The sequence below is a fragment of the Acomys minous genome, assembly GCF_964271855.1.
Source record: "Acomys minous genome assembly, chromosome: 9".
In the NCBI taxonomy this organism is placed as follows: domain Eukaryota; kingdom Metazoa; phylum Chordata; class Mammalia; order Rodentia; family Muridae; genus Acomys; species Acomys minous.
This window is the reverse complement of record NC_140490.1, coordinates 51062008-51206186: the sequence shown is the minus strand read 5'-3', so window position 1 is coordinate 51206186 and position 144179 is coordinate 51062008. Positions and strand designations below refer to the sequence as shown.

The 144179-nt window shown below is 47.9% G+C and overlaps 2 protein-coding genes and 1 long non-coding RNA gene across 4 annotated transcripts in view; 1 reads left to right on the top strand and 2 right to left on the bottom strand.

The window, feature by feature from the left end:
• Positions 1-8315, bottom strand: part of TBC1D7 (TBC1 domain family member 7) — a 13530-nt gene extending 5215 nt beyond the window's left edge. Inside the window, exons 1-4 of one of the 2 annotated variants that reach the window (XM_084794590.1) lie at positions 8116-8315; positions 6745-6882; positions 5675-5755; positions 2804-2991 (exon numbers count right to left, since the gene is read on the bottom strand). In XM_084794590.1, the coding sequence (XP_084650716.1) occupies positions 2804-2991; positions 5675-5755; positions 6745-6856 (381 nt within the window). In that variant the 5' untranslated portion in view covers positions 6857-6882; positions 8116-8315. Of the gene's footprint in view, positions 1-2803; positions 2992-5674; positions 5756-6744; positions 6895-8115 lie in introns of both variants that reach the window. The other variant, XM_084794589.1, reaches the window with a different exon arrangement.
• Positions 8316-37532: 29217 nt separating this feature from the next.
• On the bottom strand, positions 37533-142408 carry GFOD1 (Gfo/Idh/MocA-like oxidoreductase domain containing 1). The gene is made up of 2 exons (XM_084796981.1): positions 139690-142408; positions 37533-44058 (listed from the first exon to the last, which is right to left on the bottom strand). The coding sequence occupies exons 1-2, from the start codon at positions 139940-139942 to the stop codon at positions 43139-43141; spliced, it is 1173 nt and encodes a 390-aa protein (XP_084653107.1). The 5' UTR covers positions 139943-142408; the 3' UTR covers positions 37533-43138.
• Positions 131026-135088, top strand: LOC311606024. The gene is made up of 2 exons (XR_014782165.1): positions 131026-133798; positions 133843-135088. It is a non-coding gene; the product is annotated as an uncharacterized lncRNA (long non-coding RNA).
• Positions 142409-144179: the final 1771 nt, after the last annotated feature.

Genomic DNA, 144179 nt, shown 5'->3' with positions numbered 1-144179 from the left:
TTTCTCTCAACAGTTTACCACAATATTGCAGCACACAGAAGGAGAAAGGAGGAAAGGAAGTCTCCTCTCCAGGCCTAGGCCTGGCCTAGTGACTCTGCAGGTTGCATGTCACTGCCTGCTCCCGATCCGTCTGCCGAGGCAAGGGAAGACTAATGTCCTTCACCCAGCTGTGCTCCAGCTAAGAACTCACAAGCTCGTTCTAGCAGATAATAGCAAAAGAGGGGGCTGGGTGCGCCGGCACCGTGTTCAGACAGCAAGCGCCCCTGACACTGCAGGGAAGGTGTCTGGGCTCAGAGCACGGCCCGGTGGGCAGGGATGAGATGGGAGTCATGCCAGTAACTTAGATTTAGATTCCTTATACTACCAGAATAGCTAACCTTACCCAGCACGTAATTCAAGAACTCACAGCCCTTCTAGTGCCTCAGGCCTGCAGGTTCAGCTGCTGGGGAAGCTAAGGGAGGAGGACGGCGACTGGGCAGCTTAGTAAAGGTGAGACAGGGACAGCAGGTGGGCTAGAGATGTGGCACCCAGGAGGCCACGGATTCAGTCCCAGAACCACAGAGCCCATGTGGCACTATCAGTGTCACAGTGCTGCCTCTGAGTGACAGGAAAATGAGCCTGTCCTAAGAGCCACTTAACATTTGGACTTTTGGCCCGCTTCATAAATGTAACCGTAAGAGTGAACGGATGGCCTTTATTAGCACTAATTTGTCACAGGCACTCTATCATTAGCTTCCTACATCTATAAAGATACGTAATAAGTCAGATGTAAAGTAGGTCCCCTGTGTTTTGAGGCAGGGTCTCACTACGTAGCTGGTCGCAAGCTCCAGACCCTCCCTTCTCAGCCTCTAAGGACTGGGGTTAGAGGTGGTGACACCACACCTCGTTCAAAGCTCCATCTTCACTAAAAACAAGTTCTGTAGATAATCAAAGATTGCAAGTAAATCCTTGCCTAAAAAATTCACTCTGCTTTAGCCAAACAGAGAAAAGCCTTCGTTAAACTACCTAGACACCTGCAGGAAAGCAGCTAGAGGTGGCTGGCACCATCGGCACAGACAGGAAAATAAGCCAGAAGCGAATGCCTTAGGACAGTGGGAACTTTTTAATATCAGCAACTGTCAGAGGGAAGGCTCAAGTGAACTTGTAATATGGGGTAGAAATTGAACTTATCATTGCGAACCCAGGATTGTATTATTATATAGAAAGATGTACACTAATGTACAGAGGATGGTGTGTAACTCAGCAGAAGAGTACCTGTCTGCCGTGTGATGCTCTGGGTTTCAGCACAGCAGCACAGTGTCTATGTTTTCCTATATAAATGCATACATACACATACACACACACACAAACACTATGTATACATATACATATGTGGGTGTGTAGTGTGTATGTGTATATAAAAGAATGAGAAACAAATTGGCTGGATGAATATGTATAGATGTATATACATACTCATAGGAAATATATATATATATATTTCCTACTTCTGTCTACTAAGAGAGCCTCAAAGCAAACAGCCCAGGAGAACAGAAACAAAGGCTCAGGCCAGAGCTGCAGCAGAGGAAACAAAAGCTGATCCTGGGGCATCTTTTTGGGCCAAAGTCTCAGGAAACACTTGAAGCAATGAATGTATCAGACAGACACAGGTGTCAGATGAAAAGGGCTCTACTAGCCAAAGCTAGAGCATTCAACATTAAAAAAAAAATGGCAGTGAAAGATTGTAGGCCATTAACAGACATCCACACTGACATCAATTAAAAAAAATGGAAAGGGAAACTCTTACAGATGGAGCCAACTAACAGAGCAGGAAGAATTCAGAAATTTGAGAATCACCATTTGGCGATCAGAGCAGTAAAAACATTTTAGGCAACAACAACAACAGGATGGGTATTTATATGCCCCAAAATTCCATGTGGGTGGTACCTTTAATCCCAGCACTCAGGAAGCAGAGGCAGATGGAGCTGTGTGGGTTCAAGACCAAACCAGCCTGGTCTAAGTCACAAGTTCCTGGCCAGCCAGGTTGACAGAGTGAGCCTTTGCCTCAAATTTTCTAATTAATTAATTACATAGTAAAGGTAATATATAAATTGTATATAAATAATTGTATATAACCAATAAATATGTGCTGTTTAATGTATTTATATGTATAACATATTTACATATTATTTCACATAATTATTATTTATATTTATACTGTAAATAATATATGACATATAAATCATATGTACATAAATTTACATATAAATAGTATATAAATTATATAACATAATTTAATGTTTCCATATATATATTTGTGATAAGCCATGTGGGTGCTGGGATTTGAACCTGGGTCCTCTAGAAGAGTAGTCAGTGCCCTTAACCACTGAGCCATCTGTCCAGCCCCACTGAAAGTTTCTAAGACAAAACATTACATAATGGAAGCTAGCAAAAATAAAGTCTTAGAGGCATGGCTCAGTGATAAGAGCTCTTGCTTAGCATTCATGAGGACCTAGGTTCAAGCCACACCTCTGCAAACACATTAACAGACAAAATCAAAAGTAATTTTTCTTTGGTTTGATTTTTTTGGTTTTTCGATGTAGGTTTTCTCTATGTAACAGCTCTGGCTGTCCTTGAACTTGCTCTGTAATCCTGGCTGGCCTCGAACTCATGGAGATCCACCTGCCTCTGCCTCCCAAGTGCTGGGATTAAAGGTGAGCACCACCACCTCCCGGCAAATGGCTCAGCCGTTAAAGGCTAAGCTCACAACCACAGGTAATTTTAGAAAAGGGGTTGAGTTAAATGTCAAGGGAGAATGACCACTCACCAGCGGAAAAGAGGGACTTCGAGGCAGCTTCCCAGACTCAAGCTGGTACATGCGAAGATACACCTCAGCCTGAGGGGTGGCATCACTGATGAAGCGAACTACTGTGAGGGCATGAAGAACATCGGAGTACTGATCTTTGCGATAGGCCATCACCTGAGCATGAGAGTCGTGATGGGGAGGCAAGATCCCTACACAGAAAGACAGGACAGGAAAGGGGCAAATGCTGAGACACCCACCCAAATCCCTCCTTTAGCCGAAAGAATCCTGTGAGAAGCGGCCCCCACAGCTGAGACTCACACAAATAACGATCATGTAAATTCCCTTTCAAAAAGTCACACTCTAACAATCTTGTGTGTTCAGAGCTTTGCGAGCTGGTACATCATTGATATTAGAGAGAAACGAGACGGCACCACAAAAGCCTTTAAGCAAGCATGTGACATAATTTCAAGACAATAACCACATCAACCGTAATGATGGCTTGACTCCACTCATGGACCGCAGCCGAGAGCATCTTTAGCTCCTCAGGCCCTCTCCATTTCTAGCACTTGGCCTCCACATCTCAGAACAGCTTATTGAACCCCTTTCTCAGGGAAAACTCATGCACAGGATACCCCATCACTGGGGCAAAGCAGGTCCGTGGTCTTCGTCAATAAGGATATCCTCCATTTCTTTGATACTTTATAGTCATGACTTAAGTATGTTGCCTGCTCATTAGGCTTTAGAATGAGTGTGTGTGTGTGTGTGTGTGTGTGTGTGTGTGTGTGTAGGTGTGTGTGTAGGTGTGTAGGACGACTTTGAGGGATCAGTTCTCACCTAACTTTGTGTGTGTGTGTGTGTGTGTGTGTGTGTGTAGGTGTGTAGGATGACTTTGAGGGGTCAGTTCTCCCTGACTCTGTGTATGTGTGTGTATGTGTGTGTGTGTGTGTGTGTGTGTAGGTGTGTAGGATGACTTTAAGGGGTCAGTTCTCACCTGACTCTGTGTGTGTGTGTGTGTGTGTGTGTATACTTTGAGGGGTCAGTTCTCACCTGACTTTGTGTGTGTGTGTGTGTAGGTGTGTAGGATGACTTTAAGGGGTCAGTTCTCACCTAACTTTGTGTGTGTGTGTGTGTGTGTGTGTGTGTAGGTGTGTAGGATGACTTTAAGGAGTCAGTTCTCACCTGACTCTGTGTGTGTGTGTGTGTGTGTGTACACTTTGAGGGGTCAGTTCTCACCTGACTCTGTGTGTGTGTGTGTGTGTGTGTGTGTGTGTGTGTGTGTGTGTGTATACTTTGAGGGGTCAGTTCTCACCTAACTCTGTGTGTGTGTGTGTGTGTGTGTACACTTTGAGGGGTCAGTTCTCACCTGACTGTGTGTGTTTGTGTGTGTCTGTGTGTCTGTGTGTGTATATACTTTGAGGGGTCAGTTCTCACCCGACTCTGTGTGTGTGTGTGTGTGTGTGTGTGTGTGTGTGTGTGTGTGTGTATGTGTGTGCACACTTTGAGGAGTCAGTTCTCACCCAACTCTGTGTGTGTGTGTGTGTGTGTGTGTGTGTGTGTGTGTGTGTGTGTGTAGGACGATTTTGAGGGATCAGCTCTCACCTTCCACCTTTAGGTGGGTTCTGGGGAATGAACTCAGGCTGCCAAGCTCGCACAGCAAGCACTTTTACTCACTGTCATCCCACTGGCCTCCCTTCTTTATTTTTAATAAGTAAATGGCATCGTGACAACAATGGGAAGACCGCTGGCCATGTCTTCAGTGGCGCTGGGCTCCAGTCTCAGGTCAGCTAATCCCAGGACTTCCCAGTGTTTCAGTCTATCACAACAATGTGGGCATTTGTGTCCTCATCTAGCAGAGGCAGGAAATGGGACAGAGAAGCCCAACACCGAATGTTCCCTGGAGAATCAGAGCCCCAAGCACTGTCCTAAGAAAATGGACTGTCGAGTGGTACCAATGCATTGTTAAGGCTCATCTTGATGTAAGCAATTTTTTTCACTTTATTTCTTCCAGCCCCATTAACCTAATGAGGATGTACAAATCAGAGACTCTGGAGTCAGGACTCCTGGGTTTGAGGTCTAACCACAGTTCACTGACTTGAAGATCTTCAGAAATTCCCCCTGTCTCCTATGCCTCAGCTTCTCCCCATCTGAAAATCAGAGATAATAATACCTAAGTCCACAAGCTGCTGGGATGACGAGACAAACTCATAAAGTGCTCAGATGAGTGTCTGACACATGCATGTCATGCAAGTTCACTTGACTGTGACTCCCTTTGGCACAAAACCCCACAGACCAATTATTCTAAAGAATGTTCTGGGAAGCAGCAGCTAGACAAACTCAACAGTCTTCAGCCATAATACATGCCCAAGGGCCCTTCCCTGATGTAAACCTGATGTTACCCCACTGACAGTAAAGACAGTTCTCCCTTCTCCAAGCCCAGTGTTCTTGCCAGATGGCATGGCCACCTAAAGTGTATGCTTGAGCGGAACTGATTTTGATGGCCACAAAATTTCCATGTAAGATTTAAGAAAGAGAAAAAAAATATTTAAGAAAGAAAAATGCTATGGGGAAAACTACAATAGTTGCCATTGCTTTTGCAGGTAGTGACCACAGAGACCCACCAGACACCTGAGCGCACAAAGGCTTCAGTTCAGGAACAAATACGATCTTCTCTACTGCCACCAATAAGCAGACACTCCAAGAATAATCAATAATATATTTCTGCCGAAGTCACCAACCTAAAGGCTTTTTACAGTGAGCAGTAATTGGCCCTCCTGGGAAAGACCCAACAGTCAGCAAAGAAGCTAAGCAAATCCTCCTTTTGAGACTGTAAGATGACAAAGGATCCCACTCAATACATGTGAAATTAAATCCCTCACCGCCTGGGTCTCATACCTAGAAGCACCTTCCAGACCAAAGCGCGATACATGGATGGGAGAGGGAACCTCTGGCTAAACGTGCAAAGCTTCTCGATGTCTGAAGAGAGAGAAAGAACAATTAGAAACATCTCGTGGCCTCACAGCACCTGATAGTGCAGGCCCATTTCTTAAAACTGCAAGTCTAGCTCAGACACGCCTTGAGGAGAAAGGCATCACATGATGAGCAAACTTAGGAACGGTCTCATTCCTAAGCGGGTCTTCTACAATCAAGTTATCCACAAGAGCACTTTTGCAGCACCGAAATGCACTTTGCATATATTGCTACATCCCCTCTATGTTAACATTACTTACTAAATATAGGCCTGGGTGGGGATACATGCTGCTCGGTGGTAGAGCACATCTTAGCACGTGCTAGGCCCCAAGTTCCATCCCAGCTCTGCCAACAATAAGAAGCGCCTGTTTGTTTTTATGCTATGGTTCTGTTTTACTGTGAGTCACAATAGCCTTTATTGTTGTTGGCTTAAGATGTGTAGTAAAGGATTATCTTCCACAAAAGAAAATCACACCCAGGGTTCTTGTAGGGTTTACCTAGAAACCATGGTGATACATCTAGAAATTGAGAGGAAATATATAGGCTTAATTTCTTAAAAATAGTATTGACTTCTTTTTAAGGGTAAGGATGTCTTATGTATCCCCTGGCTGCCTGGAACTCTCCATGTAGACCAGGCTGCCCTTGGACTCAAAGAGCCACCTGCCTCTGCCTCCTGAGTGCCAGAAAGTTTTGCATCACCATACTCAGCAGTGTCAGTTTATAAGACGTTTTGCAAAACCTTCTGCCCCAGTGAATTTGAAAAACCTTCAACTCTTCTCAAATTACACCACTCTGATGTGTCCATTTCACTTTAAAAAAAATATGTGTGTATACACACACACACACACACACACACACACACACACACACACACATATATATATATATACATATATATGTATATATATCAATCAAATGATAAGCGCTGCTTTGAGTCCTTTAAGGTAATGTTCCCGGTAACTGTAAACCAATAAGGTTGTGTAAGTGAGACGAACCCAAACGGTCATCTTTCAGGAGGATTTCCAGTGATTTCTTTTCTTCAACTCCTCGAAACCCGACTTTCTCATAGTAGACTGAACGAAAGTTCCTCTGAGAGTCGTCAGTCATGTTTCATTCTTAGAGGGTTTTTTTTTCTTTTAGTGTGCCTAAAACCAAAGAAAAAAGAATTTGAAAGACATTAAGTGATTTTTCTCTGCCTTTTGAATAAATAAATCACCTATCCCTAAGCAAGGAGCATTAAATCTTTAAATCCACACAACCCTAATCCCACCTTCTTATGTACCTTGGTCAAAGACAAGATATAAGTACGCTGTTCTCCAAGCTACTGAAACAGATGGCACAGAATGAAGGTGCTAGGGTTCTTTCCTTATGAGAGCTCCTAGCATGATGTAGCCACTGTAAATGTTCAAATAAAAAAGATGAAATGGAAAACCAGGCAAGTTATGTCATGTCAACAGGGGGTTAGGTAAGCAATGGTATCTACAATGATTCTGCCTCCAGTTTTACAACTAGTCTCACTAAGTGGCTCAGGCTGGCCTCGAACTCTTCCTGGGTGCTGGGATAAAAGGTGTGGACCACCACTCCTCGTCCAAGATACACATTATTATTTTTCTAATAAGAGGAAACCCAAAATGTTAACAACAGTTATCTTGAGTTATTAGGATTCTAGGTGTCTTTAATGTCCTTTGTTTTGCTTAGCTGTGCTTTCTAAAATGGGCAATAGGTCCTGCCCTTATTTTTCTTCTACTGTAAACACAATTCTTCCAAATATAATTATCAAAACATGAAACCTCCAACAGATAAACTACATTAACGTATAACCAGAAGACGGTTAGGAATGTAGACAGATGACCAGATGACAAGTGTGACACCACATTAAACCCGCATGAGCGCTCAGAGCATATCAGAGGCCCCACCATTCGTTCAGAACAACTCTCATGATTCTACTGGTGAACCCGGAAAAGATCAAAATAGGTTAGTGAAGAAAGCACTAAAAATGCAAATATTCTTCCAAAGAATAAAGTTCTCAGCTACTAAAAGCCCCCCACCAAGGTAGGCGGATTACTTGGGGATGTGGGTGGGGGTGGGGGGGTCATCTGAACAGATTCTGTCACAGGGAAAATTAGAATTCACTTTTGAAAAAACGATTTAGAATTTAGTGTTGCTTTTAAATTTAAATGCTTTCTTAATAGCTGTTTTTAAAAATCCAAAGCATTAAAATGCAAAGTCTGGAATTTTTGGGTTTTCTTTTCTGTAATAGCAAAGACATCGCCCCGAAGGACTTGCTGTCAATTCCTGACAAAGTGCCTTCCACCTGCAGGAAAGGTGCCGGCACCCGGTGAAGCCCCAGGCCCCGATCTCCCGACTATGTACGCTTCACCTCTAGCAGTGCAAACGCGCCCGGGTTCAGACTAAGAGATCCGGGGAGGCATCGGAGAGCAGACCGGGCACGCGGAGCCACCGGCAGGCAGGCGGAACGAGAAGTGTCGGGCCGAGTGAGCGAGGGGAGCAATGCCACCGGACACCGCGCCGGACTTCCCCGCCGCTGCAGCACGCCCTGCGTCGCCACTAAGCCGTCACCGGACGTGACGTTGCACAGAATACTCGTGCGCAGAAGGCATGGGCAGGAAGCTCCTCCCACACTCCGGCGCTTAAGCTGTAAAGCCCGGAAGAGCTGAGCGGTCTTTGCGCGCTGGTGCTTCAGTGTCTGCCCCTCATCAACAGCCGTTTACTCTTGATCCTGAGACCCTGATGATCGTCTGCCCTTCTTTGAGGCCGTGCATGTTTAGAGTGCTCTTCTCCGGCCGCCTTGGCCCTGACCAGTTGGGACCGGTATACCCCCAGCCAGTGTTTTTTCCACTTCGCTGGGTGAAGATTATCCTTGGTTTATTGATTACACCTCACTGCTTCTCTCAAACGTTCAAAGTGTCCACGAGAAAACAAAAAAACAGTAAGGCCCCAGCTATTAAGAATTCAGTGACGGACAGGAGAGATGGCGGTTAAGAGCACTTACTACTGTTGCAGAGAACTCTGGTTCAAGTCCCAGCACTCACGCGGTAGCTCACAACCATTGGAACCCTAGTTCCAGGAAATCCAAAGTCCTCTTCTGATTCCTACCAGTACTGGGTGCACGCATGGTGCACAAGCACGCAGACAATTTTATACACATAAATATTTTTAAACTTAGCGGTCTTCCAATGGTTAAGGAAAGATAAGCAAAGCTGTTTGTTCAGAGTTTACTCAGAGTTTACAGTGCGAGAGCGGTAGTTGCTAACACTTACCTTTTGGCAGCAACTCAGTCAAACCTAGTAGACGGCCAGGTGCGCAGCCAATAGAGGCTGCTTGCCTAGGGAAGCTGAGCTGCTGGACAAAACTGGGACATCCTGTGTGATTTGTCATGGAATGCATATTCTTTGGCGTTGGCACTGAGTTGGAAGCAGGTACTAAATTAGGGAACTATTGGGAAGATGTAACTGTTTAGGATAGACTGCTGCTTGGCGTCTTGGATGGTTAGTCACAGTCTGGCTTCCCACAATGTTTCAGAAAAGGAGCTACTTTTCTATGCAAGTTGTTGAGTCACAGTCTACGTTATGCATGGCCAGGCCATTGTCGTTGTGTCATCAGCTCAGTTAAAATATAAAAATGAGAGGTGGAGAAATGGCAAAATGGTTAGGAGCACTGGCTGCTCTTCCCGAGGACCTGGGTTCAGTTCCCAGCATCCTCATGGCAGCTCACAACTCTCTGTAACTCTAGCTCCAGATGATGGATGTGCACTCATGTGGTGCACAATGCACATGCAGGCAAAACGCCCATACAAATGTCTAAAATGTATGTGTGTGTGTGTGTGTGTGTGTGCGTGCGTGCGTGTGTATGTATGTAATGAAGTTAAAAATACCATAGTACAAACTTGACCTCATTGTTAGATTTAACAGATAGAGTGCTCGTTAAACATTAAAATGAACCCTTTCAGTTTCTGCGTTTATTTCATAGGTCCATGGGCTCAAGAGTACAGCAATGCCTGGGAAGGTTTAAGCCACTGTGGTTTAAAAGCAACCTTCCACAGAAACCGTGGTTCGGGGATGTGCTTGCCCTTAAGAGCCCAAAACGTAACAGACTCTTATGACACCGGCTCAAATTGGAAAGTTAGACATCACAGATAGATGAATAAGGCACACCGTGTGTAAGATGGGTGCAGAATTCCAAAATGGAGAGTGTGTGACGATTGGATTCACACATCTGTGCCGCTTCCAGCCTTGCCTGCCGCCACCATCTTCGCTTCCTCAATACTGGGGTACTCGGCCTTGCTTAAGGAGCCCGTTAGGGGTGGCTTACTCCAGCTGTATTTACCTCAGCTGATCCGAGGGCAAGTCATAACGTATGCAGTCTCCTTTTTGCCTCTGACGAAGAGCTATGACCGTATCGGAAGGATTCGTCAGCGAGGTGGCACAAAACGGATATATACAGTGGCAGCAAAGCGAGGGCGTCTAACAGCCTATCACTGTCGGTTTGTTGATGAGCTGCTGACCTGGGTATTTGGAAGCCTCTAGAAGAGATGAACTTCTTTGAAACTGTCTTCTATTTTCACAAGATGACCTCTTAAAAAATGCCTTGTATCACCTCTCCACCTTCTCCTCAAACACCCAAACCCTCACATAGCGGCACCTGACCCTTTTCCTGGCCGGCCCTTTTGTTACTAGTGGTCCTGCCTTGGGGCCTTCTCATGTTATTTCCTCCGTCCCAGCCAATTTCAAAGGCCCACTGTCCGCCTCATCCCTCAGTCTTCTCTGGCTATTCCCCAGCCTGAGGCCCGCTCCCTAAACCTGCTCTCCTAATCCGAGTGTCCATCCTCCTGTTCCCTGGCCTCAGTTTTCCTCCTTGGTTCTCATTGTCTTCTAACACTATGCTTAATTTATTAGGCTGTGTCCTCCCACCAGAATAAGAGTCCCACAAGGTTATTGCTTTGCTATGGAAGGTATCCTGTGGACAGTAACTGGCGCACCATGTGCTGACTGTGGATGCTTAGCAACTGAAGGGGATGGCACACAATGAATGGATGCTCACTATTAAAGTCACCTGTTTGGGCCATGAGCTGTTAAAGGCCATTGCTAGTCGTCTTACTCCTGTTACAACACAGTCCTTCAGAGATGGCTTACGTGAGCTGTCTTTACTTCATCTAAACCTATGTGTATGGTTTATACGTCATTAGGGAAGCTGTACAACAGTGGACGTCATAATACGTGAAAGAGACAAATAGCCTTCAATATCATGACAGGTAAAGCAGACAGGCAATGCATTTTGTGGAATTTAATTGGAACAAAAATAACTTTTTGAGTAGCAAGTAAAATTAATACAGTAAAATATTACCAAAGCATGAAGATTGCTATTGTAGTTTAAATCAACGTTGCTCTCTGAATATCGGTGCGTTAAAGACTTGGTTCCCTTCTTGCTGCTATTGGAAGATGCTGGAAACTTTTAAAGGCTGGATCTAACAGGAGGTTTTCTGTTAGTGAGGGTGTCTCCTCCATGGTGCCTGGGACCCAAAAGTAACATATCCTGTGTGCCTTGCCCAACTCATCATGACTCGTCATGATGGTTAACCTTGTCGAATCGACAGGGTCCAGATCATCTTGGAGACTAACTCCTGGCTCTTTCTGCAAGACTTTCTACATGGGCTGGGGAGCTGGGTCAGAGGTTAAGAGCACTGGCTGCTCCTCCAGAGGCCCTGAGTTCAATTCCCAGAAACCACATGGTGGCTCACAATTATCTATAATGAGATCTGGTGCCCTCTTCTGGCATGTAGGCATACATGCAGGCAGAAGACTGTGTGTGTGTGTGTGTGTGTGTGTGTGTGTGTGTGTGTGTGTGTGTGTGTGTGTGTGTGTGTGTAATCTTAAAAAAAAAAAAAAAAACCTACCCTAACTAACTCTATGGGCCAGTGTTCCAGATTGAAGCAGTGATTTAAATGTGAAGTACCCCTCCCCAGTTCATCTATTTGAATATTTGGTCCGCAGCTAAAGCTGCTGTTTGGGAAGGCTCTGAAACCCTTAAAGAGGTGGAACATTGCTGGAGGAAGTGCGTTCCTGGGGGCAGGTGTTGGGTTCCTGTTTACACTCCTCCCCTGACTATGGATCCAGTGTGCTCAGCCATGTTTCTCCTAGCGTGATGCCAAATAAGGTCTTCCTCCCTTGGGATCTCGTCAGGCATTTCTATCACAGTAGCAAGGCAGGGACCTAGCACGGCTTCAGCGAGGCGCTGTCTCCTTAAGTGATGGGAAAGGTACTCGAGAGAAAGCTGTAATTGGGATGGATAGTAAAGGATTTCTTATTTTGGCGCGGGTGGGGGTGGGTGGGGGGATGGGGAGGAGCTCGAGGCAGAGTTTCTCTGTGTAGCCTTCGCTGTCCTGGACTCGCTTTGTAAACCAGGCTGGCCTCGAACTCACATCAATCAGCCTGCCTCTGCCTCCCGAGTGCTGGGATTAAAGACGTGCGTGCAGGCGTGAAGCATTCTTAAAACCGAGTGAGTGCAGCTCGGTGCTGAAATCACACACTGTGCTGGATATTTTTTGTTGTTGGTTTTTTTTTTGTTTGTTTGTTTTCGAGACAGGGTTTCTCTGTGTATCCTTGACCGTCCTGGACTGGCTTTGTACACCAGGTTGGCTTCGAACTTACAGCAATCCTCCTGCCTCTGCCTCCCAAGTGCTGGGATTAAAGGTGTGCGCCACCACAGCCCGGCTCGTGATGGATAATTTTAACGTCAACTTGACACAACCTAGAGCTATCTAAAAGGAGAGAACCTCAACTCAGGAGAACCCTCCATAAAATGCAGCTGTAAGGCATTTTCTTAATTAGTGATGGGGGGCGGGGGAGTCCAGCCCACTGTGGGTGGTGCTACGCCTGGGCCTGCACTGGTGGTCCTGTGTTTCATAAGAAAGCAGGCTGAGTCGTAGGGAGCAAGCCAGTAAGCAGCACCCCTCTACAGTCTCTGCATCAGCTCCTGCCTCTAGGATCCTGCCCTGTTTGAGTTTCTGCCCTGATTTCCTTCCGTGATCAACAGTGCTGTTGAAGTGACGGTAAATAAACCCTTCCCTCTCCAACTTGCTTTTTAGTCATGATGTTCCATCGCAGGAATAGAAACCCTAACTAGGCCTGGCGTGGCAGCACACTCCTTTAATCCCAGCACTCGGGAGGCAGAGGCAGACAGATCGATGTCAGTTTAAGGCCAGCGTGGTCTACAAAGTGAGTCCAGGCCAGCCAAGACTACACAGAGAAATCCTGTCTCAAAAACCAAAATTTTAGAATGCTTAATCAAATCTTGAAGCAAAGCGCACACCAGGAATCCCCTCCACAAAGGTGGCAGTTTACCAGCTCGGCAGTCCCAGGAATTTAGCTCCCTGTAATTCTCAGTGGAAGCAGCAGAGGGCAGCAGTGAGTTCAGATAGCATGCACGCTGCCCTGTAAAGGGAAAAACTTCCTTGCCGAGGCAGGCTAGGGATTTTGTCCCCACCAACCAGCATTGGATGTTTCCAGGTGCTGAGAAAAAGACCGGCCTTACGGCCTTACGTGCCCAGTAGGCCACGGGGCCATCTTCAGGTCCCTGAACAAAGCAAAAAGGACACATACTGTTCCCGTTAAAGGTGAAATGTCCCCGACAGGCTCCTGTGTTTGGATGATTACTCCTCTGTCGGTGGAATGGTTTAGGGGAGGTTTCAGACCTTCAAGGTGGAGCCTTTTGTGCAGAGAGGACATTTGCTACTTTTTTGAGATCTGAGGTAGGGCAAAGACAGGTGTTTGATCTTTTAAGCTGAAATACTGTAAGATTTAGTCTGCATTGCTCTACTGGAGCACATCCTGAGGAATGCCTCAGTAGGCATTTTGAAGTTGGGAAAATATAGAGCATACTAAACAGAAGAAGATAATTAAGATGTCACTGGGCCATATGATCTTTTTTTTTCTAAGTATCTTACTATGTAGATAAGGCTGGCCTCAAACTTGTGGTCATCCTGTCTCCGCCTTCCAAGTGCATGTACCACCACACATATAATCTCACGGGACCATTGTCATGTGTGCTGTCCATCATCGACCTGACAATCACATAGTGCAAGACTGCTTTTATTGCTGACGAGCCAGCTCCGTGGTATTTAAAACGTGGTCCATGCACTAGTGCTGGTCCCTGAACTTGGTTTCCCGACAGTCTGTGAGGCAAGCATGGCCTTTCAGTGCAAGCACAGAGGTCCTTTATAGCAACTGGACGGTTATTTTATGTCTATTGAATCTGATAACCAAAATTGGAAGTTTATGTTTTATATGTCTCTTATTTATTTCAGTTTTCTAGTAATTGGTGGCTCACAATTGGGCACAGGATCAGACAAAAAAAAAAAACACTGTTATATAGACTGTATAGCACAGAAGTAATTCATGGGAGATGCACATGCGCGCACGTGCGCGCAGGAGAAAATTAAACGCCATCACGATTGGTTGGTTGATTTTTTTCAGTGCTGGAATCCAAGGCCTGGCGCCTGCAAGCCAAGTGCTCTGCCATGGGTTTCACCTACAGCCCAGCACATTCTCACAAACATGGAAGAGCTGCTTAATCGACTCAAAATAAAATGCAGTCAGAGGAGATCAGCAGCAGTCCAGAGGCAAGCAACAGAGTCCCCACAGGCAGCCTTGCCCACACAGGGAGTTCCAGGTAAGACCGTTTTTCTGGTTTGTTTGTTTGCTTGTTTTGTTTTGTTTTTAAAGAAGTTGTCATTTAGGGATTATGGACTGGAGGTCTAGAAATATCACATTTATAAAGACGCAGGAGCAGCGGTTTTGCAGGGGAGACATAGGTAGGACAGAGGATTACACCATTGTTGGTTTACTTGCAGGGAAGTCAGCTGGAAAGTGAACAGCTGTTGTGAGTCTCAAGCGAGCAGTAAGGTATCCAGCCAGGTAACGCCTTTGGCCCAGAGGTGCCTCGTGTTCCATCTCCCTCCTCCTCTGCTCCACATCTGTATGCAAGGCCACTTCCCTAACACAAGATTCTCTCCACTAATAAAAAACAAGGGGTCCCGGAAAGATCAGTGCACTCAGCCATTTTGATCAAATGCAGATCCCTCTCAGAGAACATGATTTGATGGAAAGGGTAGAATCGGCTGGAGGGGACTGCAAATATCCATTCCTTCTTCCGCAAATGTCAAGTACCAGATGAGGATGCACACCCTTACCCCAGGGAGCTCAGAGCATGCAGATGGAAACCGCAGCTGCTGTGGTTTGAATGTCCTCAGAAAAATCATGTTAACATCTTACCACTTCTGTGAGGGTGGGAATTAACTGGGTAAGATTTTTACAGGTGGGACCTTTGGGAGAAAATTAAAGGTAAAGGAAGCAGCAAAGGTGGGGCGCTCATCTAAAAGGTGGGGTGCTGATCTAATAGGACTGTGGCTTTATAAAAGGGGAGAGCGGAGCAGGGACACTCAGTCCTTTTCACCACACAAGGCCCCAAAGCACCTCAGAGCTCTGCGGAGCCCCCAGCAACAAGGAAGTACATCCCCCCGAAGCCACCATCCGTGTTTGAACTTTCTGGGCTTCAGAACCATGACCAAACCAACCTTTCCTTGTGGGTTTCTCCATTTGTAGTATTCCGATAGCCCCACCGGAAATAGGCTAAGACCAAGTGTAAGGACAGGTGCTTCTCTCAGGTCAGGAGACTCCTGGCAGCGGGCAGGGTCCTAGAAAATGCAGAAGCCAATTTACTGCTAATTTACTGAGTTTAAGAGGAGCCTATTTTGAGAGCAATGGGAGGCCACTGAAAGTTGGTGTCATGAGGTAGCATGCTGGTATAGCCATGGGGATGCTGCACCCGGGGCCTGGGGCGGTGACCAGGAATCCCAGGATGCTGCCATGCCATTCAGATTCAGTTCCCCTGTGAGCCCGTTAAGCCCAATTAACGGTAATTTACTTTCCAAAGGTCACATTTTGACTTCTACTCCTCTGTGATTTGGCTCAAACTCAACTTCAAATTTAAGTTCACGTTAGGTTTAGCTGTCTCCAAGCGATTCACTGCCATTTTCATGGTATAAAGCTGCCTCTGGCAACACCTTCTCAAGGTGCCGGTTAGGCAAAGCATGTCTCATTCGGCTCCCCTGTAAAATGGGGTGTGGGGAGCTGTATGCCACGTGGGTTTATCGTGGGGAGAAGAAACGCGTGAAGCTAGTGGGGCAGTGGTGGCGCACATCTTTAATCCCAGCACTTGGGAAGCAGAGGCAGGTGGATCTCTGTGAGTTCGAGGCCAGCCTGGTCTACAGAGCAAGTTCCAGGGCAGCTAGAGCTGTTACATGGAGAAACCCTGTTTCGAAAAGCCAAAGCCAAACCAAAAAAAAAACCAAAACAAAACCAAAAAACGAAGAAGAAACACATGAAGCTCTTATGGGCATTGTCATTGCTAAACTATGACACCAGCATCAGTAGTTTGTGGACAAGGCCGCATGGGCAAGGGCCCTCTTTGTCATCTATGCGAGGTTAGAACTAAGACCTGGCATGTGTGCACCTACATAGTACTCCGAAAGAAGTGGGAGCCACGGCACAGGGTTGCTCCTCATATGAGAGAGAGAGATGGGCTGGGGGTGGGGCGTGGCGGGGCGGAGACTTGGTTACTCTTCTGCTGCTGCTGCTGCTGCTGCTGTGAAGAGACAGCATGACCAAATCAACCCTTGTAAAAGATAGCATTTAACTGGGAGCTTGCTTGCAGTTTTAGAGGATTAGTCCATTATCCTCAGGGCAGGGAGCAGATGAGGCATTGTGCTGGAGCAGCAGCTGAGAGCTTTACATCCTGATCTGCAGGCAACAGGGGAGAGGGAGAGAGAGGGGGGAGGGAAGGAGAGGGAGGAAGAGAGAGGGAGAGGTATGGGCTTTTGAAACCTCAAGGCCCCTCCCCCCAGTGACACACCTCCTCCAACAAGGCCACACCTCCTAATCCTTCCTAAACAGTTCAGCAACTGGGATAAACAAGCAAAGCTATGAGCCTATGAGAGCCGTTCTCATCCTCCACCACAGAGACGTAGAGAATGTGTGTGCGTGGTGTGTGTGGTATGCTGAGGGCTTGACCCTGGGTCTCTCACAGGCCAAACAAGTGCTCTCAAACTGCTGACTGAGCCACGTCTCCATCTTTTAAGCACAAGCTTTTGACAAGAAGAAAAGGGTTCTTTCTGATGGCTGTGTGGGAAACGGTCACAAGACAGCACCTGCCACTGAGGGCAAACCAGGTCGTCAACGAGTGTTTATTTAGCTCCCACACTCTCCTGGGGACTCTTCCTCATCGCTTCAAGTATCTGGCACAAAACAACTTAAGGGAGGGTGTGTTTCTTTCGGCTCATGGTGAAGTCGTGGCAGTGAGAGTGTGCCGCCTCTGGATCTCATTGTGTGCACAGTCAGGAAACGTAAAGAGATGAGTACTGGGGTTCAGCTGGATCCTTCCTCCTTTTACATTGTATTCATTCTTGGTGTCCAGCCCATGGAATGGCGCCATCTATATTCAGGGTGGATCTTCAGTCCCGCTGACAATAAAGATTAGCCATCTCAGAGTATGTCCAAATACATAACTATATAAAAAAATAAAATAAGATATCCTTGCCTTATGAGGTAATACGTTGTAGCATACAGGTAATAAACAAGACACACAACAAATGAGTACATTTGTTTTTCAGAAAGAAAAGGCAGGCAAGGAGAATCTTGATTGAGCCCACCTTGTCCGCCTACAGTCATAGAGCAGGCTACTATAAAGCTAGCGTGGTATCCTAGTTTCTTAGCCAAATGCATTGGAGACACAGACACAGCAAGAGGGGACTATACTCCCATAAACGTTTCCTGGCAGGCCCCTGCAGTATAGTGTGCGCAGTGCACAGTGCCTGCAGAGGATGACAGCACGCCCTTGTAGGTAGCTTTCTCAAGTCCCCTTGTGTAATTTTGTACGAGTTGTCAAGTGAAGCATCAACAAATAGTTTTCCCCAGTGCCCAAAGGGAGCATTCTCCCTGAGTCAAGGCAGTGGCTCAGCAAACACCATCCTATGGGCGACAGTTGCCCTCTCGACCGAGCCTGGAACCCAGCCCTGGGGTGAGAAGAGAGGCACCTGCTTCCATGTCTCTCATGCTTGCTCCATCTCCACCCTAGCGGGGAGGCGGCTTCCTCAGTCCGCCATTTCTGTATGCATTGGTGCTTATCCACCAGCCCTCTACCACTCCATCCGCATAAGAACTACATTCAGCTGTCCCTGTGAGGTACGTCTCCTGGTCAGATCTTGACTCGTGAGAGGTTCGGCACAGAGATCCAGGAAGCATGCTAGACCATCGAGAGCTGCCCAGCAGATTAACGCCTGCTTAGAGCCACATGGTAACAACCATGGGAGCGGACCCAGAGACCCCAGAGTTAAAAGGTCAAAGAGAGATGCACAGATGCAAAGAAAGTTTGCACAGAAGTCAAGGAGTAATAGCAAGGTAGGGTGGAAAGAAAGGGTTTCCTGGAAGTCGAGATTGAGAAGTTTACGGGGTAGGAGTAGTCACTGGTGTCAAATACTGCTTGATGGCGTCTGCAGAGTTCATTCTGGGTGATGCTTAAAACTCTGGCTTGCCATTCAAGCCGTCTCAATGTGGCTGGAGTGAGAGCAGCTGATGCAGCCAGCCTGGAGCCGGAATGGGGATTCTGTTTGTTTGTTTGTTTGTTTGTTTGTTTGTAGATACAGGGTTTCTTTGACTGTCCTGGACTCACCTCTGCCTTCCGAGTGCTGGGATTAAAGGCGTGCCCCACCACCCAGCTTGGAATGGGGAGTCTTAATTCGGATGAGGTGGAAGGCAAACAGAAGGGACAGATTGAGTAGCAGGCCCTAGATACAGCTGGAGGCCTTCTGAGGCCCCAGCCAATGTGTCAGTTGCTGTTTGTTGGGTGGGGGTGGGGCTGAGGATGAGTATTATCCATCACACTCCCTGTGCTGCTGGCCTCCGTGGCTCCTGGTGCCACATGGGCAGCCTCCAATTACACGTGACTCATCCCTAAAGACTTTTGGTACCACAGGGCCCACTGGAGTGTGGAGGTAGAAAAGAAGGTGTTTCCGGTTGAAGCATGTGAGCAAAGTGGTTACAGAGCACACAGCTCGTTTGTGGAGGGTGTGCTGTGTCTCAGTGGCCTGTGGCAGGACAAGGTGGCCAGCCCGTGGCTCAGGAAGTAAAAGCCAAAATTGAGCATGGATTGTTTTGTTTTGTTTTGTTTTGTGTTTTCTTCCAAAAACAGGGTTTCTCTCTATAGCCTTGGCTGTCCTGGAACTCACTCTGTATACCAGGCCAGCCTTGAACTCAGAGACCCAGCGGCCTCTGCCTCCCAGAGGACTAGGATTACATGTGTGTGCCACTAGCACACACCCAGCTCCTGAGCATGGATTTTATGTATTTCTGTCACTGAAAGTAAAAGGCTCTTTGTATACATGTGTAGACCACTCGTCGAGTGTAGATGGGAACACATCAGGGGAGTGGGTGAGCGGCGCAGCACAGAGAAGTCAGAGGACAACGTCAAGGAGTCGGTCGCCTCTTCCACCACACAGGTTCTGAGGATCAAACTCAGGTCATCAAGCTTGGTAGCGCACACCTGGACCCACTGAACCAGCTTCTAGAGAACAGTTCTGAAACAGCTGTAGGTGGTCTATGATCAGCCTCCTGGCAAGCGGCAACCGCAGCACAACCTTTCTAAACCTCTCTAAAGCACAGCAGGAGCTTCAGAGCTGTTTCTACCTCTGCAGAGCTTGGCCTGGATGCTGTCTCTAACCCGACAGGTACGTGAGGCTGCAGATGCAGCGTGGGAATGGGATATTGACAATGAACTGAAAGCGTGGGGCATGGGGTGGCCCACAGTCTCTGAGTATCACAACTAGGGCTCACCATAACTGCCTTCCACGTCTCCAAGATGATGTCTGCAGAGGCCCAGAGTAGCCAGGTGCCTCACAGATGGGTAAATTAGAGAAGAGCTGGTGGTGTAGCTCAGCCCATAGAGTATCTGCCTTGTGTGCACAAAGCCGTAAGTTCGAGTCCCAGCACCGCACAAACTGAGTGTGGTAGCAAGGGCCTATAATCTCAGCAACTCGGGAGGTAGAGGCAGGAGGATTTGGAATGTTAAGGTCACCTTTAGCTACATAGTGAATTTGAGGCTAGCCTGTGGTAAATGAGACTATCGAAGGAAGAGGTGTGGGGGGAGGGAAAAGAAAAAATTCCACTACAGGGGAAGGTGGAATAGGAGTGTGTGGTGTGTGTGTAGATAACGCTGTTATCCGCTCAGACCGTCTCGAAGTGGCTGTTAGCATGAGCCTGGAACATAGGAAGGAGAATGTTAAGTCTAAGTGAAATTCATAAGGTCAGAGCCATGTGTCAGCGAACCTCAGAGTACTTCCCTGAAATGTCGCGATGCTGTGGTTATGTAGAGGCCAACGCCCCAGGTTGCCAATAAAGTCATTTCACCAGCAGGGCCCTACTGACCCCACAGAGAGAAGCCTCTCCTCAGGCTTAGGTGACTCCTTGACAGACTGGTAGAATTTCTGGGTGTTGCAGTTCACTAAAGCCCTCTTGGCAAATGTGCCATCTGGGGTCCCCTCTCTCGCCGTAACCTGGGCAATACCTGCAGCGCAGTTCCTGTGAGCTGGGTAACCTGGGGCCTGAGACAACCTGCCTGGGGGTGGATTCCAGCCATGAGTTCTGAACCAGCCGTTCCTTCCCTCCACCCTGACCCGCTCCTGAGTCTGTGGGTCAGTAGCAACGCTCCACTGAACTGAACAGAGCAGCGCGCAGTGCGTAGTCGCAGGGGATTTAAACTTATCTGAACACATCGCTTGTGAAAGGTCTCTTTGTAAGCCCTTTATCTGGGTCAAGGATGCTGAATCACTGGTAAAGAAAGTACAAGGAGGCTCTTCACAGACAGGGGAACAAGGTTTCCTCGCAGACTCGGCGGCTGCCCAGGCTTGAAGGGCTCCACAGGCCCTGGCCTCGTTTCTGCAGCTTTCAACGTGGAGGATGAAAGGCGGCCCAGAGCTGGAAAAAGGGCCTGCCCTGGAGTTCCCAGCCGGCAGTGCTAATGAGCTGTCTGCAGACCTCTGCCAGGCTTGGACGGAGCCTTTCATGTACTACACCTGTGTTAACAGCCGCTGTGCAAAGGAGGATTTGTTGCCCTAAAGAATTACAAATGGCCTTTTTGCTTTGAGGTTCTCCAGGGTAAGAGGGTTCACAATGGTGGCAGAAGAAACAAACAAAAAAAGACTATGCATTCCTAAAATGTTAGGCTGGCTTTCCGGGCCATGGCCAGGAGGGGGCGCTGTGGTTCAACTTCCGAGCTGCTTTCACATTTGTCTTTCTTTTAGTGCCGTAAAATATGCATAACAAAAGTTAGCATTTTAATTATGTTTAGGCGTATAGTTCAGTATCTCTTACTAATTCGTTCTGCTGTGCAGCCATGGCTCAAATATCTTCAGAACTTCATGGGGTTTTGTGTGTCCGTGTGTCCGTGTGTGTGTGTGTGTGTGTATCTTGGCTGTCCTGGACTTGCTCTGTAGACCAGGCTGGCCTTGAACTCACAGCGATCCACCTGCCTCTGCCTCCTGAGTGCTAGGATTAAAGGTGTACACCACCACTGCCAGGGTCAGAACTTTGGTTTTTTGTTGTTGTTGTTGTTTTGTTTTTCAAGACAGGGTTTCCTCTGTGTTATCTTGGCCATCCTGGACTCTCTTTGTAGACTAGGCTGGCCTCGAACTCACAGCGATCCGCCTGCCTCTGCCTCCTCTGCTGGGATTAAAAGTGTGTGCCCAGAACTTTGTTTTTTATTTTTTATTAATTTATTCATATTACATCTCAGTTGTTAACCTATCCCTTGTATCCTCCCATTCCTCCCTTCCTCCCACTTCCCCCCTACTCCCCTCCCGTATGTCTGTGTCTGAGGGGGACCTCCTCCCCCTGTATATGTTCATAGGGTATCAAGTCTCTCCTTGGTGACCTATTATCCTTCCTCTGAGTGCCACCAGGCGTCTCCATCCAAGGGACATGGTCAAATATGGGGCACCAGAGTTTGTGTGAAAGTCTGATTTCCTTCTCCACTCAACAGTGGAGAATGTCCTGTACATCGGCTAGTCCGGGTAGGGGTTCGAGGTTTACTGCCTATATTTTCCTTGGCTGTTGCCATAGTTTGCGGAGGACCCCAGGGCCCAGACTCGCCTGTAGTTTTCCAGGACCCGCTGGATCCTTCTATTTCCTCATTCTCCCAGGCTTCTCACACCTAAAGTCTCAATAGGATGTCCTCCCCTCTTACCACTTTCCTGGTAGGTACAGTTTTTCATGGGGACGTACACCTTGGACTAGTGTCTCGATATAAGTGAGTATATACCATTTAGCTCTTTTTGCTTCTGTGTGAACTCACTCATTATGACAATTTCTACAGAACTTTGTTTTTTAGTGAGGCTATTTTGTTGTTAACTTTTGCACTTGAAGTGCACTTTGGTAATTACCTTGGCTTGAGATTCTTTGCCATAGATTGGCCTTAAGCACTACACTGCCGCAAACAGCCACATCAAGGCAGGTCATTTTGCAGAGGACAAAGTTCTCCTAGTTTCTTGGTGTCATCGCCACCTTGATCAGGTTGATTTAGTACTCTGCCCAACCGGCTTTCACCAAACTGACACACAAGCTCATCCCACAAAGGTGGGCTCAGCAGCTTCGAGAGTTCCACATGCTAGGCCATTGTGCCTAAGGCATCCTCCCACTTGTCCCGTAAAACAGTTAGCACAAGCTACACATCCCCAGCAGCAGTGCCTTTCTTGCCTAGGGCAGCAGGATATAGGAAAAGCTTAATTCTCAACAAGCACCCAAGCCTGCAGGTTTGCTCCACTTAGGATCGGCATGTAGAGCAGTATTGTATTATTTTACTCTTTCTATTTTATGTGTATGAGTGCTTTGCCTGCACCTATGCCTGCATACCACATAGAAGCCCTGTCCTCAGGGGCCAGAAGAGGGCAATGGATCAGTTAGGAGCCGGGGGTGCTTTGGATAAGAATGGCCCACATAGGCTCATATATTTGAATGCTTAGTCACCAGGAAATGGCACTGTTTGAAAGGATTAGGAGGTGTGACCTTGTTGGAGGAATTACATCACTGGGAGTGGGCTTTGAGGAGCCAAAAGCCCAAGCCAGGCCTGGGGGGTGTGTGTGCAGGGGGTGAGGGTTGGGGGGTGAGGGGGGGTTCTATCTTCCTGCTGCCTTCAAATCTGGATGTAGAACTCTCAGCTGTCATGTTTGCACCCCACCACGCCCCCACCATGAGGATAATGGACTAGACCTCTGAAACTGTAAGCCAGCCCCAATCAAATGCTTTCTTTTTATGAGAGTTGCTGTGGTCATATATATATATATATATATATATATATATATATATATATATATATATATATATATATAAATTATCTGTATTACCTGTAGGCCTGGCTAGCAATCAGTCAAGACACAGACACTTGTTATATTTTAAGATAGCCTTAGTTAACCTGGGGCAGGGCAGATAACAATCCTCTAAATTACCTCCCATAGTGGGGCAGGCATGGGATCTCTGTCTCAATCCCATGCCATCTGCTTCTAATAACTTCTGTCAAGCTACCTCCCATCAATATTCCCAGATACTTGTTAATGTTCTTCATCTGGGCTGGATTCTCCATCCACGCCGGCCATGCGCTTCTCCTCCAGCTAACCCATGGCGGCCTTCCTCTCTTCCCTTCAGGTCTCCCTCCTCTTGGCAGTCCTTCTTTCTTCTTCCCAGAATTCCTCCCTCTCCCAGCCCCACCTGTCTCCTGCCCTGCCCAGGTGAGATGGCTTTTTATTAAACAAAAGGTGGGTCCCAGACAGCAAGCAGTAATTAGCATCGAAATACATCAGACCATCCCCCAACAATAATGTGGGTGCTGGGAACTGAACTGCAAGCCCTCTGGAAGAGCAGTCTGTGCTCTTAACTACTGAGTCATCTCTCCAGAGCCAGTATTTTTATTTTTAATAAAATTTTTAATAAATTGTGTGAGTGTGTAAAGGTGAGGTGATGACTGTATCATATTTGTCATTCTTTTGTGTTTGAAACCTTAAAAACCATCTGTTTTGAAATGCTTGGTTAAACACTCTCCCCTCCCCCACATACACACACATTAAGTTGAAATAAGTCAAGCCCTAAAATGAGAAGAGGGGCAGAGAGCAGATGGTTCACTTCATATAATGCCTTCCAGTTTCAGCCATGTTGTCTCGTATGATAGACTCTCGCTCTCTTTAAGGCTAAATAATACTCTGTTAGGTATGAAAGCAACCTATTCTCTGTCTACCTTGATGGATTTCTGGGTTCATTGCGTCTTGTCTATTGCAAATGGTGCAGCCGTGGATATACGAGGAGATGATTCTTCGACATACTCATTGAAATAGTTTGGATTTACAGTGTCTCCCCACGGACTGTTCACCCCTTTGTAAACTTGTCACCTCGGGCATTTGTCATGATTTTAGAAGGCTGGAGCACTGACTTCATCTCCTTAGATATCTACCCAACGATCAAACAGCAGTTCTATTCTGCTTTCCTGCAGAACCCACTGTGTTCTCTATGGCAACTGTGCTAATTTACATGCCCACACAGCCTGGAAGACTTTGCCTCATTACTTCATTGCCATCTGTAGTCATTCTAAGTGGGGAGAGGTGACTCAGGGTGAATTTTGCATTGTCTTGATAATAAGCAGTACTCAGTATTTTGTCAGGTATCCGCCTGTTGGCTTTTTCTATATCTTCTGTTAACAAATGTCTATTCAAGTCATTTGTTCATTTTAAAAATCAGATTGGTAGGGGTTTTTTGTTGTTGTTTTGTTTTTGTTGTTTTGCTCAGATTAAAGTCATGCACTACTTCTGCCCAGCTTGAGTCAAGTTTTGAATGAGAGATACCAGTCTAGTTTCTTCTGTGTGCGGATATCTATTTAACTGAGAAATCGTTCTTCCTCTGGCGCATGTTCTTTCCGACTTGCTCAGAACTGTAAACATGTGGGGCTGTGTCTACGTTCTCTGGTCCCTCTGCTCGGGTGTGTGTGTGTGTGTGTGTGTGTGTGTGTGTGTGTGTGTGTGTGTGTGTGTGTGTGTGTAACCCTGAGTCTCTGGTTGACACGACTGGCAGTTTGTTTTGAGGACTGCCATGTTTTCTGCGTAGACTCTAGATTTACAATTATATGTGTTGGTATTTGTGTGTGTGTGTCACTGTAGTGCCTCCCCATTTGTTCCTTTTGCTGAGAATTGCTTCGGTTGGTCTGAATCTTCTGTCATTCCATACAAATTCTAAGACCGTTTTTTCTCTTTCTGTAGAAGTTTGGTAGAAGTCACCTAGAGTCCACAGACGTAAGGACATCTTACTTTTTTTTTTTAGGTTAGCATATGGTGCATTGGTTTCATTATAGCATCTTCATACATCAGTGTCTTTGTTTCCTGTGTCATTTGTTCCCTACTCTCATGTCCTCCTCCCCACTCCAGCTGGTTTCCTGTCTTCCGCCAATTAGTTTTTCCTTCTTTCTTTCTTTTTTTCTTTTTCTTTTTTTCCGAGACAGGGTTTCTCTGTGTAACCCTAGCAGTCCTGGACTCGATTGGTAGACCAACCTGGCCTCGAACTCACAGCGATCCGCCTGCCTCTGCCTCTCTAGCGCTGGGATTAAAGGTCTGTGCCACCATGCCCGGCTCAGCTCTGCTTTCTTATTACATGTATTTCACTATCCTCTGCATTCCCCACCTCTTTCACGTTCTCTTCCTGGAAAGATGGCCTAAGCAGTAGAGAGCACTGGCTGCTCTTTGAGAGGACCCCAGGTTGGATTTCCAGCACCTACATGGTAGCTCACTAGCTTTAAAATTCCAGTCTCAGGAGATTCAACGCCTTCATCTGTCCCCTGCGGGCACTGCATGCATATGGTGCATGGACAGGCATATAGGCAAAACACCCATACACATAAACAAGAAGTCTCAAGTTCCAAAAGAAATATTATTAAAGATCTTTTCCTCCCATTTTATGATCCTTGCTAGATTTGTGACCTACACACACACACACACACACACACACACACACACACACAAATACCAACACATATAATTGTAAATCTAGAGTCTACCAAGAAAAGAAAACATGGCATCTGTCTTTGTGAGCTTCTTTTAAAATACTGATTTCCCATTTCCACCCATTTTCCTGCAGATGCTATGATTACAGTTTTCTTTATGGCTATATAAAATTCCGCTGTGCATGAGTACCATGACATTTATCCAAACATCTAATGGCTGACACCTAGGTTGGTCCTACTTCCTGACTATTGGGAGCAGCACGGAAGTTAACATGGATGAGCAAGTATCCCTGTGCTGTGCTGACTTGGCGTCCTCTGGGGATACAGCCAACAGTGGTACAGGCAGGTCCTGTGGTGGTTCTCTTTCCACAATGACTGCACATGGTTCCATCCCACCAGCAGTGAGTACGAGTCCCTCTCCCCTGTGTCCTCATCAGCATTTGTTGTCATTTGTTGTCATTCTGACCGGGCTGAGATGGAATCTCAGCGTGGTGGTCAGATTTTTCATTTCCCTGATAGTTGAGGGTGTTTACACCTTGAAAAGTATCTATTGACCACGCTAGTTCTTTTCTGGTGAGCTTCGGTCTTGGTTCATTAGTCCATTTATTGGCCAGGTGACTTGGTGTTTTCAGTGTTTGACTTTTGCAGGTTTTTTTTAAAAAAATATATCCTAGGTATTAATTGCTTGTCTGGTGTGTATTTGGCAAAGATCTTCTTCCATTCTGTAGGCTTTCTCTTCTGGAAGTTTCCTCTAATCTGTAAAAAGCCTTTTAACTTCAGAAATGCCATTTGTTAATTCTTGGTACTGTTTCCTTTCCTTCCTTTCTTCCCATTTTTGTTTTTGTTTTTTGCTTCATTGGTCATGGCTATTTGAGTGGGAGGAAGCGGGAGGAGTAGTTGGCACGGATACCAGCCCGTCCTTGCTTCACAGGCTTTGTAGGTGATGGAGAACTCGCCCAGGTTGTGGCCGATCTTCTCTGGCTTGATCTCCACCTGGTTGAAAGTCTTGCCATTGTACACACCCACCATGCTGCCCACCATCTCCAGGAGGATGATCGTGTCCCTCGCTGGGTCTTCACCACCTCCAGCTTCTCTATGAATGGAGCCTCCTTCTTGGCTTTTCTCAAGCACTTGAAAGTGAGTGCTGCTCCCGCTGCTGGCCCCCCACGGTTCAGTCTGAACAACTGCATCAGCTGCTCCTAGGACATGCCCAGTTATTTTACTCCCCTAGCAGTAATCTTACAGAGGTCTTACATTAAGGCCTTTGATCAATTGTGAATGGATTTGTAAGCATCATGTTGTCTTAGTTAGGGTTTCATTGCTGTGAAGAGGCCCCATGACCATGGCAGCTCTTAGAAAACATTTAATTGGGGCTGGCTTACAGTTCAGAGGTTTAGTCCGTTACCATCATGGCGGGAAGCATGGCGGCCTGCTGGCAGACATGGTGCTGGAGAAGGAGCTGAGAGTTCTACATCTGGATCTGTAAGCAGCAACAGGAGACTGTGTGCCACACTGAGCATAGTTTGAGCATATACAAGACCTCAAAGCCGGTTTCCATAGCAACACACTTCCTCTAACAAGGCCACACCTACTCTAGTATGGCCACACCTCCTAAGAGTGCCACTCCCTATGGCCAAGCATTTGAACACATGAGTCTATGGGCGCATACCTGTTCAAACCATATGTATGATTTCATATTTTGACATTTGACTATCCATTTTCCTAGTGCCATTTGTTAAAGAGGCCCTTTTTGGTTTTGAAAAATGTTTACATTTATTAACTTATTTTATGGGTGTATGTGTGTGGGTGTGTCCGCCACAGCATGCATGTAGGGGTCAGAAGACAACGTGCAGGAAGGGAGAAGCTGGTTTTCCCCTTCAACCACTTGGGTTCCATGGATAAAATTCAGGGGGTCCATCTTGGTGGTCCTCCAATGTATGCTTTTTTTTTTTTTTTTTTTTGGTTTTTCGAGACAGGGTCTCTTTGTGTTAGCCTTGGCTGTCCTGGACTCACTTTGTAGACCAAGCTGGCCTCGAACTCACAGAGATCCGCCCGCCTCTGCCTCCCAAGTGCTGGGATTAAAGGCGTGCGCCACCACACCCAGCCTCCAATGTATGCTTTTGACAGCTTTGCCCATACTTTGATGGCTGCAATGGTGTGAATTTATTTCTGGGTACTCGATTGTGTTCCATTGGTCTGAATGTCTGTGTTGTTTCTGTGTCTCTGTGATGTAATTTGAGAATCAGATACTGTGATGCCTCCAGAGCTATGCCCCCCCCCCCTTTTTGTTTTTCTGAGACAAGGTTTCTCCGTGTAGCTTTGCCTGTCCTGGACTTGCTTTGTAGGCCAGGCTGGCCTCAAACTCACAGCGATCCGCCTGCCTCTGCCTCCTGAGTGCTTGGGAGTAAAGGCGTGCGCCAACACTATTCTTTCTACTCAGAGTTATGTTAGCTAGCCAAGGTGGCTTGTACTTCCATATGAACTTTAGGATTATTGTTTTTTCTAGTTCTGTGAAGAATATCATTAAAATTTTCATGGCAACTACTTTTAGAAATAAAATAATTTTTACAATATTATTTCTGCCAAATCCATGGGCATGTAAAATTTTCTGAATCTTTTAGTCTCTTCTCCAATATTTTTTATTCAGTGTCTTTTTTTTTTTTTTTTTTTTTAATCTTCAGTGTCTTTTAAATTCTCAATACAAAAGTCTTTTGCATCCAGGGCTGGGAGGTGGCTCAGCAATTTGGAGAACTTCCAGAGGACCAGGGTTCAATCCCCAGCACCCGCGTGTTTGGCTAACAGTCAACTGCAGTTCTAGTTCCAAGGGACCCAACGCCCTCTTCCAGTCTCAGCAGGCACCAGGCACAGCATTGCAGACACACATGCAGGCAAAACACCGGGACACAGAACATTTTTAAAGTTTTTTGTCTTTGCTCAGGCTTATTCCTAGGGGTTTGGATGGTTTTGTATGTTTGGTTTTAGGGTGTTTGTTTGTTTGTTTGTTTGTTTAAGCTATTGTGAATGGATTTCCCCCCAAATTTCTTTCTTAGCAAGTGATGTGGAAAAACTGCTTTCCTTGCATGTCGATTTTATGTCTCACCACCCAGCTGAAAGTGTTTATCATATTTCACTAGTTTGATAATGGAATCTTTGGAGTTTTTGAAATATAAGAACCATGTGGCCTGCAAATAGAGATAATCTGAGTTCTTTTCCCATTTGTATCCATTTTATTTCTTGTAATATCACTCTAATGCTTTGGGTGCTGTATTTAATTGGAGAGACCTTGGGGCTGGAGAGATGGCTCAGAGGTTAAGAGCACTGACTGCTCTTCCAGAGGTCCTGAGTTCAATTCCCAGCAACCACATGGTGGCTCACGGCCATCTATAACATGATCTGATGCCCTCTTCTGGCCTGCAGGTGTACATGCAGGCAGAGCACTGTATAAAAATAATAAATCTTAAAAAAAGATTGGTGAGACTGAGTCCCTTGTTTTATCCAGCTTTTAGAGGACCTGCTCTACTTTTACCATTAGTGTTGGCTATAGCTTTGTCATATATGACCTTTTTATGCCAAGATATGTTTCTTTGGTGCCTAGTTTCTTGAAGCCACTTTTAATTTTTATTTTTATGTATATGTGTATATGTCTGTGCATCATATGCATGCAGTGCTCATGAAGTCCACAACGAGGGCGTTAGATCCCTGGGACTGGGACACTGTGTTGGTGCTGGGGAACCTTGTGTCCCCTAGAAGAGCAGCCCGTGCTCTTAACTCCTGTGCCATCTCTCTGGCCCTCTGGAGGCCTTTTATTATGAAGAGCTGTTGAACTTTGAGATGATCAGGTGATTTCCATCCTTAAACCTATTTACGTGCTGGGTTTCATTCGCCAATTTGTGTGTGTTGAATCAAACTTGCATCTCTGGACAACACCACCTTGTTTACAGGGCATGGTCTGCATGTATCACTGCATCTGGCTTGCAGGAATTTTATTGAGAATTTCTGCATCTTCATTCATTGGAGAAATTGGCAGTTTTCTTTCTCCCTTGTGTCCTTATCCGTTTTACTAAGGATGGGTTTGATGGTATCCTTTCTCTGGTTTTATGAAACAGTTGGGTGAACATTGGTTGGATTAGCTTTTTTGTTTGTTTTGTTTTTTGAGACAGTGTTTCTCTGTGTAACAGCCCTGACTGTCCTGGACTCACTTTGTAGAGCAGGCTGGCCTTGAACTCACAGGGATCCTCTGCCTCTGCCTCCCGAGTGCTGGGATTAAAGGCATGCGCCACCACGCCCAATCATTGTCAGTTTTGATTGAATGCTTTTTCTGCATCTATTGAGATAACACTATGTCAACACAGTGTATCCTTGCATCTCAGTGTTCAATCTTTTCAATGCATGGTTGCTAGTATTTTGCAAAGTATTTATTAATGTAGTTGATATGAGTGTATATATGTGTGAGCATGTGCATGCTACTATTGTCCTGTGAAGGTCAGAGGAACAGCACACAACTCACTGAGGAGGGTTACCTGTAGAAAATAGAATGTAGTGCTGGAGAGATGGCTCAGAGGTTCAGATCACTGGCTGCTCCTCCAAGGACCATAGTTTGGCTCCCAGCATCCATGTACTGGCTTACAACTACCTGTAACTCTAGCTCCAAGGTATCTGATGTCCTCTTCTGGCCTCTATAGGCATATCTGCCCACAGGCACTTAACTACCTACAAACATATATATCTATTTAATTAAAAATAACATAAAAATAATCGTTTTAAAAAAGAAAATAGGAACATAGTTCTGGGATAGAAAAGACTTTAACTTTAGTGTGTGTATGCGTGCGTGCACACTGTTTAAGTTATTTACTAGATCCTTGTGATATCTGCATTTGAAAATTTTAACTCTTGCATAATTTAAAATTTTTTATTTATAATTTACATATTTACTTTGCTTCCCAATCGTGCCTCCTTTCTTCTCCTGGTTCCTCCCTCCCGCCATCTTCCTCCTATCTGCCCTCTCCTTGCCCTCATAAGAGGGGAGCCCCCCTCCAACCAACCCACCCCAGCACATCAAGTCGCGTCAGGACTGAGCTCCTCATCCACTGAGGCCAGGCAAGGCAGCCTAATTAGGACAAAGTGATTGAAAGCAGGCAACAGAATCCATGTCCTAAACAGTGTACACTCAACTTATTAGGGAACCCACATATGAAGATCAAGCTGCCCATATGTTACATGTATGTAGGGGGCCTATGTCCAGTCCGTCCACGCTCTTTGGATGGTGCTTGTTTCTGTAGGCCCCCATGGGTCTAGGTCAGTTGATCCTGTTGGTCTTCTTGCAGGGTTCTTGTCCCCTCCGGGTCCTTCTATCCTTCCCTCCCACTCTTCCACAGGACTCCCTGAGCTTTGCCTAGTGATTGGCTGTGAGTCTCAGCATCTGATTTGATCAGCTGCTGGGTGGGGCCTCTCAGAGAAAGGTGAGTTAGGCTCCTGTCTGTAAATATAGAGGAGTGTCTGATGGTGTCAGGGCTTGGCGCTCTCTCATGGGGCAGGTCTCAGGTTGGGCCAGGCATTGGTTGGCTGTTCCCTCAGTCTCTAATTTATTTTTATCTCTGCACATCTTGCGGGCAGGGTAAATTTTGGTCCCAAGGTTTTGTCGGTGGATTGGTGTTCCCCTCCCGCCACTGTAGGTCCTGCCTGGCTAGAAGGGGGCCTCCTCAGTCTTGTGGTGTCCCCACCCCCACCCCACTCTGCTGCTAGGAGACTCAGCTGGAGTCACCCCATATCCTCCCTGTAGCTTACCCTGTCAAACACGTCCAGCTTGTCTCAGTGATGCGCCCAGCTTTAGTTTCTCTTTTCTCTCCAGGCCCTGAGACCTCCCTTCCCCACCCTCTCCACTCTCCCCACCCTCCCCACCCTCCCCACCCTCCCCACCCTCCCCACCCTCTCCACCCTCCCCACCCTCCCCACCCTCCCCACCCTCCCCACCCTCTCCACCCTCCCCACCCTCCCCACCCTCCCCACCCTCCCCACCCTCTCCACCCTCCCCACCCTCCCCACCCTCTCCACTCTCCCCACCCTCTCCACCCTCCCCACCCTCTCCACTCTCCCCACCCTCCCCACCCTCCCCACCCTCCCCACTCTCCCCACTCTCCCCACCCTCCCCACCCTCCCCACCCTCTCCACTCTCCCCACCCTCCCCACCCTCCCCACTCTCCCCACCCTCTCCACTCTCCCCACCCTCCCCACATTGGATCCCCTCCTCATTTCTTTCCCCACATCCTCTCGTATCCAGTTCCTTCTCTTTTGTATTTTTTTACTCCCTATACTCTCTGTATAGTATTTCCACTAATTATAAGTTCAATTTTTTCCTTTTGAGTTTTCTTGAGATATATTACTGAGTTGTTTATTTGAAATCTAACTGTTGTGTAAGCATGCAATGCCACAAACTTACTTCTTAGTATTATTTTTGCTGCATCCTATAAGGTATGTTGCCTTTTAGATTTTATTTATAGAAATTAAATTTTTTTCCTTTTGATTTCTTCATTGATCTCTTAATCACTCAAGAGAACACACCTAATTCCCTTGTACATGTTCTAAAGTTTCCCCTGTTCCAGTTTCTAGTGTTATGCACTATTACTAGTAGAGCAGGTACATGGCATGGTGTTCATTTTAAATTTTCATGAGTACATGATTATTTGTACATTATTATACAAATTGTATGTTATAAACAAATACATTTAATTGTGATATTTTGCATATTAATGTAACATACTTTGGTCATAGTTTTTTTAATTATTGAGACTTAGTTTGCGGCCTAACATACAACCTGTGCTGGACAGTGTTCCATGTGTGATGAGAATATGCATTGCGGAACTGTTGGATGTCATGGCTGTACCATGCTTAATCTCAGCCAAAAGGCTGAGAAGTGGCAGAACATGCAGTTCTGTAAATGGCTCCCTGGTCTGTTTAGTCTGTGGGATATAATTTAACCCCCACGTTCTTGTTGGTTTATGTAGTCGTTTCGGAGTTTTCACCAGTCCATTGAGGAAAGTGGGTGTGAAAGTCCCCATAGTTGTTGTATTAGTGTTCACCTCACCCTATAGATCTAATCGTGTCTCCAAGAGGACAGGGGATAGGGAAAGAGGCAAGGCGAGGAACCAAAGCCCGCTGGGAAGGAGACCATCCATGGTGGGCGTTCCCTGTGTAAGATGAAGTGAGGGTGTACAGCATGTGTCAGGTGAAGAAACAGAGTAGCCCAGTCTGTGTGGATGGATTAGATGCACGCATGGCAGCGTGGCTGGCTGGGTGACCGGAAGGCTGCGTGGCTGCCTGGCTGCACGGCTTCAGGGGTGGATGAATGAATATAAGCAAGTAAGAAAGGCTGCTTGCAAGTAAGGGAGAACCTGGATGTCACAGGAAACCCAACAAGCCAGGAGATTCAGATCCGACCCAAGGACGGGGCTAGGGAGTCCCAGGGATAAAAAGCCAGAGACTAACCTGGTGAGCTCCCCGTTGCAATGCTGGGGAGTGCTCTAGTGTGGGGAGAGAAGGGAGAACAGAGTGGCAGGCTTGTGGGCGGGTCCCCTGAAAGCCGAGCCGGTCCAAGAGGCCCCTTGAATGGCCCGATGGCAAATGGCAGACACTGAGTGGTAAGGGGCCAAAAGACCCAGGAGAGGGCGAAATGGAAGCCTTTGTATCTTTGCCAGGTTTGGGGGGAACTTGCCAATAGGAAAAGCAACAAGAAAGGAGAGGCCCCAAGAGTCTTTTAAGTCTACCACTTAAAACACAGTGGTAGACATAGAACATTTTTCAGCAAATGCCAACAGCTTGATTGCTTTGGACAGCCAGATTTCACAAACTTCCTGCAGAGGCTCCTCCGTCATTCTTTCTCATCGCCATCTTCCTCCTCCTCCTCCTCCTCGTACAAGCTGTTCTCAAAGCACAGATTAAGAGCAAGGAGCTCTCCCTCCACATATCTCACGTGCCATTCGCTTATCTTCCCAGCCGTCCGTCCAGACCGTGAACGCCTGGCTCTCTGGCTTTTCATCTGCTTTCTCCCTTTCATCTATTTTTACCGTTGACATGCTGCTATCGTTCTGCGGCTGCCCTCTCTTCCTCTTGCTGCCCTGTTACTGCCAAATCCTCCCTCCTTCGCTCCTGCCTCCTCTCGGATCTGCTTAGTGTTGTCTTTCCAGATTCCTCGGCTTAGCATACAGAAAGGCCACCGCATCTGTTGGCAGACTTGCCCCAGAAGAAACACAAGAACAGAGGGGTCTCCAGACTTACTGTCCTCTCCAGGGTGACACTGCTTAGTCCTTGCTGGTGGTGTATCTGCAGTGATTAACCCATCCCAAGAGCGTCTCTAGCCTTACCCTAACCTAGACGTGATTGAGACCCCTTCAGTCGAAGAAGTAGTAGCTTGGAAGTGGTTTTGACTGAGTCTTCATTCTGCACACAAGCTCTGCCTATCAGCTGACCCACGCAGGGTTCCTCTTAGGGCACCGATGGCCAATAAGGCATAGAGACAGATTGTGGTTTTTATGTCCGAGTCCCATTGATGACCAAGAAGTGAGTTACTCTATACCAGCTTGTTAACTATGAATCCACACCTCATGGGATGGATCACGCAAACAAATGTCCTGGTCACCAACACATTAAGAATATAAGGTTTCATGACTGTGTCATCACTAAAATTCAATTCAAAACCAAATCCAAGCTGTTTTTGACAGCACGTGCCCATGTAGTAGCTTGTAAGTTTACTGCCTTGGTTCTGAGCTTACATCACGTGCACTTCACACAGCATGTGCTGTCGTCCTGCATATTACCAAGGAATACTGCCCAAGACACCTCAGCTTGGAGTCACGGCTGCCCAGGTGTTGGGAACTGTAGTATTTTTACTGTGCAAACATTCCTGCTCTATACAAGCACAGTGATTTAATTACAGAAAAAGAGACTTTTAATGTCTCCTGCCATCATTCATTAGTGTGTAAATATCAAATTAGTACATCTTTGGGAAGTATTTTAATAGAATTCTTGATTGTAAAAACTGCTGTTTGAGTTACTGACTGGAATTTTGAGTTACTGACGGAAAACCGTCATGAAATTGGGGCTGGGCATTGCAGAATGTCTTGTTATTCCTTAAGCAATAAGTCTGAGAGCTATTGTACGTGGTACTTTAAAGCATTTGTTATGCATGTGTGCACACGCACATACACACGGATGTAGGTGCTACTCAAAGGACAAGCCTTGAATGTCAATTCTCTCCTTCTACCATCCACATGATCCCTCAGGGACCAAACTCAGGTCGTCAGGCTTAGCAGCAAGCACCCTTACCCACAAAGCCATCTTGCCCACCCCTGTGTTCAGTATAAGTAACCCAGAGATGATTTAAAGTACATGGGAGGATAGTGTGGGGTCTGTGGAACACCCTGCCATTTTACAGAGAGGACCTGAGCACCCATGGGCTTGGGCATATGTAAGGATGCTGGACCGCTCCCACCCCGCATCCCCCACCCCCCTACCTGCCAATACTAAGGGACAACTGTAATTGTCCGGGAAATCCACAGATGGCTGAAGGAAAAGAGTGTGGTTTGATCTGTATTTAATTGGGAGATAAAGGTGTTTCTGTAATTAGTACATTTGAGAGGAAGTCTAAGCACCAGGTTAGATTCCATAGAGTTTTCCTGCAGACCTGTGGTTGAGCCTCAGTCTTGCCACAAAGGCTAGTCATCGCTCAACTCACCCCTCAGGAATTTACCCCTCAGATGCAGACCCGGAGATAAGAGTCAAAGGAAGCCTGGGCTTGAACAAGGAGGCAAAGGCCTTTGAAGGGTTTAACTGGTACCAGCTTGCTCGGAGCAGTTTGTGTCTGTCTGTGACGTGGTGTCAACTGTGTAGAACGGTATGTCCTTTCATCTCACCTAGATCTCTTGGGCAGCCTTCCAACAGGGGCTGGAAACAAGGTCTAGGGAGACCCAGGCAAAGGGACCTTTGTTGCTCAGGCAAGAACAAGGCAGACATGGCTCAGTAAATGGGGAACCATAATGCTTACTTACACTAAGGCATTCTCCCCTTCGTAACACAGGCTTATTTCTGCATACTCTGTGTACGTGTAATTCACCATAAAAATATGGCTGTCATTTCATTTTTCAAATGGAGCTGAGACTTGTCATAATAGGTACTAAAATACATGAGATTTAAAAAAAAAAAAGTAGGTTAATCCCAGCATTCTCAAAGGCAGAGGCAGGTACATTCAAGGCAAACTTGGTTACATAGTGAGTTTCAGGACAGCTAGAGCTATGGAGCGAGAGAGAGAGAGAGAGAGAGAGAGAGAGAGAGAGAGAGATCCTTCCTCAAAAACGAAGGGGGGGTGGCTAGAAGGTGGGTATGTTTGTAGAGCTGGGATGGGGTTGACAGACATGGGAGGACACACACAGTTCCCGTGACCCATGAGGAGCCTAAATGGTGTGCTGGAAAGCTGGCCATTGCATTGGGCACGAGTTGGAAGCTTGGAAGCCATCCTAATCTATGATGCCACAGAGGCAGACAGGTTGAGCATTCATTTTCCACATCTGGCCCCGTGCATTTCTGAAACTAGAGTGTGAGTCACTTGTTGGTTTGGCGGAGAGTGTTGTTGATTGACATTTGGGGATTTTGGAATATGTGAATAATGGTTGAGCCTCTCTAATCTGAAAATCCAAAGTGCAGCTACTACAAAGTCCATGTTGGCACTTAAAAGGTCTCAGATTTCAGGAGATGGGAGTGGTGGTGCACGCCTTTAATCCCAGCACTTGGGAAGTGGAGGCAGGCTGATCGCTGTGAGTTCAAAGCCAGCCTGGTCTACAAAGTGAGTCCAGGACAGCTAGAGCTGTTACACAGAGAAGAAACCCTGTCTTGGGAAAGAAAAGGTCTCAGATTTCAGAAAATTTGGGGTTTCCGGTTTTTCAAATACTCAACCCATACGACCCTGACTCAACCAGCCCATTTGGGCAGATGGCTCTTTCACTTTTCTGCATTGCCTTGATTAGAACTGAGGGGGCTCACTTCCTGACATGCTTTCTTACGAGCATCTTTGTGTTTTAGCAGTGTTTGAGAGCAGCCATTTTGGACTGAGCTCCACTTAACTGGAAATTTGCATGGCATAAAGTCTCTCCTGATAGCCTTGGCCCTCCCTCTGCTGTGTCTTAACAGAATACACAAAGAAAGCTTGTCAGGAAGCGTCTTTTTGTTGGCTTGGGGGTTTTTGAGATAGGATCTCATAAAACCTAGGCTGGTCTCAGACTTGCTATGTGGCCAAGGATGGACGTAAAGTCCTGATCCCCTGTCTCTATTTCTGGAGTGCTGGGATTATAGGCATGTGCCAGCAAACTAGCTTTATGATACTAAAATAGAGTGTAAGATTTGCTCCTCTGATGTAAAAACTGTGCCTTTATCTTTTTATGTGGTCCAGCCTCTGCCACACACTCACAGATGCTCAAAAGCCTTAAGTAGGTTCTCTCCCGCTATTTCAACATTTTCAGAATAGTTTGAAGCAGATCTCTCAACTCCATGGTCCATGATTTCCACCTTTGTAGCTTTGTGGAGGCTGACAGAGCCTCACCCCCCAAACCCCCTCCCTGCTTCAGAGCCCACAAACTGGGAAGCCCCCCAAATCAAGAGCACCTGAGGTGAGAAAAAACAAGACCAGGCCAGAATCGCCTCTTCTTTAAAGACTTTATTTGCCATTTTCATCCTTTCTCCCACCAATGCTCAAGCCATCGAAGCCATTTGCGAACAGCTGGAAGCAATGTTGCAGCAGCCCAGGCAGCTGGTTGAGCATGCGCACCACGGCCCAGAACATCACCCAGGCACCAGTGGGATAGCATCCACTCAGGAGCCTGGAACTACAGATCCCACCCACAGAGGGAGGACAGGCCACCTCCAACTCCACAGTGATTTGCCTTGAAAACACTAAGCCCTGTTGCAGTCATTGTCCTTTTATCTTTTAAAGTTTTTCTTTTGTTGTTTAATAATAGAAAACAAAAAGTAAAACCTTCTATAATTTATAAGCTATTTTTTCTATCTACATTATATATAAAATATAGACTCTGTTTTACTTTATAACACACATCTTTTCCCTTTGATAAATAACTTTAAAATATCTAGTATACATGCCTTGCCTTTTTATATATAAGTTTGGTTTCATACATATACATACATATATACTCATGTTTGTCAAACAATAAATATACACTAGACAGTGACAACCAAACCAATGCAATTTTGGTTTTAAAAAAGGAAATGAAAACAAATGACATACTATAAAAGCACCAGGCAGCAAACAAAGCCATAATTGCTAGAAAGTTCTCCCTCCCCCCTAGACAAAGGACAGGGCAGAATAAAGGGAGCAGGTCAGGTCATAGGCTTTTGCTTCTTTGCCTGGGATGTCCCTCGGCACTATAAATATGCTGTTGCATTTCTTAGAAGCTATGGGGCTCATTGAGCAGCCTAGCCCTTGTGGTGGCTGCAGGGGACAGCAGAGAGCTAGACAAGGCACAGGAGACAACCGTGACATGGTGACCCCATGGCCACAACGACTTCCCTGCTCTGCTGGCCCAGGCAAGCGTTCATCGCTGCACTAAGCATCAAGCATTTCAACTAGAATGTTTGTTTTATCACTCCGTTCTCTGCTGGCGCAAACAAAAGGCTGCAGCAGGTCTAGAGTATTCAGTAGTGCAACACGTCAGTAGCCTGGAAGAGAGCCAGAGGCTTCGGCGACCCTCTCAAGGGCTCCAGCAGATAAGGACCCTGATGCAGGGGAGAGAAGGTCAGTTGGGTCTGCAGGCCTCTCTTTATGAATGCAGCCGCTCAGATTGGCAAGCTCCAAGGAGCCCACTGACCTCTCAGAGGAAGCACAGGAGGGCATACCACCACTGCAGAGAGGTTCTAGAAGACCTAGCTAAACTTAGGGCATGATCCACCTGCCAGGTGCTGACTAGGGTGGGCCAGCAGGACAAACAAGTGCTGGAGATGACTCCGGAGCTATATGGCAGACTCCAGAAATTTCTCTTCTTCCCCCCAACCCTTGCCCAAACAGGATGGTCTTACAGGTGCTATTTTCCCCAGTAAGTTCCCGAATGCCATCACCATGTCCTGTAAGCTCCAGGGGTTTGGTGGGCAAAGGAAATCACCAGAGGATGGAGCAAGAGTCAGAATGAAGGTCCTTCTCCAGCAGTGGGACAACAGGCAATAGTAGAGTGGGCCTCAAGTCCTCCTCAGGGTGGACATCTGTCCCCTAGCCTCCATAAAGACAGAGGCACATTAGAGACAGCCCTTCTGTTATAGCCACAAGGTTTTCTGAATACTTTTAAGACATAATTGAGGCTGGCGGGGTGGCTGAGTGACAAAGAGCTTGCCTCGCATGCACAAAGCCCTGGGTTCTATCCCTCATACGGCATGTTTGTAAACTCCGGGTTTACCTGTCACAGCTCAGTGAATACTGTCGGGGGGGGGGGGGCAGGTCTGAGCTTTCATTCTGATGTCTCTTATCAAGTCGCCAGCTGGATCACCTGGATGAGCCTGCCCTGCCCTGTGTGGTAGCCAGGAGGGTACAGTAAGTCAGAAAGAAACTGCCAGTCAGGAAAACAGGCTCCCCAACCCAGGATCTACCACTAAAGAAGTGGGTGACTGTGGCCATGACAGTCCTTTCTGGGAGGTGAACAAAAGAGTTTGACAGATGACACCCTCAAGTTCTTTCCTAGGCAATTGGGTCGGCTTTCTCCCCAGGGCATCATCAACAAAGCAGATTTCCTCCAGTGCCCGCTGGAAAAGGAGGCCAGATCAGAGACCTGGTTCATAACCACAGGTCAAGCTCAATAGCTACAGTCACTGGACAAGAGGAAGTGAGAAGAGTTTGATGGTACAAATGCATAGTTGAAACCTAAGGCCCAGACAAACCCTAAAGCCCCCACCCCCACCCCCCACTTCCTGGGGAAGGATGTCTTCCTATGTTACAAACAGGCCCCAGCAACAAAATCCAAGGCCATCTATCACGGCCAACAATGCTTAGAAAGTCCCCAGGGCTGAGGACTGCTGGGCCACTGACAATTACAACCCAACATAGGAAACGCCATCTTAAAAAGCAGCTGAGTGACATTTCCATCTGGGGAAGAGAACAAAACAAAACAAACAAACAAACAAACAAAATCCCCAACTATTTCTTATAACTGCCAACCTGCTGGCAGGACATCAAATTTTGCATCCTGCTCAACAGGACAGTGTTGTGTGGGCCACTCTTCTTACAGCTGCGCCTTGAGGCGGGAGCACGCCTCCTACAGGGCTTCCTGAGGAATGCTTTTCCTGGCAAGAACTACAGAAATAAACACTGTGGTTTGCCCACTCCTTGTGTGGCAATGTTACACCTTCACCCATACACAGGAGGGCTGAGGCAGTGCCCAGCGCTATCTTTATAGATAATAAGATGATGCATCTACCATACTCTGCATTCGGTGGGTGAGCCAGGGGCACACAAGACCTGACACAAGAGATGTGCTGCCAGGAAAACTAAGATGCTTTGAAGGAATCCCATGATGCAACTTTACCACTGCGAGGAGAGGTCTTAGAGGAACTCAGAGTGGCCACAGGAGTCCTAGTCGCCAAACTTTGCAGATAAACCTGGGGCATTCCCAAACACTGTGTGTGTGTTTGTGCGTGCTTGCTTGCTTGCTTTTGTAGAGGCCATCAGCAGTATATATAAAATGATGGGGGAAAAGGCAAGGAGAAACCGAATGGAAAGGCCCCTAACAGCCTCCGTTCCATCAGGCCTTTAACCCATGTAAAAGAAATTAGAAAGAGGCTGGGGTATTGCCGGGCCTTAGATCCAAGTCGGTTGCAGAATGCTGTCCAGAGCTTGGGATTTCAGCTGCACATTGCTTTTGCTTCAGCCAATCAAGAGTCTCCACATGGAAAGGCAAAGGCTGGATGAACAGTAAAGAAGCGCCCAAGCCCATCTGCTTGTCATTTTCACATTCGGAGCACTGCCTACCCCTCGCTCCCTCCTGTCTCTACCTCTACCACGTGCACCCCAGTAGGTGAGATTCCAGTACACTTCCTCCTTCCTCCTGCTGCTCTCAAAGAGTGCATCCTACTTCTATATCCCCAGGCCTCAAATGCGAGGTGTGTGCTTGTTTTAACCCCTGCATGTTTATCACAGAGATCTCTAGGGGGAAACTCTCAAACATCATGGGAGAAGTTCTTAGGTAGCTGACTTGGAAAAATGAACTTCGTAGAGTCGTTGGTCACACCCCCTGATTTAATCCTTAATCATAGCTTTTCAGGGTAGCTGGGGGGGGGGTGGAAATTATTTCCCTAGAGAGCAATTTACAACAGCAGGACCCCCCCCCCCCCGCCAGCCCCAAAGCCTATGATGTGGCCATGTGCACAGATCAAACTTTTGATCTGATAACTGTGAACCTGAAACACTGGCCATGAAGGGTGGCAGCCAATCAGAGCCATGGAAGGTTTCAGCTGAGGCCCCAGGACGGAGGAGGGGTCCTAGCAAGGAAACACCTGCCCCTTCATGCTAGAAAATGACCATCATTCCTCTGGCACGACTGTCTCTGTGTCTCACCAGGGTCTCGGGCAGGAACACTGACTGGACTCTAGGCAGACTACATACAGGGACTAGTCTATATATCCAGCCTCAAAACTGCCAGGTGCCTGCTGAAAGCTAGCACAGCGAGCCAAGAAAGTCAATCCCATTTTCAAAATGTATATGATTGACCTTTCTTTCAAGACCAGACTCAAATTGTAAAAAGGCTGTTTAGTGATACTGAGGACAGCAAACATTTACAAAGGGATGTGTCTATGTGACAATAGGCTTTGTCTCAGCCTACTTCTAAGCTAGTATTTGACCATCTCTAGTTTCAAATGAAGGGTTAAAAAACAAACAAACAAAAACAAGGCTACTAGGAGAGAAAGTAAAAGATGGTTTTTTTGTTTTTCCAACTTGAACCTTCTCCACCTATGTACACCCCTTTCTGGGCTCTAAATCCCCATTTTGAAAACACTGGAAATTATGTTCCCTTCTGGCTTGTTGTTTTTATACCTAGTTTAAGAGTTTCCAAGGCCAGACGTGGTAATGCACTCTTTTAATCCCAGCACTCGGAGGCAGAGGCAGGTGGATCGCAGCAAGTTTGAGGCCAGCCTGGTCTACAAAGCAAGTCCAGGACAGCCAAAGCTACACAGAGAAACCCCATCTCAAAAACCAAAGACAGAGCTGTCAGAGTCCTAAAAGCCAAGGCCAAAGTTAAGGAGAAAAACCTTGACTTGTCTTAAGGGAAAAGGAATCTATGGGGTGAAACCAAAGGCTTCCTATTTAAACCTACAAAGATGGGAGTCTTAAAAGATTTTCTTCAGGTCAGCAATTGGGCCTTACAGCAACCCTGGGGCTGGGCTCGTGCCCCCTTCTTTTGGAAAGCTCCAAAAGGCAGCTACAGTCAAGCCCATGTCACATTGTGGAGTTCTTAGCACTGCCTAGAAAGCCTGGTGGCAGGACCACTCACACTGGCCCCGCCCCCGCCCCGCCCCCTGCTGAAAGAGGGCCCTGAAGTAGCTCCTTACAGCCTGTCTGTCCTCTTGGGCAGCTCAGTGGTACAGCTTACTGCTTCATTTGCTCTCCATCACGGATGCCCACGGTACTACGCTAACAGCAATGAGCCAGTTAGATCTAATGCGTCCTAGGAGACAGAGAAATCAAGGAAGCTGTGCACTTTGTGCACTTTGCTACCAAGTACTTCAGATCCTTAAAGCGAAACACACAATGCCTTCCTGGAATTACAACCTTCTCACCAGCCCCACCACCTCCTCCACCTCCCTGCGACAAACAAAACAAACTATATAGACATTTGGTGAAGTACCCTTTCTTTCCAGTAGGGGGCGCTGATGGAGAGCCTAGTTCCCACTGAGCTTGTCATCTGATACAGAGCCTTGGCTTGCAGAGAAGGCCAAAGTTTGTGGGGTGGATGAGGTAGGGCGCAGGGGGCAGACCCTCCTTGCTTCTCACAGTAAAAGACTGCAAAGGTGCTAATTAAACTTCCTTTTTCTTATCAGAGACCCAGTTAGGATGGCAGGCCCTCCTGAATATGAGACCGGCCCACCACCACCTTTGAGCAGGGGGCCCTCTACCTGGGATGGGGACCACCTTCATACGTGCTGTGCATTCATGCTGCCCTCCTCCTGTAATCCCCACCCATGACTACCCACTCCACTGTGCATTTCCCTCTAACCGGCCCCACGCAGCAGGATTGAGTCCACCAGGTCCCAGTGCTAACAGTAAAGGGACATCCTGCTTCTGCGCATGGCCTCACTGATCAGGTAGGCGGGGCTCAGCTCTGGCTCCTCAGTCATGATGGCAATGTTCTGCCACTCTCCAGTCTGGCTCGACCTCTTGATGGTGTCTACCACGCAGAGGGCATACAGGCAGTCGTCGAAGGTGGCAGCCATGGTAAGAGGCCGTCCGTCCCACGTGCGCCGGTCATCCTGATCCTGGAAAGCCTGGCGCACTGCCTGCATCATCTTCATGGTGCCCCGCAGGTAGGGCGAGGGGATGTCGCTGAATGCCTTCTCGGGCAGCAGGGAGTTGCTCACGGATGTAGTGTCCTGCAGCAGCAGCTCCTGCTCTGGGGCGCTGTTGCGCTGCCCATAGAGGTCGGTGCCCACTGCCAGGAGCCGCCCCGCGGAGCCCACCACGGTCACGTCCTGCTTAAACTCTCCGGGCACGTTGAAGTTCAGGGTAACGGTGCAGCACACTCCACCCTCCAGCACCATCTGGAAGGTGCAGAAGTCATCGCTGGTGATCTGGCGGATGCCCTTAATGTGGTCCGTCTGCTTGACAAAGGTCTTGAGCAGCCCGTGGACCTTGACAGCCTTCTGGCCCGTGAGGAAGGTGAGCAGGTCGATGATGTAGGTGCCCACAGAGTGCAGGCCGCCACCACCCATCAGGTCATCGCAGCTCCAATTGTATTTCTTGCCCAGCAGACTGCCGCTGTGCACCTGCACCTCGCACACCAGCAGCTCGCCCACGTAGCCCTCCTCAATCAGCTGTTTCATGCGAACGAAGGCTGGCAGGAAGCGCAGCACATTGCCCATGATGCTCATGAGCTTGGGGTAGTAGTGGGCAGCCGACATCATGCGGAAGGCGTCCAGGGGCGTGGCAGTGCGGTCACAGATGACGTTCTTGCCTATGCCTGGGGAGAGGGAGAACAGTAGATCAGTGTCCTGTGTGGAAGGAACGCTAGGGGGCGCTGTAGCCACCGAGGGAAGCACCAACCCAGAGGAGTCCTCTGGATTCTCCCACTGGACAAAGTAGCCAAATAGGGTTGGCACAAACTGAAGAGAGACACAACAGATACCTGTGACCTTCCACACACACACACCCCTAGTTGCACCCTTCAGTGACAGCCTTAAGCACACAGAGTGCCTGAATCCGCTTCCCAGTTCCACCTGGCACTGGGTTTAGTTTGGCTGTCCCTTCTCAGGACCATGCATGCACAGTAAGAAGCCATTTTTAACTCTCCTGGAACCCAGGTGAGGACAGAGGCTCTGCCAGAGGAATGAAGCAATGATTGCTCGCATCACCAGATGCCATGTAACTGTATCACACAGCGCTCTGACAACAGGCTCATGTTGCCAAAGACAGATGTAAACAGATTATCCATCCTTACAAGGATGGGTGACGAATGCTGCCAGCATCTGCATTACACCTGTGGACTATAGAATCTGGCTATGATCTGTGCTGTACCCTACCTCGAATGCCCCCCAAATCAAACCATCTAACAGTCATCTCTTTAGTTGTATTCTCCTGGACATGATAATAACCCTTTTGGAAATTTTTTTCTATTACGAAAACTATGAAAGACCAAAACAATCCACTTCACCATGTACACTCCAACTGAGCAGCGGAAGGGCAAGCCTTGGCAGCTCTGTCGATGAAAAGATTCTGATGAGCACTCTGGGTGAATGTGCACGGGACACTACTCCACCCAGAAATCCGTGGATAGATCCTTGAGGGTACAGCGTCTCTTCCTTTGGGCTGTTGGTGCATGTTGTGGGTCCCACATCCAGCAAGTTCCATAAAGAAAGGAACGAGCTGTTGCGAGTCTTATGCCCAGAGCCGGGAGTGTCCTGCACACATCCCTACCTGGCCCCAGCCCTCTGCCTGCAGCCTGCGAGTGCTGCTTTGCAGATGGGCGTTGGTAACACCCTTGCATACTCTATCCTTGAACACCGTAAGCAACTCCTGCCCCAAAGGTGCTTTGTGCCTATTATTTATAACTCAAAACCCTGGAACTGTATAGATGGCCAAGAATGGTAAGGGAACTGAAGTGCAGCCTTGAAGTGGGACAGCAAGCACTCTGGAGGCAGAAGCAGGTGGATCCCTGTGAACTTGAGGCCAGCCTGGACTACAGGGTGAGTTTCAGGACACCTGAGGCTACATAAAGAACCCCTGTCTTGAAAAAGAAAAAAACAATAGTGAGTCATCACGGGAGATGGCGGCCCCAAAGACCATTCAATGGCAAGATGACTATGATGCAGTGGTATATGAACAGGCTGTATTCATCAACATGTTATGACTTCATCTCTCCTTAAAGAGACAGAAACACATACTGGAGGGGAAACATCGTTTGCAGTGGTTAACCCCTGACTCCGGTCATTAGGATTGGGATTGACCTTTCTCCCTCCTGAATGAGGGCCTGACAGTCTTAGTGGGTCCTCTCTCACTGAGCTAAGGTACCCCAAAGATTTGTGTATGTTCTTCACCGAGCTAAGGTACCCCAAAGATTTGTGTATGTTCTTCATAGCATACTATGATCAGGAAAAAAAAAAGCACTAGGTTGTTTTGTAAACTTGAAGGAGACAGGGAGACCTTTAGAAGCCTCTACTCAGAGCGAACGGAAAAGACCCTTGTGTCTTGAATCTCTTCTGGTCCTTGGGCCCCAAGAGCTGGTGAAAGCTCTGTTGACTTTGAACTCGGTACAGTTTGACAGGCTCAGGCTGCACGCATGCTCCTGTTTTGCAGTCTCTCTGCATGTGATGTTGGAGAGTGAAATGCTTGTTGCAGGCGAGGCAAGACCTCTGCCAGCAACCCACTGCCCTAACCCCCCTTCCTTTTTTTATTTTTATTTTATTTTATTTATTATTATTATTATTTTTTTTTTAGTCAAGGTTTAGCTAAGTTACCCAGGCAGAATTTTAATGCCCAAGCTGGGAACTATGATCTTCCTGCCTCAACTTCCCAAGTAGCTGGGATCAGAGACCTGCCACCACTAGAGAAAAAGGTGCTTTGGACCCACCTTGTTTGGTCACCTTGTGCTATCTCTCTAAGGAACGGATGAGAGAGGCCCATGGCTACCACCCCATATCCTCCTGGCAGTGTGAGACATGCGGTGTGGTATGCAGCACCCCTCATGGCAAACGTATCTTCCCTCAAAGGCAGAGGACCCCGAGCTTTGGGACTTCAACAACCTCCCAGGGCACTCACACTGCAGCAGATGTGGCAGAAGCCCTGGGAACAACACATGGGTTCCATCTCTGGACACACAGGAAGGGCAAAGCAGGTGAAAAGCAAAAGATGTGGCTGAGAAAAGGTCTTCCAGTGTTCACAGCAATAGGAGCAGGCATGCCGAGCATCCACTGCAGCTGTGGCAGATAGCAGCCACACTGCGACTTCACCGCAGCCATGGGAACCTTCACCCCACAGCTGGCCCACTGAGAGACCTGTCCTCATGTCCAGAAGTGAATGCCTTGGGATACTGCCACATCTGTCCACGTGGTCTTGTGTGATCAAGAGTGGGTGGCAGAGAATACACTGGACTTTCTGGGGCCTCTGGGGAAAGCTTTTTAACTGTCCTCTGCATGGACACGGACGTTAAGCCAGACATAAGACCTCTGTATCTAAACTAACTTCATTTTTCAGACCAGAACCCCCATCAACAAAGTGAGAGCTGTTTGGTTATTAAGGAGAAAGGCGGGAGCTGAGGCTGGGAGACCCAGGAGGTGGCACAGGAGCCCAATGGAAGGTGAACATACTCTCAGCTGGCCCACGGGGGTGGGGGTTGGGCTGCTGTTCTTCATCACAAGCAGCTAGAAGCCCTACTGAGGTCCCTCATGGCAAGTGGAAATGAGGTTTCTTCCAGCCCGCTGAGTATGTTTTCTGTCCATGGGCTAAATGCCCATGGCCTTCGCAAGGAGGAGGAAGTTTCCAACTGTGAGATACCAGTCCCAGCTGTAAGCAGCTGTTTGCCTCATCTCCTGCCAAGCTCAGGGGTCTCCCAGGTTGTGACTAAGTCCCGACTCACATCTTGACCTCCAAGAGACCAGTACTTCTGTGCGCTGACCCCTCCATGCAAATATTGCCTCCGCATCCCGGGAACCTAGGTGAGGCGCCTCCCAAGGACAGACACGCTGGGGGAAAGACACCACCAACTCTCTGCTCTCCCGTGGAGCCCAGAGCCCAGAGCCATTCCTGGCAGAATCAGCCTGGATCTTCAGAGCACCCCTCCCTGCTGGCATATATTTCCAAATACACACTCCCTTATCTAATCAGGGTGCAATCTTCAAGACCCATGCCAGGTTCCCACGCTGCCTCCCCATCATCCCACTCGTGCCTCTTATCCTCAGGAAGCCCCGGGCAGCTGTCCCAGCAGATTGGCAAAACCCCCAAAAGACATTCCATCAAATAGAGCTTCCTCCCCTTATCGGAGGATAAAGAGAAGCCCTTTCTGCAGGTAACTCCTTACCCCAACTTATACCCTGACCCTTGACCTTTCTGCAGGTAACTCCTTTGTAGTCTGACCCTCCAATACTCTCAGGCACTGAGACCAACAAGTGTGAAAAATGAATAGGAGCTCCCAATCCAGTTAGTAGAGGAAAACAACCAGGCAATGAACATTGACAGGTGCAGATCTGAGAGAGGCGCGAACAATGCAATACAGCATGAAAGAGGGGCACCCCAATTACTTGGGCAAATGAGATAGCTCTGCTTAAGAGGTGACATTTTAGCTGGGTTCTGAAGCCTGTGTAGGAGTTTGCCTAGTCAACATTCAGATGGTGTCCCATATAGAAAATGATTTAAAACTGAGGTACGTAACACAGGATCCAGAAGCCACCAAGACTGGACTGTTAACAGAATACTGTGACTATTGTGCAGTGCAATTTTCTGAAGGTTAGGCTCATCCCTGCCCCTGCTCCACCCCCACCTACCCCTCTCTCTCCTCCCAACTCATCCCTGCCCCTGCTCCACACCCACCTATACCCCTCCACTTTGACCCCGTTTCACTCCTCAAGGCCTTTCTCTCGCGCGCACTTTCACACACACACACACACAGCATCAGTATGGACAACTTGTCCAATCCCACCTGCCTGGCCCTTCCCCCGTACATAATCCACTGAAGGGAGAAACCCCACTCTTTAATTGCCTGAGCATACTGACAGACACTATGTCCCAATTCAGAAAACCCATCTGATCATGAGGGGAAATAATACCGCTTCAAATAGTGAGTACACGGGACTGCAGCAATTGCTCAACGGTTAAGAGTAAGTCCACTTCTTGTAAAGGACCCGAGTTCTGTCCCTAGCACCCATGGGGGTGGGGGAGGGGGCAGCTCACAATTGCCTGTAACTCACTCCTGGGAATCCTTATGCCTCTCTGAGCACCCTAGCTTAAGGCTGGTACAGTGATTCCTTGCATATGTGTGCACCCTGCTGCATGTTCCCCACTATTGTTGGCTACGGGGGCCTACGCACACAGCCAGTGTCTGCAGCATGCAGCCCCAAAGGAGGCTGGGAAGAGAGCGTGTAACCATAGGGAGCATCAGAAATCAGGGCAGAGGAGGCTGGGGAGCCTCATGCACAGCTGGGTGGCATTTCAAGGCTCAGAGCAACTTGATTAAGTTCCCACCCTAATTCTGAACTTGAGATGGAAATGGGTCAGGGTGACCCATATTCAGCTCCTTGGTTACAGCCCCGGGTGCCGTCGCTGGGCTCAGAAAGAGGGTCACCACTAATGAAAGGAACTGAGCATGCGTGGCTGGGCAGTGATGGGACCTGAAATGGAACTTGAAACGTAGCCGTGCAGACTTTTCTACACCAGCCTCCCCCTGAGTCCAGCACGACCCCCACAGTCCCCACAGAGGCAGGATAGATGATGAAGCAAGGGGCCGTCTACTCCAAAGTCCGCCAGGAGACTCTTCCCCGGCACAATTCACACAGGTCACCTACACGCGAAGAATATTTCTTATGTAGAAGTATTGCTAAATAAGCAAGTTAATATAGCAACGATCCTGCCTCGAGGCCCGAGTGCCTGTAACCCGAGGAAGGGCTTCATGCCTTGCAAGCAGGACTGTTAGCATGTTACCAGCGGAGGTGTCCTAGCTGCCCGCAGCCCTATGATGCAGGCTCATATAAACTCCTTTGCAAACCCTCGAAGATCCTAACCAGAAATGGCCTAGACTCTACAAATAGCTGTTGTGAAGACAGCGAAGTGTGGCTCCTCCCAAAAACCTGCACCTGGACATACCGCCAGTATCCCATAATGCCTTCCTATTAGCTCTGCTGCTTATATTTGCTAAACATGTCTTTTAAAAGAAGCGCCAGCTGTGCTTCTTTTGGGCACGTCCTGAAATTCTTTCCTTCAGCAAAGCCAAGGACCCGGCTTTACCTAAGCTGAAGTCTCTTAAATAGGGCCTCCTCGGGTCCTGCTGGCTGTATGTAGCATATTGCTGTCTCCACGCCCACCATGGCTCCAGTGTGCTGCCTCGGTTCTCTTTTGCACAGGAGCACTGTGAAGAATAGAAATTTCCCATGCTGTTTCGTGAGCATTGCTATCACAGAGGGATGACACGACCAATGCCATACCTCTCCAGAGGGCTACAGTAACACGGAAGATACGTTGTTGGGAAGTCACCAGCCAGCTCCTCCCAGCCCGGACAGTCCCGGAAGTGTTTTAGGTGGAAAATAACCTTCTCTTCCCCCATAGCTCATGGTGTTTGCTTGGAACTTTGGGGAAGTGTGTCATGGAAGGCCTTGAGGCTCACACTGCACCTCCACCTCCTGCCTCACGTCTGCTTCCTGTTTCTTGTCCCACCTGCATGCCTCCTGCCATTATGTCTTCCCTTCCTTCAAGGACTGAGTCCCCTAAAACTGCAAGCCAAGACAACCCTCTTCTCCCAGAAGGTGCTTCTGTCAGGGACTTGTGCTAGCAGATAAAGAGCTTCACAAGCCTGCCTCCAGGTTACCTAGCAACATCTGACCATCATCACCCGCCGCCACCACCAGGGGGCCCAAGATAAAAAGGACAAACCCACCAACCATCACTCTCTTACTCTCTCTGAGGCGCCCCTTCCTCTCTTCCCTCTCTCATCTCCCTTTCCACAATAAATCTCATACCATGCGTTTCGTGCGGTGTGTATTTCATATTTAACAACTTGGGCACAGCAAGGAGAGAAAGCTGCTGCTTTTGACCTAGGGGAGGTTAAACGCGTGTGGAGATGGCATGCCCATCAGCAGGAGCCAATGTGCTGAGGCGCCCCGGGTAGGTGGATCTGGGGAGAAAGGAAGGGTGGGAAGATGGAGGAGGAAAAACAGCCAGGACTGTGCCTTGGTGGTCATGATTCTGGGGAGCAACCACTCTTGAGTCCTGTCCACGTTTCCCTACTCGGGACAGAGTCCCGGAGACCCACCAACTGGATCCTGCGAGTAGAAAGAAGTGCTATAGCAGCCATAATGTCCCCATAGATGTAATCGCTTTGGGTGGTGGTGGTGGAGGGTGGGGCAAAAGGCAGAATGCTGAACCATTAGCCCATCAGAGTCACTAAAAAAGAAAATGCAAATGGCAGTGTCCCATGAGATTACTAGACCTGCCAACAATTCCATTCCTCAGCCCCCTTGCAAGATGGTAGCTTAGAACCGCCATTAGCCCAGCTGTAGAGGAAACACAGAAATGTACATTGTTTTATCCTCCATAAATGGAGTGTGAGTTCTCATCAGAACTCCTGGTGTCTTCCAAGGCACACAGTCTTTAACCTAACTTTACTGCATGCTGCTTGAAGCCAGTCTTTTCAAGAGAAACACCTCTCTGTGGGTAAGAAAGACCACAGGCTTCAAAAACTAGGCAACATCTCAAGCATGGGAGCCGGGGTGGGGTGGGGGTGTATCTCTGTGGGAGAGCAGTTGTTTAGCATGAACAAGGCCTCTGTTCCATCCCCAGGACTGAAAGCAGTAGCAGTAAAGAGAAAGAAGGGAAGAAGAGAAAATAAGCCAGGGACATCGGCTCACACCTGTAACCCAGCTCTCAGAAGGTAGAATCGTCACAAATCCACAGCCAGCCTGCGCTCTAGATGAGACCCTGTCTCACAAAATACACAAGGAGGAAGAGAAGGAAGAAGAGGAGACAACCCTCTAAGAGGGGCTCTGTTTTAGACGAGGGATCTGAGCAGATATCCCAAAGGTTTTTAAGGTTTTTCAGTGTTGTTTTAAAAACAAGTCATACAGCCTGAGTTTCTGGCCTCTCTGGAAAAGTGGAAAGCTCAGGGCCGGGCGTGGTGGCACACACCTTTAATCCCAGCACTCAGGAGGCAGAGGCAGGTAGATCACTGTGGGTTTGAGGCCAGCCTGGTCTAAAAGGGAGTCCAGGAGAGCCAAGACTACACAGAAAAACCCTGTCTCGGAAAACTGAAAAAAAAAAAAAAGTGGAAAGATCAGGGCTGGAGAGATGGCTCAGCAGTTAAGAGCATTGATCTCTTTTTCCAGAGGACCTGGGTTCAATTCCAAGCTCGTACATGGCAGCTCGCAATAGTCTGTAACTCTAAGAGCTGACACCCTCAGACAGACAGACAGACAGACAGACATGCAGACTAAACACCAATGCACATAAAATAAAAATAAATTATTGAAAAGTGGAAAGATCTGAAAACATTGATCTTCTTCCCCGGAGTGGCGGACGGCACTTGCCTTATCAGCCCCTCAGAATCGGTAAAGTACTCAAGGGTTTTAAAAAGAACCTATTATTAACCTATTATTAGTCTCCTTGTTACCAAGGTGACTGTGTCCCCACTCCGGCTCTTTCCAAACAGCACAAGCAGGTGTTTGGGTGAGGCAGGAAAGAGCAGCAGGAAGGAACAGAGGACTCAAACTGTTCAGTGCCCACAAAGCGCCACACCAGTGCCATGTGGCCCATTTATGACAGAATGGGGAAGTTGAGGCTTGACTAATTACACTAAGACCAGCAATACATACCAGGTTTATGCTGTGCGGCAAGGCTGTGATGCCAGGCCCCATGTTTCCCATTTAAAAAAAAAAAGTTTTTATTTACATCCATCATTTATTTGGGGGGGGGGGGTGTACCCGGCTGTGGCACGTGTGTGGAGGTCAGAAGATAGCTAGGGGAGTTGGTTCTCTCCTCCTCCTATGTGAGTCAACTCAGGTTATCAGGGCTGGTAGCAGGCACCTTCTTCCCCTACTATTTCTCCTGAGCCATTTCATCAGCCCCGGTGCTTCCCATTTCCCAGCTAGACAATGGCTGCACGGGGAAGGATTTGTGCAGACCCCCCTGAGCCTCTGTGCTCCCAGAAGCACTTGGGAAGAAGCCGCCAGCCCTGGGAGCTTACCCTGAGATGTGGTTGAGTGGCTGGCAAGGCAGCAGAGCCTGGTGTTTGCAGAGCACAGCGAGAAAGAGGTTGCCCGCAAGACAAGAGGACTGTTGCTCTTTCTTTTTGAGGTCAACTGTCTGATTACTCCATATCCCAGACAATAAACTGACCAGATCAACTGAAAGATTGCTATCAGGGAGGGAGCGGCTGAGGAAACCAGCCACTGGTGGTGACAGGGTTCCACAAGCCAACACAAACACCCCCCAAAGGCTCTAACCTCTGCAAGCCCGCACTAGCTTGGCCTTCTTGGACAAAGGTTCTGTGTGACTTTGGACTTGCCTGAGGCTTTACCTCAAGACTCTCATGAGAAAAACATTGTGTGGTCAGGCTCATGACACCCAGGGCACCAAGACCCAGAGTATTGCAGGCCCTTGCAGAAGCCAGGGCACCTCAGTGTGGCAAAAAAACAAAAAACAAAAAACCATCTTCAATCCCCAGTCAGGGGAGACAGAGGACATACCCTGTTAGGACCCTGCCAGCCTTACAACCTCCAACCCCAAAGAACAGTGCAGTTAGGAAACAGCCACAGTCCCTTCCCGTAGCCCCAGGCAAACCAGATGTGCTCTCTGCCCCCTCATACATAACAACCGGGGATAATTATCAACAAGCCATTTCTTAGAGCACCTTCACCTACATTGTCACCATATTATCCAATCAGTGACTAAGCCTAGTGAGTGGTCATCCTAACTGGAAACTGACAGGCAACCAAAAGGTGTGTGCACACGCACGTTCGGAGAGTCTGTGTGGCTCTTTTATCTAGGTGGTGTGCTGGGATTTACCCCACCTAGGAGTTCTTGTAGGAGGTACTGTTTCTATATGTTAGGTCTCACAGGCAGTCCAAATATCCAGAAATGAGCTCACCCTGGACTACAGGAGGATTTCTGTCAGTTAGATAAAAGCCAGCACTCCTCGGGAACTTGTGAAACAGGTTTTGTGGTCCCTAAGAGAAGTCAGGTCCCTTACCTCTGACAGAAGAAGGGACATATGGCTCTCCAACTGACACATACCTGTGGCATTCACCAGAGCCCATGCTGGCCTCCAGGGCCCCTCAGTATCACAAGCTCCTGTTATACATGTCAAAGGCCACAATAATATCTAGGCCCTTCCTCTCCCCTCCCCCTCAATCCCCCTTCCCCCCCCCCCCACCATGGTCCATTCTTGCTTTTTGTTTGTTTGTTTGTTTTTGTTTGGTTTGGTTTTTTCAAGACAGCATTTTTCTGTGTAGCCTTGGCTGTCCTGGACTCCCTTTGTAGACCAGGCTGGCCTCGAACTCACAGTGATCCGCCTGCCTCTGCCTCCCGAGTGCTGGGATTAAAGGCGTGCGCCACCACCGCCCAGCTCTCTTGCTGTCTTCCAGTCTCCACTATTCTCCTTAGCCCTGGCACGTGCAGTCTACTTCCGTTTCTCTCTGGACTCTTGCAGGTGCCACTGGATATTTTCACAATAAAAACCTTCTCCCTAATAATGGATCGAGCATGTTGACCGTTTCATTACTGTACCCCTCACATACACCGTGCCCTGTAAAGCCAAAGCCAGTGATTTGCTTTCCCAGCAGCCTTTGCAGTAAAAGCATGGGCCACACACATGGGTTTTGCCCAATCAAGGATCTCACCTGAGCCTGACACATGAGGAGAGAGGGAAGAGAGCCGTGCTGACAGGGGCCAGACACAGCACTCCTCCTTTGCAGGCTGTGGTGGCAGGGATGACAGAAAAGCTTTGGATGCTCTGTGCTACCTCTACCGGATGCCACAAAGTCTATCCATACTGGTTGGGGTCCCTGGTGCGTTGGGGATGGCGATTTTAGCCATGGTAGCCACTTACTTCCCCCGCATCCTGTAGATGACGATGACTCTCCCCAAAGTCCCAGTCAGCTAAGCTCAGCCCTCTGACCTCTGTGGGGGCAACTGAAATGCTCCTTGGATACCAACTTCCCTAGCCTGCTAGAACCCCTTCTGAGAGAGAACAGGACAGAGGAAGTGCTGCACACCTATTAAGAACCCAACACACAGCAGACTAACTGGGTGGATAAGAATGCCCCCGCCCCCCCACACCCCCCCCACCCCGCACAACATGGATTTAGTCTGTAAACGCCCGTAAGCCCAGCCACTGGATACAGAGGAATCTTGGTTCCCGTATGTCCAAAGTTAAAGTCATTACACCACACCCACTTCCCAGGGCTGTTTGTAAGTACAGAGAATAACCAACACGAGGCACAAAATTGCTCCTAGCAGCCTGCTGAGGTCAATAACAGATGCAAATAAAAACTGCAAGCTCTAACTGCAAGAGTTCAAAACAAGCCATTGGCTGAGTGCTAAGTGTGTAACTATGCAGTGGGATAGGAGGAGCAGGTCTGTAAATCCAAAGTCGTCCTCGGCCTGCCATGGTGCAAAAGCAACAACAGGTGGCCTGCAAGCCCCCCTAAGAGGGTGAAGCGAGCCTCCTACAAGAATCACACGTGGTAGTAACAGTGCCAAGTTTACTTTATGCCATGTATAGCCCAGGCAGAGCCTTTGAAAGTGTCCCTGCTTGTTAGGAGTGGCCACCGGAAGGCTAGGCTGGACAAATGTAGGGCAAAGGTTGCCCATTAGCTGCTGCTAGTAAATAAAGATGGCCTGGCTAGCTATGAGAGACTGTCAATTAAAAATCCTCTGGCAAAATTACAAACAGGAGGCGGGAGGCAGTCTCAGAACTCAGGCTGACTTTGAACTCCCTGTGCAGGGATGACCTTCTGATCCTCCTGCCTCCACCTCCCAAGTGCTGGGATCATAAGCACACACACCCACAAACTGATTTTATACTGCGCTGGGAATGAGGGTCAAACTCAGGACTTCCTGAATGTTAGACGGGCCACTCTACAGACTGAGCCACGTCCCCAGCCTGGGGTGGATGTTTTGGTAGGTGTATGCCACCCTGGTCCATAGGCAATAATTACAGCCTATCAACAGAGCTCAGGAGACCTAAAACTTGAAGATGAGGAGTGAATGGGAGAGAGGCTGTTTGCAAAGCCCTTGACTCCTGATGCAAAATCTGAGCTTCCCTCAGCAGCCCTGAAGCCACCTGTTGATTTCCTCTCTCTTCTAGCCTTTCTCGTAAAGGAAAACTGCTTAATTTTCCACCTGAGGTGAGGGTTTGGGCAAGCCCGACATTCAAAGCTAAGAGGGGGAAGGAAATTAGTAGCACTGCCCCCTCCCCGGCAGCCCTCCGCAGTGGCTGGAGAGGGGCCTGGTTGGCTGTTTTCTTTGCAATAATCTGCAAGCAAGGCAGACTGTTTTTAATGTGGTGTGTGAAGTCCTGAAAAACTGATGCACCTGGGATTACGTGGCCACAGCAACTGTCTTTCAGAGCTAGAACAGCCCATAGCCCACATGATGGTGTCAGGTGGGGAGGTCCCTCTCTGCAGATGAGGAAGTGGCGTGGGTGTGTGTGTGTGGTATGTGGAGTGTGTGTGTGTGTATCTGTGTGTGTGTGTGTGTGTGTGTGTGTGTGTGTGTGTGTGTGTGTGTGTGTGTGTACTTGCATGCATACCGTAGTACATGCATGCAAGTCAGAGGATGCCTTGTAGGGTCAGTTCTATCTTTCTGCCACATGGGTTTTGACTATAGAACTCAGATCCTCAGGCATGGTGGCAGCCATCTTGACGTCTGTCATCTTTTGTTCATTTGTTAATTTTGGTTTGCTTATCTGTTTATTTCATTATTTTATTGAGACAGGGTCTTTTTACGTAGCCCTGCCTGTCTTGGAACTCACTATGTAGAGTAGGCTGGCCTGGAACTCACAGAGATCCCCCTGCCTCTGCCTCTGGAATGATGGGGAATAAAGGGATGCCCCCACCATGCCTGGCCTAGAATGATATTTTAATACCTTTTCATCCCTAGGCTACAGGGAGGCCTTAAAAAGAGGCCGGGATGGTGGCGCATACCTTTAATCCCAGCACTCGGGAAGCAGAGGCAGGCGGATCGCTGTGAGTTCAAGACCAGCCTGGTCTACAAAGCGAGTCCAGGACAGCCAAGACTACACAGAGAGACCCTGTCTCAAAAAACAAAACAAAAATAAAAACAAAAAATAAAAAACAAAGAAAGACTGGTCCCCAGGGATCCGACAGGGCTGAAGTAGACTCCTGCACACCTAATCTTGCCTCCATGGAAGATGCTTACCGATTCAGCGGCTCTGTAGGGACACAGGCATGGGAGAAGGCTGCCTGGGGATGCTGGAAAATGAATCTCTCCTCGGACTTGCCAAGGGCTTGGGCAAAGCCTGTGGGAACATGCCTATTGTCTTAGACCAACGGATGTCCCCAGAGATGTGCCAGATACAGACGGTAAGGATGAGGACATGCTGGCTTGTTCCCCAATTGGTGAAGTGGTGATGGTATCCCCCACTCACTTTCCTGTCACTAACACCTCTGGCCCCACATCTCTTGATTATTGTAATGGAGGAACTGACCTGGACTCCCTAGGTTGGTGTGAGGTGACTGGTTCTTTGATCTCTGAGTAACTAATGACCAAATCACTAAACAATGTAATTAGAAGAACCCATCCCCACCTAAGTGTCATGAGCCTGTATTTTAACATTTGGGGGGAAACGTGATATTTGACAATGTACTGGGCTCCAGGAGAATGACTGACACAGAGAAGGACACTGTTCCAATGCTGGCTACACAATGCCTGCCTTTCTCTGTGAAGCCAGGCTTCTTTTAGAAACACACACACACACACACACACACACACACACACACACACACACACACACCAAAAAACAAAATAGGGGGAAATGAGGACAGTGATGTCCTGAGTGGTTCCAAGCCTGAGAACGTAAGCAGGCGCACATCCTGTTTAAAGTCATCTTGATGATTTAAGAATAAAATATAAGACATTTTCACTCTTTTAACGCGTATGTGTTATCTTTTAAGCATGTGCCAAGTTGTTAGGAAAGAAACACTTTGTTATTAGGACTTAATTACTTCTTAAGTGAAATTGGTGAATCTTTTGGTCCAGAAGCACCTTTTAAATAAAATTATTGGCATATTAAAAGGCACAGTTAATAGAGAATGGGGCCTGTGTTCTAGAATATTCTGTGTACACACCACCACCCCAAGCCACAACAATAAATTCTTTAGAAGGGAGATTATTTTATACTGGTCAGTACCTCAGTTTACCCCTACCATAATGCCTGAGTTTTGCAGGGCCTCTTTAATACTTACTGGTAATTTATAATACAAGTCAAAACTTGGCTCTGAGGGGGCCTGGGAGAAGAGCAAAGCTCCAGTGAGGTGTGAGAAAGAAGAAAAACAATGGCTGTCTAACTCAGAGGACCCCTGAGGTACCAGTCTGATGGGGTTACTGCCCCCCTGGCCTCTAAAATAAATACTTTCCTGAGCTCTCTGGTGCAAAGTAAAATAATCAGCCATCTCTTGGGTGGGTTTAAATGATTTGTTGTAAATCATCTTAAACTCCTCTAAAATTAGTAAGCTTCTTGGCCCATGTCATCGAAGTCTGAATCTATCATTTCATAACTCTAGGTTATTTCTCCCAGTCTCAAAAGGCAGACTCCAGCTCCAGGAAGGAGGAGCCCCCTAGGATGCAGAGGTCAGTCAGATTTGCTTAGAGGCAGCAGAGTTCAAGTTCCCTCCCCTGGGGTATCTCAGGGCTGGAATTCTCTGATCGGAGTTGTGGTATTGGTCTGTCTGCCTTCTGCATCTGCTGACCAACCAAAAGGCCACTGCTACAGATAACGCAGTTGCTTAGCAACTGCTGCAACCCAATGCCAGGGGTGAGCAGAGAAAGTGAGTGTTGGATGCAAGGCTGATGATGGTCTAGTGTCAGGCATGTGTTATCTCAAGATAGCACAAGCAAGAGAAATTCCACATAGGCAATTGCTCCCACTGGCAACTGTCCCCCCTCCCCCCACCCTCCCATACTGTCCTTCACAACTGCAGAGTGGTGGTGACAGGAAACGCTCTCAAAGACCATCCTATCTTTATGACGCAGTGGTCTGTATCCCCTGCAGCTGGAGTTAGGAATTTAGGAATGTAAGGTCCACAGAGGACTCATATCCTGTACTTGAGCCTAGAGATAGAAGTGCTGTTCTGCTTTTACAGTGTTTTGTGAACATTGGTCAGATCTTCCCAACTAGCTCTCTGTGCTTGTTGTATGTGAGCTAAAACCCACAAGTACAAACAGAGTGTTGTAGGTGAGGTTTGGATGTGTAGGAAAAACAAAGTACCTGAAACAAAGGCAACCCAACACCCCTGCCACCCCACCCCCACTTCTAGGGCTTAAATCCTGAAGAACAATGCATTATGGGTATACACTTGTAATCCCAGCCCTTGGGAGTCAGATCAGGAGGTGAAGGTCATCCTCAGCTACGAAAGGAGTTCAGGGCCACCCTGGGTTATGGGGACACTCTGTCTCAAGCCTCTTCCACCAAAATAAAATACACAAAATGCCATAGAGCACACTGGCTGAAAAATCGAAGCACTTCCAGAGAAGAGTAAAAGCAAACGATCCATAGGGACACCACCTCGCTGGCTCCTTTCTGTGTCCATAACAAAGAGCTGAGGTGAATGAATGGCTTGGGGATGTTTGTCTTGGCTCTGGCTCAGAGTTTCAGCTCGGCATCAGTTGGTCCCTTCTCTCAGCTGGCGGGACACATGATGGCAGGGACATGAAGGAATGAGGAAGAGTTCGAAGTTTACTGTCTATATTCTCCTTGGCTGGTGCCTTAGTTTGAGGAGGACCCCAGGACCCAGATCTGCCTGTCACAAAGTTCTTCTTGTAGGTTTCCAGGACCCTGTGGGTTCTACTATTTCCCCATTCTTCCATGCTACTCACGCCTAAAGTCTCAATAGGATGTCCTCTCCTCTGACCCACTTTCTTGGTAAGTAAAGTTTTTCATGGGACGTATCCCTTGGACTAGTGTTTTGATATAAGTGAGTATATACCGTTTGTCTCTTTTTGCTTCTGGGTGAACTCATTCATTATGATAACCCCTACCAAGACCTAGCCAACGAACATGATATTCTCCACCGTTGAGTGGAGAGTGAGATCTGACTCTCACATGAACTCTGGTGCCCCTTTTCTGACCACGTCCCCTGGATGGGGAGGCCTGGCGGCACTCAGAGGAAGGATAGCAAGTTACCAAAAAGAGACTCGATACTCTAAGAGCATATATAGGGGGAGGAGGTCTCCCTCAATCACAGACATAGGGGAGGGGAGAAGGGGGGAAGTGGGAGGGAGGGAAGAATGGGAGGAAACAGGGGAAGGGCTAATAATCAAGATGTAATATGAACAAGTTAATTAAAAAAATGGTAAAATAAATAAATAAATAAAAATTTAAAAAAAAGAAAAAAGAAAAAAAAAAAGAATGAGGAAGAGGAAGGGGCTGTGGTCTACCACACTATCTCCCTCGAGAGCACACGTCCCAATGACTGGGCCCCATCCCGTGAGCCAAACAGTATACACTGTCCAGCCCCGGGTATTGTGTTGTAGCAACCAACAAAATGGACTAAGATAGGGCCCATGTTTTCAGAAGAGATTGCCAGAGTGGATTAAACAGGAAAAGGACATATCCATCAGGGTGACAGCATGGCCTTCGGCACTGTCCTCAATCAGAAAGCACTGAGCCTTGCCTTAGAGACACAAAGGGGCAAAACTAAAGGCAGAAATGCCCACACTTTAACTCGCAGACCCTGACTACTTGGGGTCTGACCTTAATCACGTGTGATGTCTTACACAACTCTTTAGAGCTTAGCTCCAAAAGACCCACGGCCCTTACCCCAATCAGCCAGTCTTAGTAGACAACACAGCTGCAAAATGAACTACTTGACAAGATAGTGAGATGTGTTTATCTATCCAGATATGGGCCCCACAGAATTGGCTCATGAGATAAGACCAAGTAGTTTGCTTAACTGTGACGAAAGAGGTCTTTTTCCTTCTCAGAGCCAGTCAAGCCCACCTATTAGAGCGCTGTCTCTCCAAGCAGTATATTTTCTTTAATACATTTTCTCCAACTAATCTTTTCTATACTTGGTTCTGGTCTGCTAAGCCCCCCCTCTTCCCCATCCTCAGCGACATTTGTCTCCTACAGGGTATCTCAATTTTCCTTTTTTGTAATATAACAAGAGATTGTGGCTCAGCATGATGTTCAGATATTAGAGAAGCCATGCTTGCCCCTGGGAAGGCAGATGAGGGAGTAAGCTGCTTCTTCGGCTTCTGGCTTCCTCCTAGATAATAAGTGTGGATAATAACAAACCCATCAGCAAAGATAACATAACCTAAGACAGATGGCAAAAGTCAGCCTCCTTCCCCTAGAGCTAAGGAGTCCAGAATACCGGCTTGGAGACCTCATGATGGCCTTGACCTTCTTTCTCACCAAAGAAACTTCCTCCACGTAAATGTCCTGTCCAAAGTAAAAACCAAGGGCAGGAGGAAATAATCACAGGTGCTCTTTATTGAACATGGTCAGCCAGCCACTGGACCAAATGGTTCATCTCTGATTATCCCTGCAGCTAGATAGGCTACTGCCTCCATTTTATATAGAGGAGGAAGTTGAAGGCCAGAGATCATATATTTAGCCTGTGCCACATGATAGAACAGCCAGGTCAGAATTTGAACGTGGGCCTGAGCAATGAGGTGGGGGTGGGTAATAGCATAGCATCATCAAACACAGCACTCCCCTCCCCCAGGGCTGGGGACCTGTTCCCAGGAGCTGGTGCCAAAGGTTGTAAGTCCTACTGAGGGTGAGATAGATACCTCACAGACAGGAGGGCTGGCACACTGAGAAACTTCACAAGCTACCTCAGAATCCAAGGCCTTCCCATCATCCCTTCTCCCCGACCCCCTACTTCTGGGACAGGAACTGGCTTTCTTCAAAGCTCCCTTGTCCCTGCCTAGAGACAGGATCCACCAGGAGGTTAGTGACCATAGAAGCCTGGACCCATCAGCAGACAGATAGAGCAGACTCAGTCCACACAACTGGACAGACTTCTGTCCTACACTATTATCCTTTTTTCTGACTGTCTAGAGAATCATCTGCAAGTCACTTTCTCTTCTGCAGGCCCAACACACTCTCTCAAGTCACCACATCGTCCCCAAGTGCACTGGGTTCCCCTAAAAACCATTTACTGTTACTCTAAACGTTGCTGACATTTCTACTCTGTCCCTTCCCTTCAGAAAAGGGGCACATAGTTTTCCAAGTGATGTTGGGCTAAAAATAATCACCATTCTACGCTGTCCTGTGTACTTACTACATCTGTGTGTCTCCTGGTTTCTCCGACAGTTTATTCTAACAGCCCTTCACACTGAGGGGGATGACTCCTTCGTGCCCCTATGGTATTGGCGTAGCTCAGGCTTCAGATTGTCAATGTCCTAGTCCCCAGAACCTGTGGGTGTGCCCTTTGTGTGAGGGACAAAAGGGACCATGAGAAAGTGAGGAGCCCAGATTACCCAAGTGGCCCATTGTGATCAGATGCTCTCCCTAAGAAGGAGGTGAGAGGTTAGCACAAGTAACCACAGGTTGGAAATCAAGAGACTGAGATCAGTCGCACAGAGGTCATACACCAAGATGTACAGGCAGCTGCTACAAGCTCCCAGAGAGAGCCTGGTTCTATTATTGGTTGAATTCAAACTTCTTACCTCTGGAATTGCTAGAGAATAAAGATAAATATATAGTTATAAGCTACTACACATGTGGTGGCAGCCAGGGGAGAGGCATAAGTAGATATGAGGATGTGTTATATCGGGGGAGGGGTACTTACCGCCCAAGAATGCACTGAGAAGCACTGATCACATCACCCCTCAAAGACCACGCCTGCAGAGCCACTGAGAGGCCATATATCGGAGAATACCTCAGGGAAGGGACAAGGACACCTGAGACAGTCACTTTGGGGGCTTAGACCAATGGCATAAAAAGGGGGAGAGGGAGCAGATCCACTGAGCATCCCCCTCAAGGGGAAAAGGGGCACAGGCTTCAGGACCTCTCTGTCTGAGGAGAGTAGCCTGCTGTGAGAAACTGCCCTGAACATTCCAGATGACTTTTTGGTTCCTCTTTCACTTCCAACCCTTGGCCATATCCTGAAAGGCTGGGAGCCATATCAAATCATAAGGCAGAGAGACAGCTGTGGGGAAGGCCTGAGGCCCTGGTACCAACTGGTGTGCAAACATCTGCCTAATCTGGTTCCTGGCTAGAAACCAAGCCAGGGTGGGAATAAGAACCACATCTGGCAAACTGTCCAGGAATGGTGAAATGGCAACGGTGACTTGGCAGAAAGGATCCATGTCCACCTGGCACCCCTCCAGAGAGCCCTTTAACTGGATGCATTCGGGGACAGAGGAGAGCCAGTGCTTTTTTTTTTTTTGCTAGTGTTTTATTTTTTTAATGCAAAGATTTATACCAAGTGCATTTGGAACAAAATCCAAACTTTGCATTTATGATGATGATGATGATGATGATGATAATGATGATGTTTTTGAGACAGGCTCCTATTATGTTGCTCAGGTCACCCTGGAACCTGCTATGCAGCCCAGGCTAGCCTGCAAATATAATCTCCCTGTCTCAGCCTCCTAAACGTTAGGATTACAGGCTGTGATACCTCGACAGTGTTGCATTAATTTTATTTTCAGTAGCGTGGTGGTGGCAGGGGTGGTGCGGTGAGACAGGCCCTAATGTGCAGCTTAGACCAACCTCAGTCTCAGAGCCATCCAGCTTCCTGCCTCAGCCTCCTGAATACTGCAATTTACTTTCACCTTTTTTGGGGGGGGGGGAGGATATATGTATGTGTGTGTGTGTGTGTGTGCAGATGTGTGTGCAGAGGTTAGAAGTTGTTGTGGGAGTCTCCCTCTATCACTCTCTATCGTGTCCTCTTTATTACACTTATTTACCTACAGTCGGGGGAGGTGGTGAGTCCACACGGTCGCACATGTGTAGAGGTCAGAGAACAACCTGTGGGAGCTGGTTATCTCATTCCATCACGTGGAGGGTGGGGATCAAACTGTCTCCTGTCAGAGTCAGCTGCGGACACCCTTACCAACTGAGACGTCTCACCGGCCCTTATTTTCACGTTTTACGGTTTGCATATTTGTATGTGTGGGCACACGTGCATACATGGAGGTCACAAGGGGATGGCTGGATCCCTCAGAACTGGAGCGCACAGGCCTTGGTGGCCTCCCCAGCTTCCTAACTCCGGTCCCCGTGATCGAGCAGTAAGGGCCCTTAACCACTGAATCACCTCTTAGCCCCACCACCTTAATTTTGAGACAGGGTCCCTCAATTGAACCTGGAGCTCACCAATTAGATTAGATCAGGGTGGGACAGTGGGCCCCAAGGGATCCTGTCTCTGCCTGCCTGACCCCAGAAGTGGAGGCTTACATACGGCACCTGGTTCTTTGTTTGTTCATTTGAGTTTTGTTTTTTGAGACAGAGTTTCACTGTGTAGCCTTGACTGTCCTGTACTCACTTTGTAGACCAGGCTGGCCTCGAACTCACAGCGATCCGCCTGCCTCTGCCTCCCGAGTGCTGGGATTAAAGGCGTGTGCCACCATGCCCAGCTCCATACCTGGTTCTTTTTTTTTTTTTTTTTTTTAAGATTTATTTATTTATTATGTATACAGTGCTCTGCCTGCATGTAACACCTAAATGCCAGAAGAGGACACCAGATCTGATTACAGATGGTTGTGGGCCACCATGTGGTTGCTGAGAATTGAACTCATGACTTTTGGAAGAGCAGCCACTACTCCTAACCTCTGAGCCATCTCTCCAGCCCAGTACCTGGTTCTTTATGTGGGTGCTGGGACTGAACTCCGGTCTGTAAGCTTGTACACTAAGCCCTTCGGTGACTACATTATCTCCTCAGCCCCTGCACTAAATTTTAAAAAAAGAGAGAAATGTAGGATCTAAGTCACACCCTCAGCTGCTCTCTGCCCTCCAAAGAACACATCCCCTTTCTGTCCTTTACATCAGGGCAGCATAAAGTAAAAGTCAGCTGGATTTATGAAACAAAACACAGACACTGGCATGCTCGCCAGGCTTGGCTGCAGGTTCTTCAGGAGAGGAGCTGGTTGCTGCCCTGTGCGATGTGTTGTTCTCTGTGTACTCTGTTCAGTTTCCTCATCCAGAGAGGAGAAGTGGGACTCTGGCCCCAGAGCTTGTCGGAGCAGCAAATGGGATCAAGTGCAGGCCTGCCTCACACAGGCTGTGGTTTCTATAAGGTCTGTGGCAAGTCTACCTTAGCCAGATCTAGGCATGACTTTTCCCCAACACTTCACTGGCCAGGGACATTTTACATTTTAGAAAGTTCATATTTACTCTGTGTGTGTGTGTGTGTGTGTATGTACATATGTGTGCGTGCGTGTATGTCATGTATGGAGATCGGCAGATACCTGAAGGGGGTTGTTTCTCTCTTTCCATCACATGTGTACCAAGAATCAAACTCAAATCATCACACTTGGTGGCCAGTGCCTTAAACCTGAGCCATCATCTCTCCAGCTCTCAGCATGCTCGCTCGGTTCCCCCCCCCCCCAACCAAACACACTTTAAGCAATAAAATACTTTTAAGTTAGGGCTGGAGAGATGGCTCAGAGGTTAAGAGCACTAGATCTTCTCCCAAAGGTCATGAGTTCAATTCCCAGCATCCACATGGTGGCTCACAACCATCTATAATGAGCTCTGGTGCCCTCTTCTGGCCTGCTGGCTCACGTGCATGCAGAATACTGTATAAATAATAAGTAAATTAAATCTTTTAAAAAATAATTTTAAGTTAAGGCATGAACAGGTTTTTAAATTCAGCTAATAATGGTGTCTTTCTTCTTTCTGTGTGTATGCACGTGTGCAATGCACACCCACCAGTGTCTGTTCACGTCAGCATCAGTGTACAACTTGCTCACAGGCCAGAGGCTACGAGCCTCAGCTGACGCTCCCTCCCTCCTTCCTTTCTTTCCTCTCTCCCCAGTATCTTCGCCTGGTAACGACATCAGATTATTGCTTAGCAGCCTGCAAGAGACTATAAATGTAACTTTTATAAGCACTAGGAGACAACAACAAAACCCAATGTGACTTGCCTTATACTCACATCCACTTCACTGCACCCCCTGGAGCAGAGCCCTGACAACCCTGAGGTGCAACCATGTCTCCTGCATTAGCTAAGATCTGAGTCAGTTCTGTCACAACACTCACTCACTTCCCCATCAAGCCTGGGTTAGCCACGTAGGAGTCAGAAACATGCCTGGCCCTGGGAGTCGGGAACATGCCTGGCCCTGGGAGTCGGGAACATGCCTGTCCCTGGGAGTCGGGAACATGCCTGGCCCTGGGAGTCAGGAACATGCCTGGCCCTGGGAGTCAGGAACATGCCTATCCCTGGGAGTCGGGAACATGCCTCGCTCTGGGAGTTAGGAACATGCCTGGCCCTGAGAGTCGGGAACATGCCTGGCCCTGGGAGTCAGGAACATGCTTGTTCCTGGGAGTCGGGAACATGGCCTGGCCCTGGGAGTCAGGAACATGCCTGGCCCTAGAAGTCAGGAACATGCCTGGCTCTGGAAGTCTACATGTGGCCTCCTTCTCAAGTTTATCTCTTTGACATATACAATTTCATTTGTATGGTTTTGAGACAAAGTGTCACACTGTAGCCCAGGCTGGCTTGGAACTCAGAGCCATCTTCCTGCCTCTGACTCAGCCCCCCAAATACTGAAATTCCAAATACCAGTCACTGTGTCCAGCTACTGATGTTCAAATCCTGACCGGAGTTATTATTTGAACGTATGTTTATAAAATAATCCCTTAACCTGTATGCTTACCTACCTTTATATTTCCCCTGCATGTAAACTTGCCTCAAAGAAATTATTTTAATGTTCCTTTGTTTTCAAACATGTATTTTGTATGTTTAGCACAGAATGTTCCCTGTCACTGCACAAATTCGGCACCCAAGGAGCTCAAGTCAGTTGTCGGGGTTTGACTAATGGGTTTCCCCAGATGCATAAAGGAAGTCATTTAGAATCTCAGTGCTGGAGGCAGAGTAGGGATCTATAGAGCAATGAGCCAGGCATGGTGACTTGCACACACACACACACACACACACACACACACACACACACACACTCACACACATACATATGTACATATGTGTGCACATAAGCATGCACGGACATGCACACGCGCGCGCACACACACACACACACACACACACACAGATGCTCACACAGGCAACAGCTTCTCTCTCCTATTGTTCATTGCCATCATCAAGAGCAACACCCAGATAGGACCAGAGTGACATCCAGAGACCCAGGGCTGTTTATTGACTAAGCCACCATGCCTGTAGCCAGATGCACTCTTTATTCCCAGCACAGAGTAGGAGAGTTAGTTCCAGGAACCTTGCACATTTGGAAGAGGTGTGTTAGCCAGGTGTAGTGGTTACACACCTATAAATCCCAGCATTCAAGAGCCTGAGGCAGAAGAATTACTGTGAGGACTAAAGGCCAGCCTGGGCTATGTAGCAAGCACCACATCAGGCAAGATACAATGTGAGACTCTGTCTTTTTTAACATGTTGAAAAATAAAGTAGGGGCTGGGGAAATGGCTCAGAGGGTAAAGCGCTTGCCATCCAAGCCTGAGGACTAGAGTTCAAATCCCCAGAGTCCACATAGAAAGCCTGATAAGCACTGTAGCCACCTGATATCTCAGCCCTGGGGACCAAGGCCGGAGGTCTCAGGGCAAGCAGGCCAGCTAGAGCAGCCAGAATTGGTGGATTCTGAACTCCAGGTTTGGTGGGAGACTCTGACTCAATAAAGTAATGTGAGGGGCCATGGGCAGAGAACCTGACTTCAGGTGTCCACATACATGAAAAGCACATGCATGCAAACATACACATGCAAAGATAAGATAGACAGGTAGGCTGTAAAACTACTTTGGAAGTTAGACACCGTTTCCACCAGGAATACCAAGTATCTACCAACAATTTTACTCCCGGAAACTCACTAATGGCAATGCGCACATACAACAACCCAAACGTGTTCATAGCAGTTGTGTTTACAGTCGCACCAAACTAGAAACAACTCTGTGTCTGCCAACAGCTGGATAAGCAAGCAGCTGCAGCCCATGAAACAGAATTGACTTCAGAAATAATCTGCACTACCAGGGCAGGTAGGCTCAACCCTTCAAGGGAAAAGAAGCTAATGCAATGGACACAGAGGAGATGCCTCTGTTCACACAAAAGCGAAAAACAAACAAACAAACAAACAAAAGCAAGTTATCACAACAGAAAGTGGGGCACCACTGTCTGCCCAGGCTGGCCTTGGGGCGGGGAGGGAGCAAATGCACAGCAGGACGCCTAGAATGGTAGAAAGAGTATTTATCAGTTGGTAAACTGCCACTGCCCTCAAACAGGTAGATGTTCCCCACAAACAGGAGCCCTCCCCACCCCCAATAGGCCATCCGTTGCAAACCTTTCTGCAGCTCTGGTGAGGTAGGATTTGGCCATACCAGATGAGGAATCGTGGGGGGAGAGGGGGGCTTTGCCCACAGAACAGCATAGTTTAGGGTTAACCCACAGCAGACGGTGATTAAAAGAGTATACCTTTTTTTTTTTTTTGTCAAAATGACACGTTGTCAATGAGGAAAAGGAACGAGAGAAGTAGGAAGCAAACGTTTCAGGTTTCTCTATTTCTGAGCTCTGCCTTGGCCCTGACTGCAGACTAGTGTCTCTGCTTCAGATCAAAGCTTTCAATGAAGGAAAGGTTATCAAGGAAGGGCAGTATCTAGGGTTAGAGGAAGCAGAAAGCATGAACACAGAGGCCCTGAGTGTACAACTCACCCATAGAATGGGGCAGGTGGGGAGCCTGGGTCTAATCACACACTTATGAGTACCCTATTAAAGAACATGAGATGCTTGAGGTCTCTCTCCATCACTCTGTATAGCAATTCCTCGTTGGCTCTCAGGTGCTGGGGGCAGAGATGGGGAGACGATAGAATTCTGCCCAATGCCTTCAGTAAGGATTGTTTCCGCAGCAGGTGCTGAGGTGAGAGGCGGGTGTCAATCACACAGCACCATCCACTTGAGTAGTCAAGAAATAGGAGAGTAAATGATACCGTATGTTGTTTCTTCCCGTGAAATGAAAAGGAAAGAGAGCTGAGATTGTGGGACTAGAGTGGTCAGGCTATGTGAGCACGCAGGTCCACTATGCCCGAGAAATAGGAATTTAGACACCCAGCGCATGACAAAGAAGAAAAGAGTGCCAGAAGCCGGAGGCGAGTTGAACAGTGTTGCTCTGGAGTATAAGGCATGGCCTGGGCTAGATCGGGACCAGGGAAAAACAGCCACACACACCACATCTTCAGTGCTACTCAGAGAAATGAGAACTGAACTGTGTAGTGGGTGCAGAAAAAGAAGGGATGGCAACAAAACCAAAACTGAAAACCAAAGACATTGTTGAAGGAAATTAATAATGATAAATGGAATGCGTAACAAATAACTATAATGACATCGTGTGCCAACGGATCAAAAGACGATGGTGTTAAGGCGGTAGCATTCCCCAAGCTGAATTACAGATTCCCCACAGCTCCTCCCCCCCCCAATTTACATGATGCAAAAAAAATTGATTAAAGAGGCTCTAAAATTCACATAAAAATACAAAAGACAATGAAACAGCAAAAACAATCTTGAAACAGCAAAAATAATCTCGACAGAGAATAAAGTAAGAAAACCTGTGTTTCGTCACTTCATAACTTACTACAAAAATGCAGGCACAGAGCTGGTGTAGCACAGGTGCAAAGATGGATAATAGATCCGAGAAAGAGAATTAAGCCTATAAATGTTGGCATGGCTATAACTACTGGCAGGAACAGATGATGGTGTGCCCGCTGTGGAAAACATTCTGGCACTCTCTCCACAAGTTAATCACAATGTGACTCTGTGACGCATTAATCGCATTCCTGGGTATATATAAAAAATAACTAAGGTTGTACGGTAACACATACTTGCACATGTATTCATAGCCACACTATTTATCGTAGCCAACTTTTGAAACAACCCCAGTGTCTATCATTCAAGGAATGTATAAACAAAATAGAGTTTATCTACACGGTGGAATGCAGTCAGCCATAGAAAGGAATGAAGTTGTGACGTCTGCTACACCGTGGGCGACTTGTGGAAATGTTATGACATGAGCAAAGCCCCACACACTCACAAACCCACATGTGGTATGATTTCATGTATGTGAATTCCCCAGAGTTGGCAAACCTGTAGAAACAGAAAAAAAAAATTATAGAGTTCTCCTAGGATTTCAGTAGAGGGAAGCGAAGAAAAATAACTGATAATGAATATAAGGCTTTCTTTCAGGAGGATGAGAAAGTATTCTTAACTTAATTATTGTGACGGTTGTAAACTGAAAACTGGGGCAGGCAGAGAGAAAGTGGAAAGCTGCAGATAAGACATATATAGCAAAATGCTTGAATATTTCACATGTTAAAAGATCTACTTTTATTTGAGTGTGTATGGCTGTGTACCATGTGTGTGCAGTGCCCACAAAGGCCAGAAGAGGAGTGTATGCTCTAGAAACTGGAGTTATGAATAGCTGTGGGCTGCCACGTGAGTGTTCAAAACTGAACCCTGGTCCCCGGAAGAACAGCCAGTGCTTTTATCTACTGATCCATCTCTCTGGCCCCGTGCTTTCACCAAATAAATAAATAAATAAATAAGTTGCAGGATGCTAAACAAAATAGCTGGAAATCAAAATCTAGTTCTAAGTGAAAGTTGGGATAAATTCCCTCAGAATCATAAATCCTGGCCACCATGTAATGCACTGGAGAGGGCTTTGTGAGAGGCTGTATATGCCAGTTGAGGGCTCCCAGGGGAGAAATCTCTTTCCAGTGCAGCATCTTCTTTGCATGGTAGAGGAGGATGAAGACACAGGGCTGTGAAGCCCAGGGTGATGAACACCATCCTTCTAAACTCAGCCTCCCAAATGCTGGGGTTAAAGGTGTGCACCAGCACAGCAAATATGTGTATGTCCATGCTCCTGGAATGGAGGGAAATCATAGCCAGGCAGCCCGCGAGAAAGAGTGACTTGCCTGGAGCCTCCTGCCTTTCACGAGGCCGTCTGTAAGGATCCAGTGAGACACTGTATGAGAAAGCCTTTTAAATCCTTGTGATTAGGGGTTGTGGCATCTAAACTATGTAGGCCTCAATTTGGGCTCTGCTTTCTTGCTATGTCCAAATAAGAGGTTTAATTTCCTGAGGTCCAAAGGTAGCCAGATGGATTTCCTTTAATAATACACTATCTTTAAGGCAGTATACCCTGAGGTTTGTTTTTTTTTAAATGAACATGTAACCATATAAACATTTGAGATACATGGGTATCATTCAAACCATCCCTTGGAAATCTGGTGGATATTTTACACTTACTGCATGTGTCAAGGTGGGCCACTCAAGTACTCAGTAGCCACAAGTGGCTCCCAAAGTGCACAGCACAGATGAGGACACAGGCATGCGCTGTGTGTCCCGGAAGGAGGAGATAGGGTGATTCAGGAAAGAGAACAGCACAACAGAAGTTGTTGACATGTCTCCTCGGTGGTGACCAGGGCTGCAGTATCTCGCTGTTCTAGGAGGTGGGGATGAAGGCTGGTGTCCCAGGCTTCTGTCCCTGTTGCAGTTCCTCCTTCTGTCATCCCTGTTTTCCACATAACCAGAGTGCCAAGGACAGGAATGGACACAAAGGGACGTAGATGGTAGGACTTCCAGCTCACTGATCCTGGTCTAGCTTCCCGCCAAGCTCCAGTCATCAGAGGCCTGAAGGGTCCTGGGGCCAGGAGTCTTCTGGGAGGCCTGGGAAAGCTGCTTCCTGTCGCTCCTCTCCTCCCCTCCCCAACTTCCGGGGCCAGCATTCTCTATCTCCAAAGAACAGGCCTCCTGCTCTGCTGCTCACGGCATATTCTGTTCTCCCAACTGTGATATTTTGGGTCTTTTTGGCAGGAGGTAGGGATGGGCAGGGGTGTAAAGAACCCCCGAATGTTCTCACACGGACATCTGGTGCTTGGATTTTGCTGGCTCCAGGGACAGCACTGTAAACCCACTAACACTAATTGCTTTCCTGTCTGCCTCCATTTCTAGTGGAAATAAAATGCCTCTCTAGCTAATGGAAAATGAAACCCCCATGCGCCTGAGTTACCACCTTACGTAAGGGCTCTTGGCATCTGTTCTTCTCCCCAGCCCCTGTCTTCTCAAAAGCCCTTAAGGCCCCTACATGCACAGGAGAACAGGGCTCCCGAATGGTACCCTTGTGCCTCCAAGGACTGTAGAGCTCCATCCTGACATATCTGGATGTCAAAGGAAGAAGGGGAAAGCAGAGGGAAAAGGGAGGAGACAAAGGCCCATCTTTACTTCAGATTCGTGCTTTCAGGAATAGTCTGTCCATCATTTTGTTTTGTTTTGTTTTGTTTTGTTTGAGACAGGGTCTCTCTGTGTAGCCTTGGCTGTCCTAGACTCCCTTTGTAGACCGGGCTGGCCTCAAACTCACAGCAACCCACCTGCCTCTGCCCCCCAAGTACTGGGATTAAAAGTGTGCGCCACCACACCCGGCTGTCCATCATTATTTTATGTTGAATACAAAGACATTAAGATGTTTACTGACTGCCCTCCTCCAAGTTCAGCTGCCCTAAAAAGGGAGAAATAACAGAAATAGCTGGAACTGAGGTTCAAGAAAAGATACTGGTGTTGGGCTTAATACTATGGTCACAGGAAAGACTTTATTGACAGCTCTTCTGCAGATGCCTGTCCTGCTTTAGGTCTCACCACAGAAAGTGGAGACCAGTGAAGTCACCCATACCTATCCCCCACCCTCAATAAGCCACTTTCTCCTCCTGTAACAAAACTACTCATTTTCAGCCACAAAAAAACAAAACACAAACAAACAAAACAAAAACAAAAACAGACTACATTTCCCACTTTCCTTTGCAATAAAGAATGACCATGTGACTAAGTTCTAGCCAATAGGATACAGCAAAGATGACAGATAACTGTCCCATGGGGCAACTCTCCATCTCCCCTTTTCCTGTTATGAATGCCACTGAGGGTAAGGCCATGTTGGACCACAGAGGGCAGGCCAACACACTAGGGTAGTCGGGTAACAAGACAGGATCGTGATGGCAGATGCTACGGAGCTGCCTGCCATATTGCTTAAGGAGGGACAGCAATGTGCAAGAGAAAGTGGGTTAGGGTCTGGATTACAGGAGCTGAAAATTGGTATCCTTGGATTTTTGTCTGCTGAAGAGAAAAAACGGGAGACACGCTTGAAATAGATGACGCGACCATTTGGCTTTCATCCCACAGCTAGCATCTAGCTCTCACTGCCTTCCATCCCCAATGGAGACTCTTACCCTTCCTAACTCCTGAGCTGCTGAGATGCTTTTGTCTTCTTCATCCCATGGCTCCCTCTACTCATTGCTGCTTTGGGGCTCTACCCACAAGAGCACCACGCCTTGACCAGACCCACGCCAGCATTTACAATGAAAAGTTCACGTTAAAAACAAAGCCCTTCGCTCCGGCCCAGCTCTGAGGTGCCCAGTTAAAATGATCAAGACAGTAAGAGCTTTATCTTAGAATCCAAATCTTCAGAGCCAAGACTGGGTGTTTGTACGTACACCACCTTCTGCCCATCTCTGAAGTCATATCACGCACAGAAGGAAGCTAAGGTCAAAGGCGCACAGATCAGCTGTACTACAGGACTCAATTGGCTACCTTTGTCAGAGTCATTGGGTTTCTTCAGCAGAGAATTGCAAACGCAAGGCCTTGTTTAATGTAGCCGGTGATGAAGTAAGTGGGGTGACTCCTGCTCCTCCACTCCTTTTCCCCAAGCTCACCCAACTGACTTTTGGAGATTGCTCAACCAATAAGCAGAAGTTCACAGAATTTCTCCTCATGGGCCAACTCTCAAAGGATAGGCATGCTTGGCTTGGCTCCCAGAAAACACTCTGAGGCTGCCAAAGGTATGTGAGTGATGGTCCCTTCCCCCCACTGAACACGGGAGAAGAGAGTGGCCTGCAGCCCTGTCAAGTGGCATTTGTCCTCCTCGTGGAGAGTGTTGTACGAAATGACAAGTTCTCTCTCTGGCTCCGGAAATAGCTGCCTGATCAGAACACAACTGAATGCAACCTTGGGCCAGGCTGTGGCGGGCAGAGGTTAATGCCGTTTCCATCTGAGGGCAGGACCCAGTTCCAATTGTTTTGTTTTGCCTAATTAAACTTGCTGCACAACATAACAAGTGCTTTAGCTTGGGTGGGGAGGTCAAACGTAAGTGAAATAAGAGGCACATTTGGTCTCAAAAACCAACATTAATTAAGAGCAGAAAGTAGGTTTTCTTTTTTTTCTGTTGGTGCTGCTAGCCTCTAAACATTGGTGTTGGCCTGTAAGGACCTCCCCCAGGTGACCTGACAGGGAAAAGAACAGCTCTGTAAAGGAGCTAGGGTGAACCACTCAGGCTACGAAGGAAACTAGGCTAGTGGGTCGAAATAAAATCCAGCCAGAAGCAAACCAAAGATCTGATACACACAGGAGCTAATCTGATGCCCAGCACAGCCCTTGGGCTCCACCCTCTGAGTTTATGGCTGACTGTTCTCAGACTCTGCAAAGGGAATGGCAGCCCACTCTATTGCTTTGCTTCCATATGTATTTACCTTGGAGTGACTTGATTGTTTTTAGAGAAATGACACTGTTTTGTTTTTCCCTCCTTAATTAAGCAATGTAAGCAAATTTGAAGGAGAAAATTAAAATGGTTCCCAGACCCCACCACCTAATCAAGGACCTAGCATTAGGTTACTTTCAGTAACTTCTTCTTCCACAGACACCTGGGAAGATGGAAAGATTTATAGGCAGAGGCAATTTTGAAGGAAATATATTACATTTTTTCTTTAATAAAAGAAAAAAAATGGAACCTCGTTAAGAAAAAAAACTAACAGAAGAATCCGCAGGCTTTCTGAAACTATGTAGAGGCAAACATGCCCAGCCAGTGGATCCCAGGACAGCTGTGAATGTGTCCCAACACATTTGTGGATGACAACACCATATCACAATGTCAAAAGGTTGACCCACCTCCCCCAACCCTACCCCGAAACTTAGCTTTTTCTGAACTGGCAGGATTCTGAAAGCAGTGGGGGTAAAGTCACAGCCAACTGAGGTCACCAGAAAGGCTGGTAACAGGAGAAATGAAGCCCCAAGCCCCAGTGACTTGAAAACATTTTCCTTGGCACTCTATCAAGATGCTTGAACTTCAGATAAAGGCCGCACACTGTGTTGGTATCTGTGCTGGGACAGTCCAGCACTCTGCTCTGACAATGCGAGGGCTCACGCTCTGCGCTAGAGTGGGTTATCCGATTTTCTCCGTTGGAAAAGAGTGTCTCTCTGATATTTAGGAAATCCTTACAACAAGTGCGAAGGAAAGGCATCAAGCACCCCCATAGACTTGCAGGCAAGAAGTGGAGAATGGTTTCTGAGACTCCTGGCATGGACAGGGTAGGTCTCACCAGTTTAGATGGGAGAAGAGAAAGAAGCAGAAGGGGAGGAGGAGAAAAGTAGGGCAGAGCCCCACTCCCTTAGAACCGAGGCCTTCCCTGCCTCACTCTTCCCCGGACTCTTCCCCTCAACTTTCCCATGTCCTCAGTAGAGACTTGAGGACATAGTGGGAAACCTTTCAGCATTACAAGGAGCCCTGACAGAATCTCATGGTGAAGCCTTCAGTTCTTTCTAGAAGATTCCACGCTGCTAGGAGTAGCCCAGCATATGTGTCGCCCATGTGGGCACTCTCACTGCTTCCTTCCCAGAGCAGCGTGACAGGAGGAGGTCCCAGGCAAAGAAGCCAGCTCTAATCCTGACAGGATCCAACTGTGGTGTGGCTGGGCCCTCCTCCTCTGTGTGCTGATCACCCCGATGTAGTCACCTCATCATCAGAATGGCTCCTTCTTCCAGGACCACTAGCTTCATGAAGGTGTTAGCTGAGTCTATGACAGGAGCTGAGGTGCCAGTGTGGAAGGGCGGCTCAATCTGCCCTGTCACCAGGGGCTTTGGGCCAGGCTACACCAGTCAGTGACTGTCATTACCTATGTGAGACCTGGGTGAAGCTTCAACTTCAGAGGCCACGTAGGGACCTCAGGGCATAAGCCATACAGTGTGTGTGTGTGTGTGTGTGTGTGTGTGTGTGTGTGTGTGTGTGTGTGTGTCTCCTTTGAGCAAAGCTATTATCATCCGACTCTGATCTGAGAGGCCATCGAAAGAGTCCTGCCTGCTTCAGAGACTATGTGCTTTTGAGGATGAGGCAGGGTTACAATAATGATAATCACGGTCATGTTTGCTCATCACTGTTCAGGCTTGAGTGGTTTCAGCGACACTATGTTCACGAAAAGTCCAAAGGCAACCCGCCCTGGGAAAGCAGCTCACCCAGACCATCATGGAAATCTAGGCTGACAGCTGAAGCGTGTATTTCTGCCACTATATACTGAGCTTTGCCCACACATCTCCCCAAAATGTCTGCATCCAAGATTCATATGACTCTCGTGTGTGATAGTCCCCTCATTTTTTAAATTACTAGCCACAGGATTTGGTGGAGCATCTGCCCATGGTGGCCCAACCCTTTGTGTTTTTTTTTAGGTAGCAGGAAGACAGAGAGGGGACCTGTCTATCTTAAACATCTGCCAAGGGACAGACACCATGGACTAGGTCCCAGCTGCCTGTCACCGGCCAGCCGTTCTCTCTCCTGCCGCCACGGCACTTGAGCACAGTCAGAGCTGGCATGCATGATGACGGGAGAGCACTAAGCATATGTTCCCCCATTCTAGGGTAATCAAAAGACAAAGGTCTAATTAAGAAAAGCCAATAAACATCCTTGCTAAGGGATGGTGCCCACAGAGCCATTTGGCTCCAGTGGGACAAAGGGGGCTCCGCACTGGGTGTGGCTCAATCCTTTACTCTCCTCCAATAAAGTAGGCCATGGGTAATGGAGCCAGAAAAGAGAGGTATTTCTCATCAAAACAGGGAAAGCCCCCCATGGAAGCATGACCTGACCCTTTCCCCCAAGGATGCACCCACTATCACCTCCAGGGCCCTCAGACAGCCTGGGATGCTGCCAGGCAAGCCTGTGCACAAAGCAAGATGGTAAAGGCAAAGGAACAAGCTGGCAGAGATGACACAACCCCTGGAGGTTTTATTCTGTCGAGACTAGGTTTCTCTGTGTAAAAGCCCTGGCTGTCCTGGACTTGTTTTGTAGACCAGGCTGGCCTTGAACTCACAGCAATCTGTCTGCCTTTGCCTCCCCAGTGCTGGGATTAAAGGCATGCACCACCACCACCACCTGCCCGCCCGCCCCACTCCCCCAAGATTTTACCAAGCAAACCAGGTTCATTTGCAGAGCTCCGTCTAATTCCATCCTTTGCACAGAATAATAGGAGCGGCAGCCCCCCTCAGATATTATATAGCACAAGGATGCCTGCTAGAAAGAAGACAATATAAACTGCACCCGATGGCCAGGCTCCTGCAAGTCACACAGAAACCAGGCTGATGGTTCCCAACTGCTCGACAGTTGCCAAAGCAACCTCATCTGTTCTCAAAAGAGATAAGGGCTTGCTCATGCTCATACCAGATGCTCTTCGGGCAGGCTTTTATCAATGCGCGCGTGCGCGTACACACACACACACACACACACACACACACACACACACACACACACTGGGTGTGGTAGCTCACACCTTTAATCCAAGACCTTGAGAGGCAGAGGCAGGGAGCTCTCTGAGTTCCAGGCCAGCCTGATCTACAAATCCAGCCCCAGCACAGGCAGGGCTACACAGAGGAACCCTGTCCTCTTAAAGCCAGTCCTGTTTCCCTCCATCTTTCCCTGACCAGAGCACACGCAGCTCTAGAGCGCACTTCACCATGGGAAACTTGGCCTTTCTCTGCCATCCTGTTTGCCCTGCCTTTCATCCACTGAGGCCCTTACCTGAGGCAGGGACCCCATCCCAACACCTCCAGTGGCTCCTAAGACGAAGATAGCACCAAACCCTATACACACTCTCCTTTTTCCTACACACATACATCATATCTATGGGAAAACTTAGTTCATAAAATTAAATATCATATGGGGTGGACAGTCAGGACAAGGCGACATTGTCTCATAGAGGACAAGGCGACATGTCACATTCAGAGTGGCACACAGAGAGAGAGTCTAAGATTTCATTACATTGCTCAGAATGGTACACAGTGTAAGGCATGGATTGTTTGTTCCTGGAGTTTTCCATGTAATATTTTTCAACAGCAGCTGAGTGCAAGTAATTAAAAGTCTGGATCCAGGGGTTGGGCATGAGGGGGACTGTGGTGCTGGAGACTTCTCTAGCACTCTGTGCTTAGAGATGTGTTTCCCACTTCCAGTGGCTGAGCCAAGAACACTTTCCTTAAAGAATGCACACTATCTGCTGAACGGTTCAATCGACTGAACTGGGCCCCGAGGCCAGAACCCAGAGACTTAAGCTCAAGACACAGAACTAGTGTGGCTCACCAGCTGCCATGGCGCTGTGGATACAGACAGCAGAACTGAAGGTGGTGGGGTGCTCACCGCTTCACACACCTGTCACACAAAGACCCAGAACAATGCCGGGCTCCAAACAGGAACAAAGCTGGGGACACTTCTCATAATTGCGGCAGGAAAAGAATTGGCGGAACACAGTCCTTTCAGCCACAGCGTGATTGGCAATGGTAGCTGTCACGTCCTTGTTGGAACAATAGCATAGACATCTGGATTCAGAGCCTACTAGGAAGAGACTAAGCTAAGAGAGGACAACATGCCTCAGTGTAGCGTATGTGTAGAGGGACGGACACACGGACACACGGACACACACACACACACACACACTTTGGTGCTGGAAAACATTGTCCCTTTAAAACACAAAAGGATTTCACAACATTATTTATCGTTTACAGCAGGAAACGAAAGCAACGTGAGAGGAGACACACACACACACACACACACACACACACACACACACACACACACACACACACACGTAATGTCGACTTCCTCAGGTCTCTCCTCTTGCTGTACCTGAGACGAAGGTGTTACCTTGCAGGTAAGATGTAAGGTATCGGGCTTATCTGACCTGGCTTCGGTCCTCGCTATTTTCCTACTCAGTTAAACCCTATACATCAGAGCCTGTGAAGGGGACAGACAAGAGCACGAGATGAGGAGTAGACTGGAAGTTCAGTCTTAAGGACCGGGGCTGGGGGGAGCGAAGCTGTTGGGGTGATCAATCATTGCCGTCAGATGGGAAACAGCAACCCAGACACAGGGACTGGCCACATAGACTCAGGTCTTTTTGCAGAGCACACAGACACCAGAAATGAGTCTCCTTTTATGGGGGCTTACTTCCGTTCCCCAGCCTTGGGTTTGCTCATGTTTGCAACAGAATGCACTCAGTTGTACAGAGTATGTATGTATGTATGTATGTATGTATGTATGTATGTATGTATACAGACGAATGTGGAGAATCACTGGCCGAATCATCAGAATTCAGATCCGGACCACCACTGTCAGCAATCTCCCAGGGGAGTAGGTGGGTTTCATCTGCTACCGTTGTACCTTACTTCTTAATTCATATTCGTCACTTAGAATTAAACAGTGTTAAAGCCGGCAGCGTTTTAGAAATCTAGCTGGCTGAGACTCACATCCAAGTTGAAGGCACAGTCCCAAAAGGGATCCACAGTCCCGACCTCGGTGTGGCACCCCTGCAGGTGGGTCCTGGCTTTGACTTTGCCAAGTTCCCTGTCCAACAGGCTTGGCACGGAGGATAAACAGCAGCCGCTTCTGGCTAAGTCCTGACTGCCATGCTGGACTTCTCCCACACTTCCTCAGGAAGAGCGAACTTGGTAAGAAAGACATGGGCCCATTTGAAACGGTGAGCTGCTCTCCAGAGAAATGGCTGGGATGGGGTGGGGCTCAGGGATTGCTGGAAAGTATGAGGGAGACCTGGAGTCAAGATTCCAAGGGGGGAAAAATCCTATGGGTTATAATAACCCAGGGCTACCAGCTCCCTCTGTCACACTTCTCTTTCTTCTCCTCTAGGATGGGAAATCCAACTGTACTCTGATGGCCTCTGAGCTTACTGCTGCTTCCATCTGCAACCTGCTGTCCCCAAGCACACTGGGTCTCATTCCTCAGCTCCCTTCACATTTCTACCTGCCAGCGTTGTCCCATCTCCTCAACCCCTTTGTTCCCTATGGCTTCCCTTAACTGCATGGCTTTTGGTCACAGGCTTGGCTTCAGCAGAGGGAAGACGATCCTCTCTTTGGTGTGTGTCTCCTCATCCTTCCAGAAGGCATGTAAGCATTGTGAGGACAAGACGCAGCCTCTTCGCTGGGATGCTGAATCTGGCTCAGAGATGGCACTTGGTGCCACATGCTTGTTGGCATGTATGGCGCCCCTTTCATGCTTTTAAACTTGACGTGCTGGGGAGAAAGTGGCTGCCAGGGGAAACCCAAGTGCCTGGAGCCTCCTCCCACCCTCAACTTCTTTGTTTAGACAGCTTTGTGTCTGGATACACATCCTCTCACCTTTCAAAGGTGACAACCAAGCCTGGGGGCACCGCAGAAGAGGCTGGTTGGGGGTGGGGGGAAAGGAGGCTGAACACAGAAGCTGCCTTCAGCTTTGGAGTAGGGAGAGGCTGGAAGGTTAGGGGAATCCTACTGTCAAACCTCAAGAACGATCTAGATTCCTGGGCATCTCCTTAGAGATGAACCCAGATGCTGGAACCTTCCAGATACAGGGGTATGAGGTGCAACATTCCAGGAGTTGGGAGTGGAGAGAAGAGCAAAGGAGAGGCATGGGTGAACTTGTGGGAGTGAACTTCCCCTTGCCTGAGCAACACCTCTTACTTGCAAGTCAAAAGGAATCCAACCAAAGAACAGCTCTCACGTTTCCTAAGTCTCTAGAACAGTGGTTCTCAACCTGAAGGGGTCGCATCTCACACATCCTGCATACATATCAGATAGTCCTGATTCAGAACAGTACCAAAATCACAGCTTTGAAGGTAGCAACAAAAATAACTTTATGGCTTGGGGGGAAGGAGTTCCACCACAACACGAGGAACTGAATTGAAGAGTCACAGCATGAGGAGGGTTGAGACGCACTGCCTTAGAATAAACGCAGCTGTGTGTGTGTGTGTGTATATATATATATATGGCTTGAATTATCAAGATGTTGAGTCATACAGCTAGCTGATGGCTCAGTGTCAACAAAGGGCTGGTTTTTTTCCCTAAATCTTTGAGAGGAAGTAAGCTGGGGGCGCTCTTTCACGTGGGACCGTAATGTCACACCGAAGCAAGCCTGCAATGCATTTCAAGTTTTGCTTTGTTACTTTTTAAATTCCATGCCCAGTAATTGTGCTTGAGAGAATCGACTCTAAACAGGATGCCGTAAATCACACAATTATATGAAAAGATACTCATCTGTGTACTACTTAAAACAGGAAGAAGAAGAAAAAAAACCTTGAAAACAAACCAAGTATCTAAAAATAGAGATGATGACATATGTAAAAATTTTAGCCCAATGCCTGGCCAGATATCACATTTGTCTTTTGAATCACTAAGGTGTAGGCCATTTTTACCACCATCTCTAGCCCTTTAACCAAACTCCCCATCAATTTCCCCTCTCTAGAGTAACCTCTGTATTTGACAATTGCACAAGAGCCATGGACTACCACTGGCCCGTTTTCTTTGCCCGTCTACTGCAGTCTTCATGAGGCTTTTCCATGTAAGGCAAGTGAGGGAAAAAAAAGTTCTTGATTTAACTGGCATTTGTGTTTTGTTGCTACTGTCATTTTAGCATCTGCAGAGTGTGTGTGTGTGTGTGTGTGTGTGTGTGTGTGTGTGTGTGTGTGTACGTGTGCATGCTTGCATGCATATGTATATGTTTAGGAAACAGAGCTCATGAAGCTCTGGCAGACTTAAAATGGCCTTAAACTTCTGGTCCTCCTGCTACCACCTCCTTAGCGTGTGTGCTATTGTCCCCTATGCCTATTTATGAAGTGCTGGGGCTCAAGCTCAAGGCTTCTTGTATACTAGGTTTCAGACCTGGGAGCAAACCCAGGGATTCTACAAATACAACTGCTAAGTGTACATCCTAACTCATCGACAGTCTCCTGAGCCCCGGCAAAGATAAAAATCACAGAAGCAACTGTTCGGACTATTGGGCTGGAAGCCAGATTCATCTACAGGGGTTCCCCAATGGGGGAAAGGGGTACAAAGGGGTTTTCTGGGCATGCATGGCCTTCTTCCAGGGCTGTCAGTCAAATACATCCCAATCTGTCATGGAAAAGACAAGGGACTGTTTCTCCCTTAGAAGGAGGCACAGTGAGTTCAAACAGGAAACCAGGAGCAATAGTTCCTCCAAGGAGAAATATATCCAGCGTGGGAGGGAAAAAAAATCATCAGAAAACTAGGACTGGTTAGGATTCATCCCTTTTTTACCTTTGCCCCCTCCTCCCCCTCCTCCTCCCTCCCTCCTCCCTTCCCCCATTACCCCCCCCTCCATACACCATGCACTGATACACAGTAGCCCGTGCATAAACACCTGCACATATGCTCTCCACCCCCCTCTCTAATTTAGGCTACCATTTGGTCTTTAGTGACAATAAAATGAACAAGAGGCTCCCTCCAATGGTGAGGCAAACATCCCAGAACGATCGAGAGGGCCATGGTGCGCAAATTGCCAGGCTGGGATTTCAAGAGAGACAAGTTGAGCCAGGCTCGGTTGACACATGCCTTTAATCTCGGCACCGTAAGCGTGAGGCCAGCCTGCTCTACGTGACAAGCTCCAGGCTAGCCAGGGCTTCATAGTGAGATCCTGTTTCAAAACATAAAAAACGAATGAGAGAAAATAAGAGTAAGTGGGAAAGAATGACCCTGAAGGTGCCGAATGACACGGCCAGAAGGAACATGGCTCCCATACAGCCTGACAAGGAGCAAACTGAGGCTCAGTAAGCCATGTTAAGTGTCCCCAGCCTGCGCCATGGGCACCTCCAGTCCCTCCCCATCCACAGCCCCAACTCATTCCTTCCACTTCCCTACTTGCTCATAGTTTATTTTTAACAATGCCTTGAGAACACAGGAGCAGCCACTCCCCCAGTGCAGAGATGCCTGTGTCACTATACAGAGATGCCCCCCAGTGCAGAGATGCCTGTGTCACTATACAGGGATGCCCCCCAGTGCAGAGATGCCTGTGTCACTATACAGAGATGCCCCCAGTGCAGAGATGCCTGTGTCACTATACAGAGATGCCCCCCCCCAGTGCAGAGATGCCTGTGTCACTATACAGGGATGCCCCCCAGTGCAGAGATGCCCCCCAGTGCAGAGATGCCTGTGTCACTATACAGAGATGCCCCCCAGTGCAGAGATGCCTGTGTCACTATACAGGGATGCCCCCCAGTGCAGAGATGCCCCCCAGTGCAGAGATGCCTGTGTCACTATACAGAGATGCCCCCCAGTGCAGAGATGCCTGTGTCACTATACAGACATGCCCCCCAGTGCAGAGATGCCTGTGTCACTATACAGACATGCCCCCAGTGCAGAGATGCCTGTGTCACTATACAGAGATGCCCCCCAGTGCAGAGATGCCGGTGTCACTATACAGAGATGCCCCCAGTGCAGAGATGCCGGTGTCACTATACAGAGATGCCCCCAGTGCAGAGATGCCTGTGTCACTATACAGAGATGCCCCCCAGTGCAGAGATGCCGGTGTCACTATACAGAGATGCCCCCAGTGCAGAGATGCCGGTGTCACTATACAGAGATGCCCCCAGTGCAGAGATGCCTGTGTCACTATACAGAGATGCCCCCCAGTGCAGAGATGCCTGTGTCACTATACAGAGATGCCCCCAGTGCAGAGATGCCTGTGTCACTATACAGAGATGCCCTCAGTGCAGAGATGCCTGTGTCACTATACAGAGATGCCCCCAGTGCAGAGATGCCTGTGTCACTATACAGAGATGCCCCCCAGTGCAGAGATGCCTGTGTCACTATACAGAGATGCCCCCAGTGCAGAGATGCCTGTGTCACTATACAGAGATGCCCCCAGTGCAGAGATGCCTGTGTCACTATACAGAGATGCCCCCCAGTGCAGAGATGCCTGTGTCACTATACAGAGATGCCCCCCAGTGCAGAGATGCCTGTGTCACTACACCGCAACCCTTCACGAGTGAGTCACTGGATCTTAGGGGTGGATGAGGAGAAGGAAGATGGGACGGAGAAGAAAGGGGGCCATGTCCTTTTGGACGCACATCATTTCCATCTGGGTCAGAAGCCTGTGCAAACCCAGACACCGGGGACTGGTTTCTTTGTTCAACAACAGACTTTTCCCAGAGGCTGTGGGAAGAGGGTGGGACTTCTTGGCATAAAGTTTCTCTGAGTGAGAAGGAGCACCCTGGTGGGATGCCTTAGCCTGGCTCGACAATGAGGGAAGTTAGGGGCTTCGTGGGAAGCTTTGTCTGACAGCGTCTGGTGAGCAGGGGGACCGGAGGCAATGCTTTCAACCCTGCGTGCTGAAACTGGCCATTTTAGCTAACAACACCCTTGAGGTTGCTGACTAGGCAATGCTTTCAGCCCTGCATGGTATAACTGGCCATTTCTTCTCTTGCCCCTGTCATCTGAGGTACACATCCTTGAGGTAGAAGAGCATAGCCAGCAACAAGCATGGTGTACACAAAGTGTTACCCCTACAGCTGGCTAACTGGACACTCAATCAGCCAAGGGAAAATACAATCTTGTTTTCCTTACAAGAACCCTGGATGGCATTATATTTGAGAGTAAATAAGGTTTCTGCCGGGCAGGGAGAAAATGGCATGCAAATGAACCAGGGCTGGGGTGTGGTTCAGTGGTAGAACACCCGCCTAGAATCCAGGGAAAGGCTGGGAGGAATGGGTTGATGGTAGAGAGCTTGCTAGAGTCCACCAAGGCAGGGCTGGGTGCATGGCTCTACAGTGCAGGGCTTGCTTAGGTGCACAAGGCTCAGGATCCCATCCCTGGCGCTTCCACAACCAACCAAACGAATCCAGAAGCCTTCACTGCAATGTGCAGACTGGAGTCCCACTGACTGCTGAAACTCACACAATCACAAGACGTGGGCATGCCTGGGAAGCAGACTATTCGGTTGGTCTATTGAAACCTAAGAGATACATGCAAGACAGGCAGGTGGCTAGCCACTTCCCGTTGGTATCACGTGTCACTCTGAAGATGTACTCAGATCCACTCCACCACGCAGGGGAGGACACCAAAGGCACCGGGGTACTGAGCCACACACACCGGGGTACTGAGCCACACACAAGGGTACTGAGCCACACACACCAGGGTACTGAGCCACACACACTGGGGTACTGAGCCACACACAAGGGTACTGAGCCACACACACCGGGGTACTGAGCCACACACACCGGGGTACTGAGCCACACACAAGGGTGCTGAGCCACACACACCAGGGTACTGAGCCACATACACCCAGGTACTGAGCCACACACACTTGAGACTAAGAACAGAGCTGAGGCCAGCTCCCCTGTGGCCTAGAATGTACGCTCTTGCATATACCTCACACTGGCTCCCATGAAGGAACTTCATAAAGTTTCTCAGAGATGGACCCTGTTACTCAAAGTAAGACCATCTTCAGCAGATGGTCCTTCACCCTATCCCTGAAAAGAATTAGTGACAATAGGCTCAGAGAGTCAGCACTCCACCACTGAACTGAGATCTAAACTTTCTGCCCCTACCCTAGACACAAATGAGGACACATAGAAGCCGGGAAAAAAGGTCATTTGCCCAAGGCTTAAACCCAGGCACTCTGGGTACCAGAGGCCATGCTTTTAGCTCCTCATTAGGGACTATTTTTCTCCAGAGCTGAGCTAAAACGCATGGGAAATCAGAAGGGCAGGAAATGGCTCCAGACCCCATCTGGAAGTTGTGAGGTTGTTAATGTTCTTTCTGAAGCTACTTGAGAGAAAAGGCAGAGTCAGCAGCCCTTGTTCAGGCCTGAAAGCTTCAAGATCTCCATTCCACGCCATTTCCTGCTGGTCACATGTAAGCTGACTCCCCCTAACTCCAGCCCCTGCCCATCTCACCAGAAAACCAAGCGGTCTCCACCTGTCTCTCATAGAAATTAAAATTAATATGTCTATCAGTTTTTTCCTGAAGGAGAAAAAGGGCTGGGGCCACCTGGCTTGTATACAGCAGGCACAGCTGGCTTGTATACAGCAGGCACAGTCCAAGGGCCACTGCTGGGGTTTGGGCCCCTATTATGTGGCCCCTTCTCAAATCTGCAGGTCACAGAAAATGGCTTCCTGAAGCTGATGAGGCCAGCTGAGGTAGTCTCTCCTGCTCTCTTCCCTTCCTTCAGCTTCTGTGGTAACTCCTAGGAGCAAGTTCTGGATAAAGAAAGCCACTTGCCCAAGGCCATATATACAGCCAAGTAGGTCACAGGCCCATCCTGTGAGACCTAGAGTATACAGATTCAGTTGCCATAGAAACAGACATCAGTGGTACTTGGTGTCCCCTACACAGCGCCTGATTCATCCTACTGCTACTCTTCCTATGTCACGTAGGGTATAAGAAGACGGGAAGGCATGAACAGCCTCAGGCCCGGCCATTCCCACTAATGACTGTGGCAGCTCCTTCATCCTTCGGTAACATATCAGGATCTCAGGACCTACCCGTCTTTATGACCTTTAAGTCCATAAGACCTTTAGGGACTTTGTGATATATCTATATCTATCTATCATATACCTGTGATACACACACACACATACACACACACACACACACACACACACACACACACACATATATATAACCACTTGATTGCAAGGCCCTGAACTCTCTAGATCACAGCTGTTATGGCAAAAGGTTAGGACATAGTAGGTGGTGCCTCTAGTCACCCTCTAAGGTGGCCAGTTATAGCAGAAAGGCAAATCCCTCTGAGAGCCCAGAAGCAGAGGCCTGGATCACTGGAGGGGGTGATCCTTGAGCTAGGCACAGAGTTCACAGGCAAATGGGGTCTGAAAGAAAAGCCTGAGCACTGAGCCATTTGCCAAAGGGTTCAGATCCTCCTCACATTTCTTTTGTTCTAGAAAAGACTGCCTGTGTCTATTGGGAAGAAAGCATGACTTTAGTGGCTTCTTCATTATCTGTGGCTTGGGACATGTCCCTTCACTTCTCTGCCCTTCCATTTTTGCCTCTGTAAAGCACTGTTTATTTCACAGTTGTGATGAGCCAAAGCGTGGTGGAGTGTCTTTTCATAAAGCATGATGTTGATAATGGCATGTTGCTGTGTCCTGATGACCCACTGGGCACAACGGAGGTGACAGGACTGAAATACACCAGTCTTTGCAGTTGGCTTAGTCATCTCAAAGTCACACTTTCAAGGCCACACACTCTTCCCAGAAGCCACAACATGCGTCTATCCCACGGCCCTGAAGAGAGGACCTGCCCGCAGAAGGGCTTGCCTTGCAGAAAATCCAACACCTTTGCAAACATTTGACAAGTGGGAGGGAGCAATCGAGAAGATGGGAGTGAGTCAGAAAGAGTTTAAAACATAATGATGGAAACATAAAATAACTTAAACTTTTCTTGTGTCTTTCTGAACTCTGTTGGCATCTGGACAGCTACACTTGTGACTGTCATATCCCACGGGCTAATAAAAAAGCTTTACCCCACTCTCTGCCAGGCTTGGTGCTTCCTTGGCTTTCTGCATCCAGACTACAGGTATCTCTAGCTGGTACCTTTCCAGATGCCAAGGAATCTTTAAGAGGCCCTGGGACGCCAGGATGAGCCTCACTGCCATGTGGTCACCAAGTGTGGCAAGAGAAGACTGTGTTTGAGATGAACTTGACCACAACAGAAGGAGGAGAAGGTTCTGGTGGGAAGCTACTGATTATAACCCTTCAAAAGGCTTCTACATCTTGGCTGAGCACTGAGGCCCAACAGCTCCCCAAGCTATTTGCATACAAGCAACCTCCAAAGGTTGGTTGAGCTGTGTACCGGTCATTTTGTCAGCTTGACACAAACTTAGACATAGCTGGGAGACAGAATCTAAAATGCCTCCATAGGATTGGCCTATAGGCAAGTCTTGATTAGTGACTGATGTGGCTTCGTCGTTTCAAAGTCACACATTCAAGGCCACACACTCTTCCCAGAAGCCACAACATGCATTTATCACACTGCCCTAAAGAGAGGACCTGCCCACAGAAGGGCTTGGCTGGCAGAAAATCCAACACCTTTGCAAACATTCTTTCTGTACCTCTCAGGCTCACACTGACTGGCCCCCTGCTCTGGTCCTAGTGACTCTTTTGACACGATGTGAGCTTCACTCAGCCTAGAGAGACACTAGTTACAGTGTCACGCCCCGCGAGGACTTGAGGCCGGGGAAGAAGTGAGGAGGATGTGTAGTGGGGGAGGGGCGATGCACACCACCTGAGGCCTTCGTGGCCAGCAGTGGAAACACAAACTTGACATTTACATTTTCCTAACTGCTGATCTCAGGCACCACCAGTGTGAGCGCATGCTTGCTGTTCTTTTCCACCAGCCTTCACACCTAGACTGCTAATGAAGGTTCCGAGCTAAAGTCTTTTTTTTTTGGGGGGGGGGGTTTCAAGGCAGGGTTTCTCTGTGTAGCCTTGGCTGTCCTGGACTCCCTTTGTAGGCCAGGCTGGCCTTGAACTCACAGCGATCCACCTGCCTCTGCCTCCTGAGTGCTGGGATTAAAGAGGTGCACCACCACGCCCAGCCCGACTTAATCCAGGAAGCCAACACATAGCTTCTCTCTAAGGAATCCCCAGAAGTCACCTAGCCCTCGGGGGGAAAAGGGTGGGGTAAGGGCCTGGTAGTGAAATGCCGATTTCTCATTTTCAAAACTTCTTTTCTCCTTATATGCATTATCTCATTTATCGTCTTAATTTTTTCTTATGTTTATCATGTCACTGTCATGTATGTGCACATGTATTTATGGAGGCCAGTGGACCTCACACAGTCAGATGACAGCCTCCTTGTTTTTGCAGACAAGTCTGTCATTGGCCTGGTACTCAGTGGGCTAGGCTGATTGGACATCGAGCCCCAGGGAAACACCTGTACCCACCTCACCAGTCTGGGATAAGTACGCCACTGACGTATCTAACTGTACCCACCTCATCAGTCTGGGATAAGTACGCCACTGACGTATCTAACTGGGTTCTGGCGGATCACACTCGTGTTCAGGAAGCCGTTTACCAACTGTGCCGTCACCCTAGCCCTCATTCACCATTGTATCTTGGGTTCACTGTGTGTTTACACTTCAGATAATGTATTTTTATGACCTGCATTTCTGCAGCACAACTCTATCTCTTTTTCTCAGACACCTGCCTCAACAAGAGTTCCCGCTGCGCCTCTCTCTGGAGCAGGGGCTTGCTGCTTCTTCAGATAGTCCAGTAACAAGGCCCACAGTGCATCTTAAGATGGATGGCCGCCAGCCTGCTTTTCCTCTGAAAGGCTTAAAAAGCTCCACGTTAGGCAACTGTCCTCTTAGGCACATAAAAGATGGTACCAAATGTTTTCACTGGCACCAGAGTCCCTGAACACACACACTAACTTGCTGGAAACTCAGATAAAGCCCTAAGAATGTGAGCCCGGGTTACTTCTCTCTTTGGTAATTTTCATTTTTCTGAGGATGGACCCCTCAGGGCCTCCCTCATGATAGGCAAGCACTCTTCCACTGAGCTACACTCTCCGGTCTTTCGAACCATGTTTATGAAGCGATGTTCCAGGGAAGAGGCTCCCAAATGAAACATTAAGACCTCAACAAAATTGTAAAAAAAAAAAAGAGAGAGAGAGAGAGAGAGATCTGTCTGTGGAAGACAAAAATTAGTTCTTTCTTTCTCTCTCCCTCCGTCCCTTCCCCTCTCTCCCTCCCTCCATCTCCTACCCCACGCCCCATCTCTGCCACCAGTAAGGCAAGGGGAAAGGGAAAGATGGAGATGAGAAACGCAGAAAAGGGGGGATGTGACTGGGATGAGGACGGCTGCTTCGTGGGGTCTTTTCCTTCAAGACAAGTTTTCAAGACCTCACACAACCCGGGAGTTATTGATAAATCCTAAAAATCATGGAGTCCCCAAAACACCTTCTGAGATGAAATGTCAGAGAGTGGAAAGCCAAAGTGACCTGCCTGTGTGACCAAACTAACGTGTAACCAAATGGGGACCAATTCCCAGGCTGGGCCTTCTTCCTCCACACCATCCGTGATGTGCTTCACAGACCCAACCGTTGTCTTCTAAAATAGACGCAACCACAGATGTTGGCAATCAAGGTAGGAGGCATCTCTCAGGTCACACAGTTTATGTACCAGCCCAGCCTGGTGAGTGACCCAGATCTCCTCCTACCTGTACCTTTCCCGGGCCTAGCTTGGCTTAAGGAGTTTGTAAAATCAGCCCAGCCACACACTTACCCCAGGTCCCTGCATGCCTGCAGAGTCCCCACACTCCCAAAAGGCCTGGCTTAAATTATAACCTGTTCCCCAGAACTCTGCCTACTATGACGTCCCCACACCCCAAGGCCACCAAACTAAAGCACCAGTCCAGCCAGGTGAATGCCCCAGATCCCTGCCTGTACTGTTCTTGTCCCCCACACTTTCAGGCCCAGCTGGAATCAAAGCGGCCTGTATACTTACTGACCAAGCCAAGTGAGTGCCTCGGGTCCCCACCTGCCTGTGTGACCCCACAGTCCCAGAAGACCTGCCTCAGGTGAGGTGGCCCAGGCTGGGCTGGTGCACTTGCCTGTCTACCTGCACCCTCCTCACATTCATTTGGAGGGACCCAAACCATAAATTTATTTCATAACTTTGTTATTATTATGAATCACAATGTAAACATCTCTGGACTATACTTTTGCTACTGTTATGAATCATGTGGTAACATCTTTGGAGACATAAGTTTGCCAAAGGGATCACGACCCACAGGTTGAGAACCACTGCTCTAAATCCTGACTGATAGTACAGTTTATGTAGTAGGGACTGCCAGGAATAGACTACCTGAACACAAAATGAAATCATAAAACTTGCCAATAAATGGATGGAGCTGCACTGAGGTGACCCAGGCCCAGGAAAACAAAGACTGCATACTCTCTGTCGTTTATGGATCTCAGCTCCGAGTCTTTGGATTTGTATACATGACCTAAGTAACTGCAAAAGCCAAGACATCAGAAAGGAGTTTGAGGACTGAGGGGGGCAGGGGAAAGGAGCTCTAGAGATGGGGACACTGTGACACTGGTGCTATGAAGGGGGAGGGGAGGAGCAGGGAGAGGGCTTTAGGTGGGAAGGCAAGAAAGAGGAAGAAAGAGGAAGGAGAGATAAATAATAACCCTAAGGATGTTTTTAAAAAACCACAGAGAAACAATATTTTAGAAGCTTACCTAAACAGACATATAACATTATTTAAAAATACGTGTAGCATTAGCGGAAGTGTCACCGGTGGCTGATGTGGAAATGGCTCGTTTGTCTTGCTTCTCTGTCCTGTTTTCTTTCTGGCACTCACCTCTTTAGGACACCATGTGAGCAGGGTTGGGATCTGGTGACGGTTGTGCAGTGATGGTTGCTCTCTGTCTCTAGACAGCTCTGTACAGTTTACCTGTGGCTAATTGTTTCACTGTATAGCCCCGCTGCTCTGGACCTTCCTATATAGACCAGGATAACCTTGAACTCAGAGTTCTGCCTGTCTCTACCACCCAGTGCTGGAGTTTAAGGTGTGCTTAACCACACCCAGCTACCTACTTTTTTTTTTTTTTAGGTGGCCTGGGATTCAATAATTAAACTAAGCTGGCTGAAGAGCAAGTCCCAAAGGCCTACCTACCTCCATCTCCCTGGAGCTGGAATTACAAACGCACACCACTATGCCTGGCTTTTGTTTTGTTTTGTTTTGTCTTTTATTAAATATTTTTTATTTTTTAACATATACATTTATATTATTACACATATATACAATAAACTACCTACAGCAAGAAGACCCATGAAACAATCAGGAACTATATAAATGTTACATTCTTAGTGTTTTGGGCATTTGTATTTGGCAGCCTTGAAGAAAACATCTTTCCTATCTTGGTGCGCCTAAAAATTCTAAATGTAAATCAATATCTATTGTATCTTATCATTATCAACTTAAAACATCTATCTAGACCTAAAAACATCTTAACCCCTAAACAACTAAGCTTAATTGAAAAACTAAACTATCTGATCTTCAACCCCATCAAAAACTTGAGAAGGAATAAAATTGATTACCTGAGTGTATGTGTGTATGTGTGTGTGTGTGTATGTATGTATGTGTAAATATACATATATATATATATATATATATATATATATATATATATATATATATATTTTTTTTTTTTTTTTTTTTTTTTTAAGCATGAGTTCTGGGTATGGAACCCAGGTCCAACAGAACAATCTCCTGTCCCCCTGCAAATTGCATTTTAAGAATCAAGCTTTTCACTAACTGTGAGAAAAGTCCCAAGGTAATAATCTTATGCCTCAATACAAACTTGAATGATGGTTTACGTTTGGCTCCTGGTTTGTTCTCAGGTGTCATGCATCACCGGCTACAAACTCCCTCCAAAGCCCTCCTGCTTCCTTTCCAAACCCAAAACTGCTTGCTCGGTGCCTGTGGCATAACGGCACATTCCATTTAAAAAGCAACTCCCCCGCTGCAATACTGAAAAACACTGAGGCAAGGCCATTCCTGCTAGCGCCCTCACTCAACTCTCTCTGTGTAGGGGCGAGGAGAGGAGCTCCTAGCTTCTTGGTCACTCACCCCCAGGCTGCCTAGTACTGCAAAGTGGTTTCGGAACCATCCCACTGCTGAGTGACCAAGAATTAAAAAAAAAAAAAAAAAAAAAAAGAGCCACAGGTGTGCCCTGTGGACCTGCCTAGAGACAGAAAACTACCATCACTGCATAACCTGTCACCAGATCCCAGCCCTGCTTACATGGTGTCCTAAAGAGGTGAGTGCCAGAAAGAAAACAGAAGGGATAAGCAAGACAATTTCCACATCATCAGCCACTGGTGACACTTCCGCTAATGTTACATTTTAGAGATGGGGGAGAAAAAGGAAAAAAAAAAGAGTCAGTCTATCCAGTCCCTTTGCCTTCCTCTCATCAACACCCCTTCTGTCCTGAGGTCTCGTCTCCCTTAAGGCTTCCAGCCTGTCACATCCCACCGTACCACCATGGATGTTGCTCGGGGGTGGAAGGGAGCAACAGGAGGCCATAACCCATCCTCACACCCTGCTCTGCCATCGAACCTTCTCTCACATTCTGACCACATCTCCCACCAAAGTGAGGCCACTGGGGAGAGAAGGTAGACTGGTGCAAACAAGGCGCTCTGCCCCACCCACTTCCTCTCCTTGTGTCTGGTCATAAACTACTCCAGTGTAGTATGTGTTGACTAGAAATATTTCACACTGGCACACAAAGCCCTGCCTACTTAGATTGTCCCTCACTGGCCTCCCATTAGCTGTACATAGCAGCCCTGCCAGGCTCCTACAATGATGACCCCTGCCTGGGTTGCTTTTCAGAGATTGGAGGCCACAGACCAATGGATGACTGATGAGGGTCATGGAACAGGATGAAAAAGCCTAGACTCTGTCTTCATACTATGCCTGACTCCTTTATAGATGTAACCACTGAGCTAAAGATACCTACCAACCGTCATGACAGAGACAGCAGGCATAAACAGAAAAAAAAGGAGGTAGTGCCTGTGTTTCCTGAGATCTCTGCCTGCTTGTGGGAAGGATGGGAGAATGTTCCTCCTCTTTATTAGCAAATACCTCTCCCACTTACCCAACATCTGGCACAGCCACACGATGGATTTCAGAGGCTGGTTTGAGGCCTGAAGCTACTCTTTGGAGAAAAACTAAGCTCTTTCTCCTCCTGTCACCATGTCTCCCAGGTCATTAACTTTATCAAACAGCCGCAGAATCGAGCCCCTTTCTTCTTACGTGAATACCAAGATGAAGTAAGCGCAGCCATGAAAAGCACCAGAGCCACGGAGAACAATAGTTACAGACAGTGTCACAGCCTGGGGCAGAGTAAGTGCTGGACAACGTGGGAGCGCAGAAGCTGAGCGCAAGGCATCATGGGAACCCTGGCGTTAAGCTCCAGATTCTTGGTATAAAGGGAAAGGAGGAAGAGACAGGAAGAGAAGTAAATGTTGGGGCCAGGTCTTAACAGACTACTGGAAAGCAGGGAGGAGATGGAATAGGGTAGACATTGCATGAAATAGATTAAAGCAGCCAGCCAAATAAATGCTAAGGCAAGACGTGGTGGGAGAGCCTGGGAGGTCGGTCAGTGGATGGAGAGCTTGCCTGGCATATGTGATACTCTGGGTTCAATCCCCAAACGTGGTGTGAGGTTCATACCTGTAATCCAGCACTTGGGAGGTGGAGGCAGGAGAATAAGAAGTTCAAGGTCATCCTTGGCCACATAGTGAGTCTGACACCCTAAGATACAACCCTGTCCCATGAAACTGTCACACACTCAGCTGGCATCCATCCAGGTCTCCTCAGCAGATCAGCAGTCATTACATACAGCCATGGGGCACAGGCTCAAACCAAATACTCCCAGGGCATCTTCAGAGCTGCCTCTTTCTTTTCTTTTTCTTTCTTTCTTTCTTTCTTTCTTTCTTTCTTTCTTTCTTTCTTTCCTTTCTCTGTCTCTCTCTCTCTCTGTTTCTCTCTGTCTCTGTCTGTCTGTCTCTCTCTCTTGCTCACTCTCTTTCCTTTTCTTTTTTGTTTTTCCAAGACTTGATTTCTCTGTATAGCCCTGACTGTCCTAGAACTCACTCTGCAGACAAGCCTGGCCTCAAACCAAGAGATCCACCTGCCTCTGCCTCTTGAGTGTTGGGATTAAAGGTGTGCGCCACCACTGCCTGGCCAGAGCTGCCTCTTTCTAGAGCCTTCCTTGTCTGGACTCCTCCAAGGACACACTGTGCTCCATTCAAGGCCACCTTCAGCTCTTCATCAAAGAGGTGCTTTGCCTCTACAGCTTCCTAAGCTGCTTTTTTTCTTTCTTTTTCCCCTGACATTTATTTGTTTTTATATTATGTTGCATACGTCTATGTGTGGTCGTGTAAGGACAGAAGACAGTCAGTAATTCTCACTCATGGCTAAGCCTGAAAAGCCATCTGGAGAGAGACTAAGCCTAGCAAGGAAAGGCAGAGACAGGCAGATCCCCAAAGCTTGAGGGCCAGACAGGCAGCCTAGCTCATATGGCAAGCTCAGAGTGCAGTGAAGAGATTCTATCTCAAAATAATAGGGTTCAGAGGAAGACTCCTAATGATGACCTCTGACCTCACGCACATATACACAAGGATGTGCTGCTGCATACACATGAATATGCATACACCACAAACACACCAATGAGTAAACAAGTCATTGGTATCCATGACCCGGCCTCATGGGAAAAGTCTGCCATGCCAGCTACAAGGATCACAAGTTCAAGGCCTACCTGGGCTACAGAGTGATCCTGAACAATTTAGTGAGATTTTTGCCTCAAAAAGAAAAATATGACTGAGTATGTAGCTTGGTAGTCAGTAGTACAATGTCACCCCGCATGTATAGGCCCTAGATTCAACCCCTGAACTGAAGGTAGGCATCTTCTACCTATTTGAAATTTCAGGTCTTAAGTTTTCACTCAATATGCCTTAGATACTGTCTTAGTTACATTTCTATTGCCTTGACAAAAACAAAAGCAAACAAAACAAACAAAACCCCAAAAACAAAAAAACAAAAAACCACCATGACCAAAGCAACTAATAATAGAAAGGGTTTACCTTGGGGCTCATGGCTCCAGAGGGTTAGAGCCCATGACCACCATGGTGGGGAGCATGGCAGCAGACAGGCATGGTGCTGGAGCAGCAGCTGAGAGCTCACATCTTGACCCACAAAGCAGAGAGAGAGAAAGCTGGGAATGCTGTGGGCTTTTGAAACCTCCAAGGCCACCTCCAAGTGACACGCCTCCTCCAGCAAGGTAACACCACCTAAAAAATCCTTCTCCAATGGTTCAACCAACCAGGGACCAAACCATCAACCATATGGGCCTAGGAAGCCCCTCCTTATTCAAGACACGACAAACACCTTCCTATGCAAATCTAAAGCATGGTTTTCTGGCCTTCGTAATTATTATATTACTGTGACACAGTTCACTTAATCCACTCTCTTACTCATCGACACAGAGGGGATAACTGCTTAAATTATTCAATATTATAACCAACGTTGCAATAAACAACCGTGCTCATGCAGCTAAGTAAATTCCCAGAAGTCGGTTTGTTGTGGTAAAGGGTGCTGTGATTTTCATCTCTGACAGCTATTGCCCACTTACCAGGCATCTACTTCGTTAGTCTGTGGCTTTATTTTCTCCATTTGTAAATGAGGGAAAAGTATTGACAGGCTCTCCAGTTACCCCGATAAATGTCTGGTGAGCCTAAGAAATAGGAGAAAGATATTCCTATGGGACACTAGGTCAAAGACGTTGTGTTAGTGCGAAACTCCTACTCAGAGCCCAGAGGCCAGCCTGGGTCAGCTCACACTGAAGGCAGACTGCTGGTCCCCTGTGACTCTCAGAAGCTCTGGGTGTACTGGGCCTGCGCATCTAGCATCCTAGAGGACCCCATGCTTACCCGGTCCAGTCATTTTCAGAATGTGTCTGTATTGTCAAGAGATGAGGGTGAGAAGAGGGACCAATCCACCCCGAAGGCCAGGCAGTAAGGATCAGCAGCAGTCCACCTCCAGGTCCCAAACTCATCCTAGATTTTTGCTGCTCTCTCCTTGCCCCTGCACTGGATTCTATCTTGACTGGCCTGCAGGCCAGTCTGATGACTGGAGCTGTTTTCTACCCTCATACCACACACGGGAGCCTCTAGACCATGTGACCACTGGGTCCTAGGAAGGCCACTACTTGGAATGAGGCTGAGTCTTTCATCCTATTTTAATTAATTAAAATGTAAATGATTCTCTGCGCCTGGCAGTTCCTGTTGAGCAGAGCAAGTAAGTCTACTGGTTCCTAGAGTGTAGGTGATGTTTCAGCCCAAATAAATCAAGGTCGAGATACCTGAAAATGGAATTCAATTAGCATGCGCGCGCGCACGCACGCGCACACACACACACACACACACACACACACACACACACACACACACACACATCTACCTTTATTTGGTGACAAGGTCTCTGTCCCAGATCATCCTTGAACTTACTAGCCCAGGATGCTCTTGAAATTCTAATCCCCAGCCTCCACTGGGATTACTCATGGCCAGGGAATCAAACTCATGTCCTCACACTTGTCAGACAAGCATTTTATCAGCTGAACTATCTCCCCAGCCAGTGTCTATTTTACTTTTCAATTGATGATGATGATGATGATGATGATGATGATGATGAAGATGGGAATTATACCCAGGGTCTGCCTTGTGCTATCTTGCACTCTGCCGCTAAGCCCCAGCCCCAGTCCCATAAGCATCGTTCTTTAATATTGTATCCCAATATCCGGGCAGCAGAGATGGTGAATCAAAAAATAAACAGTTGCAAGTGAAAGAAGGACTGGAGAAATGGCTACGTGGATAAAAGGGTTGCTGTGTACGCATTAAGGACCTGAGCTCAAATCCCAGAGCCCGCATTAAAGCCAGAATGGAGTCTGGAGAGCCAGCAAGGCTGGGATGCAGAGAAACAACAAGGAGACACACTCCACACCTTCACACACCTCACCCCTGCCACCACCTTAAATGTGGGGGGAAGGCAAAGGGGGACCCCTGAAGCTGTCCTCTGACCTCCACATGTATTTCACGAAACGTTCATGCTCTCACAGACACACAAGTCACAAAAGCACACGTTATCATACACAGAGAGATTAAGGAGCAAGGAAGAAATGAGCAAACAAAATTATTCAAGATCATCTGCCATATCCGATAGACTGCTGTGTGCTGTGCCTGCAGGTTCTGGAAAGCCTGGAAGCAGCTGGATGGCTGTCTGAGGAAGCCAAGCTCTCTCACTCAACTTCCCTGTGACACCACTGCAGGCTTCGAATCTGTCTGTCTGTCTCAAATAAACCTGCCTCCTGCCTTACCTTTAGTAGGCACGAGAAGCACCCTGTTTGTATGTCAGGAATTTTATTTGACCTTCAGAGAGGCTGAGCTAGCTGTGTAGTCCTGCCCATGCCTGGGGCTGAGCAACCGGCATGCATTGCCCCCTCCCATCTTCACAGAACCCCTCTTTCCAGTGCAGTGTTGTGGTCTAACTTAACCCTGGCTTCGCAGGGCATCTGTCCCACGCTCAGAGGGTCCTATCAGGTCCTCGCTGCAGGATGCAGACTGGGCAGTCGTGGTTGCAGGGACTCCCAGGGTGATTCTTAGGTTAATCACTGTTGGGGGAAGGGTCGTGACTGAACAACAACAACAATCACAACAAAGTCCTCCGTGGTTCAACAAGTGTCCCCCAGAGAGAAAACGGAACAAATGAAACCCACAGATCCTGGCTTGCTTCCACCCAAACAGCAGAGCAGCAGGCCGGTGAGACCAAACAAAAAGAAGCCCCAACTCCAAACACCACGCAACCACACCTGAACGGCAGGAGAAATTACATGCATAGTGGCTAAAACTAAACACTGCCCAGGACTGAACAGCAGCCAACGAGGGCTGCCTTCGTTTACGTGACGGGAATCCCTGTAGGAAAACTAAAGCAAAGTGGCTCATCTCACCAAACCAACATGGACTCTTCCAAACTGGAGGCCTCCCTGCCCCGCCCTCTGCCATATGCCCACGGCTCTTCTTGAAATGTACCAAATAAACTTATTTTCCTTCTACTCTGGTCATGAGGGTGCATTTTTTTTTTCAACAACCCACTAGAATCCCCTCCAGTCTGAATTATGCTCCAGCTTGCCCACCGCTTGCAAGGCCATGGGTTTCCTCTCTAGCCATAGAAACAAAAAGACCGAGAGCCGCCCCCACAGGACCGAGTCTACGCAGGTGGTACCTCTGCCCCCCAGGCCTCTCCAGTCCCAACCCGAGACCATCACTGCTTGTCAGACATAGCCCTTCAAGCAAAAATGAAGAACTCTGGGTTCTAGAAATCAGTAAAAATAGTTCCGGGGAACGGAAATAGGTTGCCTGACACTCATGTATAGTTGAAGGCCTATTCCATACCACAGTTACCAGAAGTCCTTTCTTTTTAGAGCACAATCCTCCTAGACCATCACCCCCATGGACCCTGGGTCATCACAGCCATGCCCCATGGCTGCCCACAGAGCTCTCTGGCCAGCTCTCTGCATCGCCAGAAGCCCGTGAGTTCAGATGCCTTCTCCTCTAGGGCTGGCCTGGTTTTCTGGAAGCAATTTTGCTAAACAAATGTTTCCAGAAGTCAAAAAGTAGACATGGTTCCTATTAAATCAGAGAGCAGCTGTCAATGTAAACAGTGCGGAGGTTTTTATCCAAGCATCGCTAGTTCACTTCAAGACATGCGCAGCCTTTGAAACACTTCACAATAGATGCTTCTGCTGTTGCCTTTTGCCAAAATCCCCCTGGTGCGTGTCTGTCCTGCTCTTCATATATTCTCCAGCCTTCTGATCTTCCCTTACAGACAGGCAGGATCCCCTGTAATAATGGATGGACTGGGGCGAAAAGGAAGAGTTGGGGCCTGACCCAGATCAGCTGCTGATCTGAACATAATCCAAGCATAGGAACCACACTACAGTTCATACCTGCTTGGGCTAACTGCATGGTGTCATTAGCATTTACTGCGAGTTTTTCTAAAGACCTCCCTCCAGAGGCTGGGAGACACATCCCAAAGTTCCACAGGGTTCGCTACGGTCGTCAGCTCTTCTTCCTCTCAGCCATGCTACCAACTACACACCCCGAGAGCTTGACTTTCCTTGTTCCTGAGCTGATGAGATTCAGGGTGGAAAACGTCCCCTGAAAGCAAGAAACCGGATAGTCTTGCAAATGACAGGCCTCATTCAAATAGCATGAGTCACACTTCACTGACCTGTCCCACAGATAAACATCTTGTAGAAAAAAATATATATATCTACATTTAGAGTTCTTTTTCCACTTTCATATAGAAAACATATTATTTCATGAAAACAGCTAAAAGAGTTCCCAACACAGACACACACACACACAGAGTAAGAGAGAGGAAGAGGTAAGGAGGGAGGGAGGGAGGGAGGGAGAGAAGGAAAGAGGGAGAGAGAAACAGAAAGAGAGAGAGAGCACAAGCGCAGTGAGGTAAAGTGCAGCAATATGCTAATTAGCTTACTTTTACCATTCCACAATGTACACATATTTCAAAGCACAACCCACAACCCCTATTTCTAGTCACATGCAAAGGAATTTTGGTCATCAGGCTGCATCTGCATTTCATTTCATTTCAGCATTATTCACAAAAGCCAAGGTATGAAATCAGTGTGTCTATCAATGTATAAATGAATAAAGAAAATGAGGTATAAATAATGGATGCCATCCAGTTTACTTTTTAAAAAAAAAATGTGTCTCACAAATGTAGTTCTGGCTGTCCTGGAACTCACTATGTAGACCAGGCTAACCTCAGACTCACAGAGACAGACCTACCTGTCTCTGACTCCATGTGCCATTTTGGAGGGACTGGAGAGACTGCTCAGCAGTTGAGAGCACCTGAAACTCTTGAAGAGGACCCAGGTGTGGTTCCCAGTATCCACAATGAGGCAGTTGACAGCCACCTGGAATTCTGGCTGCAGAGGACCAGATACCCTCCACAGGCACCTGCATACGCATGCGCGCATGCACACGCACAAGCACACACCACTTTAAAAGTAAAAATAAATCACATTTAAAAGGACCCTTTGATACTCAAGACAATTTGAGTGGACAAATTGGGGGACATAAAGCTAAGCGATTCAAGCCAAACCCCAAAAGACAAGAACTGTACTTACAGGTGGAGTTTCAACAAGTCAGTCTCACACAAAGAGTTAGGAAGGCTGTTCCCACGTGCTGGGGGGGACAAGAGGATGGCACAAAGGGAGAGGCTGTTCAAAGGAAGCAAACCTCTAGAATGAAGGAGGAAGATGTTGCTTGGACAAGAGACTCTTTTTAACATTCTCTCGCCACAAAGATGTTGATCAAGTGATAGAGACACTAGTTAGCTTGATTGGCTTTTTTCTATAAGGTACACACAGATCAAAACATTGCATTGTAGCCTACAAATACAAAAAAAAAAATATCACCTTGAAAATAACTTTGTCAGGAGGAAGAGGTGTTATAATAATGTATGTGTACATATACATACATATATTTACATATATATACTGATTATAATGCAAATATCAGTCCTGCTGTGACAGGACTGTTGTCAGTTACAGGGTGACATGGGGACGCTTGCGTGCATGAGCAGAGACTAATCACAGTAAAAGCGAGAGGCTCAGCAGCTGCCGCAGGTGGCACGGATGAGTAGAGGGGGCAGCGGCTAGCATTTCAGCATCCCTGGCTGGCAGCCTTCCGATCTTACAGACAGACACTCAGCAGATCCTGTCTTCCTAGGGGGCCAGGTTCCCTGACGCTCTTGGGCATCATTTCTACTCACATTTGAACAAGGAGGAAATAATATGCATTGAAATGAACTCTCCAGGCTCCCCTGGCTGTGATCTCCCTTTCAATCACCTTAGTGGTGTGCTGCACTCGCACTGTGTCCTTAATCTGAAGAGACCCAGACTCTGCCTCATGCATTCCTGTTCCAAGTAGCCACAGAATTAAAGCCGTCTAGGCTGTTGCTGCATACTTCTCAGAGCCAAGAGCATGTATCCCATGTCCTTTGGCAGTGCCATGCCTCTGAAATGAAGAACAGACTCTTAAAGCCAAGGAGCGCAAGCATGCAGGGCCTGAACTCTCGCTGACAGGCCTGCTTTAAAATAAACAGCATTATCCTTGCCTTGCCAAATTAAGAGGTTTAGTCTGCAAGAATGAATCCTTGTGACTCTCGACAACATCCTAAACACAAGCCACAGCTGAAAGGGACCAGCAATGTCAGGCCACACGGGACACAGGTTTGTCCATATGTCCAGCAGCAGACCATCTGACCGTCTGGAGCTTGATGAGACTGCATGGGTCTGATCTCTTGAACCAGCATCCTTTGAGAATGGCAGAGCATGGACACCATGGTGAGAAGATGTGTGCCAGTCCAGGAGGCAGAAGCAGGAGGAGCAGGAGTTCGAGGTCATCCTCAACTATATAAAGAGTTGAAGGCCAGTGTGTGTTACATGAGACCCTTCCAGAAGAGAGGAGAGGAGGAGTGCTACGTGGCAGAAGATCTGTTTGCTCAACTAGGTAAAGTAGAAAGTGATGCAAGCCAGGACACAGGACAGAGGAAGAGGGAATCAAAGCTACCAGGCTGGAGTTCACACCTATGATATTGTCCACCTGTGTTCCTGGCCTAGTGTGGCCAAGAACAGAGACCAAAGATGCCACAGTCTGAAGACTCCAGTCTATCAGGGACAGGCCTCTCAAAGACTTGAGTCATTAAATGGGCTCTATTTCAAATTATATTCAAAATGCTCAACCATGGACCACGTGTCAGAGTACACACCTTTAACCCCAGCACTCGGGAGGCAAAGGCAGGGGGATCTCTGTGAGTTCCAGATCAGTCTGAACTACATAGAAAGTTCCAGATCAGCCAGAACTATACATAGCAAGACTGTGTCTTATTGATAGTAGATAGATGATAGATAGACAGATAGATAGATAGAAAGAAAGATAGATAGATAGATAGATAGATAGATAGATAGATAGACAGACAGACAGACAGACAGACAGCCGGACAAACAGACTCAAACACATATCTGTTTGCTGTAGCTTCCAAAACTCTGCCCTAAGACCCAGCCTGCAGGACCAGAGCAAAGCAGAAGTAAAGTGTGAGTTTGAGGTCAGGTGGGGAGCTGACTGGGCCGTAAGCTGTAAACTGCTACAGTGCAGGGAGGACAGGCCTTCTGAGAGACCATTCAGCCCAGGAAGAACCTGGAGAGCAGGTCCAGCCAGACTGGACCAGGAAGTAGAGAGAACAAACAGTAGCCAAGAGCCACACCAGGATGCCTGTGGTCATCTATGAGTCTCACAGGGACCTTCATGTGAGCGTGCATGTATGCATAGCCATGTGGGTTCATGTGTGTGTGTGTGTAAAAGTGTCATGCATGCCTATGTACATGCACGTGGAGGCCAGAGCACTGTTCATCTTGGCTTTTGAGACAAGAACTTGCGCTGGCCTGGACCTCACTCGGTGGGCTAGCCTAGCTAGCCAGCCAGCCCCAGAGATCCAACTGTTCCTACTTGCCTAGCACTGGCATTACACACGTGTGTGTGTGTGTGTGTGTGTGTGTGTGTGTGTGTGTGTGTGTGTAGCTTTCCATGGGTTCTGAGTGATCAAACACAGGCCCTCAGCCTTCTTTGGCAAGCACTTTGCCAACCGCGCCGCCATCTCCCCAGCCCGTCATGGGGACCCTCTTAGCCAATGCTGTCTCTCAGGCACACCCCTGCCATGGGCAGCCAGTCACATCGACTCTATAAAAGTATGAGTGTATGTAAGTGGAAGGGAAGGCCTGTGCACTAGTTGCTCTTGCTCTGACCCAAACACCTTACAGAATTAACTCCCCAGAGAATGCACGTGGGATCACGGTTTCAGAGGACTTCTGTCCATCATGGTACAGATATGGTGGCAGGGAGGTTGGGTCTGTGGCATAAGTGTAGTTGAGCAAAACATATAAAGGAAGCCGTTCTTATCATAACTGACCAGGAGACAGAGGCCATGCCGGAACCAGGTGCAGGCTATGGCCCTCAAAGTCATACCCTTAGTGACCTCCTGCCATCCCGGTCCCACATTCCCAAACTCTCACACAGCCTCCTGAAATAACGCCACCAGCTCGAGGAGTGCGCATTCAAAACATGAGCCCGTTGGGGGCCACTTCAGGTTCAAACCAGAACAAGGAAATGGGATTCTAAGAAACGGAAGTCTGACATGACGTCACTGCCTGGCCTGCCAATCGGGGTAAGGGATTTCAGAAACCACATGTGTATGCCGAGTCTTTCCTCCTTTTGCCACCGGCCGCTGTCACATCCTGTATCCTCACTAGACTCTTCTCTGTCTACCTTCTAGCTGCCCAAAGCTGAAGCAACTTCCAGAATTTGGGGGCCACCCGGTTTTAGGTGGCAAAGACGGGTGGCAAACATTTGCTCATCTGAAAAGAAGAGTTTTGGAAGCCGTGTGCTAAAGCTTTAAGCCTCGATGTGAAAGTCAGCACTTTGCTGATTTTCCAACCATTACAAAAGACCAGAGAAAATAGTAAGTGGAAGACAGGATCGTTGGCAAGGGCTGCTGGGACAAAGTACCACTGTCTCACAGTACTGGAGCCTGGGGATCCAATATAGTGTAGGTCTGCCTCATTCTTCCTGGGAGATCTGACAGGAAATCCATTCCATCCCTCCCCAGCTTTTAGAAGGTTTTTCACTTTTTCTTTTTTCCTTCTTTTTTTTTTTTTTTTTTGTTGTTGTTTTGTTTTGCTTTGTTTTTTGCTCCTGTAGAATTGAACTCAGGACTTTGTGTGTGCTTGCTGGGCAAGCACTTTACAACTAAACCAAACCCCAAGGCCAAATCAACCTTTTTTTTTTTTTAAGTTTTCACACGTTAGACCATGTCTTTCTGTGCCTGGACTTATTTCACTGGACCTACTGTCATGCCTGACATCTATGTTGCCACACGTGACAGGAATTTATTCTTCTTTATGGCTAAATACATGCTAACCAGTATATGTGAGTTTTCCAGGCAAAGTCACTGGGTAGAAATGAAATAGGTGAGGGGAACAGGGGCACACGACAGCATACATTTGAGGCAACGGCACAGACTAAGTACTATACTGTAGTGGCGACACTAAGGACCCGAGGCAGCGGATGAGGGCCTTCCATCTTGAGGAGGAAGGAGAGTCAGAAACATGGCAGGCCTCTTATCTGAACCTGGTGTCTGCAGTTTCAGTATTCAAGGCTAACCATAGTCTGAAGTTATTACGTGGAAAATTCCAGAAGGGAACAATTTGTGTTAAGTTTGAAACTGTGTGCTGTGATGAAATCTCGCACCATCCCACTCCATCCCACCCAGGATGTGAGTCACGCCTTTGTCCAGCATATCCACTTGGCCACCTGCACCTGTTAGTCACTTGTAGGAAGGGGGTGCCTCAAGTCCCCGCCCCCTCACTGTTTTTGCTCTTACTCGTCTTCCACCAAATAAGGATATTGAGAACAGTTCTAAAAAGGAAATGGAAGTTTCCAAGTGCCATAGCAACAAGCAGCCTCCCTCACAAATGCCAAGAGGGGCCGTCTCTTGCCGCCTCCCTGTATGTTGCTCTCATAATCGCTTTGACTATGACACTGCTCAACACTTCCTAGGGACATTTATAGGTAAAGCCAGTGACTTCTGCTACTAAACTTCCCTGGAGCATACAACCTGTCAGTGCAACCTTGGAGGGGACACTTCTACCTAGGGTTGAGAGTGAGAACCTCGCTGTCCCTCTGGTAGGCTCTGTGCATAAAGCTAACATCCAGCCCCGCCTGTGGAGACTGAGCCAAAGGCTCTCTACAGCAGGGCTAATTTTAAATGCTGGAACACAAAGCTGGGTGGAATGACTCCTCCTGACCTTGGGGAGTCAAACATCAGGGCAACTTGGACCAACTGTAAGCAAAAAAAAGGGGAATTGCCCGAAGAATCAACCAGACACTGAAGTTCCTCAGCTTGCAGTAAGTACACTTATGTCCTGCACCATAATATCACTGTAAATAGAAAATACTCTAAGCCCGAAAGTCTACCATTTAATGTACCTGGCTTATGAAACATTCTATGGGATGTTGACGAGCCTGCAGCATCATGATTGTGAGCTTGACCAGGAGCTTTGTTTGCTACTGAGGCTCTTAGTATCCCAAGAGAGACCTGAAGCACTTATCACTTCCTGGGAAAGACCCCACACCAAATTTAAAGTATGTTTTTTGCTAAATGCATACTGCTTTCCCACCATAGTAAAAAACAAAAACAAAAACTTTCATTAGGTGAGCCACTAAGGCAGACCATCTGTCTACTAAGACTTGGTTTCTTGTGGCCCATAAAAGATAAGGCAGCCAAATAAGAGAATATGAATGGTTCTTGTCATTCTGGGCACAAATCCTGGCCCTCCCCAACACAACTCTCATGAGTGCCTAGGGCACTGAGGAGCAGGTATGTGATTTAGTTCAAAGTCATGGCCACGGCCTTCAGTATGCTTAATGGAGACGCCACACTTGCTCCCACATGGTCTTACATAAACCTGGGCTTTGGAGCATGTACAGCTCCTAACCAATCCTGGGGTGACTCAAAGGCCACCACCACAGTGAAGCAGGAAAGGAAGCAGACAGGTATGTGTGCACACATGCATGCATGCATGCATGCACGCAGTGCATACACAAACACACACACACACACACACACACACCACCACCACCACCACCACCACCACCACCACACCACCTTCCTCTACCGCTTTCTGTTCCAGACACATCCCTCCATGTTCTAGAATGTCCAGCTGGGCCATGATTTTCATACTGATTTGTCTCAGGTGTTTCCCCCACCCAGTTTCAAGGAGTTCTGGGGCTAGAACCCAGAGCCTTATGCATTCTTGGCAAGGACTCTACAATGGAGCTGTACCACCAGCCCCACAGTCACAATCCTTAACAAAGCTGATGTTCCTATCAGAATATACAGTAACCAAGAATGCACTCCCAGTCACTCACACGGAATGGCTCAGTTCTCCCAGGACCCACACGTGACCAGGAGCATGAAGGACAGTCTACCCAGCACGCTTGTCGCAAATCCAACCCTTGTCTCACACTTGGTTCCCGGGGTTGTTATTGTGTGTCTGTTCTGTTTGTGCCATCTCTGGATTTCAGACTCCCAGATGGAAAGTGAGTGTCCAGCAGACTGTTTGCAGGATTTAGGCAAAGGGAGATCTGCTTATTGCTTAGCAACGGGAACTGCGCACCGGTAGCCAGGCCTCAGGCCTGCAAGCAGGACCTTCCAGGCACAGCGTCTTAGGCCTACATGATAAGCCAGGTGGGTAACTCCCAAACCTCAGGCCTTGAGATCATCTAGCCACTTCTTGACATTAGTGGGGCTCTCACCTGTGGCTGGTCCAATCTGATGCGATGCTGTGACATTCATGCTAGGAGACCACCATTGGCAATCCTGGCCAGATTGTTAATGAGGATTAAAGTGTCTCAGAACCGGAGGGCCCTGAGAGAAGTTCAGGGGTCATTCCCCTGGGAATACCAATGAGGAACAAAGCCAGGTTAAGTCTAGTGTTGAAAATCTTTCTCCTTTGCTAGATGCTCCTAGCCCCAGACATGGGAACCACTACCCCACCCCCACCACCCCCAGTGCTGGAATCACAGGTGAATGTTGCCATGCCCAACTTTTATATGGGTATTTGGAATCTGAACTCAGGCTTTTGTGCTTGAATGACAGGCAATTTACTCACCGAGCTACCTCCCAGCCTTGGAAGGGATTTTGATGCTGACTAGGCCCTCAGCATGACCCATGGGCCTGGTTGATGAAGTAGCCTGGCTTGATCACTGGACCAGGTGAGGTCAGGGAGAGGGGCTGGGACTCCAGCCATGAGGAACAAGAGATCAGAACGAACAAGGGCTCTAGCAAGGGCAGCACACCCTGAAAAACACAGAGCCTCAGGAGGTGACTTGAAACTTGATGTGCGAAGACCTCCCAGGTGTTTCAGGGGTGAAGATAATCAAAGTCCAAAACTTGCTTGTCTTGGACCTGGGTGCGCTGTCTTCACTGCCACTTCAGGGGGACAATAGTGCAGACCAACACTGGAAACAAAGGCATCAGACTGAGCAGTGAGAACCACGGGCAGGAATGTTCATTAAAGGCCCTGGACACAGACGAGGCTCAGCAAGTTACATTCACCCCTGGAGCAGGGGGCAACATGGAGGCCCATGCTGTGTGTTCTGTTCACTAGGCCACACCTCCATTTTTACCTTCATACAAGAGAGAAATAAATAGACATGCATCACCCCAGTTCCCCTGCAGAAAACTGCCCGAACATTCTATGTCATGTGGGAAATGGCAAAATTATACACTGCCTCCCATCAGGGTTCACCTCCAGTCTTGTGAGCATGCGTTTCCATCAAAACTACCGGTGAGAAACATATCCCATTTGCAGGTGTCTTTCTGTTATGTTTTTAAAATGCAGAGTGAGAAGGAGTTGTGCTTGCCCCGCCCCATGACGTTGTTTCAAAGGTCGCCTCGACTGCTCTGGAAGGCACGGGGCGCAGACAGCCTCTCCCCTCCCATCATGGCTTCCCATTATACCTGCTCTCACTCAGCTACAGACACCTCAGACCCAGAGACATTATCTTTCCTGTTCTGTAGTCATCTCAGCATCGTCTACAGTGCTTTGTGCATAGCAAAGCCTGAATAAATGTTTATTAGATGAATAGAACAAGCTACAAAAGGTAATTTTTTTCAATATTCTAAATACAATGGGTCCTCGCAGGCTCCCCGTGGGGACAATTACTTGAATCATTTCAAGATACAGAGATCTAGAAATACAGGTAGCAGTGTCCTGAGTTGTTTTTTTTTTTTTTTCCCAAAGCATCTCTTCTTCAGGTCTCCTCAATAATAGTATGTTTTTACAACTTCAAACGAACACACCAACTAGTACGGATAGAAATAATAACAGAAAACCAGGTGCATGCCTGTCTGTAATCCTGCACTTGGGGCACTGAAGCAGGAGGATCATGAGTTCAAAGCCAGCCTAAGTGCCATCGTGAGAACCTATACCAGAGGTTGTCAACCTGTGGGTTGTGACCCCCTTTGGAGGTGGAATGACCCTATCTGCATATCACATATTTACATTACAGTTCACTAATGGTAGCAAAATTACAGTTATGAAGTAGCAACAAAAATAATTTTATGGTTGGGGTCAACCACAACATGAAGAACTGTATTAAAGGGTGGCAGCCTTGGGAAGGTTGAGAGCCATTGTCCTAGACCAAGGAGTAAAAACAAAGTAGCAACTTAGACTTAAGTAAGAGCTATACTAAACCAAATGTTAAAGAATAACCATACACACACACACACACCAATACACACACATACACACACATACACACACACACACCAATACACACACATACACACACACACACACACACACACACACACACACACACACACACGGGGGAAAGGTCATGAAACTTGAAAGGGGACCATGACAGAGAAGGAAGTGATCCTGGGATTGGGAGTCTAGGGAAAGGAGTGACTGTGACATGTGACAGGAAAGTAGAAAAGTAGAAAGTAGGAAAGGTTGTCACAGACATAATTAGCTAAGATTAAGTCCTTAAGGTAGGCAGGCCCTCATCCAATATGACTGGTATTCTTATAAAAGGAGGAAATTAAGAGACAGACATACACAAAGGGAAACACCATTTAAAATTTAAAAAGAGGCTGGGTGTGGTGGTGTGCACCTTTAATCTGTACTCAAAGAGGCAGAGGCAGGAGGATCTTTGTGACTTGGAGGCCAGCCTGGTTTACAGAGCAAATCCAGGACAGCCAAGGCTACGTAGAAAAACTCTGTCTCAAAAAAATAAAAGAAATTTTTTAAATTTAAAAATTAGTAAATTAACAGAGAAAACTAAAATTAAAACAGACATGAGGGGATGCTGCTATTAGTCCAGTAGCATAAAGATCTCCCACAGACCCTCTCAGTCCTGAAAAGGGAGCACTACCATGCACATGGATCTCCCTGGCTCCTGCCTTGCAAACTTAGACTAAAAGCCTGACACTCACACACAAGCCAGTCCCCTCTATAGTCTGTTACATCAGCTCTTGGGAACAAACACATGCCCATCAAATGAACAACACAGTTCCACAGACAGCACACACAGAGGGTCATATCAGCATCCCTGTCATCCTAAAGAGAGAAGAGGTGGGCCATTAACAGGGTGCAGCCCTGCCCCCATCTTACTTTACAACCTTCCTCTCTCTCTGATACCTCTTCTAAGCCAAGTCAAACAAAAACCCCTGGCGAGCAAGCTGGTACAGACTCGTGTTCCTAGCCAATTCAGGAGACCTAGACAGGAGGACTGCACGTTCAAGGCCAGCCTTGAACTACTTAGTGAGACCCTGTCTTAAGATGAAAAAAGTAAGAAGAGGGCCAAAGATGGAGCTCAGGGGCAGAGCACATGCCTAGTGCACAAGGTTTAGGTTCAACCAATCCCCAGTAACTCACACATGAAAACAAGGGAAAAAAGAAACTGAGATAATGATTGATAGGAAGGAGGGAAGGAAGGAAGGAAGAAGGAAGGAAGGAAAGAAAGAAAGAAAGAAAGGTAAATAGATGACAGCAAGTACCCAGTAGTTCCTCTGAGTGAGAAGTACAGCCTTTCCCATCTGTGGTCACACAGGTCCCCAACTCACATGTCGCCTACAGAGCAGACACTTTCCACTCTCCACAGGTCCACTAAGTGTTCTCCACCCTCCCACACGCCACTCAGAATTTGGAGGGGACAGCTGGCAGCCATGGATGGATACCAGCACTGCCCAGCCCTCTCATGGGCCGAAAGGGGGAGGGGAGAGCCGATAGACCAGGAACCCTCCAGACCCTAGGACCTTGGCTTCACCTCCAGCTGCCACTGACAGAAAAGCTCCACTTGCCTTGATAGGAAAACCCTTCAATACACGATAAGTGCACGCAGGTAAGATTGTCTGTCATCTGATTCTGTGGTTCTCACGGGAGTCCACAGTTTAGTCATCGGAGGCCCTTAGACCTAGATAGATCCCTCTGCGCATGCTCTGTACACATGTGCACTCATGGCCCCCAGCTTTTGTCCTTGCAAGCAGCTAGCAGGAGCATGTGCCTCCTTAAGGATTCTGGAAGCTTGGCAGTGAGTGGATGCGTAAAGGGGTGTGTGTGTGTGTGTGTGTGTGTGCGCGCGCGCGCGCGTGTGCATGTGTGGTTTCTGACCCAACTGAACTGAAGGCACACCCCCAATTGTTTCTCTCAGAGCTCCCTATCATTGAATCACCTTAGTAATTCCAGATGCCACCCTTCACCCTTCAAGGGTTTGGTTTCCTGAAAGAGAGCCAACCCCAGGCTCAGAGAAACTCAGAAGCTCCCTGTGAGTGGTAAAACCACCTTGTCACTGCTTTACAGGTGCTGAGGACCAGAGCTCGTGTTATTTTCAAGAGGAAGCCCCACCCTAGCTCACCAATGCTTTGACAGAGTGACAGGGATGTCAGAGATGCAGGAAGAGGTGTATCATTAAGCCATAACCGTGGCAAAGCCCAGCTCCCTCCCGCTGCCTGTCAGCTGCGCGCATCCCACCACCTGTCTCAACTCAGGAAGCCCATTCAGAGAAGAAACAAACATCTCTGCCAAATTAAGCACAGACACCCACACACAGACCTAGATACGAAAAGCTCAAAGGTCAAATGGTGATGTCACCTGCCTACAATACTTGTCCCCACACCCACACACTTGAATCTGCCCCAGTCATCACCTCCTGCACTCCCAGCCAGTCACCAAAGCATGGTCAGGCCTTTGGAGGCCACAGGAGAAGAGACTCCGTTTCCCGCCTTCTCACAGCAGACTTCTGACGCCAGGTTTGTGTGGGGTTTCCCCTCCCATAAGCAAGTCACAGCTGCTGCAGCAAACAGCCCCTGATTGTCCTCTAACAATTTCATTCTGACAGGATGAGCCATGAACTGATGGCAGGTCCCATAGGTCAAGGGCTGAGCCCCAGGACTGCCCCATATACAAACACACACGCTTTAGGTGCTAGCTGCAAGCCCAGGCTAGCCCGCCTGGCTCCGACCCACCTGCTTTAAACCAGGGCTCTATTAAAAATAGTAATAATAACAGCCGGGCATGGTGGTGCACGCCTTTAATCCCAGCACTCAGGAGACAGAGGAAGGCGGATCACTGTGAGTTCGAGGTCAGACTGGTCTACAAAGTGAGTCCAGGACAGCCGAGATTACACAGAGAAATCTCGGCTCGGAAAAAAAAAAGTAATAATAAAACAAATAGGCTTATGAAATAACTTAATGGTAGAGCCCATTGCCCTGGGCTCAATCTGCAGCACCATTAAACAAACAAACAAAAGCAATGAATGAATGAATCATTCCTGATTCTACATCTAAGTGTGACAGTACATGTGTATTTATCCCATTATTGGGGGTGGGAGTCGGGGGACAACAGGATTATATGTTTAAGGTCAGCCTGAACAGTGTAGGGAAAGTGTGGCTCAAAATTAATTATTTAATCCAGGATTAGTTAATTAATTAAACCAAGGTGCCTGTCACCTCCTCCTCTGGTTCAATTAATTTGCTTGTATGGGTCACAGAACCCTGCCTGGGAAATACATCTACTAGTTTATCAGAAAGGATTGTAGGGCTGGGTGACGAAGCACTAGTCTAGTGTGAGCAGGGCCCTAAATTCAGTTCTCAACACACACACACACACACACACACACACACACACACACACACACACACTGGGGGGTGGGGGAAATCACAAAGGACACTAATCCTTTTGGGGGTCTTGGAGCGTCCCATCCCACGGTCTGTTCTGCTACCCAGAAGGATGGGACTTTACAGACACTTCATTAAGAAGACTTGGTGATGAAAGTGATCATCATCCTGACCTTCACCCTTTCTCTCTTCCCAGAGGCAGCAGGTTGGGCTGCGAGCCTCACCTCTCTAACCCTGCCAGTCTTTCCTGTGCCAGCCATCAGCAAGAAGAGATGCAGGGGTTTCCAGTCTTCAGTCCATTCATTAGCTTTCAAAAGCCACTCAGCACTGTGAGATCTAAGGATTTCAGGATGTGTGCCAGGAAAAAAGAAAGGCGATCAGATATCTACAATCTACACTTACCCCAGCCTCCTCCAGCAACAGACTTGGCTCAATCACTCACCTAGCTTGTCTGCTGTTTGAATTCCTGAGTATATATTGCTGGACATGATCTGGACACAGCCACCCAGGGTTAGGAGCTCTCTGCACCCTCGGCCCAGCTCCCACGCAAGAGAGCCCTCATTTCAAGATGGATGTGGGGTGCAGGATGACACACATAGCAGTGACTCCACCTTGCAGTGAGATCTCACAGGGTAAAAGCAAGGTGAGGTTTCTGGGCTACCATGTAGCTGTGTAGCTCAGTGGCTGTTCACTTAATTAGCATGCACAAGGCTCCATCCCCTGCACCACAAAAGGAAGTGAAGTGTTTAGCTGGGCGTGGTGGCATATACACCTTTAATCCAGCACTCAGGAGGCAGAGGCAGGTAGGTCTCTGAGTTCAAGACCACTCTGGTTGACAGAGCAGAGTGAGTTCTACACAGAAAAACTCTGTCTTGAAATAAACCAGGAGGAGGAGGAAAACTTTACATTTAAAAAAAAAAAAAAAAAAAATATATATATATATATATATATATATATATATTTAAAACCAAATGTACTTGCCATCCTAGCATTCAGGAGACTTGAGCAGGAGGGATGCGCACACATGCACACATGTACACACACACATACACACATGCAGAGACAGAGAGGAGGAGGGAGGGAGGGAGGGAAGGAGGGAGGGAGAGACCCTGTGCTGCCTGCCTGCTCCCCCCCCATGAAACTTTTGTTTATCGGTATTGCCATGGATACAGCCGCAGGCTTGTTCCACTTGCTTCTTGTCCACTGAATACAGGTTAACTTTTCAGCTACCCACTGAAGCAGGAATTGAAGCACACATATAGGCAGAACTTGATTGGTCTTTTGCCACAGATTAATACTGAGCAGGTGTTGACTCTTCACCTCTGACCTCAAGAGCCCGGGCTTTGCAGACTTCTCAGCAGGCTTAGGAAGCCTACTGGGGTAAAAGCTGTCTTATTCAGTCCCCCAGGCTTTTCTGAGAAGAAAAACCGATCCCAGGTAAAATCAGGAGATTTAGAAGAGACAGGCTAAGCCTGCAGGAAGCTGCCTTACTCAGAGATCCAAGAGCAGGCAAGTGGGGAGTCTATGGAGAACATTCCTTCTGATGAAATATGGGGAGCACTTCGGCTCCTCCCTGTGCCCATTAACTAGCAGGTAGATTAGCATGCATGGGAAAATCGAAGCTGCAGCTGTTCTGACATAGGTAAGAAATACATGGCCTGTCCTCCTTTGTCTTCAGCCCTGAGGAGCCCAGCCACGTGGCTCAGTTTAGAAAGTGGGGAAGACAGCAAGGACAGGACAACCTTCCCAGTCACATTCCCTCCGGTGCATCCTGACTCAGACTTTGCCAGAAGCAAATGGGCACCTGCCAGGGATCTGAGCCATGACCTGGAATTTTCCATGGCCGAAAATGGAAGAACAGTGGCTAGGAAGACCCATTAACACCCAGAACTGTCTTCTACAGATACCAGGTGCTTAATAACTATTTGTTAAGCCTTGGTGAGCAAAGAGCCAATCAGAGGGCTTGACTCTTCAGTAGCCCCTGATATTCTGGTGGAGAGATGGAGAGTCGCCATTGCACTCTCAGCTGGGGTCCTAGTGAGGTGGCTCCGGGGTGCCCTTTGAGAAGCACCGAGTATGAAGGAGCCTGGTCTGGATAATGCTTAGTGTCTCTTCTATAGCCGTAAACATGACCCATTACTGATGGAATCCAGGCGTCAGGGCCATCTGTAACCAACAGCCGAATGTGACTCAGAGCGCAAAGCCAATCTCCGTGCATAAACAACCCCATGTCTGATGCTCTCCACAAGTAGTGGAGAGCCAGTTCTTGCAAGAAAAAAAAAAATGACCCTGGGGTCTTTCACTGGCTTGGTTCTGGGTGAGCTCCATCGTTTACATGGAGGTTGGAAAGGTCTTTAGGCTAGACTCTGGGGGCATCTCCCCTTTCCCTGAGCACTCCTCTATGAATTCCCATACTAAACTGATGTAGTCTCTTCCTAAACCCCAAATCAGCTTCCTGCCGGCTCAGCCTGAAATTTTTTTCTGCAGCAAAGTCAAGAACCCTAGCTTCCCTTGAGTGGGGCCTCAGACAAGAACTCTGCAGTGTGAATCGGACACTCATCCATGCCTCAACCTCACCCCAGGCTCTGCTCCGCCCAGAAAACACACAAGCCAAGCTCTGCCTTTGCCAAGCAAGCCATGCCTTCGAGGGCCACATCCCACCTCTCAGAATGATGGCCACTCTGACTGTCACATGTACTGGGTATGACATTGATGAGGAATCAGTTCAAGTTAACACCCTAGGTGGCAGGGTTGGGGAAATGGGGGCCCTCAGAGAGTCAAGACAGCATTTCCAAATCCTCAACAAACAAACAGGTTTGCTTTTGGGTTGTGATAAAACACTGACCCAAAGCAACTTGGGGAGGAAAGGGTTAGTTGCACTGCCACATCTCAGTCCACCACTGAGGGAAGTCAGGGTGGGAACTCAAGCAGAAACCACACTTTTGGGCTACATTTCTAACTACCCACGGTGAGCTGGGTCCGCCCACACCAATCAGCAACCAAGAATGCCCACAGGCCAGTCTGATGGAAGCAATTTCTCAACTGAGGTTCTAGCCTCCCAGGTGGCTCTAGTTTGTGTCTGGGTAACAAAACAAACACACAAACAGAAAACAAAAAAACTAAACAGCACCGGAAGCAAAAAAATAGAGGCAGTGCCTCTTCTGCTGGAACCATCAACCTCTCCTCCTTGCCAGAAGGTTCCAGTCTGCTTAACGAAGTGACAATAGATAGATTAGCAGGAGAAAGGATAGACAGCTTCTAACATGTTTGGGGACAACACCCAGGTGATGCCCAGCGAAATTCAGAACACACCACCCTTCCTCCTTGGCAGGGCTTCTGGGTGTGCCTTCCTTCATCAGCCCTGAAATGTAGCATCCCATGACACTTCTGGGCTTGATGAACTTGTCAGTTTGCCTTCAGTCATGTCAAACTTGAGGGCCTGGGAGCAGAGTCTAGACTCTGAAAAAGCCAAGTACACCAAACTGCAAGCAAGCTTTGACAAGCCAAGCCTTGGTCAAGGTACACTGGAACACCTTTTTAAGTGGAGAAGATCCTCCTGCCCTGGATCCTTTCATGGGTCACCTCATTTGCCCCATGAGGTGGGAAACCTGAGCTGGTCCATTTCCAAAAGCTGGGATTTAAACAAACTCATATTCAAACTGAATCAACAGGTGGCTTAACCCAGGCCCCCACCTCCCACCCTCATCCTCCTCTGGGCCACACCCACCCAATCTAGCTTAGCTTGCTCATCTTGATCAGAAAGCAACTGATGGAGCTGGGGATATGGCTCAGTGGATGGAGTGCTCGTCTAGCAAGGGGAAGCTAGGGCTTACACATAAGCCAGGCAGCACATAAGCTAGGTGTAATGGCAGATGGACCCAAAGTCATCCTCAGCTACATAGTGAGTATGAGGCCAGCCTGGGCTAAGTGAGACCTTGCCACAAAAAAAAAAAAAAAAAAAAGAGCACATCTTCCATTCCTTACAAAGGCCAGCTCAGAGCTCGGCAAGCCAGCGTACAGGGGCTCCCGGGATGTCATCAGTTAGAGAGCACCCATCTTTTCATGCACAGTATCATGGGCAAGCAGTTAAGCAACACAGATGGAAGAAAGGTTTAAGGGGCATGCAAAGATGCAAAGCACGTGACCTGCAACACAGCCTAGTATGCTTCAGGAGCTGTTTCCCTGCATTAGCATCTCCAGCCTGGCTTTCCTGACCCCAGAATGTAGAAAGGAAAACCCTGCAGAGAATTTGCTTGGAGATTTTGTACAGACTTGGGCATAACTGCTGTTTGGTATTCAATCCCCTGCACCTAGCCTATCCATATCAGGAGCCACAGATTGGTTTAAATGAAGCAAAAATTAAATCCAAATAATTTAAATGAGCTAAGACTTCAGTGCAAATGAACTAAAACTTAAATCCAATCCATCATTTGCACTAACTACAATTGGGGGAACTGAGGTGAGGTGGCGGTAGGGCACGGGGAGGACAGAAGAGCTGTCTGTCATCACAGAAGCATCAGCACCACCTCAACAGGTATCCATCCACTTGGTACCAAGAAAATGGTTCGACAGGTAATAGCCAGCCACTCTCTCTTTTTAGTAAAATGGAAGAACTAGAACATTCCATAGGAGATCACACGTCAGTGGAAGGTGGAAGAAGGGCATCATATCATGAAACCTAGATCACCCCTTACTCATCTATTAGCTGTACGGACCCTATAGAATGTATGTACGTTTGTGTATCTATAGCATAAACTCACTCCCCACAGCAGCATGCTGCTTGTGCCCACGTGTCTGAGACTGAGCAGATGAGCACAGGCCTGCTGCAAACATGAGTTCTCCTCCATACGTGGCTTTCCTTTGCTTCCCCTAGGATCTACTTCCTCTGGGCACAGACCCAGGCGACTGGACAGTGTTATATACCCATCAAGGCTCCGTGTCCACAGATAGGAGGTGGACAGACAGGCCTCGGCAGAGTGTATATGCATTCTGGGGCCTGGGAGGACAGGCTCTTTTTTATGTAGCATTAGAGCAAAGGCTCGTCATAACATCAACAGCAAAGACTAAGTCTCCATGATACAGACTCTCAAACACAGCTAGACTCCACGGGGAACGCTTTGTACACTCAACTATGATGTGTAAGACACACATCAACCACTTGCAAATGAGTGGTTCTCAGCTCTGTGAAACTTCGAAAACAAAAACAAACAAAAACGATACCTTCAACCCCATCCTAAAAGACTGAAATGTCTGGTATTGCTTGCTAGGCAACCAGCTTGAGAACCACTATGGCGGCACCCCTTGTTTTATAAGGGAATGGAGGCCAGGAAGGTTAGCGGACCTCTGTGAGGTCACACAGGATCAGAAGAAAACTCATTCCCACCAAGGCTACCTGACTTCCTAGAAATGCTTGAAGGAATGAGGAAAAGACCCAATTAAAACGATGCCTGGAACCACAAGTCTAAGGCCAGCCTGAGAAACTTAGTAAGACTCTCTATCTCAAAATAAAAGGAGGTTGGGGGAGAGAAGGGGGTGTTAGGTTACAGCCCATAATAGTTAGAATGCCTGCCTAACATGTAAATGTCCCCGAGTTCAAACCCAAGGAAAACACACACACAAACACAGACACACAGACACAAAGACACAGACATGCAGACACACACACAGAGACACACACAGACCGACACACATACACACAAACACATAAACACACACAACACAGACACACACACACACACACACACACACACACACACGGACCCCTGGGTCACCAACACCCAGCTGGGATGGGTCACTATCATCCCATGAGTATCTCATGGGTCAAGAAGAAGCATCAGGGTTCACTAACATAAAAAGGACAACTCCATTTAAGTTGGCTCAGAGGAAACCTGATCGTGTATAATAACCGTCAAATGTTGAAGCAATGTGTAAAATGAGTCCTAGGGAAAATGTGTGCTGCCCCTTGTGTAGGGTGACCCAAATGTGACCTGTGTGGCAGCAGATGAGCTTCCATTGGCTCCTTGGCTCTCTGCTGAGCCTTGTGACTAGCTGTTATGTAAGTTTTTTGGAAGCTATAATACTGTGCCTTCTGTGGGTGGCCATATGGCCTGGGTTTTATCTCAGTAGAAGGGGGGGCGGGAATGAAATAAATAAACCTGATTTCTTTCCCTTTGAATTTCGTTTTTTTGGGGGGGGGGGTGGAGGGGGAGCTGTCCTGAATCAGTAGAGGAGGCATCTCATCTCCAGGGTGAGTGACAGAATGTCCCCTGGTTTTTAGGAAGAGTGAAGCCACTCCTGAGAGCTCAGCTGCAGCAGATGGTACATGACAGCACCTACTGGCTGTGAGCATGACAGGGCGGTGTCCTCCACCACTTCTGCCACTACAATCTTTACCAAGGGTCTGGCCAGGGCGTGGCTACAACCAATAAAACCCTTGATCTGCTCAGGCTTCTTTGTCAAAAGCACATTGTGCCCTAGTCCAGTGGAACCCAGGCTTTAACGAAGATGACACTAACACACACCCCCAACACCCACTGTGATGATAAATCTGTGCCCAGAAACTATACAGATTCCCACTGAACTGCTTGCTGGCTTGGCAGCTGGTGGGAGCAGCTACCCCCACTGATGTGTTGTTCTCAGCAATGTGCTTAAAGAAATTCTAAAAATCACCATTGAGGGCACAACACATGTGGGTTGGCACATGTGTGTGTACACACGCATGCACATACATACACAGGACCATGTGCACACGCGCACACACATGCATGGACAAGCACATATTGTGCACACACATACACACACACACACAGTACTGGCAAGTAGCCTTTCCTCTAACCCTCGCCCTGTGACTTTGCCCTAGGAATTCATCTCCCTCACAGAGAGAGGGGCAGGTCACTTCCCTGTACAGAGCAGAACTGTTGTGTTTATATAAAGGATTAAAGAAGCAGCAGCCAATGGCGATGAAACTGTGCCCCAAAATAGCATCAAAACCAAATAATTTGGTCCATTGGTGCAAGTTATTTGACTTCATATTCAAAGTGGGAACTAGAGACGGTAAGATCCACTCCAGCACCTGCCTTTTACAGGAGCAAGGCTCAGTTTGGGGAAGGCTACCTGCTTGGGGAAGGTCTACAGCTAGTCAGCGCTGAGGTTGAGGCTACAACCCTGCTTTCAGGTTCCCACGCCAACACCCCTTTGACCCTCAGCTTGCTACACAGGACTGTCAGGTTCTCATTATAGGTTGGGGTTGTTGTTGTTGTTTTGGTTTTGGTTTTTTGTCCTTATTGTTTTCTTTTTTTTTTTTAATTGTTTGACTGGCTCGTATATTTATACAAGCATTTTAGCCATCTTCACCACCTTCTCCTCTCAGCCCCCACCTTCTCCCACTGGAATTCATTGTTGTTGTTGTTATTTTCAAGACAGGGTTTTTCTGTGTAGCCTTGGCTGCCCTGGATTCACTTTGTAGACCAGGCTGGCCTTGAACTCAAAGAGATCTGCCTGCCTCTGCCTCCCGAGTGCTGGGATTATAGGCATGCGCCACCACACCCAGCTCACTGAAATTCTTACTATTTCCTACTTTACAGTCTTCTTTTGTGTGTGGCTCACAGAGTTTAGTGAGGGCACTTACCCAAGTGTGGGTGAGGTGAGGTAGTGGATAAAGACAGTTGAGCTGTGGCTGCATCGTTGAAGAAAATGGCGCCCCTCCCCGAAGAGACTGCCAATAGTCTCGCCAGGAGAAGAAATGCAGCCTTGTGAGCCCCTCCCCCATCAGTGGTGAAGCCATGGCCCAGTCCTGGCAATTAGCCAGCTGCTGGGGGTTTTGTTTTGTTTGGGTATGTTCCGTTTTGTTTTGGTACGTTTTGTTTTGTTTTGTCAGTGCCTCCTGTAACCCAGGCTGACACCAAATTTGTTCTGTAGCTCTTGGTCTCCTGATGCCTCTGTGCTGAGATTACAAGGGCATACTACACACACACACACACACACACACACACACACACATACACCCATGCATGTGCACACACAGGCACTCGTGTGTGCTATCATCCCTATACCCTTTAAAAGGAGAAGTTAATAAATCATTTTTCACACAGTTTCAAGTTCAAGCAACAAGAGGAAAGATAAGAACAGATTAACTCCCTGCAGCTGTCCTTGGGTTTGGGTCACACAAAGTGAGAGCTGTGAATGGCCACCCTCCAGCCAGGAGCCTAGACTTCTCCTCCAAAGTGAGCAGCAGGTCCACATCATTCACCTAAACACCGGAGGCTCCTTGGTCACCAATTCATCCCCTTGTGTTTCGAGAAGTCTGTCTTTTCCTTTGCCCAATGCTGGATTTATGTGTGTTTGTGGTCACCAGCTGTCCCAGGCTCAGAGGGTTACAGAATCACAGAACTAGGGAGAAACTCATCACCCTGCCCCTTTGTATCTGTGTTGTGTTCTGTGGAGCTAGGAGCACTGAGCAACACCCCTGGCTTGTCTCTCCCTGGAAAAATGTATTTTCCCCATTATTTCTATCCTGGTTAGGTTTCTACTGCTGTGATAAACCCCGTGACCAAAAGCAACTTGGGAAGAAAGGGGTTTATTTGGCTTGTACTTCCAGATCATGGGCCAAGGGAAGCCAAGGAAGGCGCTCAAGCAGGGCAGGAGCCTGGAGACAGGACTGGTGCAGAGGCCATGGAGGAGTGCTGCTTGCTAGGTTTCCCTCCATGGCTTTCTCAGGACCACCTGCCCAGGGATGGCACCACCCCAGCCAGGCCTTTCCACAACAGTCATCAATCAAGAAGGAGTTCTACGGGCTGGAGAGATGGCTCAGAGGTTAAGAGCACTGGCTGCTCTTCCAGACGTGCTGTCAATTCCCAGCAACCACACGGTGGCTCACAGTCATCTGTAATGGGATCTGATGCCCCTTTCTTCAGCCATGCAGATATGCATGCAAATAGAGTACTCATATATATAAAGTACATAAGAAACAAATCGAAGAATGAGAAGAAGAAGAAGAAGAAGAAGAAGAAGAAGAAGAAGAAGAAGAAGAAGAAGAAGAAGAAGAAGAAGAAGAAGAAGAAGAAGAAGAAGAAGAAGAAGAAGAAGAAGAAGAAGAAGAAGAAGAAGAAGAAGAAGAAGAAGTAGTTCCACAAGCCAATCTGATGGGAGCTGTTTTTTCTCAATTGAGGTTCCCTCCTCCCAGAAGTTAACAAAGAGTTAACCGAGACAATGGTCATATTTTTTACAAATTCAAAATCTAGGAAAATAATCCCTATTCTTACTACTATATAAGCCATCATCAGGGTTTGGGCTTTCAGAGTGTGTGTGTTGGGGGTGGGGGTGGGGTGGGGGTGTGTGGGTGAAACAAGGTTATTACAGTCAGGTCCAAAGAAAGCTCCCTTTCCCCAAATTCCAAAAGGCAGAAGAGACAAATGGCTGCGGTGCCTATTAACATACCAAAGGCCATGCTGGGCTCCAGGCTTATCAGTATCACAAGAACCTGTTTACACATTTCAAACTTCAGGAGAGCTTCCTGGCTCTTCTGGCTTGTTCCCTCACCCTAAACTCACAGGCTCGCTCCCCCAACCCCTGCCCTCACTTTCCTTATAAACCATCCCCCCCACCCCACCCCACCCCCACCCCCACCCCCACCCCGCTATCTCCTCACATCCCTCTCTGCTCTCCCTCTGTCTGTGTTCCTTGAGCCCGCTCTGCTCTTGCTTCTCTCCAGGCCCATTCTGCTCACCATGTTCAGTCTACTGCTTTCTCTGGACTCTTCCAGATGCCTCTGGCCTCCCCCTCCCTCCCCCTCTTCCTCTCCTCCTCCCACAACCCCCCTCTCTCCCTCCCTCTCCCCTTCCCCTCTTCCTCTTCCTCTCCCTCATATCCACAACAAAAACCCTTCCCCCTTAAAAATACCATGGCAATCTCTGTGTGTTCAAGGCCAGCCTGGTCTACAAAGCAAGTCCAGGACAGCCAAGGCTACACAGAGAAACCCTGTCTCAAAAAAAAAAAAAAAAAAGAAGCCAATAAAAGAAAAAAAGAAAGAAAAGAAAAGAAGAGGGCTGGAAAGATGGCTCAGCGGTTAAGAGCACTGACTGCTTTCCCAGAGGTCCTGAGTTCAATTCCCAGCAACCACATAGTGGTTCGCAACCATCTATAATGTGATCTAATGTGCACTGTGTACATAATAAACAAATAAATAGATAAATAAATAAATCTTTTTAAAAAAAAAAGAAAGAAAAGAAAAGAAGAGAGCTGGTTGGTGGTGACACACAAGCCTTTAATCCCAGCACTCAGGAGGCAGAGGAAGGCAGGTCTCTGTGAGTTCGAGGCCAGCCTGGTCTACAAAGAGAGTCCAGGATAGCCAGGGCTCTGTTACACAGAACAAACAAACAAACAAAAAGAAGTGAGAGAGAGAGAGAAAGAACAATACCATGGCAGTCAAGTCAACTAATACAACCATCAATATATACAAATATCTGCATCCTTTTATTTCCCCCATAATTATAAACTTTCCATTTTTGCTACAATCTTCCTAATACAGAATTCTAATGGCTACTGTATCTAATGGGTGCCTTTCCTATGTTGAAGTAAGTGCCCCACCACAGAACACTTAAGTTTCCGGAGCTTTGCTAATTATAAACAAGACTTCACTGAACACTGCGGGACCAACAGATGTCTTTGTTACTGTTATTTTATTTCCTTAGGAGAGCTTCCTAGAAGTCAGCTCCTCATTTTCCTCCTTGTTAGAGAAACACACGTGCCAACCGACAAACTAGTCCCATGGCGTCTGAGACTTCTCTTGGGAGACACGGGTTTGGTCCTCATGTGGCTGTTAGTGATTAGGTGTAAGAACGTTGACAAGCCACTCTCAGCTCTTCCGAGACATGTTTCCTGAAGCTGTAGTTAGGAGACAGGTGTGACAGCCTCCCTCCCCCAGCCCCCAGGACCTGCCTGAGGTGTCTGCCTGCCAGCAGGATTCTTTCCACTATTCCACAGGGCATCCGGTCTGAGGCATCGGATCTCCTCTCCCAATCTCCCTTTGTCTCTGCTTTTCAAGGAAAATGACTTAGGTAAAGCCGGCTGGGGGCCTTAAGCATGGATCTATACATCAAGTTGGTGGTGCACAAGGCCCAGGCGTGGAACTGGCTGATCCTCCTCCTACAGCGTCCTCCCTGCTGCTTCCTAAATGTAGGTCAGCTATGGATGGCCACAAACTTCCGTATGTCTGCAAGAGATGGCCACAGGGCCCTGTGGCAACGGTAAACATATCCAGGCCTGCACTTGGGAACTTCCGAGAATTCAGCATGCAAAGAGTTGCCTGTGTCTCTTCTCACAGCCACGTGCCTCATAGCTATGTGTACACTGTGGTCTTCAAGGACACTAAAGCAGCACTAGCCATATCCCTACTAAAACCAATGAATGGAACCACCAGACTTTCCCCCAGAACACCCCAATGCAGAGGGAGGCAAACACCACTGCCTTCTTTTGTCCCTTACACAAATGTTGGCCACTTAGTAGACTTCTTTAAAAGGGGGGCTGTTTTTAGTCCCCAAAAACCCACATCCTCTGTTCATAACAGCCTATATCTCCAGCTCCAGGAGACCCAACGCCCTCTTCTGGCCTCCGGCGGCACCTGCACATACCCATATAAATACATACACCCACACAATCAAAAATAAACAATAAATAAATCTCAAAACTGACACATATACCTGAGGAAATCCAATGCAGGTCTCCTCAGGACCGGAAGGCGCCAGTATAATCCCACTAGAGGCCAAGAGGCTGGAAAGAGCCTGGGTGGGCTCCAGATACACACGATTCTGGAATCCCTCCTGCACCCCCCCCCCACCTTTGGATGGAGGCAGCTGCGTTCAGTCAGGAAGGAGTGGCTAAATCTCACTTCCACAGACAAACATAGCATTGTGGTACCCATGGGCCTTAGGGGGAAAGCCAGGCTCTCTGTACTCTAGATGTGAATAGCCGCGCATATTAAATCAGACAAGCTTGTCACTTAGGGCTCCACACTTGTCCCCCAGGACTCTCAGAGAGCCACATCATCGTGGGGTGTAAACAAGTGTCCCTCACAGTGGTGCTGAGGAAACAGGAGCATTTGCAAACAACCCATGTGGCGCCTCCCTCCTCTATTTTTATGGCTACTGCTCTTTTCTTCCTTGATGCCCTGGCTCTAAGGGGGGGGTGGGGGGGGGAGGGAGCGAGAGGAAACCAGGCAGAGGAGGTCAGCTCATCTTCTACCAGCAGCTATTCATATCCATGTATGAGATGAGCAGAGTTCCCTGGGACACCTCCAAATAACGAGCCAGCCAAACCAAGTACTGTGTTCTTGGCTTCAGTGGAGAGTCACTCTGCAGACACGCAACTCTGCCATATGTGTGTTCACACTTCTCTCCACTTTACCACCATACCAGCATCTCACCACGCACCATGCCTATCATGTGTGTTCTCTCCCCCCCCCCCTCTCTCTCCCCCTCCCTCCTCTTCTCCCCTACCCCCTCCTCCAAGCTCTGACAAGCTGGGATGCAACAGTCCATGTTCCCTAAGGAATGTTCACACCAATGGATATTGCTGCCACGGCATTAATGGAACTCAAAGGGGGAAAAGCCATAATAATCAGCCAAATGGTATTGAGTCTTGAGCTCAGGCTTTGTGCTCTAAATGGTTAAGCCTCTCAGATGAAGGGGATGGGGGGGGGCGGCGCATGGAAAGAGGAAGACTGGATGCTTTTCCTGGTGTCTCCCAGCATGCTGGCAGGAGATAGGAGTGACATTGCTGTGTAGTCAGTCTTCAGGTCCTCAGGTCCTCAGGTCCTCAGGTCCTCAGGTCCTCAGGTCCTCAGGTCCCAGGTCCTCAGGTCCCAGGACCTGGCTGACAACTGTGCTCACAGCTTTTTGCAGGCTCAAGAGACCTGACACTAGCCGGGCACTTTTGATCCCCACACTCAGGAGGCAGAAGCAAGTTCTAGAACAGCCAGGGATACACAGAGAAACTGTCTTAAAACCACAACAAAACAAACAATCAAGAAGAAAAGGAGGAGGAGGAGGAAGAGGAAGAGGAGGAAGAAGAGGAGGAGACCTAGCAACGAGCTGGGGGGAGATGGCTAAGTTAATAAAACACTTGCTAGGCAAGCTGGAGGACCCAAGTTCAAGCCTCGGAACCTACTCAAAAAGTCACATATCATGGCACACTTGTAATCCCATCACCGGGAAGGTGAAGATAGCCAGATCTCTGGGGGGGTGGTGGCACATGCCTTTAATCCCTGCACTTGGGAGGCAGAGGCAGGCAGATCTCTGTGAGTTCAAGGCCAGCCTGGTCTGGAGACATAGGGAAACTCCTGTCTCAAAAAACTGAAAAAACAAAAACAAAACAAAACAAAACAAAACCACAAAAACCTACCAAGTGGGCAGTACCAAAGCTGAGCTCTGACCTCCATAGGCACACTGTGGGTGGAGCCGGGCTGGTAGCTGCCCCTTGCATGTGAAGTCCCTTGGTTTCTTTGCTTCTATCTCTACAGGGACCAGAAAGCCCAATCCCTCCAGAGTTGGTGCTCAGGGAGGGTGGAAGGCCCTATGTTCGCGCTCATTCCCAATATCTCAGGGTGAATTTAGGAAACTCTCCGTAGCACACTTCCTTCACATTAATAATAGAGTCCTTACTAATAAACTGAGAGGGCCGTGATTAGACCCCGAGAAACCTCCACTAATTAGTTCTGAGATGCCAACAATCCAGTGTGTACATTCCGTATCTTCCCGTCCCTTGGAGAAAGTGAAACACACACGAATGGTAATTTACTCTCGCATGAAGGCAGAGCCCCAGTCGTCTCTTAAAGGCCCCACACGGCCCCACTTCTTAATCTCTTATTATGGAGATTACATTTCAGCGTGAGTTCCCAAGGAGACAAACCACGGCACAGGAGCATGCAAGGCTGAGCCCCTCCCGACAGCACCCTCTCTTCCCTCCCAACCCTGCTGCTGCACATGGAGCACTGTCTTTAAATGTTTCAGGATGAAGCCATTTTTGCAGGGCTTTTCACACCCAGTGAAGCAGTCATTTGGGCTCCTGTCACCTGGTTCCTTCCAACGCTCCTGCAAGCGATCTGCCTTGCTGACCCCAGAGAGATCTGTCACTTGCTAGCGTCACTAGTTGGAGCCTGAGGAGGGAAAAGGATGTAAGGAATACTGACAGCTCAAACGTGTGTGTGTGTGTGTGTGTGTGTGTGTGTGTGTGAGAGAGAGAGAGAGAGAGAGAGAGAGAGAGTCTTTAAAATTTTGTGATTGCCATGTTCTGACTCCTGGGAGACTATAGAGTGATAATTTGATGCAGGCCTACATACGTGATAATCAAATTGGGATAATTAGCATTGCCATGGCTTCAACTCTTATTGATTTCTGGGTGGGGGAACCTTCAAGTTCTTTTGAAGTCTGTAACTAACTGCTGACAAAGCTGGGCATTCTCAATCCACTGTGTCCTAGGCAGTCACTGCGGGCACCATGCAGAGAGTTCACAGTGCTGGTGAGGTCAGGGCGGTTCCTCAGTCCGACCCTACTCATAGAGGTTTCTCCTTAAAGTGCATCTATGCATTGTCATAATTTATTCATTCACTTTTTTCATGTATACAAGTGCTTTTACATATATATATATATATATATATATATATATATATATATATATCACATGTACAGCATGCTTGCAAGGCCAGAGGAAGGCATCAGATACATGGAAGAGGTACAGGTACATGTGAGCTGCCCTGTTGGTGCTCAGAACTAGGTCCTCTGAAAGAGCAGTAAGTAATAGATTTCTCTGCTGATGTAATAAGCCAATTCAAGCCGAATTAAAAGTATAAAAGCAAGTTTACTTGAGAATAGTTCCCAGGTAAGCTTACCAGTCTCAGGGGACTAGGCCAGGAAAGTCACCATGTGGAGAGGGAAAGGGGTAGGAAGGAGGGAGGAAGGGAGGGAGGGAAGGAGGAAGGGAGGGAGGGAGAGAGAGAAAAGAGGAAGGGAGGGAGAGAGAGAGGGAGGGAAGGAGAGAAGGAGAGAGACAGGGAGGGAGGGAGAGAGGGAGGGAAGGAGAGAGAGAGGGAGGGAAGGAGAGAGGGAGAGAGACAGGGAGGGAGGGAGGGAGGGAGGGAGAGAGGGAGGGAAGGAGAGAGGGAGAGAGACAGGGAAGGAGGGAGGGAAAGAGGGAGGGAAGGAGAGAGGGAGAGAGAGAAGGAGGGAGGGAGGGAGAGAGAAAGAACAAACAGCAATCTTCCTCTGGGGGAAGATGTTTAAAAACCCAGTGATGTCATATTTTTGTTTTTGTTTTTTTTTTTTAAAGATTTATTCATTATTATTATGTATGCAGAGCTCTGCCTGCATGCACATCTGCAGGCCAGAGGAGGGTATCAGATCTCATTATAGATGGTTGTGAGCCGCCATGTGGTTGCTGGGAATTGAACTCAGGACCTCTGGAAGAACAGACAGTGCTCCTAACCACTGAGCCATCTCTCCAGCCCCTGTCATATTTTTGTTTTAATCCCAAGTGTGAGATATGGGGCTGCTTTTACTTTATCCAGTTGATAATTGCCTTGTGCACCTTGGAGAGGGGCGTGGTCTTTGCCAGCTGCAGTTAGTGGAATTCTGAGGACTCTAAGAAGATATAAATACCAAAGGCCAGAGAGAGAAAGGAGGACGCTTTGATGAGATGGTCAGAAATTGCTCAGAGAAGGAGAGAGAGAGAGAGAGAGGAAGAGTGCTTCAAAGATGGCTGCTTGTCTGTTTGCTGGTCAGCTGGACTGCTGGATATCCTGAAGACTGAGATTGATATTGCCCCAAAGAACCTGATGACCCTAACCAGCCAGAAGTAGCTAAAGAGGACTCTGCCCCGTCTCCCCATTAACCTTCTTTCTCTCCTACTTAGTGTTGGGGGGGGGGGTTAGAAGGCATTAGAAGGGATAAGGGGAGCAGAAGGAAGAAAGGAAAAGGCATAAGAAATCAAAACAAAATAGTTTTAAAAAGTAATGCCAACACACAACCTTTTTGGGGGGCAAATGACCCCTACACAAGCATAGCCCTATGGCCATCAGAAGACACCAATATTTACATTACAACTCCTAACGGTATCAAAATTACAGTTATGAAGCAGCAATTAAATAATTTGGTTATGGGATATTGGTTATGGTTAGGGATGACCACAACATGAAGAACTGTATTAAAGGGTTGCAGCACTAGAAAGGTTGAGGACCAATGGTATAGACCACGCTGGCCTTGACCCTCTTGCCTCAGCCTCCCGAATCCTAGAATTAAAGGCAAACAACACTGGTCCCAACTCACACATTTCTTTTAAATTATTTAAGAACCACCCTCTCTCCTTAGTCTAGAAGCCCAAATTCATTCAAAGCCCCAAAAAGTTAGGTTCAGTCATCTCCAATTATAGAGGTAAGCAGTGGTGAAATGCAGAGAAAGGGAGTCTAGGGACTGGAGAGAGAGAGAGAGAGACAGACAGACAGACAGACAGACAGACAGACAGATCAGCAGGTAAGAGCACTAGTTGCTCTTGCAAAGGGTTCAGTTCCCAGCACCCACATAGGGGTCACAACCACCTGGTAACTCCAGTTCCTGGGCACCCAAAGCCACCTTCTGGTTTCTGTGGGTACCAGGAACGTACTTAGTATACATACATGCATACACACACACACACACACACACACACACACACACACACACACACACACTCCTTCCTACACATAAAATAAAAATAAATTAAAATAAATAAACCTAGAGAGAGGAGAGGAAGAGAGAGAGATCTATTCAATGTGACCACATTGGGAAAAGTGACAAAAGGAAAAGGAGTGACACCCACCCGACCCTGCAAGTCCATCTTCCAGGCTCCTAGGTGAGATTTAGATTTAAATACAAAGCGGCAGTCCTGGCTAAGGTGTGGTCCTGCCCATCACTAACAAGTTATTGTCCAGTTTCTCTTGTAAGGTGATTGGACAGGTTTTCATAGCTGTGTGTAATCTTTCCGTGGGACACAAGTTCTCTACTCTGGCTGACTCCTGACAGCAGCCTTTTCCCTCTTCCAACTTGAATTCCTGGAGAAATTCTAATTCACTGAGGGCTGAAAGCTGAAGGCAGAAGTGTCTTCCTTTAGATTATTCTGTCAGCACAATTACCCTGAGTACTTGTGGTGTATGCTCAAAGCACTGGGTTTCGTCCTCAGCACAGTACATATATGTGTGTGCATACATATAAGCATATATATAATCTTACATTTAATAATAAGATTGGTCTCACTGGGTCTTGCTTACATTATTTCTTTTCACTATTTTGTCATAGTCAGTTAGAAAAACAGTGCAACAATGTATTTCATGAAAGTGCTTGCTGCTGTTGCAGAGGACCCAGGTTCGGTTCCTAGCACCCACATGGAGGCTCACACCATCCAAAACGCCTCCAGTTCCAGGGAATCCAACTCCTCTCTCTTCTGACTCCTTTGGGCACTATACTCACACATTGGACATACATTCACACATGCATAAAAACACATAAAATAAATAAATCTTTGAAAATTAAAGAAATGGTTACATAATGCAAATCCCAACCAAGTCTCTGTTCTTTTAATCAGCACAGGAGCATGCCTTCAGTAAGAATAGCCACCCTTCAGGAGGCTGAGACAGGTGGATTGCTGTGAGTTCAAGGCCAGCCTGGTCTAGAAAGTGAGTCCAAGGCAGCCAAGGAATACACAGTGAAACCTTGTCTCAAGGAAAAAAAAAAAAAAGAATAGCCAACCTCAGTGAACCTGGCAGTATGTTTGCTCTATCTAAACACTGTAGGTAACCATAGAGATGACAGGCAGGAGACAGCACCAGACAGAAGCAGAGACAACTGGGAAGTGGGGAGGGGCTACACTTGCACTTTCTAGGCGGCTGTGATGCCGAGAACAGGAAGCTGCAGACAGCATTTGTCTGCCACATTGGAAACAAGAGAAGGCTGGTGTGAGGTGTGTGTGGGGGGTGGGGGGTGGATAACTGTTGTTGCCACACAGAGAAAAACAAAACTGCGAGGAATACACAGTTCAGCCACCCAAGATCACCAGCTCCTGGGTTCCATGAGATGCCCCACATCCCTGTCACAAATGGTCAGGCATCTCAGGAGCATGGTGAGGGCCTGATGACTTCTATGCCTCCTGCTGATCACACATCAATAAGGCTACTGTGGTGGCCTCCAGTATCTTCAGGACTGGTCCTACTGTCCTGGAGGATACCAAAATCTTTGGGAGCTCAAACCCCTTTTGTAAAAAGGCACAGAACCTCCACACATTACATATGTACTTTAAATCCCGTCGAGATTGTAAACACAGGGTAAACCGCGGTCCTACTGCATCAGTGCATGTGTGTGTGTGTGTGTGTGTGTTTGTGTGTGTGTTTATGTGCGTGTGTGTGTGTGTGTGTGTGTTTATGTGCGTGTGCATGTGTATATGTGTGTGTGTTCAGTACAGTTGCAGTTTCTTTTTATGGATAGTTTCAGCCTATAATTTATTGATCTGAACACGTAGAATCCATAGACCTTGAAGGCTGACTGTACTGAGTTTGCAGCAAATACAAAGAGCTTGGCTTAGATAACCTTCCCTCTGTGGGAGGGATAAAGGGAGGGAGGGAGGGGGAAGGGGGAAGGAGGAAGAGAGGGAGGAAGAAAAGAAAACTTTTTTCCCCCCAAGACAGGGTTTCTCTTTGTAGCTCTGCCTGTCCTGGACTTGTTTTGTAGACCAAGCTGACCTCGAACTCACAGAGATCAGCCTGCCTTGGCTGGGGATTAAAGGCGTGCACCACTACACCCGGCCAAGAAGAAAACTTTTAAATGCTATTTTCTAAATCTGGCAGAAAATACAAAAAAAACAAAAACAAAAAAAAACAAAAACAAAAACAAAAAACCTTTCAAAAGCACCATCTTGGGCTTGGTAGAGTGCTTGCCTGGCATTCACAAAGACATGTGTTGTATCCCCAGCACTGTATAAACAGGGCATGGTAGCACATGCCTGTAATCTCCGTCCAGGAGGTAGAGACAAGAGATCAGAAGCTCAACGTTAGAGAATTGGTCACATGAGTGACAACAAGAAATGAATGTTTACTGAGCTGATAGATATACCGAGTGGGGACAACTGGCCAGGTTTTGACACAATCGTTCTCATTTTAAACTGTCCCACATGGTAGTACCATTTGCTCCATTTCACTGGTGAGCTAACAGAGGCTCAGCAACAAATGGGTACTGCATGGGCCTGGTGAGAAGGCTCAGCAGGTAAAATTACTTACTATAAAAGCCTGATGACCTGAGTTGGATTCCTAAAATTCCAGGTAGAAATAGAGAACTGACCCCCAACAGTTGTCCTCTGACCTCCACATGCTTGCTGTGACACAGTCACACCCACACACAATAATAATTTTGAAAGGGCTGGTTGATGGTTCAGTGAATAAAAAAATGCTTGCTGCCAAGCCTAGAGACCTGAGTTCGAGTCCCAGGACCCACCTAACAGTAGAAAGGGGAGACCAGGTCCATGAAGTTGTCCTCTGTCCTCCACATACACACTATAGCAACAATATTTATTTTTTAATACTAATTTTTAAAATGAACACCTCTCCCCAAGTCACACAGGGGTGGCCCATCGGCCATTCCTGTAGCTGGCTATTTTAACCACACACAGTGTTTTATGTGACAATGCTCCATCATAGGTCACAGCTAGCAAAGCGGTCACAATGTGCCTGTGTATTATGCATGCTTTCTAATTCCTCTTTCATCGCCATTCTCCCAGTTCAGGTATCAAAATGCCCAACTTCATTTACTTTCTCCCTCCAAGCTACACTTCTACAGAATTCCCCATTTGCAGAGCCCGACGCTCTTAGCAAAGGACCATTAAGTGCACCTAATATCAGTTAGATGCAATGAGCCCCGGTCACACTTGGGTTTTCCTAAGCATAAACAGAGTAATGTCTCTCATTTACATAATGCCCAAGGGCTTCCTCAATTCTACACCTAACTGGCAGATCAAAAAATCACTTCCTGCTGTGTATAGGGGCAGGAACCCAGAGCGTACAATCGCTTCTTTTCTTCTTCTTCTTCTTCTTCTTCTTCTTCTTCTTCTTCTTCTTCTTCTTCTTCTTCTCTTTTGCAGTGTTAAGATAGGAAGAGATCCAAAAGAAACTCCAGGAAGAACTGAAAACGCTGGCTCTGCTAGCATTTCAGAATGGTTCCCCTCAAGCCCAAATATGTCCTCGTCGTTATCTGTAGCCTGCATGACCCCCTGGTGTGACAACAATAGCCTGGGACGTCATTCCTCACCTCTATCCCAGAGGTCCTCCTCAGTGGGAAAGCAGCCGCTGCTGCCAGGAAAGGGTGGACTGCTCCGGCTCCCTAGCGAATGACACCAAAGGCCAAACAAGTCGGGACAAGAGCCATGCAAGTGAAGATCAGAGCTCTAGGAAAGCCTCCAGCTTTACACACTGCCCCCAGGGGTGAGTAAAGCATCAGTTCCCACGGGTCTACACAGCCACCTCAGAACCTGAGGACAGGGAGGATGGCAGCGAATGTCATCACATTCCACACAAGGCCAAGGGTATTTGGGGCACATTTCACCTCCAAGATAATTACTCACGGAGGGAGGCCCTCTCTGTTTCCAAAGGTGGAAATGCTGTTGTAACTCCAGCGTCTAGCTGGTCCAGTATTGCAACCGCGGGCTAGGTGGAAACTGGGCGTCTCGGACACCACCCAGGAATCTGTATTTTGAAGGGCTCCCCCACCCCCACCCCTGGGTAATACCAATCAATGCACAGTAAAGTTAGAAGAGGGGTAGAAAAGCACACAAAGCACAAAAGCGTTAGGTTGATGGATGCGTCCTGTCCCTAATCTGTGACTCCAGAGATCACGTGCTCACCAAACAAAAAGGCGAAGTTCATTGGTCATTAAACAGGTATTTGCAGTCCGTCAGCTAGATGGCTGACTTTCTGTTATGTCTAGGGGGTAAAGAGTTATTCAGGGAGCAGGACAGACAAGAGCTCGGCCCTCAAAGAGCTGCCTTCGAACATGAGAGAGGAACAATGAGCAGTTAAGAGGACAACCATGAGGCCGGGCGGTGTTGGCGCACGTCTTTAATCCCAGCACTCGGGAGGCAGAGGCAGGTAGATTTCTGTGAGTTCGAGGCCAGCCTGGTCTTCAAAGCGAGTCCAGGACAGCCAAGGCTACACAGAGAAACCCTGCCTCGGGGATGGAGGGGTGAGGGGAGGAGGGGGAGGAAGAACAACCATGGGACTCATGGGCTGTGAGCGTGTCACCAAGAACAACAAGGAGACAGCAGAGACACAGAAGGACTCAGAGCTGGAAGAGAAGCTTTTTTGATGGAAGGGAAGGTCCAGAAAAACCACTCCCTCAAAATAACCCTTGAGCTAGATCTGTAGAGAAAGAGTTAGCCATTCAAAGGGAGGAAAGAGAGCGGTCCAGCCATTCTAAAGGGGGAGAGAGCGGTCCAGCCGTTCTAAAGGGGGAGAGAAAGCAGTCTAGACAACCGTCCGGAGCCAGTGCAAAGAGCCAAAGAGTCAGATAAGTGACTGGGGAATTCCAGGAACATAACAGAGGCCTTAGTATCAGAGGGTGGCGCATCATCCAAGAAAGCCCAATTGCTCAAGAAGTAGGAGGTATAGCGGAGGCAGGGACCACATGAAGCCAAGCGCCTCCTAGCACAGGTGTTAGTCTACTCCCTTGGGAAGCACTGATGTGCCATTTGCAGGTGTTATTGATGACAGACGCCCACACATTCCCCTTTCCCATAGTACAGACTGGGCTTAGGCAAACAGCCAGACAGTTACTGAGTGACCTAAGGAGAGAGGGCCACTGCAAAAGGGCAATATTTTGGCAGGTTCTGACCGACCCAAGGCTAGCTGGGAAAGTGATACTAGCCTGAGCGGCTAGCCACTCTGGACCAAAGTGTGAACCAAACTACACTAGCAACCTCTAGGCACCTGTAGTCGAGGGCCCTTGCTGGGAGCAGCTCAGAAGGAGACTGATCAAATGTAGTGTGTCGGGTGCCAGCTCACCCGGCAGTACCTACATTTAAATAAATGAGACTATGCCCCCAGCCAGCTCTCAGTTTGTGCATTTATGCTACAAACACACTAGTGTGGGAATGGCAGCGCCTCAAGATGTCTCATCCCATGATTGTGTAAGATGGGAAAGGACCTACATGTTGAACAACAAATATACTTTAATTTCACCCACCCAAAACATGACTAAGGATACATTCACATTCTAGATATAGGTATGTGTGTATCTATTTGTATATAACAAATATATTACACATACATATATAAGCATTCAGTTATCCTTATCGGCAGGTTATTGGTCCCAGAATCCCCATAGGTACAAATACTCAAGGATGCTCAAGTCCCTCCCATAAAACAGCTGAGCATTTGTGTGTAACCTACATTATCCTCCCACTTTTACCACCTCTGGATAGAATAGGTAATAGGATAGAACTTCTGTATGTGGTTGTCATACTATATTGCTTAGGGAGTGATGACAAGAAAAACATGTGTATTTGTTGTTCAGTACAGGGGCAATTTCTTTTCCTTGTTTTCTGAGTATTTTTTGACTCACAGTTGGTCGAATTCACAAATGCAGAACTCAGCAAGCACGGAGTCCAACTTGAATATGTAGCTATATAATACACTGAAATTTTATATAATACAATATTAAGTGATGTGTGTGTGTGTGTGTGTGCACATGCGTGCATGTGTCAACACTGTAAATGATAGCAGGTTTCCAGTAGCATGAATAGGACTTTACTGATCACTCAAAAGAGAATATGAAAATTCTTAGTCGGGTGGTGGTGGCACACATATTTAATCCCAGCACTTGGGAGGAAGAGGCAGGCGGATCTTTGTGAGTTCGAGGCCAGCCCAGTCTACAGAGTGAGATCTAGAACAGGCAGAGCTGTTACACAGAGGAAACCCTGTCTCCTGAAAGAAAGAAAGAAAGAAAGAAAGAAAGAAAGAAAGAAAGAAAGAAAGAAAGAAAGAAAAAGAAAACTCTCACATGTAGTCTATCAGTGGTGGTGCCCACCTTTAATCCCAGCACTTGGGAGGCGGAGGCAGAGACATACGGATCTCAGTTCAAGGCCAGCCTAGTCTACAGAGTGAGTTCTAAGACAGCCAGGACTGTTACACAGAAAAACCCTGTTTCAAAAAAACATAACAAAACAAACAAAAAATTCTCACATGTACATTTATGATTATATCCAGAAAAATCTTGAACAGGAGACATTGAAAAAAGGAGTAAGGTTGATTGTCTCAAAATAGTGCACACTTACTCTATATGGTGCACACTTACCTTACGCTGTCTGAAATTGGTACCATATAAATATATAACCAGTTCAAACTAACAGTACAATTTGAGTTGTAAACAAACACATTCAAATTGGTTCTAGAAAGTACAAAGGTTCATGGTACCCAGAGCCTAAAAGGCTACACAGGGGAAGGGTGGAGTTGAGAAGCAGAAGTACAAGATTCAGGAAGTACCAACAGATCATCAGTTTTGAAGGCTGCACAGTTGTTAATCCAACTACAGGAACAATGGTGCTCCTGACAGGGGCTTGAGCATAAGAACTAAGAGACTCTCCAGGAAACCTCCACTGGTATCTTAACTGTAGCTCATGGAGTCCTAGTGTTTGTATTCGCGCGCGCGCGCGCGCGCGTGTGTGTGTGTGTGTGTGTGTGTGTGTGTGTACATGTGCCTTTCTGTACATGTGCATGTGTGTATATGTGCATGAGAGTATGCACATGTGCAGGTGTTCTTACATGTGTGTGTGCATACGTGTGTGTGTTTACACATGTGTGCACAAGCATGTAGGCAGGTGTGCAGGTGTGTGTACATGCTCATGCTACAGTGCATATATGAGAGACAGAATCCCATGAAATCAGTTCTCTAACTCCATCTCCTTGTGGGTCCCAAGGATGACACTCAGGTCACCAGGCTTGTGTGGTGAGCACCTCTACCCACTGAGCATCTCAACAGCCCAAGCTCACAGGTTTCTTGAATGTCTTGCAGGACATGAGGCTGGCCGGGCTCAGAGGCCAGTTCTTGCATGTCATGCCATCCAGCTAAGGCTTTTCCTAAAATCAAAGGCAATGGAGCGGTGTCTATGGCTCCCCACCATGACTTCAAGCGCTGTGAAGGGCGAACCAACAGATGAGCCAGGACCATCTGAAAAGTTCAGAAACTAGGTGAGGACCTAGGTGTAATGGGAAGCAACGCCTAAGAAAGAGTAATAAAGACAGAAAGATTAAGGAGATGGCGTTTATACTAGGTGAGGAGCTGGTTCCAAGGATGGGGAAGAAAGCAACAGGACCACTCCCCCCTACCTCCCCTCCCCCTCCCCCAGCAATCTCTGACAGAAGAGAAGGAAATGTAGTGATAGAGCAAGCTTAGGGGGTAGCAGAAGAGAGGGCTGGAGGGGCTGGCTGGTGAGTCCAGCTCTATAGCCCTGTGGTCATGACACATCAAACTCGGCTCTCTGAATCTGGGCAGCCTCACTTGTAAAATCAGCCAGACGTCTACCTTAAGAGACTTGTTTTTATCACATTAGAATGCTTTATGCACGACAAACTACCACACTGGCTGACCCACAAGAGGTTTTCAGTTATAGGCAGCCCTAAATGGTATACAAATTGTGTGTGGCAAAAACATCTCTCCGGCACAAATGCCACTGAGGCAGTGCAACTGGCCTGTAAAGAACGAAGATACATACAGAAACATCCCTCCTGTTGGTTATCAGACAACTAAAACAATGGATTCCAAGAAACTGGAATCCCACCCCCTCTGCCCCCCCACCAGGAATCTCATGCTGGGAAAGGAAAAAGCATAAAGCCTGGGTCAGCCAGAGGGGAAATTTTTCTCTGGGGAAAGCGGATTTGCAAATTTGTCTTTCCACCTGGCAGGAGGGTGGAGCCAAAACAAGGATGGGTGAACTGCACCTGGACAGGAACTGCTCAGCCATGCATAATTCTGGCCCTTTGCTTAAGCTTCAACCTCACTTCAAGACCTTGAAAATAAACTTGAGAGGTCACTGGGTTTGTTTTGTTTGTTTTTTGCCCCTCTTCCCAGTATTGAATTAAAAACTTCTCTACTATTAATTTGGCTGTTTTAATTGGCTTATGGAGGTCGGGTGGTCGAACATGGCTTTCTGGGGCATAGATTGTGACCCGAAGTGTGGTAGCAGTAGGGCTTTGAAGGAAGCTTCTGGAAATAAAAGGAAGACGTGTATGATGTCACTGGCTCGATCTCACGTATCTGGTGCCCTCTCCTCATCACAGGCCATGACACGGATGGAGCCACAGGTGGGTCATTCTTGCTGACAGAGGGGAGACTAGGTCAAATCGCCAGGACTCCAGGTAAGCATTAATACGTGCAAACCCACCAAGGCCAGCCTGCTAACTGTTTGGGGTTTTTCACTTCCTTTGTTCTGTGTGTAGAACCTCTTAACTATGACCATGAAGCCAGTCTAGAGTGGCCTCAGAAGGTACAACCGAGAGACGCCTCATTGGCCTTCCAGGAAGGAAGTCTCACACCTGTGTCCACACCTCTAAATTCAATTTGGTGCGTATACATTTTCCATAATCATTGACTACGAACTTAAAAAGAAAGAGCAGAAAGCCTACAGCACATCACTAAAGCATGAACTCCTAGCTGTCCCTTTGTCACACTTAGGAAACTCAGTTGACAGAGCCTCCGACGCTCTGAGGACCAACTCACATCAGTCTTCCAATACAAAACAAACTCTTACATGGATTCCTTTTTCCAGTCCTGAGAGTTGAAACCTAATGCCTTGTGCACCAGACAAGTGCTCTACCATGATGCAACACCCTCAATCCTTACCCAGAGATTAAAATAAACAATAATAAAATAATAAACACAGAAGTATCCAGAAAAGCATAACATGGACCACATGCCTAAACACTTTGGTGGCCAAAGAATGAGATAAAGTATGAGGTATACTGTTACTGAAATATTTGCCTAACATGCAAGAAGCCCTGGGTCTGGAATCTGGGCACTTGGGGGTGGAGTCAGGAGGATCAGAAGTTCAAGGTCATCCTCAGCTAAACAGGGTGTTGGAGGCCAGCCTAGGACACATGCCACCCTGCCTCAAACAACAATAAGTACTAGAGACCATGAGAACATACGAACATTCCAGTTCTGTAGATTGGCACTCCCTTGTTCTGGGCTTGCTCCATGGTTCAGAGCGATGCTACTGGAGCGGGGTGGAGAATGCTCCCACAGGGTTTTAAATAGGACCAGTCCTGAGCCTCTAGCATAGACGGGGCTCAAGAGAAACCTATTTTATATAGATGGCCCTAATAGATTTTATACTATGGCTTGTCTATCATCTACCTGACACACAAATGCCATGCAAATAAGGGGGGGGGGGGTAGCTACTCAGTGATAACCAGCCATGAGACAGAGTAGAAACATTGGCCAAAAGCCAATGGAATTCAGTTCAAAGCTAAAGCAACCAAGCTCCGAAAGCCAAGCGCTTAACACTATTAATGACTAAAAGAAAGACCTGTAAACCTCCACTTTAGGACAGACTAGTTTGTCGGAGCTTTGCTCTTCACCAATAAAACCCTGACCTCCAAGGGTTAAACGTCTGGGAATAGCAAAGAGTGGGGTTGCTTTAGGTGTGGAAAAGAGCTGCGGATGAGCAGAGCTACTCAAGAGATTCGTCTGAGAACAGCAGAGCCTCCTGCCTGCTTGTAAACACTGTTTGTCTCGGGAATATTCCTGAAGCAAAATACGGAGGTGCCATCGCACGTTTCCAAAGGAAACTGCAGCCGTCTGGCCCTTTCCCACACAAAGCATCTTTGCCTCTGAAACCACAATGCCTGTCTCCTAAGAACATAAGGCATGTTATTCCCAGTTGGAGTACAAGGCTACTCCCGGGAAACTGTGCTCAAAGGTTAAATTACAGTCTTTACTAACCTCTGACACATCTGAGAAGGTTCTAATAGCCCCGCCCACTCTCACGCCCACCGGTTTTTTTCCCCCTTGTTTGCTTCCAGAGCAGAAGAGATAATTCTAGATAGCTGTCACGTTTCTAATCTCACACTAAACTCGCTTACAGAGGAGGGAAACAAACCATCCAAACAGGGTGCCACAGCTGTTCACAACAGGTACACTCGGGAAAAACCTTGCCACGTGGGCGGCCCTTTATTGAAGGGTTCCTGGCCGCGCGCTCGCCTCTCCAAGACGCTCACACCGGAGCATTAAGTAACCCATAGAGCTGGGACCGAGTTTCCTCTCCGGGAACATCTTCGGATCTCTGCATCTGATCTACCTGGTTCCTATATCTTGAACCCAAGCAAGCCTATTCCAGCCTCGGCACCACACACGTGGGGATGCGCTTCCAGCTGGTGCCAGGAGCGAAGCGTGGAGGTGGGGAAGGCCACTGACTGGGAAGGGGAAAGCTGGGAGTAACAATCATGGGTCTGGGATCCCTGGGGTGTACGCTTCTGCAGTTGGAGAGGGCGCGAAGCAAAGACCCCTGGCTAAAGAACGGGCGGGGTGGGGGTGGGGAGTCGCTCACCCAGGGTCTTGACAGCGATCTGCTTGGTGAGCGGCGGCGGGAGGTTGATGCACACCAAGTCCACATCCTGGTGCAGCAGCACCTCATCGATGCGGCTGGTGTAGAAAGGAACGCTCATCTCTTTGGCCAGCTCCTCGGCTTCTTCCTGCGTGCGGCCCCACAGCGCCTTCACCGCAAAGCCCTCATCTTTCAGTAACGGGATGATGACACGGGCGGTGAGGCTGGTGCCGAACACGCCCACCCCGGGAAGCATGGCTGCTCAGGTCAGCCCGGTTCGGCTTCTGCCGGGATCTCCAGTCGAACACCGGCGCGCACGCCTCTCCAGCCAGTCCCACAGTCGCCGGCTCTTGCAACCGACCTCGCTGCGCTGCGCCAGCCGCCGAGCCCCGGGCAAGGCGCCCGCGTGCGGCGGCGTGACAGCGCACGGAACCACAGACCCTGCAAGCTCCCGGAGCCTCAGCGCCGTGACTGCTGCAGTGCCCGCCACGCGGGGCTCGTGTCCTTCCTGGAGACAGCAGCAGAGACTCCGCCAGGACGCACGAGGCCCCGAAGCCCCGTGGAGCCCGGGCTCAGGCAGCGCTCCGGCCGCAGTACCGGCTGGTTCCGTGCGCCCCGCGGAGGCCGCCCCATGGCCAGCTCATCCCCGCAGAATCTTTCTACCGGGTCGCGCTCCCACTTCACCACCCACTCTGGGCTCAGGATCTCCTTTCTCCGCGGTCCTTGGTGCCGAATGAAATAACCCGGAGGCCGACTAAGGATGCCGCTCGCGGTATGCCAGGCGCCGATCGCGAGCTGCAGCACTGCAGCGGCCACTACTCGGCGCCAGGCTCCTCATTCTGCTGCCATATTCGATGGCTCGCCGCGCGCCTAGGGCGGCTTCGGCCCCGCTCGGGCTCGGGCTCCGGGATCCCGCGGGTACGAGGGCGGAGTTGGCGACTTTGACTGTCAGCGGCCGAGGTTCCTGCACCGCCCTTGCCGTAGCGCCGCGCGCCATTGGCCGCCAAGCGTTGCCCCCGCCCCTGTCTCCTGCGCCCGAGGCTCTGGTTGCGCGCAGCACCAGGCCCCTAGAACCCGGCTTGACTCCTCCCCGGCCCCGCCTGGCTCGCCTGCTGCCCCCGGGTGGCTTCCCTTTCTCTGGGATCTCCGCCTCCGCCGCTGCCGCCGCTGCCGCCGCCACCTCCTCCTTGTTGTGCTCCAAGCTCCGCCCAAGCAAGCAAATAAATCTATCAAAGTGGGCCACGCCCTTAATGGGTTAGGTCTGGATCCCATGGAAAAGATTGGCAGACGCTGGGACCCCGGGAAGCCCGGAGGACCCCACGAGATGTGATCAGCGTGGGTCACAGTCTCCTCTCTCGAGTATTTTTTCTGTGAGAGCTACTGCGTGGGGAAGCTTTCCAGGCACTTAGCCCTGAGGTTATTGGAAGCCCATTTCATTGATGAAGAAAGTGAGCTCTGGAGAGGTTAAGGGACTTCCTCAAGCTGACACACATAAACAACAGTCCCAAGATTGGAATGCGGACACCAACATCTTGGCGCTAAACCCCTAGAGTTCAGACTCCTAAGTGTGCCAGGCCCAACCCCAGCCAACTATCCGGCTGCGCAGGCTCCACTGGTCACCCACCCCGTGTTTGCGCCCCATGTGACACAGGCGACCTCACCCAGACTGGGGACTCCATAGTCACTGTGACACGTGTGTCTTGAGTCTAGTCTTCCAGACCCGTGTGTACTTCCTGCTGCCTGCCACTCCTGGCCACTGCCCTCTTCTTTGGTTCCCAGACACAGCGTTTCTCTTGGCCTTTACTGCATCTGGGTCCAGGAAGATGCTGGGTATCCTCGAACCGAGATGCGTGGAAAACTCTAGTCAGAGGCTCACTCGGTAGTGATTATGTGAACCTCTGACTTCCCACTATATTCTCAGCACTTATCACACGGCCTAACTGGTAGATAGTAGGTGCTCAACTAAATAAACTAATGGGTAGTCCCCTAACTGTCACTTTGTGCCCACTTAGTGCTGGGAGGGAGGAGTCAACGCCAAAGGGCAAGGGGAGCTGCCCTCTATCTCAGTGTTTGTGGAAAGGACAGGTTACTATTGTCTATCCTGTTCAGCTCCCAGCTTGAAGAGGCATGTGGTCTGCTTCTACACCAGCGTAGAAAACATGGTACACTGGAGCGTTTAAAGCAACTTGTAACAACTGGCAATGAGGTGGGGCTAGCGGAGAGAGCTGTACACCAAAAGAAAGAAAGAAAGAAAGAAAGAAAGAAAGAAAGAAAGAAAGAAAGAAAGAAAGAAAGAAAGAAAGAAAAAAGCTCGTGTGTAGCAATAAGAGGAGCCAAAGTTGACCTCAGGACATTAGTAGAAAGGACAAAGTGCTCTGGGACTGGCAACAGCCTGAACAGGGTCGAGACAAAGAGCAGACAAGATATGCCTGTTGATGGCTAGCTGAGAAGTGATAAAGAAAAAGTGGGTGTGCTACCATTGCTACCAGGAAAAGGAGAAAGAACCATAGTGTGTTGCCGACTGGGCAGGTACTGGCAGCAGCCCAGACAGGTGTGCTCAAGTCTTGTGTCAGAGGTGGGAAAGCTCCTCTGACACAGTGTCAGTGAGAAGGATACGCCCTAGAAACGCTCTATGTAATATATATGCCCTCTCTTTTGATATTTAGTTCTATTTACTACATATTTCCTATTTCAAAGCAAATGTTAGCCTGTGTGTATAGCTTGTGTGAGTTCCATTATAATCTTGTTTGGATTTGTCTGTTTGTCAGTCTGGTTTTCTTTTTTAAGTTTGTTTATATGTACAAGTGTGGGTATATACCACATGTGTGCATGAGCCCTTGGAGGTCACAATCTGCTAGAGCTGGAGCTACAGGGAGTTGTGAGTTATCTTATATGAGTGTCAGGAACAGAACTCAAGCTGGGCAGTGGTGGCACACTCCTTTAATCCCAGCACTTGGGAGGCAGAGGCAGGCCGATCTTTGTGAGTTTGAGGCCAGCCTGGTCTACAAGGTGAGTCTAGGACAGCCAAGGCTAACACAGAGAAACCCTGTCTCGAAAAACCAAAAAATAAAAAAGAACAGAACGCAAGTCCTCTGATAGGACAGTGAGCACTTTTACCTGCTGAGCCATCTTTCCAGCCCCTAGTTTGGTTTTTGTTTTTCTTCTTTAGCTCTTTGTTTATGTTTTGTTTTCTTGGAGATAGGATCTCATGTAGCCCAGATGGATCCATCTCACTATGTAGGGGAGGCTGACCTTGATTGAACTCTGGTCCTTCTGACTCTGCCTCCCAAGCCCACCGTGTCACAGGAATGTGCATGCTTACCTTCTCAGTCCCTGGCTACAGCATCACTCCCCGTTATCCACAAAGGAGATGGGCAGGGCTTTATTTATGCCTTTCAAAGGGAGGCTGCCCTTTGTATGCCCCTGGTGGGGCATTCCCAGCAGGGTTATCAGTAGCTGGACATTGTCCTTGCTGGCCTGCCTGCTTTCACTCCGCTAAGTGATCTTTTCTTTCTTTTTTTTTTTTTTTTTTGGTTTTTTTTTTTTTTTTTTTTTTTTTTTTTTGGTTTTTTCAAGACAGGATTTCTCTGTGTAGCCTGGACTCACTTTGTAGACCAGGCTGGCCTCGAACTCACAGCAATCCGCCGGCCTCTGCCTCCCGAGTGCTGGGATTAAGCTAAGTGATCTTTTCAAAGGTGAGTCATCTCATGCACCACCAGACTCCATACCTACAATGGATTCCGGTCACACTGAGATTCCAAAGTCCTTAGGGAACCTGCACAACCCTCCCTAACCTAACTTGACCTTGCTCTGATCTTGCATACCTCAGTACTTACACTTCCATCCACAAATTCTGTATTCCAGTGTGTTGACCTTTTAGCTATGTACTGTGTAAGCTGAGCTTGCTCTTGTTTCAAGGCCTTTACACTAGCTGCTTCCCCTGCCTCAGACACACACACACACACACACACACACACACACACAGAGAGAGAGAGAGAGAGAGAGAGAGAGAGAGAGAGAGAGAGAGAGAGAGAGAGAGAGACAGACAGACAGACAGACAGACAGACAGACAGACAGACAGGCCTACTGCTCACTTCACTCCAGCTTGCACTCAGACATCCCCTTTCCTTAGATCCAGCCTTTCCTGACCACCTCAACTGAAATCACCTCATCCATTATCACTTTTTTCCCTGTTACACCACCTGTTTATCATCCACTTGCCTAAAGGTTGCAGACTCACTGCCATCAGGCATATGCCTGCCTCCTTCACTTCTTAAAGCCCAGTACTCACAGACACCCAATGTACAAAGTGTAGTCTTTAGGAGGTGACTAGGATTTGATAAGGCTGGAGCATCGTGATTGAAATCTCGAGGTTTCATATAAGGAGAGAGGCCAGAAGAGGCAGAAATATGTGTTGTCTTTTTCCAATGATGCCTGGTAACACTCTAGGACATTGCTAGCAGTCCAGCATCCCCAGATGTGGCCTTCGCCCT

Excerpts from the sequence above, each read along its gene's own strand:
- GFOD1 (XM_084796981.1), bottom strand. The coding sequence starts at position 139,942 with ATGCTTCCCGGGGTGGGCGTGTTCGGCACCAGCCTCACCGCCCGTGTC. Across the intron at positions 44,059-139,689 it reads GATCGCTGTCAAGACCCTGG|GCATAGGCAAGAACGTCATC; the intron begins GTGAGCGACTCC and ends CCCTCTCCCCAG.